Genomic DNA, 144,179 nt, shown 5'->3' with positions numbered 1-144,179 from the left:
TCATAGCACACCACAACAGAAGACCCAATTCAACAATTTGACTATTTAAACCATGGAGACACCCACTATAGCTTACTTGTAGAACCAAGGCATGGCACGAAATCACTGAAACTAAATGTAGTCCTAGTTGTAAGGTAGAATAATCCTTTGACTGAGATTTTCAGAATGTATTTAGTAATCACCTAAAAGTACAATAATCACGAGTGTACAACAAGGAAGATCTAATAAACTACAGCTTATTAATATGAGCGCTCTCTCTCCACAATCATCTCTTCTCGCTAATTGTTGGTCGATCACAAGCATAAGAAAACCACCATTTCCATGAACCCAATAGAACCCTTTTTACATGACGCTTCAAGCTAAAACGTCACCATACTTAGAATAACCAGAGACAATTCATTCCAGTTTTCTCAACTCATTTAACATATAATCTAGCATGTTTCCATATTCATATACACATATGCATATCATGAAGCAATTTTACAATTATATAAAATATGTTGTAATGACCTCCAAGGTCATTTTCATTTTGAGTTTGTGTGATTTGTCGTTTTAAATTTAAAGTTTTGGCCAATTTTGACTTCAGTCAACATTTTGAGTAAACGCGCTCGAAATAAAATTCTATCAGTGCGGTTAACTCCAAAATATCAAGTTTAGTCTAGAACAACCTTTGGTTTGGTTCCCAAGTTGATCGGAATGAGTTTTTGGCCGTTCATGTATTTAAAGTGTTTTCTTTGAAATTTTTTTGATTTGGGTCAACTTTTCATTGAAATGAGCTAAGTTGGGAAATTCGTCGATTTTATTGAGTTCAGAATGTTGTTTCCACTTGAGTAGCATAGTTCTTTGCATCAATGAGATTCCAAATGAGTTTCGATCCCCCATCGAGGGACTTGTTCCCCTTAGTGAAATGCAGCTGATATTTACTCTCTGCATTTGTAGGCTCTTGGCCATGTTCGTGGAGTTGTGGCCATTTGTTCTCCATGTTCACTGGCTTTGGCTGTATTCACATAGGTATAGATTGTTGTTCTCCACATTCACGAACAAGCCTCAGCGTTCGTGAAGGCCAATGGGGACCTTAGCAGTAAGGTCTTTTAAGACTCGTTGCCAACCCTTTTCTTCTCATTTTCAATATATCAAACCACATTGTTAGGAGCAAATCTTGATCATTTTTGATCATTCTCATTCCATTGTGTTGGGAAATTTTTTGGGAATATTTCGGGACCCTTTCTCATCCCAAAAACCTTGTAAGTTTCGCATAAATTTCGTTGTTTCTTACATTTTGAACTATTCTAGGGCTTAAATTTGGTGGGGTTGTTTAAGCTCTTTCGGTGCTCGGAATGTGCTTATTTTTCGGATGCAAGTTCCTTGAGTTATTTAAGACCTTGTGATGGAGTTGGTTTTTCAATTTCATGTGCGAGTCCCAATGTCGATTTTTGACCCAATTTTAATTCTATTTTTAACTATAGCAATTTGGGTATCGTTGGCTTTGATTTGATGTGTTCATCGATAATTTGATAGAATGACATCATTCAAAGATGGTCTAAAAAGGAAAAGTTTAAGTTTAGCAGTTCGTGTGCGGTTTTAGCTTGAGGTAGGTTATGACTTACTCTTGTTAGATTTGGCTTGGTTAGAATAGGTATATTTTGAGTAGTAGCGCATGATTAGTTTGGCAATTTAGGGGTTATTATTCCATTAAGAAAATTGGAGTTGATGATCATTATTAGTGACTAGTTTGGGATTCTAGCTGTTGGATCCTTAGTCTAGGTGATATCTTGGCTTATTTGCATTGATTAAAATCATTAGAGCTTGCTCTTAGGTGAATTGAACTTAGAATTTCGTTTTCTTGACTTGCTTGGTTTTGGTTGTCGTTTCATAAAATTCGGTTTATGCTTATGTCTTGCTTACTTATGATATTGAAATATTGGGCTCGAGGCCGTGCTTTAGGTACACCAGAGTCTCAGGTGAGTGTTATATAAATCTTTGACATGCTATTTGTCTTATTTACCTTGCCAGAGATAAAAACCCTTTTCAAAAAAAGAATAAAATGATGAAATTAAGACTTTTGAATGATGAATAAGGGTAAGGTTTTTATTAAGGAAATACTGGTGATATTTTATTTAACTATGTCATTTCATATTGAGAAGCTCGAGGTGTGAATTCCAGGCGGCCCATCGATACATATTTGGGTTACTATTATTATTTCTATTATTAAGAAGCTCGAGGTGTGAATTTCGGGTGGTCCGTCAATACATATTTTGGGTTATTATTGCTACCATTATTATTGAGAAGCTCGAGGTGTGAATTTTGGGCGGTTTGGGATACATATTTGGGTTACTATTAATATTACTACTATTAAAAAGCTCGAGACATGAATTTCGGGTGCTTCATGATATTTTTGGAGGATATTGAGCCTTATCTATGAGTTTATATTTGTGTATTCCTTCGATATTTTATCAATTGAGATTATTGATGCGATTATATGATTAAATGGGCTTACTTGACTACCGTATAATTATTCCCATACCCTATTTCCCCGTATTTGTAGTTTATGCTCCTCTCTTAATGTTATTAGTATCATCGTACTGCTTATTATATATTTATTATTTCTGAGTTCGTTCATCCTATGATGTCTATTGGTACTCCGTATTTCGATACTCATACTGCACTTTTACATCTTTTTGATTTAGCTCCCAGTTCGAGCTACCTCCAATGTGCGCCTGATCATTCATAGCTATGCCAGATCCGGATTATGGTAAACTCTCGACGTTTAGAGACTTGCTACATTTTCTCTTTTGCTCTGACTTGTATTTTGTATTTTTGAACAGTCAATATATTTATATATATTGACAACTTTTGTACTTAATAGCTCTTGTATAGGTTATACCAGGTCTGGGGTTTGGTCTAGTCTCAGTTCGTCATTTCTTTTGGCCACTATCAGGCTTTTTGTATATTTTGTATAGTATTTACATATATATACCTTTGCCCGACTTTTGTTTTGTTATATTCATTTGCTTCTTCCTTTTTATATTATTAATTATTTAATTAGATTGAGATTTGACTTTCACTTGATTTGGGTTTGGCTTGCCTACTCGGGGATTATAGTAGGGGCCATCATGGCCTAGATTTAGGTCGTGACAGAGTAGTATCAGAGCTTAGGTTCACCGGTCTCACATCTACAGGAGAAAGTGTCTGGTAGAGTCTTGTGGATCGATACGATGATGTCCGTATCCAATCTTCTAAAGGCCATAGGACATTGTTAGGAACTAAGTCACTATTCTTGTATCTGACAGTGCGCTAATGATGATGAACACCTCTAAATCCAATTTGTTTCACTCTTTCTCAAACGGCGAGGATGAGATCTACTTAGGGTGGACGAGGACCCCATGCGCCTACAAATAGAGCCCCAGCTTGGGGTAGAGGTCGAGGCCGCCACTGAGGTCGAATAGAGCTTAGGCTATAAAACCAATGCTAGAGCCAGACATTAAGGTTGAGTAGGTCGAGCATCAGCCAACAGAAGAGGATCCAACCTATCCCCCACCCAGATTCATGGCCACACCACTGTTACAGAATACTCTAGCCAAGATCCTCAGTTTCATGGAAGTTATGTCCTAAGCAGGGACCCTACATAGCACATAAGCGAAACCTCAGGTCTGAGAAGAGGCAAAAACTTCAGGCCAGGTCAGGGCACAATATGATTAGACCCTAGTTCTACAGCCTACCACTATACCTCATCCGGTGATTCAGCCTATTCTTACGATTATTCAGCACTTGACAGCTAGGTCGGTTATAACTACAAAGGAGCAAAAGATGTTGGGAAGATTTATCAGATTAGCCCATCCTAGGTTCTTAGGTCTCGTGGGTGAGTATGCCTACGAGTTTCTCATTAGTTTCTAGGATAGGTTGTATAACCTCGGGCTGGTGGAGTCCCAAAGGGTAGATTACAGTACTTTCCAACTGGATAGACCAGTAAAGTAGTGGTGGAGGTCATATCTCAGTTGCAGACCCATGGGATTGCCGTCGATGACATGGATGTAGTTCTCCAAGGCCTTCTTGGAGAAGTATGTACCTCATAGTTTGAGAGAGAGGCTGAGGGATGAGTTTACAATACTAGTACTGGGATCGATAATGGTCACACAGTATGAGTCTTGATTCCATAAGCTCTCCAGGCATGCTACCATGATTATGCCGACAGAGAAGGAGTGGGTATGCTAATTTTTCATAGGTTATCTATTGTTTTAAGGTTGGATACAAAGCATATTATTACATCGGGTTGTTTGTTGTTGCAGATAGTAGACCACGCCTGTACTAATAAGGCTATACATCATGAGGCCTATGGAGGCAGCAATAAGAGGCCTCGCCGCTAGGGCAGTTTCAGTGGGCACCAGTCATATAATAGAGGTTCTTTTGGTAGAGGACATCCTTAGTAGTACCCACCTAGTAGATCGGTATAGGCATCCTTATAGCTTACCGATGGTGGATCAGCAAGTGCCGACTATTAGAGCAGCTAGACTTTAGGTAAGTCTTTTTGGGGTTAGACGTCTAGGTATTTAGGCTATGGTGTCTATTCAGGTTCAGTTGGGACATCACATGGAGGTTCATTTAGAGGTTCGTGTTATGAGTGTGGTGTGATAGGTCACTTTGCCTGGGATTATCCTTCTATAAGCCATCGCAGATGCCTGATGCAGCAGGGCTAGCAGGTTTAGGACTCAGAGTCCTAGTTCAGCCACCTAAAAAGAGTATGTAGGGTGGTAGAGGTGAGTCTCAAGGTACTAGGGGTGTCTCCTAGGCAGGACGGATAGGTGGTAGAGGTGGACACAATCACACATATGCTTTTTTGGGTAGGCCAGAGGCAGAGACATTGGATGCCATTATCAAAGGTACGATCTCTATCTCTCATCACCCTGCCAATGCTTTATTTGATCTAGGGTCCATTTACTAGTATATATCTTCTCATTGTGCTACTTGATGGGATATTTTATGTGAGCATTGCCTATGCATATGTATGTAACTACTCCCGTAGGTAATTCTTTAGTAGTGGATTGAGTGTATCAATCCTGCGTGGTGACTATCTTGGGGTATGATACTAAAGCAGACTTGATTATGCTAGATATAGTAGACTTTGACATGAATCTAGGAATGAATTGGTTGTTTACTCATCATACGGTTTTAGATTGCTTCTCCAAGACCGTTACCTTGTGTATGCTTGGTATTTCTCCGGTCGTGTGGGTAGGTACAACTAGTCATGTACTGTGTGGTGTGATATCCTTCCTTAAGGCTTAGTGGTTAGTGGAAAAGGGGTATCTAGCCTATCTTTCTTATGTCTATAACACGAGTGCTGACACTCCTTTTATTGATTCTGTTTTGGTGGTCCGATAGTTCCCTAATGTATTTCCCACTGATCTACCTAGTCTTCCTTCTGAGTGTGATATTGATTTTAGTATTGATGTTGAGTTGGTTACATAGCTAGTCTTTATTCCACCATATCAGATTGCTCTAGTAGAGTTGAAGGAGCTTAAGGTGCAGCTCTAGAACCTTTTGAGTAAGGGGTTTATTAAGCCAAGTGTGTCCTCATGAGGTGCTCCTATTCTATTCGTGAAAAATGATGGTACCTTACATATGTGTATTAATTATAGGTAGCTGAATAAGGTGACCATCAAGAATAGGTACCCAATTCCATGGATTGATGACTTATTTGACTAGCTCCCGAGTTCAATAGTGTTCTCTAAGATAGACATAAGGTTAGGGTATCACCAGTTAAGGATTAGGGAGTCATATATCCCTAAAACTGCTTTCAGGACTCGATACGGGCACTATTAGTTCTTAGTCATGTCTTTTGGGTTGACTAATGCCCCCACATTATTCATGGATTTGATGAACCGTGTATTTAGGCCCTATTTAAACTCCTTTTTTATTGTATTCATTAATGACATTCTAGTCCACTCTAGAAGTAGAGAGCAACATGAGCATTACCTAAGGATAGTACTTCAGACCTTGTGGGATTAGAAGTTGTATGCCAAATTCACTAAGTGTGAATTTTGGCTTAAGTCTATGGCATTCCTAGGGCACATGGTATTCAAGGATGGGATTATGGTAGATCCAATAAAGATAGCAGCAGTTCGTGATTAGGCTAGTCCCACTTCTCTTATTGAGGTTTATAGTTTCATCGGGTTGGCAGGGTAATACAGACGGTTTGTAGAGGGGTTTTCTTTTATTGCAATACCTTTGAACATATTGACTCAGAAGAATGTCCATTTCCAGTGGTCCGATGAGTGCGAGGTGAGCTTTCTAAAGCTCAAAGCCTTGTGTAGAGTCTAGCTCTTCCTTGATGGAGTAGATTTTGGCACAATAGTTTTAGGACCCACAACTGAGGGTAATTCGTGATAAGGTACTCAGTTGGGAGGCTATAAAGCCGACCTTAGATTCGGAGGGCATCTTAAGGATTGAGGGTTGTATCTATTTTCCTAGAGTTGGATATCTAGTCAAGTTCATCCTTGTGCAGGCCCATTAGTCTAGATATTCCATTCATCTTGATGTGGCCAAGATGTATCATGAGCTGCGACAATATTACTGGTAGTATGGGATGAAGTAGGACATTGCAACTTTTGTGGCTACGTGCTTAAACTGTTAGCAGGTTAGGTTCGAGCATCAGAGGCAAGGTGGTTTGACCTAGCGACTATCCATTCCAGAGTGGAAGTGGGAGCGAATAACTATGCTTTGTAAAGGGTTTACCATGTATCTCCTGAGGTTTTGATTCTATTTGGGTCATCGTAGAATGATTAACCAAGTCTGGTCACTTCTTACTGGTCCATACTACCTACATTTCATAGAAGTTGGCTCAGATTTATATTCGAGAGGTGGTCTGATTGTATAGGGTGCATATATCTATCATTTCAGACCATGATACTAAGTTTACGTCGCATTTCTAGGGTCTATACAGAAGGAGTTGGGTACCCAAATCAAGCTCAACACAGCTTTCCACCCTAAGACTGATGGTCAATCAGAAAGGACTATTCAAATCTTGGAGGATTTTAGGGGTCAGTGGGATCATTCCTTGACTTTGGTAGAGTTCTCATATAATAATAGCTACCATTCGAGCATCAAGATGGCACCTTTTGAGGCATTGTATGGTAGGAGATGTTATTCCCTAGTAGGCTAATTTAATGCTTTTGAGGTTAGACCTTGGGGCACCGATTTGCTGCATGAATTGATGGACAGAGTTTGTATAATTCAGAAGAGGCTCCATACTGCCCAGAGTAGGCAGAAGAGTTATGCTGATCGGAGGGTATGACCTTTGGAGTTTATGGTTGGAGACCGGGTATTCCTGCGAGTGTCTCACATGAAGGGTGTGATGAGATTCGGGAGGAGGGGTAAGCTTAGTCCCAAGTTTATTGTCCCTTTTGAGATCTTGAGACTAATAGGGGAAGTAGCTTATGAGTTGGCCTTTCCCGCAGCACTTTCAGGTGTTCAACCTGTGTTCTATGTTTCTATGTTGCAGCGGTACATTCTAGATGAGTCTTAAGTGCTTCAATGGGATTCAGTTCACTTTGACGAGTCCTTAGCCTTTGAGGAGGAGCCTATGGCTATTTTGGACAAATAAGTCAGGAAGTTGAGGTCTAAGGAGATTCCATTGGTGAAAGTCTAGTAGAGGCATTATCCGATCGAGGAGGCTACTTGGAAGACCGAGTAGGACATGCGGACTCGATATCCTCACCTTTTTGAGCAACTAGGTACCTTTATTCCTTGACTTTCGAGCATGAAAGTCCTTTTAGTAGTGGATGTTGTAATGACCTCCAAGGTCATTTTCGTGCTTTTGCATATTTTTACCATTTTACCCCTTACTGTAGCTTTTTTATAGCTCATATGTGATTTTGGGATAGGTGGCATGCTCCCCAAGATGTTCGGTTGAGTTTTGAGGTGGTTTGGCTATTTAGAGGCTTAAGGTTTGAAATAGTTGACTTTAGTCAACATTCGAAGATTCGGGCATTGTATGAGAATTTTAACGGTTTCATCAGCTTCGAAAGGTCTATTTTAGTTTAGGAGGAAGGTTGGTTTAGGTTTTGGAGTCTTCATTTTGAGTTTGTGCAATTTGTCATTTTAACTTTAAAGTTTTAGCCAATTTTGACTTTAATCAACATTTTGAGTAAGAGCGCTCAGATGAAAATTCCTTCAGCACGGTTAGCTCCAAAATGCCAAGTTTGATCTAGCGACCTTTGTTTTGGTTCCCAAGGTGATCGAAATAATTTTTTGACTATTTGTGCATTTTAAGTATTTTCTTTGAAAAATCTTTGACTTGGGTTAACTTTTTATCGAAACGAGCTCCATTGGGAAATCTGTCGATTCCATTAAGTCCCAAATATCATTTCTAGTTGCGTAGCATAGTTTGTGCATTAACGGCATTTCGAACGAGTTTCAAGCCCCCGTCAAGGGACTTGTTCCTCTTGGTAAAGTGCACCAGCACATCTGTTGGTGTTCTTAATATTTACTCTCCGCGTTCATAGGCTCTTGGCCCCATTCGCGAAGTTATGGCCTTTTTTTCTCTGCGTTTGTGGACCTTTGGCCACTTTTGCAGAGGTATGGATAGTTATTCTCCGCATTCACGGAAAAGCTTCTGCGTTCGCGGAGAGTCAGCTTGCTGACCTCCACGTTCACGATGGAAAATGGGGAGCCTGGCAGTGAGGTCTTTTAAGACCCATTGCCATCCCATTTCTCCTCATTTCCAACATGTCAAAACATATTTTTCATAGCAAATCTTGATCATTTTCTATAACTCTTGTTCCTGTGTGTTGGGGATTTTTCTAGGAACATTCCGGGACCCTTTCTCATCTTAAAAACCTTGTAAGTTTCGCGTAAATCTCATTGTTTCTAGATTTTTTGAACTATTCTAGGGCTTGAATTTGGTGGGGTTGTTTGAGCTCTTCTAGGGCTCGGAATGTGCCCATTTTTTAGGCACAAGTTCCTTGAGTTATTTGGGACCTTGTGATATAGTTGGTTCTCAATTTCGTGTATGGGTCCTAATGTCAAATTTTGACCCAATTTTAGTTCTATTTTTAATTATAATATGGGTATCGTTGGATTTGTTTTGATATGTTCATCATAATTTGATAGAGAGCATCATTCAGAGGTGGTTCGAAAAGAAAAAACTCAAGTTTAGCAATTCGTGTGCGATTTTGGCTTGAGGTAGGTTATGACTTACTCTTGTTAGACTTGGCTTGGTTAGAGTTGGTATATTTTTAGTAGTAGCGCATGATTAGGTTGGTGATTTAAGGGTTGATATTCCATTGAGAAATTTGGAGTCGATGATCATCGTTAGTGACTAGTTTGGGGTTTTAGTCATTGGATCCTTAGTCTAGGTGATATCTTGGCTTGTTTACATCAATTAGAATCATCAGAGCTTTCTCTTAGGTGAATTGAACTTAGGATGTCATTCGCTTGATTTACTTGGTTTTGGTTGTCGTTTGATGAAATTTCGATTTATGCTTATGTCTTGCTTACTTTTGATATTGAAATATTGGATTCGAGGCCGTGCTTATGGTACACCGGAGTCTCAGATGAGTGTTATATGACTTTTTGATATGCTATGTCTTATTTTCCTTGCCAAATATAAAAACCCTTTTCAAAAAAAGAAAAAAATGATGAGATTAAGACTTTTGAATGATGAATAAGGGTAAGGTTTTTATTAAGGAAATACCGGTGATCTTTTATTTAACTATGGAATTTCATATTCAGAAGCTCGAGGTGTGAATTATGGGCGGCCCGTGGATATATATTCTGTTTACTATTATTATTTCTATTATTGAGAAGCTCGAGGTGTGAATTCTGAGCTGCCCGTCGATACTATTCCAAGTTATTATTCTTACCATTATTATTAAGAAGCTCAAGGTGTAAATTTTGGGCGGCCCGGGATACATATTTGGGTTACTATTAATACTACTACTATCGAGAAGTTCGAGGCGTGAAATTTGGGCCTTTCATGATACTTTTGGAGGATATTGAGCCATAGGTACGAATTTACATTTGTGTATTCCTCTGGTATTTTATCAATTGAGATTATTGATGCGATTACATGATTGGATGGGCTTACTTGACTATCCTATGATTATTTCCGTACCTCTTTCTCCATATTTGTAGTTTATGCTCCTCTCTTAATGTTATTAGTATCATCGTGCTGGTTATTATATATTTATTCTTTTTGAGCTCAGTCGGCCTATGATGCCTACTAGGTACCCCTTGTTTTGGTACTCATACTATATTTCTGCATCTTTTTGATGCAGCTCCCAGTTCGAGTCACCCCAGTGGGCGCCTGATCATCCGTAGCATGCAAGATCTAGATTATGGTGAGTTTCTGGCGTTTAGAGACTTGCTACATTCCCTCTTTTGCACTGACTTGTATTTTTTATTTTTGGACAATCAGTTCTACATTGTATATTTATACATATTATCAATTGTACTAAATAACTCCTGTATAGGTTACACCAGGTCTGGAGTTTGGTCTAGTATAAGTTCGTCATTTCTTTTGGTCACTATCGAGCCTTTTGTATATTTTATTTCGTATTTACATATCTATACCTTGGCCCGAGTTGTCTTTTGTTAGATTTGTTTGCTTTCGCCTTCTTATGTTATTAATTATTTAATTAGATTGAAATTTTTCTTCCGCTTGACTTGGTTTGGGTTGCCTATTTGGGGGTATAGTAAGCGCCATCATGACCCAGATTTGGGTCATGACACACGTACGAGAAATAAAACCATCACCTACCTCGAATTCAAGCTTCAACAACTCTAAGGTGCAAAAGATTTACCTTTCCAGGTTCATTCTGCTTGTTCCTGGTCTAAAAATAGTAAATACACATAAGGATCAACAAAATGGCCTAACTAATATGCATTATAACTCAATTCTTACCCCAGGCCAACCCCATGATCCTAATTCTCATTCTAGGGCTTCTTTCCATAGTTAGTTTTCAAGCCAAAACCCTCCCTCAAGATCATCCACCATAGATTATGGGTTTTACGAATCTATTCATAAGTTAATGGAATAATTTACTTACTTTTAGCACAATTTGAGTGGAAATTAGTAGAAAATTTCCCTAGTCCATTTCTGGTGCTCAAGAAATAAATCATTCTGGGTTTTTTCCAAACTTAAATCATGACTGCTCCTCTATGGCCGGACCATTCTGCTCTGGCAGGAGAAATCCCACTGTAGCATGTTGCACGGGAAATAGCAAGCTCAGAGTTTAAGCTCCAAGCCCCCATTTGATAACACACCCCCTTCTAGAGAAGTATTAAATTATACCCTCCACACAAAGTACAACTTTAGGAGTTTTAATCCCCCTAATTTGATTCGTCAAAGTCGTAAATGCTCCACACCGTGTTGTCTATTAGCTCACACAATCAAATTAGATATTCGATCTCCCATCATTCACAAGGTCACCCTAGACTTTATCTGACTCAGAATTAGTCCAAGTTTGGCCTAGGCTACATTATTAAAAAAGTTACTACCCGAAGTTTTTGGTCTGGAATCCTTCCTCATTGGCCTATTCATAAAGACAAGGACAACTTATTACAATAGATACCAATTAACCCATCACTCGTCCCCTAGTGACGAACTAGGGAAATCAGGGCTAAAATAGAGATAGAGTAGTACCTGTTTGGATGAACAACTGAGGATACTTGTCTCCATGTCTTTCTCAGTCTCTCAAGTAGCTTCCTCCACCGAACAATGTTTCCATTTCACTTTAACCATATTGATATCTTTAGTCCTTAACTTTCAGACATCACAATCAAGGATTGCAACTGGCTCTTCTTCTTACTGAAGTTCTTTGTCTAATAACACTGAGTCTCAGTTTAATGTTGTAGTCCCTATCCCCATGGTACTTCTTCAGCATTAATACATGGAACACCGGGTTTACCTTAGAAAATCTAGGTGGTAAGGCCAATTTGTAGGCCACTGGCCCTACACAATTAAGAATTTCAAAAAAGCCATTATAGCGATGACTGAGTTTGCCCTTCTTGCCAAATCTTATTACTCCTTTAATTGGTGACACTTTTAGAAGTACCTGTTCATCAGCCTTGAATGTAATATCCCTCACCTTACGATCAACATACTTTTTATGATGACTTTGAACCGCTAGAAGCTTAGCTTAAATGCTCCTTACCTTATCCTGAGCATCCCTCACAAAGTCTAACCCCAATGGATCTACTTCCCCAGCTTCAAACTACCCTATGGGTGACCTGCATCCCCTCCCACAGAGGTCTTCAAATGGTGTTATCTTAATGCTAGAGTGGTAGCTATTGTTTTAGGAGAACTCATATAAGGGCAAGAACTTGTCCCAATGTCCCCCAAAGTCGATCACACAAGCCCTCAACATGTCTTCCAACACCTAGATAGTCCTCTCTAATTGCTCGTCTATCTATGGATGGAGATCGGTGCTGAAAGTGAATTGAGTGCCCAACTCTTCATGATAACTCCCCTAAAACTTAGAGGTGAATTGCGTACCATGGTCTGAAATAATATAAAGGGACACCCCGTACAACCAGATATTATGTATTATAGTCCACTCTAACTGGAATGATATGTGCTGACTTTGTCAACCTGTCAATCACCAACCAAATGGATTCATACTTTTCCAAGGTCTTGGGAAGTCCCACCACGAAGTCCATGATTATTCTCTGCCACTTCTAATCAGGAATGGGCATTCTTTTAAGTAAACATGCAGGTCTTTGGTGCTCATATTTCACCTGTTGGTAATTCTGACACTTGGCTACATATTTAGCTATGTCTTTCTTCATACCCGGCCACCAATATGTATGTTTCAAGTCCTGATACATCTTAGTCACTCCTGGGTGAGTAGAGTATCATAAACCATGAGATTCAAACAGGATTTTCTAAATTAAGTCATCTACCCAGGGAACACAAATCCTTCCCCTAAAGTGGAATACCCCACTTGCATCAAGTGTTGTGTCCTGAGCCTTTCTCATCAACACTTTTCCTCTAATTTCATTTAAGTTAACATCCTCAAACTGCTTGGTTTTTATCTCCTCTATAAAAGTGGGCCTTAGATTAATACTGGCCATTTCCCCACCCTTCTCTGAGATGCCTAACCTCATGAAACTGGCCTCCAAGGCCTAAATTTCTCTAGCCAGGCATTGCTTGCAAGTCCCCAAATAGGTTAGACTGCCAATACTAACTGATTTCTGGCTTAATGCGTATGCTACCATATTAGCCTTTCCTGGATGATACTCGGTGCTGACATCATAGTCTTTTAGCAACTCCATCCACCTGCACTATCTCAAATTTAGGTCTTTCTGGGTGAACACATGTTGTAAGATGCGGTGATCAGTAAATACCTCACACTTGATGCCATACAGATAATGCCTCCTTTCAGTACAAACACTACCGACACCAACTCCAAGTCATGAGTCGGGTAGTTCCTCTCATGCACCTTCAACTCCTGTGAAGCATAAGCTACAATGTTCTTATCCTGCATCAAAACAACACCTAAACCTAAATATGAAGCATCATAATAAACATTAAAGTCTTTACCTTTGACCAGCAAGGTCAAAATTAGTGTTGTGGTCAGAAGGGTCTTAAGATTTTGAAAGCTCTCTTCGCACTTTTCAGTCCACTCAAACGGAACCTCCTTTTTAGTTAGCCTAGTCAAATGAGTAGCAACAGAAGCAAAGTTCCTTACGAACCGGTGATAATAACTGGCTGGTCCTACAAAACTTCTAACCTCGGTAACGAAACTAAGCCGAGCTCAGTTCTGAACTGCTTCAATCTTTTGCGGGCCTACCATCACCCCTTCTATTAAAATAACATGGCCTAAAAAGGCAACTGAAGGAAGCATGGGTGTCATTGGACTCCTTGTGATGTGTATATTTTATTGTTGATAATGGGTTGTCAGTCCGAGCATTGAATTCGAGATTTGCTTGTCTAGTAGAGGTGTTCGAGTGCCGTTTCGACAATTGAGGTAGGTTTGGCTATCCTTCTTTGAGCCTGGAATGGGGTAATTAGTCGTTCATATGTTATAGACTTTGGGATGAGATTGTAGTATGAGTTGAGAATGTTATATATATTGTAATGCCGGTGTGGGGGCTTATTTATTTATGTGTTGTTGTGTGGGGCTTAATTGTATTACATAGCCCATGTGGGGGCCTTATTTATTATCTTATTTATTTTGAGAGCATGTAATTCATAATTTGCCTATGAAAGAGGCTTAATTATATTATTTGACTTGTGATGCCCGCCTGAGGGGTCGAGTTGGGGTTTTTGAACATACTTGAGTATTGAAATATTATTGAGAAAGGGTGAATATTTAAATGGAAGTATTTCCTTCCAATTACTATTTATTGAGGGTGAATATCATGTGTAGGTTAAGTTTTAAAAACTTTGAACCTTGTACCACATGTGACTTGAATGTTACGTTCATGCCATATGTGTTTTGATGCATTCATCCTCATTCATCATATAATGAAACATCGGAAGTTGAGAAATATGGAAATTCTTTTTGAGAAAGAAAGTGAAATACCTTTAAACATTTGTATCTTGAGTCCCTGACCGAGGTAGTTTTACGGCAGGATAGCGGATGTATTGTGATCCCTTTATCATGAGGAAGTGGCAAGGATAATAAGATATTGTGATTGAGGTATATGGTCTGCGAGACCCCCATCAGTTCTGCTTGGTAGCACAGCTCAGTAGGTGTATACGACAGGCTGTGCGATAGTCTTGATTTTACCGTACCACTACATTATTTCATCATCATATTGCATTATATTGCATTGATATATGGATAATTATAATTATGATATGTTATTATGGGTTTACTTTACTCGCACCATTATTTATATAAACTAGCGGCACCGATGCCGAAGTGGAATATTCTATGCAGGTGGAAACGTTCCTTAGTTTATTTCATAGGTTTGATTGATTCCTTATGCTTAGTCGGCTAAAACCTACTGAGTACATGTGAATTGTATTCACCCCTACTTTTGTGTCCATTATTGATGCAGATACTAGTCAGGGTACCTCACGTGGTAGCTGATATTTTAGCAGATTATTTATTCTCAGATTAGTGGTGAGGTCTTAGAATTCAGATTGTCACTAGTCTATCTTTATTTGTCAGTTTTTTGTATCATTCAGAGACTTATGTTGTATCTTTAGACTCAAATTTTATATTAGATACTCTTTATACTTATGACACTAGGTTTTAAGATAATTTCTTCATTGTCTTTCTGTTCATTTAAATCGTGGCATGACTTTCCCTTTGGGAGTCTCGTTTGAGTTGTACTTTTAGGCTTACAAATCAGGTTGGGTTTTGGGATGTGTGCCATCATGACTTTGGTTTTTGGGTTGTGACACAAACCAATCCAGGAATAGCTTAAACACCCTATTCATCAAACTCATGAAGGTTACAGGCGCATTGGTCAGCCCAAAAGACATCAGCAAAAATTCATAGTTATATACCTTGTTCTAAAAGTTGTTTTGGGCATATCCTCCAACCTAATTTTCAACTGATGGTATCCAAATCTGAGATCAATCTTTGAGAAGACTGAAACACCTTTAAACTGATCAAAAAGGTCATCAATACAAGGCAAAGGGAATTTATTTCAGACGGTAACCTTATTCAATTGATGGTAGTCAATGCACATTCTCATACTATCATCCCTTTTTATGATAAAAAAACACTAAATCACCCCAAGGGGAAGCACTGAGACGAATAAATCCCTTATAAAGATGTTCTTGGATCTGAACCTTAAGCTCTCTTAATTCTGTCGGAGCCATACGATAGGGAGGAATGGAAATTGAACGAGTACCCGGCTATAAGTTAATGTAGAAATCTAATCTCAGTCAAGAGGCATACCAGGCAAGTCTGCACACATTATCGAAATAGACTTAATAGAAGGAGACTATATATCCACATTCCAAATATGGGCCAAATAGGCCAAACAACCCTACCCTACTATTTTTCTAACCTGGAGATAAGATATGACCTTAGCTGACTTAGGCTTGTACGTCCCTTCCCACTCTAATCTTTCCCATCCTGGATCTCTAGAGCCACAATTTTTGCATTACAATTAAGCACGATAAAATAGGAAGACACCAATTCATGCCTAAAATTACATCAAAAATGGTCATGTCTAAAATCACTAAGTCAACCCAAGTCTGGTATTCCATAAATACTACAGAACAAGCACGATAAACATGGGTGACTATGACTGACTCTCCAATAAAGGCATCTAGTATTTCACACAGTGTATCAAAACCCAAGGCTGATGTAATGACCAGTTGAGTAGCATACCTGGAAAATGCATGAAAGTTGGCCTCATAAGCAGCCACTGATAAATTTATCTTTATTTCAGTGTCTCAAAGTACGAGACACATACTTTTCTAGGAACATAGCATGAAACTGAACCCAAGTAAGCGGGGAAAACATTGGAGAGAGACACTCCACATATGCCCTCCACTATTTCTTGGCCTCACCATACAACTGAAAAATCACAAAATCCACCCCATATTGATATACTATGCCAATCTTATACAATCTCCCATAGCAGTCAAGTATGAACTCATAAGCATCCTCATTTTCGATGCCATAGAAAATTGCAGGCTTGAGCTTTAGGAACTCGGTGAGCATGTCATTCTCAGTACTGGTCATCACAGGACCTACTAGTAGTCTAAAGAAGGCATCTATAGCTACTACCTCATCTGCTAGCAGAGATGCAGCAATAAACAGACGAACAACAAGAGCTGGTGTTGCAGGCATAGTGGGAAGGGTGCCAGTAGCAGTCAGCCCACTAAAAAGGCCATATTCTATTGTGCCAAAATAGGGTCCAAAGAAGACTCCTGTTCAACATTCTCCTCTCCTTCTATAACCTCTACCTCCCCCTCTAACTCATTTTGAGTAACAGGAGGGGCCTCACCTACTAGTACCTCCTCAATTGAAACCTCTACTCTGAAAGGTGTTACTCTCCCTCGAACAACAGACTCTTTATATGGCTCCACTATAGTTATAGGTTGTATATCATTATAGTGTTTGTTAACCATCTACAAAAAAGAAAGTGAAAGAGGTTAGATATCAATTTGGATCACCAAATACTAATTGAAATCAAGTTATAGCACGAAGGAAAGAAGACATCGAAACTTTTCCTAAAATCTCATGGCCTCTTAAGAAAAGTATAGACGTCTTTGTACTTTTCCACAAGACTCTACTAAACTAGTTTTTGTATGAGAGATCAATGAATCAAGGCTCTGATACCAACTTTTTCACGACCCCGACCCGCTGTGGCTGTCACCCACACTAACCCTCTAATAGGAGAACTATTATTACAACCCACACCAACAAACTTGTGAGATAAAATAGTTAAAGATTTATAGAAACATCTTAGGAACTGAAAGCCAATTTCCAAAACCCAGAAACTTTCGCCTTGGCGCTATAAGGGCGTGATGCGCCACTATCGCGCCAAGAATACGCCTCAATAGTTTAGTCCTTGGCGCGGCGTATCACTATGAGGTGTGCAGGATTTAGGCATAATTGGCCTGGCGCTGTAATGGCGCGATGTGCCACTATCGCGCCAAGTACATTTTTGCCTATTTTTCAGAACTTTTAAGAAGGGGCAATTTGGGAATTGTCCCAAATTATATATGTATCAGCCTTAGCACATTTTGGAATCATTTTTAATCCCTCACTCTCTCCCTAAAAGCCCTAGAAACCTCTCTGTCTCTCTCTTCTTCTTCTTCTTCTTCTTCTCCATTTCCAACAAGAAATTGTTCCAAGAGCTTCAAGACCTCAAGCTTCCATTGAAGACCCAACAACAAAGTTTCTTCAAGCATCTATTCTAAGGTATGTAAGGCTATCTAAGACATGGGTTGAGTCCACCCATGTGCCCTACTCTTGCTTTGAGGTTAGATGTTCATGAAAATAGAGTTTCTTGGTATAGTTTATATTTGTATGAACTTTTTCCCCTATTTATTTGACCCTATATGTGTTGATGTTGTTGAGCCAAGGAGTTCCCAAAATGAGCCTATATGTGAATATGATTTGATGAAGATGAGTTGTTAAATATGTTTTATTGATCTTCTTAACTATGTGGATTATGATAAAAGAGGTTATTTTCCTAAGAAGTGTTGCCTATTTTAGAGTGTGATTTAAAGTCTTGAGTTGTGATGAGTCTCAAGGATTTCTCAAATGGATAGAGTAAATGATTGGTTATGTCTATATGTTGCTATAATTGTGCAATGAATTTTTTTGAAGAGATGATTGAGATTGATCGGATAGTACGATTGGAAGAGATTCGATTGTGATAGAGTTTATGAGTTGACAAGATTGCAATTAGACTTGTCGATATGAGTTGATTGAGTTGATTGGATGGAGTTTTACGAGCATTGAGTCTTGGGAGGAGTATCGAGCACCGAAGTGGGCAAAAGTATAGTCCATACTCGAACCCAATACTTGTGTTGCCAAATGTAGGGATTAAACTGTTAAAGTCGGATGCTTCCCCGAGAGTTTTGTCCTGACATTATAGGACTTGGTTGGATTATATCCATGATTGTTTGACTCGTTCATGCCCTGGCAAAGTATGAATGAACGCGACAACAACGCCGGCTTGTTGTACTATCACTGGCTCATAAGTGATGGTTGTCGGTTAAGAGAAACTCCCAGATAGATCTTGATAGTACTTTGAGTCAGACTGAGTTAAATGATATGTGATTGGTCCCGTCTAAATTATATTCTTGTTTATACTTAGGACATTTGAGTGAGTTGTCCTGTATATATATATATATATATATATATGTGAGTTGAGATTCTGAGTTGACTGATTCTTCCTTGATGTTCATTTCATTCGGCCATTTTACATACTCGTAATTTCATGTACTGATGCCATTTGGCCTGCATCGTTTCATGATGCAGAGATAGGTACTAGAGATCATCGACCGTTGCTCCATTGAAGATCCACATACACTCCCAGCTAGTTGGTGAGTCCTCCTAGTTTCTGGAGGATGTTGAACCTTATTGTACAGTTTTGTTGTAGATTCCTTTACTTTGATTTCTTGGTAGCCATGGGCTTGTCATTGGCACCTTTTAGACTTTGATAGAGGCTTCATAGACTAGAGTGTGGGGTGGTTGAATGGTTATTGTGAGGAGTTTTATTATATTTATTTTGTCGAGTTAAACATGTATGGCCTTCGGCCCCCATATTGTGAATAGTATTTCATTAATTGAGTTCCGCTAAGAGAATATGATAGAATGAATGTGTGGCTGGACCAAGTGGTTTGCTCAGAGGTCAAAAATGGCCTTCGGGTGCCGGTTACGTCTAGGGTACCCTTCCGGGGCGTGACAAACATGGTATCAGAGCCCAGAGTTCAAGTGTCCTAGGGAGTTTATAAAGCCGTGTCTAATAGAGTCTTACTTATGGGTGTGTTGTGCACCACACTTATAATCAGGAGGCTATAAGACATTAGGAATTGTTTCACTTCTTTCATACTCTGAATTCGTGCGATAGAGTTAAACTCTATAAACTTTTTTTCTAATTCGTGCATTCATACGTTACAGATAATGCCTCCTAAACCTATGGCTAGCTAGAGAAATATTGATAATGTAGAGATGCCCCAATTATAGGTACGCCCAACAAGGGCTAGAGGTCGACCTATAAGATATGCGGAGGCACCCCAAGTGCCTGCTACTCCACCTGTACCCACGTCAGAGGCAGAATTTAGAGGGACAATTACAATGCTCACTCAACCAATGGCTGCCCGAATTGGTAACCAGAATTCGCCGACTCTTAGATATAGTTCCCAAAAGTCGTCTATTGCCGCCAGAATTCGAGACTTTCTGAGAATGAATCCACCGGCATTCACGGGTTCTAAGTTTTATAAAGATCCCTAAAATTTTATTGATGAGATGTGGAAAATTCTGAAAACTATGCATGTTACGGAAATTGAGGGGGTTAAGTTGGTGTCTTATAAACTCAAGGATGTGGCAAACATCTGGTATAACTAATGGGAGCAAGGTAGGGGTGAGGATGCTAAACCTGCTAGGTGGGATGAATTTGAGGTAGCCTTTCTTGACCACTTCTTTCCCTGAGAATTGAGGGAAGCAAAGGTGGAGGAGTTTGTAAATTTGAAATAGGAAGTCATGACAGTTAAGGAGTATGGCCTGAAGTTCATCCAGCTGTCCAGGTATGCTCCATAAATGATCCCAGATATGAGGTCAAAGATGAGGAAGTTCGTCTCTAGATTAGGGAGGCATGTAAAGAAAGAGTGCAAAGCAGCATTACTGATCTCGGATATGGATATTTTCAGATTAATGGTGTATGCTCAACAGGTAGAGGAGGAGAAAAGAAAGGATAGAAAAGAGCACTTGAGAAAGAAGGCAAAATCAGCGGGCTATGAGAATGAATAGAGGCAAAACAAGGTCAATAGGTCCTTCTTCCAGAAGAGGCCTCCCAATTATGCCTCATCTACCGTAAGTGCACCTATGCCGCAGAACAGGTATGACCGACAAGGACAGAGTTGCCAGAGTTTCAGCCCCCAGGGTTCTCAATCCCAGGCTAATGTAAGTCAAGGTTCGAGGGAGAAGACACCATGCGGCAAGTGTGGTAGGATCCACTTGGGAGAATGCAGAGCGGGAATGGTTGATTGTTATAAATGCGGCCAAATAGACCATTTTCAGAAGGAGTGTCCGGCATGGGGGAACAGAGCCCAGTTCTCTACCACCACACCGTCAGCTAAGGGTAATCAGAGGGGCACTACTTCAGGTACGAGTGGAGGTACAAACCGCCTGTATGCCATGGGTAGTCGCCAAGATCAAGAGAACTCTCCAAACATCGTGACGGGTATAATTCGAGTCTCTTCTTTTGATTGTTATGTTTTGATGGATCCGGGTGCCACACTATCTTTTGTAACTCCTTACGTGGCTAGTAAGTTTAATAAAATCCCTGAATATCTTAGTGAGCCTTTCTACATAGCTACCCCTATTGGTGATTCTGCCGTAGCTGAGAAAGTCTATAGAGATTGCACTGTGTCAATTCATCACAGAGATACCTTGGCTGACTTGGTTGAGTTAGACATGGTTGATTTTGATGTGATCCTTGGCATGGACTGGCTTTATGTCTGTTTTGCCTCCATTGATTGTAGAATTCAGGTTGTCAAATTCAAATTCTCGAACGAAGCTGTCACAGAGTGGAGGGGTAGTCCTGTTATGCCTAAGGGTAAGTTTATTTCATACCTTATGACCAATAAGCTAATCTCAAAAGGGTGTGTTTATCATATTGTCCGAGTGAAAGATGACAGTATTGAGTCTCCATCCCTTGAGTCGGTTCCGATTGTCAACGAGTTTCCAGATGTCTTTCCTAAAGATCTGCCTGGAGTCCCTCCTGATAGGGAGATTGACTTTGGGATCGATATTCTTCCTGATACCCAGCCTATCTTAATTCCTCCATATAGAATGGCCCCAACTGAGTTGAGAGAGTTGAAGAAGCAGTTGAAGGACTTATTAGATAAGGGATTTATTAGGCCGAGTGTCTCACCATAGGAAGCTCCGATCCTATTTGTTCGAAAGAAAGATGGGTCCCTTAGAATGTGTATTGAATACAGGCAGCTGAATAAGGTCACCGTAAAGAACAAATACCCTCTCCCCAGAATAGATGATTTATTTGATCAACTTCAGGATGCCACGTGTTTCTCCAAGATAGACTTGAGATCCAATTACCACTAGTTGAAGGTGAGAGAATGTGATATTCCGAAGACTGCTTTCCGGACTCGTTATGGCCACTTTGAATTTTTGGTCATATCCTTTGGGTTGACAAATGCCCCCACAGCTTTCATGGATCTCATGAACCGGGTGTTTAAACCATATCTTGATATGTTTGTGATTGTAATAATAGATGATATTCTGGTCTACTCCAAGAATGAAGAGGAGCACGCCTATTATCTTAGAGTCGTTTTACAAACTTTGAGGGACCAGGTATTGTATGCAAAGTTCTCCAAATATGAATTTTAGCTTGCATCAGTGGCCTTCCTAGGCCACATTGTATCTAGAGATGGTATTCAGGTTGACGCTCAGAAGATTGAAGCTGTGAAGAATTCGCCCAGACCCACATCCCCGATGGAGATAAGAAGCTTCTTGGGTTTGGCTGGCTATTATCGAAGGTTTGTAGAGGGATTCTCATCTATATCATCACCATTGACTAAGCTGACTCAAAAGAAGGCTAAGTTCCAACGGTCCGATGCTTGTGAGGAGAGTTTCCAGAAATTGAAGGTCAAGCTAACCACTGCTCCTATTCTGACCTTGCCCGAAGGAACAGAGGGCTTTGTGGTCTATTATGATGCATCCAAAATTGGTTTGGGTTGTGTGTTGATGCAACGGGGGAAGGTGATAGCCTATGCTTCAAGACAGCTTAAGGTTCATGAGAGGAATTACCCAACTCATGACCTTGAGCTGGCAGCGGTGGTGTTTGCGCTTAAAATTTGGAGCTACTACTTGTATGGAGTGCATATTGATGTATTCACCGATCACAAGAGCTTGCAATACATTTTTAGCCAGAAGGAACTCAACCTGAGGCAAAGTTGATGCTCTTAGTAGGTTGTCTATGGGTAGCACTGCCCACGTGGAGAAAGGAAAGAGAGAATTGGCGAAGGAGGTACATAGATTAGCCCAATTGAGAGTTTATCTGAAAGAGAATAATGAAGGCGGAGTTACTGTTCAGGATGTGTCTACATCCTCACTTGTGGCAGAGGTAAAGGAGAAGCAAGACCAAGATCCCATCCTCCTCCAATTGAAGGGAGTTGTTCACAAACAAGAGGTAATGGTTTTTACCAAAGGGGGAGATGGTGTGTTGAGGTACCAAAATAGATTGTGTGTGCCGGATGCCGATGATGTTCGAGAGAGAATTATGGCCGAAGCACATAGTTCTAGATACTCTATTCACCCGGGCTCCACAAAAATATACCATGACTTGAGGGAAATCTATTAGTGGAGTGAAATGAAGAGAGATATTGTGGAATTCGTATCCAAGTGCCCGAATTGTCAACAGGTGAAGGTTGAGCATCAAAGGCTATGTGGTTTATCTTAAAATATAGAAATTCCGGAATGTAAGTGGGAAATAATTAATATGGACTTTATTACAGGTCTGTCGAGGTCTCGAAAGCAACAAGATTCGATTTGGGTAATTGTGGATAGGATGATGAAATCAGCTCACTTCCTGGCGGTTAAGACTACTGACACCGCAGAGGATTATGCAAAGTTGTACATTCAGGAGATCGTCAGACTGCATGGGGTCCCCTTGTCTATTATCTCAGACAGAGAAGCTCAATTTACTTCCCAATTTTAGAAATCCTTTCAGAGGGGATTAGGTTCGAAGGTGAATTTGAGTACAGCCTTCCATCCCCAGACAGATGGCCAACCAGAGCGCACCATTCAGACATTGGAAGATATGTTGAGGGCATGTGTGCTTGACTTCTAAGGAAATTGGGACGATCACATACCTCTCATAGAATTTGCATATAACAATAGCTATCATGCAAGCATTCAAATGGATCCTTATGAAGCCTTGTATGGAAGGAGGTGTAGATCGCTCATTGGGTGGTTCGAAGTTAGTGAAGCCGAGTTGATTGGACCCAATTTTGTTCATCAATCCATAGAGAAGGTGCGGGTCATTCGAGAAAGGCTAAAGACAGCCCAGAGCCGCCAAAAATCTAACACCGATGTGAGGAGGAGAGACTTAGAGTTTGAGGTGGGTGATTGGGCATAATTGAAAGTGTCACCCATGAAGGGCGTCATGAGGTTTGGAAAGAAAGGGAAACTTAGTCCTCGATATATTGGTCCTTACTAAATTTTGAGGCGGATTGGGAGTGTTGCTTATGAGTTAGAGTTATCCTCGGAGTTAGCTTCTATTCATCCGGTATTCCACGTTTTGATGTTGAAGAAGTGCTTAAGTGATCCTTCGTTGGTAGTTCCCATTGATAGTATTGGAGTTAAGGATAGCTTATCCTATGAAGAGGTTTCGGTCCAAATTCTTGATCGCTAAATTTGCAAATTGAGTAACAAAGAGGTCGCCTCAGTCAAGGTCCTGTGGAAGAATCAATTCGTTAAGGAAGCCACATGGGAAGCAGAGGAAGCCATGAAATCTAAATATCCATATCTATTCGTGCCTACCGAGGAGAATGTTGAAGGTAATGTCCATTTTCTTGACATTGAATTCATTTGTGCATTTTGAGTCTTGATTGATAATTGATTGAGAATTTGATTGATTGAATGACTGAGTTTTGATTATGATTTGCACCCTGAGTCTATTCTTGATTTCTCGTCATTCGAGGACGAATGATCCCAAGGGGGAGATAATGTAACACCCCTCAAAAATTTTCCCTAAGATTCAGACCTTTCTTGTACACATGTAGGGTCAACCATATTTATTTAGAAAGTATGTGTTTGAGTTAAGACGAGTCCTTGAGAAATTGAAGAGTGTTGGAGGTGATGTGGGGTCACATAGGACCCCTAGGACCAAGACAAGTCCAAAAGGTTCATCGTGGTTAAGTTTTAGGATGAGTTCGTGTATAGGGTCGACTTCTAATGACCCTATCTTTTGAAAGACGACAATCTGGGTGGCCCACGACCCATCAAATTAAAAGTCATCGAGTCTTCTTTCCAATGCCACCAAGAATGTAATTTTTAGAGTTCAAAGTCAAAAGATACGTCGATCCTAAGGTGAACTAGCACAGCAGGGATTTTCAGGCCTGGTTGCATTTGCTGGATAATTGGGCTTGGTGCCTTAGTGGCGTGACGTGCCACTATCGCGCCAGAAACATGCCTCAGTAGTTTGGGCTCTAGCGTGGCGCGCCACTAAAAGGTGTGCAGGGTTTTTCAAGCCAATTCCCAAAACCCAGAAACTTTGGCCTTAGTGCTATAAGGGCGCGACGCGCCACTATCGCGCCAAGAATGAGCCTCAGTAGTTTGGTCCTTAGCGCGGTGTGCCACTACAAGGTGTGCAGGATTTAGGTGTAATTGACCTGGCGCTGCAATGGCGCGACGCGCCACTATCGCACCAAGTGCATTTTCGCCTATTTTTCAGAACTTTTAAGAAGGACAATTTGGGAATTGTCCCAAATTATATATGTATCAGCCTTAGCACATTTTGGGATCATTTTCAATCCCTCACTCTCTCTCTAAAAGCCCTAGAAACCTCTCTCTCTCTGTCTTCTTCTTCTTCTTCTCCATTTCCAACAAGAAATTGTTCCAAGAGCTTCAAGACCTCAAGCTTCCATTGAAGACCCAACAACAAAGTTTCTTCAAGCATCTATTCTAAGGTATGTAAGGCTATCTAAGACATGGGTTGAGTCCACCCATGTGCCCTACTCTTGCTTTGAGGTTAGATGTTCATGAAAATAGAGTTTCTTGGTATAGTTTATATTTGTATGAACTTTTTCCCCTATTTATTTGACCCTATATATGTTGATGTTGTTGAGCCAAGGAGTTCCCAAAATGAGCCTATATGTGAATATGATTTGATGAAGATGAGTTGTTAAATATGTTTTATTGATCTTCTTAACTATGTGGATTATGATAAAAGAGGTTATTTTCCTAAGAAGTGTTGCCTATTTTAGAGTGTGATTTAAAGTCTTGAGTTGTGATGAGTCTCAAGGATTTCTCAAATGGATAGAGTAAATGATTGGTTATGTCTATATGTTGCTATAATTGTGCAATGAATTTTTTTGAAGAGATGATTGAGATTGATCGGATAGTACGATTGGAAGAGATTCGATTGTGATAGAGTTTATGAGTTGACAAGATTGCAATTAGACTTGTCGATATGAGTTGATTGAGTTGATTGGATGGAGTTTTACGAGCATTGAGTCTTGGGAGGAGTATCGAGCACCGAAGTGGGCAAAAGTATAGTCCATACTCGAACCCAATACTTGTGTTGCCAAATGTAGGGATTGAACCGTTAAAGTCGGATGCTTCCCCGAGAGTTTTGTCCTGACATTATAGGACTTGGTTGGATTATATCCATGATTGTTTGACTCGTTCATGCCCTGGCAAAGTATGAATGAATGCGACAACAACGCCGGCTTGTTGTACTATCACTGGCTCATAAGTGATGGTTGTCGGTTAAGAGAAACTCCCAGATAGATCTTGATAGTACTTTGAGTCAGACTGAGTTAAATGATATGTGATTGGTCCCGTCTAAATTATATTCTTGTTTATACTTAGGACATTTGAGTGAGTTGTCCTGTATATATATATATATATGTGAGTTGAGATTCTGAGTTGACTGATTCTTCCTTGATGTTCATTTCATTCGGCCATTTTACATACTCGTACATTTCATGTACTGATGCCATTTGGCCTGCATCGTTTCATGATGCAGAGATAGGTACTAGAGATCATCGACCGTTGCTTCATTGAAGATCCACATACACTCCCAGCTAGTTGGTGAGTCCTCCTAGTTTCTCGAGGATGTTGAACCTTATTGTATAGTTTTGTTGTAGCTTCCTTTACTTTGATTTCTTGGTAGCCATGGGCTTGTCATTGGCACCTTTTAGACTTTGATAGAGGCTTCATAGACTGGAGTGTGGGAAGGTTGAATGGTTATTGTGAGGAGTTTTATTATATTTATTTTGTCGAGTTAAACATGTATGGCCTTCGGCCTCCATATTGTGAATAGTATTTCATTAATTGAGTTCCGCTAAAACAATGTGATAGAATGAATGTGTGACTGGACTAGGTGGTTCGCTCGAAGGTCAAAAATGGCCTTCAGGTGCCGGTTATGTCTAGGGTACCCTCCCGGGGTGTGACAGTACTCAACAAAAGACACAACAAGTGTAAAATCAGTACAAAAGAGCAATGGTGAACTGGTAAGATCACGCGGCTAGCTAGTAAGCTAATCATAGACAAGTAAACTCAACATAACAAGCACGCATATACAGAATAAGTTAACAAATCTCACCTTCAATGATATTTAGCAAGATCACACTTCAATAACTTCAACATGATATACCTTCACATAAGGGTCCTTTCGTGGGACCTACAAACATTCTACTTTGTGTCAGAACGTGGCACCCGATCCAAGATTTATGTCAGAATGTGACACCTAATCTAAATATATGTCAGAGCATAATACTAGATCTAATTTATATGTCAGAATGTGACACCTAATCCCAGCATACAAACAACCACAATTACATTCAGTATTCAACATTTATGCCACCAAGAATAGGTTTAACACACAACAGGCCAGCAAGTGATCATTTCACATATAATCTAGCATGTTTCCTTATTCATATACACATATGCATATGATGAAAAAATTTAACAAGTATATGAAACACGTACGAAAAGCAAAACCATCACCTACCTCGAATTCAAGCTTCAACAAATCTAAGGTGCAAGAGATTTCCCTTTTCGGGTTCGTTCTACTTGTTCTTGGTCTAAAAATACTAAATACACACAAGAATCAACATAATAGCCTAACAAATATGAATTATAACTCAATTTTTACCCCACGCCAACCCCATGATCCTAACTCTCATTCTAGGGCTTCTTTCCACATTTAGTTTTCAAACCAAAATCCTCCCTCAAAATCAACCACCATAGATTATGGGTTCTAGGAATCAATTCATAAGTTTAGAGAGTAATTTACTTACCTTTGGCACAATTTGGAGTGGAAATCAGTAGAAAATCTCCCTAGTCCATTTTTGGTGCGTCAAGAACAAAGTGGAATAAAATAAATTGTTCTGGAGTTTTTTTTTCCAACTTAAGTCACCACTGCCCCTCTAGCAGGGCCACTTTGGCAAGAGAAATTCCGCTCTAATGGGTTGTACGAAAAAAATGAGCTCAGATTTTAAGCTTCAAACCCTCATTTCAGAGACGTGTTAAATTATACCCTCCACGTTAATTCTAGTTTTTAGAGTTTTACTCGCCCAAATGAGATTTTGCGAAGCCGTAAATGCTCCTTATCGTCTTGGCTATCAGCTCACCCTAATCAAATTAGAGATTCGATCCACCATCATTTACAAGGTCATCCTAGAGTTCACCTGACTTAGAATTCGTCCAAATCTGGCCTGACTAGATTTTTTTGAGTTACTAGCAGAAGTTTCTAGCTCGAAATCCTTCCTCATTGGCCTATTCATAACGATAGGAACAAGTTGTTACAGGAACTACAAGTAGAAGTTAAAAATTTATGTACTGAGCATACACATATAGATAAGGAAATACCTTACGGTCGTGAAGGGAGTAATGAAACAAGGAATATTAATTCATATAAGTTGTGACTTAAAAGAGGAAAATTCTATTATTTATAATATATATTTAGAATGTACCACCTAAACGTAAAGGTAAGTTATATAGAATGGCATTTAGACCGTCCATGTTGTATGGGATGGAGTGTTGGGTGTCAGTCAAGAACTCACATGTTCAGAAGATGTATGTTATAGAGATGAGTATGTTGAGATTGATGTATGGTCATACTAGGAGTGATAATATCAAGAATGAGGTTATCCAGGAGAAGATGAAAATGACCTCTGTGACGATAAGATGAAAGAAGCAAGATTGGGATGTTGTTTGGGTATGTGCAAAGAAGGGTACCAACAACCCAGTGAGGAGGTATGAATAGTTAGTTGTAGAGGGTAAATGGAAGGGTAGGGGTAAGCAAAAAGAGTATTGGGAAGAGGTGATTAGGCAGGACATGGCACAACTTCATATTACCAAAGATATGACTTTAGGTTTGGAAGGAGTGGATGTTGCATATTAGGGTAGAAGGTTAGTCCGGGTAGAGTGTTGTCTTGCCTTGCGAAGGTTTAGTGTTTGTCATAGGACTAGTCGTATCCTTGTAGTTCTTACCATATGTTGTTAATTATATTTTGATTATCATACTATTTTTCTATTATTATTGTTTCTCTCTTATAGACTTACACTTACACTGATTACATATAAACAGTTATGCTTTGTCCATTTTCTTGTAACACCCCGTTTTTTTTGTTTTAGCTAAGACTGAAACATCCTTCATAGAGGTATGGGATTGTACCGAATGATTCATAATTGTGTGCATGTGTGAAGGTTCATATTTTAGTGTGAGAATAGATTTGGAGAGGAATTAAAGTCATAAGGATCCTCTAGCACAAAGTTGAGTTGAAAGCTTCCTTATCGATTGAGTTTCGGTAAAAGATTTTACTTGGGTCAACTTCAAATGCTCACATCTTCTATAATTTAATGTATTAGGTGGTCCATGAACTATAAAATTAAAGGAATTTGAGTCCTTTTTCTAACTCCAGCAAGTTTACCTCATTCCGAATTTGGAGTAAAAAGTTATGTCCATTTTAGTGAAGCCCTATCGAGCAGAGTGTTTGTACGAAACCCCTTTACAGGTCTTAAAAACTTTCACGACCCATAGGGTCTTTCGTGAAGGTTTCCTACACCTCTTTTTCAAAAACTTTCTGGACACATTCTAGGGTTAGTTTGGTCCTTTTCAAAGCTTTTTAACCCTATTCTAAGTCATTTTTGGTGTTTTGAGGGAATATATCATTCCACTAACTTGTTTTCCTCTCATAATCATCAATCCAAATAATCTAGTTTCAAGAAACGCTCTCAAAACTAACCTAGGGTTCCTCTTCTTCATCAAGAACACTAAGGCTTTCAAGTCAACAATTCAAGAATCAAAGAGAAGCCCTTCACCCAAAGTTTTCCCAAGTTCTTCCACTCTAAGAACTTCATAAAAGAGTTTAAACATAGAGGTTCCAAGATCAAAGGTTTCCTCCAATAAAGCTATTGTTTTTCTAGTTCGATTGTAATATCAATCTTCCAAGTATATAAGGCTAATCATAGCGTTGGATTGAGGTCATCCATGCGCCCTACATCTAAATTCTATCGTTAAACAATTGAGTTGCATTTTAGCCCTAGTTTCTTGAGTTCTGAATGAGTAATTTCTTCGTTCATTGAGTTCTATATAATTATGCATCGAGATTATTACTGATTCTACACCTTGAGTTCTTGAGATTTCTGTTAATGGTTTCATTTACATGAATCCTAGTCGAGTTTCGAAGCTCCATGAATTGAGTTATTGAATTATTTATAATTCCTATCAAGTTTTGTATATGAATTCCATTGTGTTTTTGTATATATATATATATATATATATATATATATATATATATATATATATATATATAATATTCCTTGATGAGTTTCTTGTGTTGAGTCTTGTTGAGAGTATGGATTCGTATTTGTGTTCACATGAACCCTAAGTGAGTTTTCATTTGTATTTTATGCATTGATGCAGGTGGACCCAGTTCACCACCAGCCTATAGAGTCAAGGCTAGCACAGCCACCACCCATACTAGTTATGGCCCCCAAGCTCCAAGCGACCATCACCTAGCTATTGAACCTACTCGGCTGTATGCAGCAGTAGGCTTTAGCTGCACCCACAGCCGTGCCAGCATAGTAGGGTCAGCCTGCAGCAGCGGCTCTAGGGATTCGACAGCCACAGACACCTACCGTCGAGGTTCTTTAGGGCAATAGGGGAGGATGCCCACGACTAGTGATGGACGTTCGGTTCTTTAGTTTGGTTTTGTTAAAGTTCAGTTTGGTTCTTCGGTGTTCGGTTTTGAAAAAGTGTGCACCATATTCCAAACCATACTAGATCAGTTCTGTTTGGTTTTTTCAACTTTTGTTCAATTTATTTTGGTGTTTTTAAATGGTTTTTCTGTGCAAATAAAAAAAATGAAAATACCCACTACACTATAAGCATCCTGTGTCTTCCTACTATCCTGCACTTTAAACATCCAACCAAGCATCAATGTACAAAGTACAAATATTACATTTAATTTTTAAATGTTACTGCCCAACCATGCTTAGCCATGCTCAATGTTATGCTCCGTCATGATAATGTCCAAACTAACACAAATATACAAACAGTACATTTAAATGCCCAACCATGCTACTGCCTGATAATTGAACTGAACGAGTCACGACTGTAGTCTGCGTGACTGCGTCTATGCGAGTTTTATTTAGTTTAGACTTTAGGGCTTCAAAATTTGGGCCAAATTCAAAATGGGTTGGGTATAAATTAAAATATTTTGGGTCATAATATATAAGTAATATAATTTAAAATATTATTTAAATTTATTTAATAAAACTTCGGTTCTTCAGTGCACCATGGTTTTGTGATTCTTACACCAAACATCAAACTGAAGAACCAAAGTTTCTAAAACAAACCGACACCAAACTGAAAGATCGAAAAATCTACACCAAAAGTTGAATTAGTTCGACTTAGTTTGAATTTTTGGTATTTATGCCCACCCCTACCCACGAGTTCCTTACTATTTGATGGGGGTGACTACATGCTTTGGGTTTGGTAGATTCATGAGGAACTAAATTCACTGCATATTAGTTGGGTCTCCACCTATGTCGTGGTCAGAGTTTTTAAAGGACTTTTTGGCCAGGTTAATTCCTCAGAGCACCAGAGATCAGTTCCAGTAGTTGAAGCAGCGCTTCATGACCATGTCAGACTATGATAGCTAGATTCTACAAGCTCTCCTGGCATACCATTATGATACTACCTACTAAGGAGGAGAAAGTTTGGTGTTTTATTAGGGTATTGAGACTACAGATGTAGATTGAGACTCAGTCCATAGTTTCAATGGGACACTCTTTCTTAGATGTTGAGGACCATGCCAACACACTTGAGCAGCTCTGTAGCGAGGCAAGAGGGCTAGACAGGATCATAGCCATAACGGGTCCCGATTTAGGCTAAGGGATTTATATGATAGGCCTCGCCAGAGGTTCCAGCAGGGTCAATCTAGCCGATCGTTTTAGGATTCGTTGCATGCTTCAGAGGGTGACCAGCATTTTCAGCATGGCTCTAGTACCAGTCCAAGACAGGGTTGAAATGGTATTCAGATGGGTTTTCAGGTCATGGTAGCCGACCTCTAGTTTCGAGTAGACTGCCACAAGGTTATTATGATTATAAGGAGCTTGATCATTGGTCTAGAGAGTGTTCTCTCTTTATAGGTCAGCCACATTATATCCACAGGCAGCTAGAATCGCAACAACAGTACCACGTCCAGTTAGAGGCAGAGACTAGGGTCATAACCACCTGGATAGTCATCAAGGTAAAGTAGATGTCCACAAGGAGGAAGGTCAGGTGGCTGAGTTAATGCACGATACAAAGATGCCCAAGACCACTTCTAAGCAACTCCAGCTAGAGCAGAGGCTTAGGCACCAAATGATGTGATTACAAGTACATTTTTTTATCATATTATCCCACCTCTACTTTATTTGATCTAGGCTCCACTTATTCATATGTATTTACGTATTGCGCTCCTAATGCCATTACATGTTTTGACTCCGTAGATGATTCTTTAGTAGTGGAGTAGGTTTTTAGATCATATTTGGTGACTATTTAGGGATGGGAGTCTCGGGATGATCTTATTTTACTTACTATGTTGGATTTCAACGTTATCTTGGGCATGAATTGGTTATCCCCTCATTGAGTGGTCTTGGATTGCTATGCCAAGACTGTTTCCTTAGCCATTCCTGGTATTCCGCATGTGATATGGCAGGGCTCTTGTATAGCTTTTATTCAGGCCCAAAGGTTAGTGGCTAGTGAGTGCCTAGCTTATTTGGCTTATGTCAGAGCTGTTAGTAGCGAGGGGCATACAGTTGATTCAGTGCCTATAGTCAGAAAGTATGCAAATGTGTTTCCTTCAGACCTGTCTGGCCTACCCCAGATTGTGATATTGACTTCGTCATTGATTTATAGTCGGGTACTCATCCTATTTATATTCCACCATATAGTATGGCCTCGCATAACTTAAGAAGCTAAGTGTTAAGCTTCAAGATCTCTTAGGTAAGGGATTTATTCGACTTAGCGTATCTCCTTAGGGTGCCCTAGTGCTGATTGAAAAGAAGAAGGACGATACTATGTAAATGTGTGTTGATTACAGGCAGTGAATAAGGTGACAGTAAAGAACTATTACCCCATGCCTCATATTAATGATTTATTAACTAACTTTAGGGTGTCGCAGTATTTTCTAAGATAGACTTGAGATTTGGTTACCAATAACTGAGGGTTAGAGCAGCGGACATCCCTAAGACCATATTTAGGACTTGACACGGCCATTATAAGTTCCTAGTGATGTCTTTTGGATTGACTAATACCCCTACCACCTTCATAGTCTTAATGACCCGTATATTCAGGCCATACCTTGATTCTTTTGTCATAATCTTTATTGATGGCATTTTGGTATACTCGCAGAGCCGGAGTGAGCATGAGAAACATTTAAAGATAGTGATCAAGACTTTGAGAGATTAGTGGATTTATGCCAAGCTCTCAAAGTGGGAGTTTTGGCTTAAATCTGTTGCATTTTGGGGTGTGTGGTGTCCAAGGATGGCATTATGGTGGATCTAATGAAGATTGAGGCTATTCATTATTGAGCCAGACCCACCTTAGTGATAGAGACTCGTAGCTTTATCGGATTGGCATGGTACTATAGACACTTTATCGAGGGCATTTCTACTATAGTGTACTTCTGACTCGGTTGACTCGCCAAAATATCCCTTTTGAGTGGTCAGAGGAGTGTGAGAAAAGATTTTTACGGCTCAAGGAGTTTCTTACCACCACTCTTATATTGACTCTTCCAGTTGAGGGTGAGGGCTTCATGGTTTATTATGATTTATTTGGCATTGGTTTGGGTTGTATATTTATGCAGCGAGGCCGGGTTATTACTTATGTGTCGAGGAAGCTTAAGTTGCATGGGTGAAACTACTCCACTCATGACTTAGATTTAGTAGGGTAGTTTTTGTGCTTAATATTTAGAGGCACTACTTAAATGTATTTCATTGCGAGATCTACACTAATCACAAGAGCCTTTAGTAAATTATGAGCTAAAGAGATCTTAATTTGAGGCAGCGTTATTAGATTGAGCTTCTGAAGGACTACAACCTCTCTATTCTCTACCATCTAGGTAAGGTGAATGTAGTAGCGGACGTCTTGAGTTGGAAGGCAGTGAGTATGGTCAGTCTAGCCTTTTTTCTGTTATGGAGCAACCTTTGGCTTTGGACATCCATTCCTTAGCCAACAGGTTGATTCAGCTTAATTTTTAAGATTCTAGCATAAGCTAGCCTATGTAGGAGCTTAGTCATCTCTATTAGATCGGATTTATGGTCGAAAGTTCGAGGATGAGAAGTTGGTAGCCCTTCGAGATCGAGTTTTAGGAGGTGATACTGGATACACTACCTTAGATCTAGATTGGGTAGTAAGGTTTGATGGTGGCCTATGTGTTCCATGATTCCAGATACACTATTCATGTGGGAATTGTTAAGATGTATCATGAATTGAGGCAGTATTACTGGTGGAGTGGTATGAGGAGAGATATTATAGACTATATGTCTCTTTGTTTGAGTTGTCAGTAGGTGAAGGCTGAGCATTTGAGGCCTGGTGGCAAGTTTCAGAGATTATCCATTCTTGAGTAGAAATGGGAGTGTATCACCATGGAATTCATCATGGGGTTTCCTCGCACTCTAGAGGTGTTTATAGTATTTGGGAAATCGTTGATCGATTGATCAAGTCAGCACACTTTCTTTCAGTTCATACTTCCTACAATGCTGAGAGGTTGTCATGTATCTACATTCAAGAGGTTTTCGTCTCTATAGTGTGCCTATTTCTATCATTTCAGACTGGGCTCACAGTTCACATCTAGATTTTGGAGGACTTTTAAAGAGGAGTTGGGCACTCGCGACACGACAACCTTAGCACAACTATCACCTGCAGAATAATGGTCAGTCTGAGTGCATTATTCAGTCTCTTGAGGATATGTTTCGGGCTTGTGTTATGGATTTCAAAATTCAATAGGACTAATTTTTACCTTTAGCGGAGTTCGTGTACAACAACAGCTACCACTCTAGTATTTAGATGGCCCTATTCGAGGCCTTATATGGCAGGTGTTGTCACTATCCATTTGGTTGGTTTGAGTCTATGGAGCCTAGGTTGCATGGTACAGACTTGATATAGGAGGACTTAGATTATGTTTGGTGATTCGGGGTAGGCTCAGGATAACTCAGAGTAGACACTAGAGCTATGCGGATCGAAGGGGTCAAAGTATTCCTCCAACTGTCGCCCATGAAGAGCGTGATAAAATTTGGGAGGCGGGGCAAGCTTAGCCCCAGGTTTACTATCCCTTTTAGGATTTTGAGGACAGTCGGAGATGCTGCCTATGAGTTAGCTTTGCCTCTGACATTCTCATCCATTCATTCGGTTTTCCATATTTCAATATTGCACTGGTATGTTTCAGATAAGTCTCATGTGCTCCAATATGATGCGGTTGAGTTGGATGATCATCTGACCTATATTGAGAAGCCAATTGCCATCTTAGATAGAGATGTGAGGCAGTTGCGATCCAGAGCCATTTCTGTAGTTAAGGTTCATTGGAGGCATCTTCTATTCGAAGAGTCTACCTAGGAGACCGAGCAGGAGATGCAAGAAAAGTTCCCTAGCTTATTCATTCATTTCATCATTTAGAGAATTTCTATAGCGACTCCAAGTTATTTATGAATTATTGACACTAACTGTTCGGTTGCCTAGTCGTTTGTTTGGGTTTTATGCCTATTTTCCTATTTTGGAGCTTTTGAAACTTAAAAAAATTGATTTTGGTCATCATCAGAAAAATGAGCTTTGAACAGAATTCTAAAAATTTCATCAGTTCTAGAATAGCCAAATTAGGCTAGTAGCATGGTTGGCATGAGTGTCAAGGCTTTCGATGCGAGTTTAGACCATTTGGCATTTTAGCCTTTGAAATTTGACCTAAGTTTGATTTTGGTCAACATTCTTACAAAATATGCTCGGATGAAAATTCCATCAGCGCGATTAGTTTTGAAATATTAAATTTGGTCTAGAATGACCCTTCACGTGCTTTCCGAGGCCTCTGGTCTAATTTCGTGCCCTGTTGTGGAATTTGGCTAAAAATATCACTTGGATATGGGACTCACTTTTTGTTAAAATAACCTCGTATGAGAATTTTAACTATGTCATTGAGTCCGAAATGTCGAATTTAATAGGGTAGTATATTTTTTTTGCGCGCACAGGGTTTCGAAAGAATCCCGAGCACCCCATAAAAGACTTGGACAATGTCAAATCTCTAAGTTGTAGCAATTGCTAGTGTAAGGGTGAATTGCCCTTCGTGTCCACACGCTGAGGGCCGAGAATGCGTAGACTAATTCCCTTGGCCGACTGATATAGCAAACTTTAGTCTGATAGTCTGGGCCTTAGCTAGGCAGTAATACCACTTTTGGAACCCCATATCCATAATTCCCTTATGTTCGTCGATTTCGGTGTACCTAATCCTTGGTTTGAAAGATACTTGTCGATTCTGGTTAGATATGATTCAGGCTATAGTGCTTTATTGATGGCACTCGGTTTGGGGGCACTCCCCGTAACACGCGGTTGACAGTTGATTCTATTTCTAACTGATTCGCCTCCATTCGTGGTTCAAGTCACCAATTCACTCCATCAAGCGTGTTTCAAGTCCATATCTCAATAAACTGAAGTGGTGCAAATCTACCGCCATTTAAAGTTGTAGTTCAAGTACATCGCTCCTTACAGCTTGGGTCAAGTCCATAACCACTTTCACCTTGGTTCAAGTTCTTGGTCATATTTATACGTGGTTTAAGTCCACGACTATCCTTAGCCTTGGTTCAAGTCTTCGGTTACTCCAAATCTCGATTCAAGTCCTTGATTCCTTCATTTTTATTTTGGTTCAAGTCCTTTACTCCTATCCTCTTTGGATAAAGTTCCAGGCATCTATATTGGTTTGGTTCAAGTCCACAGAAAGTGGTGGAAATCTTGGAAACTTCGTCAGATTCTCTTATTTTATTTAGACTCTCCTTGTACCTGTCAGGCTTATAGGAGTCAGCTAGGATTTTACTTAAACTTGCGCACGAGTGTACCCAGCGGGTTCATGGGAGCTCAGTCGGATTTAGTTAGGTATACTTTTTTTCTTTGTGTGTTAGTATACTCATGTGCATACTAGTTAGATTTCTCAATTCTTGTTTCTAGTTGTGGTTTAAATTCTCGCATTTCATATTACTTTTGCTTTTCTTGCTTAGTCGGCTTATGATGCCTACTGGGTACCTATTGTTTTGGTACTTATATTATACTCTGCAATTATTTTCATGATGCAGGTCCGAGCACCATCTTCCAGCATGACATCGATCCAGCCACAGTCAGATTCGGAGGCGAGGGTGAGCACACGATATTCTGTATTTACTCGTCTCCTTCTCTATATATTATGACTAGACTTTTTCTTTTAAGACTGACTTTTTTCTGTGGTCCACTTTTGAGACTTGTGCTCATTTTGTTAGCAGTTTTGTACTCGTGACTTTCAAGTTTTGGGAGGGATTTTTGTATTGTAGATAGTCTTGGTTTGCTTCCGCTTCTTCATTTGTGATTCATGTTATTTGTATTGTTGTTTTACTTTGATGTTAGTTTTCTGCCCTTACATTCCATTACTTGCAGTTCCGGGATATGAGTTGACTTGTCAACTGGTGGGTTATAGTAGAGGCCATCATGACTCGAGTAGTCGGGTCGTGACACCTCTGTACCTCCATGGGGTAGTGATAAGATCGGAGTACACTTTACCATCCCCAAATCCCACTTTATTAGATTTCACTAGGTATTTGTTATTGTGATCTTCTCATATTCTATGAACAATCTATTAAATAAGAATGTGTTTAACGAGGGGTTGAGTAGATAGAATTTTAATTAGAATTATAATTAATGGGATTTTTCATAAAATATAAAAATTTGATTTTGACATCTTGAATCTTTCGTCAAAAACTTTTGTCAAAGCTTAACAAATTTTGTCGTAATAATATTTATATACTATAGAGTTAGTAGGATACTAATTATGAAGATGTAAATCTAGATTTACTGAAATATTATAGGTAGCTCAAAAAATAGTTGTCGATTCTTTCCAGATGATCCCAGAAGTGTACGTTAAGTATTCAAGCATTATTTGTAGCTGCGGAAAATCACTTTTAGCGATGTAAGATTTCAACTTTGAGATCACATACAATCATTATCGGAGGACAACTTATTGCTAAAATTTCAATAGAGTGAGAGAAGAAACTTGGACCACCCAAAAGAAAACGAACAAGTTGACGCAACTTATAATGAGATAGTATCAACAGGAAGCGGTGGGCGCTGATGCCATTGCAATGGAAAAGCCTCATGAAATTGTTGAAACGTTGAGGGATTATTTCAAAGAATGTGATTTTCATTTTTATGCAACTAGATGAGTGATGTCCGTGATAGGAATATTGAGTATGGTAATTTCGCGTGCATAGCACAATCTCTATATATATATCTATATGAGTAAAATTGTGTTGGAATGCAGGTTCAGAAATTGTTAAAACTCATCATTGTTTTAACTGTTGATATATAAAAACTAGTTTATTCTTTATTTCAATAAGAATGAGAAATTTCGCCAATCAACTCCCTCAATTGTTACCTTGTTCAAAATTAAAGGTTCAGCTAGAATGTCATAGGCCAGAGTAATTCCTTTCTGCAAATGAGAACTAAATGAAGGAAAAATCAATTTTTTACTTCTCATGAAATTGAAAGAAAATCTACACACACAAACTATAAGCAAATTGAAGGCAACGACCCAATTATATACAAACCAGAAACAACGACAATCATAAATAGAAGGAAAAGAAAATAGAACAAAGCAATATTTTGTAAAAATTGCTACATAAAGCGCCTTAGAAGCACTATATCGAAATTGGGACACAGTCTAAAAAATTGGATCTAAAGATAGATAGAGAGAGATCAAAAGCTTCTAGGAAGAGTTGTCTCAAAAGAGAACACCCTACAAGAGAAAACAACACTTTTCTTCTTTTACGTTAATCCAGCTTTTCAAAAAGGCAGGAAAGTGACAAGAAGATAGCACTTGGAGATTTACTTTGCTTTAAAAATCTCCTTGAAAAATCAAATGAAAAGGTAAGAATCGAAGATAGATATAAACCAATTATTAAGTTTCATGACATGTGAAAGGAAAGAATTTTTTTTACTTCATAATGAACTGCAATAGGATGACAAACATAGCAAGATACATATAAAAAAAGAAGAAAGCTTAAAGATAAACAAAATGAAGGGCAAAGTTGTAAATTATAATTCAAATGCATCTCATATTTTCATTTTGATGGCATGCATTAACATACTTATGGAGCTTTTCATATACTCCTTATCTACCTAAGTTAACAAAATTTAAGAATAGCAGCTCAGACTGTGAATTTTCTTATCAAAAACAAATTTCTATTCAAAAAATGTTAAAAATTGTTGTTCCACTCTTAGTCAGATAGTTTATAACAGAGGTATGCACAACATTATCTAGAACTACAAAGTTTCTTGGACTCTAGTTATAGGTGGAGTCTTGAGAAATATAAGACTTATCAGCCAACCAATTGAGGAGCAATAGTAAATTACCTAATCAAACAAAATTAGTAAATCCATCGGTAGTCTAGAATATGTCACCAAAAATGAATTTCAGTGACACATCAATTATTAAGTCCACATATGATGTCAATTTATTTGGTGGTGATTTGAAGATATGTTAAAGAAATGTGGACATCAGATATATGTTATGAAGGAATTAAATATAAAATTTACTGCAGGTAGAAAAGTTCGGAATGTACTTGAAGAAGAACATAGTGTAAGACCTTAAATATGAAAAATGTACCAGTTAATTAGATATGAAGTTACTCGTTTGATTGTTTCTTATTTAAGTAGAAAGTCACATTTTTGAGTAGTTAAAATGTAAGCAGTGTCAATAATCCATTGTAGGCTGTAATTCAAATTATCAACAAATTAAAACATATTAGGATGTCTGAAGAACGAACTTGAGACAGGAATGTGAGAGAAGTACATTTCAATTCTTAAGATTGGGATCCTGATTTCAGTTTTCTGTACTGTTGGAAGGCCTGTTTTTTATGAGTAGATTTTGTTGGTTTTCTCCATAACCTTGCGTTTGCTTGTTTCAACAAGCCCCATCACTGATATTGTTGGTTGGTTGGTTTTTTCTTTTTTTTCATAGTTCAAAAGAGATGGATTGCCAAGATTTTTGAATAATAATATTTTCATTTGAATTCTGAAAGTCTTTGCTCTTAATTGTTGTCGTACGTTCTATAGGAGTAGTGGTTGTTTCTGCACGGAGAAATTTTTTATCGTGTGTTCTGAAGGAGTAGTAATTGTGTTTGCTTCTTTATAAAGTCGGTAATATAAAATACAATATAGAAGAAGTAGAGTGCCCAATTTTTCAAATATATAAATAGAATATATGTAAATAGTACTCTCATGAATGTAAAGAATGCATCACTTTATGACCATACAACATTCAGAAGTAAATATTGTCGATTTTTGAATCACTTGGACAATTTCCCTCCTAAGCGCGTCTAAAAAGTATATAGCTATATATCATTTTGCAAAGAAAAATTACCTTTTAATCAAAATACTACAAAAATGGATGAATAGACTTCTACAACAATGGAACACAAAAACTACATTAAGAAAAGAAGACAAAATATAATAAAACAATGAAGAATCAGTAGCAAACTATATTACTTCAAAAAGTTTGAGTCAAGCATATCATCAAATACTTTGAATGCATATTTTAATTGTTAGTAATAATTACATTAAGAAGAAGAACTGGACCAAAATGATTTAGGTAAAGCTGCCTTCTATATGATTCTTCGGTAACCCATCATCAATTAAAATAAATACCTGATACTTCAATCTTTTTCTATGAAATATATTTAATATTTACAATTATAATTAGTAAACAGAAATGCAACAAAAATTCAAGAAATAATCATTCAAAATCACACATAAGCATGCACCACAATAACTTATCATAAGAAAACTGTGCTAAAAATCTAAAATATCCTTAATATGAATTGTATTGACATTTAACAAACATGTTGATACCAATTCATTACTCATGCTTATATATAAGTAGAAAAGAAAAGAAAATTGTATTTGTAATATGCAAGTTTTAGGTCCGCAAAGGCATAGTTGAGTGGTAGGTCTCCTATGTGGATATTTGAGAACAAATCCAGCCTCCATCTACTACCGACCTTGTCGCATGGGTTTGTGTAGTACAATTTATATGTTTTGTATAGTTTGCCAGTTATTACACTTTGGACAGGTTACCACAAAGTGCTCACTAGTCATCATAGAGTGCTCATCCAAAAAAACAGAGACAGTGAATTTCTCTGGATTTCCAAAAAAGAAAAATGCAAGTTTAGAAGTCAAAACACAAACTTCAAATTATAAATTGTATAAAAAAAATAAAGCTCAAAGTAGTGTTGAATAAAATTAAAATAATTTAGACTTGAAGTTATTTAAATAATTCTTTAGTTTTATTTTTCTATCTGTGTTCAAATATTCAAGAAAAAAAAAACTTGAAAATGAAAGGGCCCTCTAACCCAGATTCCTAAAGATTGATCCACTGGGAAACGATAGTGGGCCGGTTCGGTCCCTCAAAAATTCTTCTAAGCCGGTTCCCTAACTAAAATTTTCCAACCCCCAATCCTCTTTGGACCTTGGCCCAGTTAAGGATGACAATGGGGTGGAGCAGAATGGGCTCAACCCACAAAATTTTAAGTAAATTTTACCTAAATCCCATAGTGAAAAGGTCTAATTAAATGTATCCCTCATTTTTTTTAAATTGCCCGATTTTTCCTTGTTTTTCAAATTTCTGATACATTACTTACTATGCTGATACATCAGGTTTGGAGTGAAACAATTAATGTTGTTGGGTTATTTATGGGTAGTAACGTAATTCAAGCTATGATTGGTTGTTTCAATCAATTATTGTGCTAATTAAGGCAAAGAATCCTTTAAAAAAAGAAACAGTTCTGACTATGAAGGAAAATTCAAAAACAGCGCATAAGTTCTAACAAAAAATTCAATCCAAATTTTGAGTTTCATCAAGCGAATCAAGATGAATATCGCAATACTACTGAGACACTCTGGAGTTTGGCAATCCGAGGTGAGTTATGAACTATACAAAAGTGATGGAATCGTAGTGGGTGATAATGTATCGTACTCGACTCTAAAAGCAGCAATAGCTGCTGAATTGACCATAGATGAATCAGTGAAAAATATTGAAATCTGATACATAGTTCAAGGTAATGCATCGCTAATGATTATTCGTAATGATATGGGTATTAATCTTTACATAGAGTTTAAAAAGAACGAGCCGGGATTCGTAAAGTATCCCCTATGCGTAACAACATTCGATAGAAAGAGACACGAGTTACAAACATTCGACACTATATCTGGAGCAATTGTTTGTGCCGAACCAAACACGAATGAGTCAAAAAAAATTGGTTTAGTGGAATCTGGTAATACTGCAGCTTGTTATATACCGAAATTTGATATGACGAACTACATAACTGATACAAATGGTGCGGAAGTGAAGGAGAATCAATTGTATAAGGACAAAGCAATACTAGTTGATCTAATGACCAAATACAAAATTGATAATGGATTCAATTTCAAAGTTAAAAGATCTGACAGTAAAAGGTATGTGCATTTGCTGAATTTGGAAATCTGATTTTGTAGAGTTAATTTTCTTTGGTTAATATTCATGATACATACTGATACATACTAAGTATTATGTATCAAGTAAATCAATTCAAAAACTTAATTTCAGAATGTATCAGATACGTAACAATCTCTGTGTATCTGATAGAGGTTAATATATTTTTTTATTTTACCTGTCATGATACATCATAACATTATGTATACAACTAATTTCAATACTTTTTCCAGATATACTGTTGATTTTGTAGAGTTAATTTTGTTGGTTTATATTCATGATAAATACTGATACATACTAAATATTATGCATCAAGTACAATAGTTAAAAAACCTGATGTAAGAATGTATCAGATAAATAACAATCTTTGTGTATCTGATACATGTTAATATTTTTTTATTTTACCTGTCATGATACATCATAATATTATGTATATAACTCAGTTCAATACTTTTCCCACATATACTGTTGATTTTGTAAAGTTAATTTTGTTGTTTATATTCACGATACATACTGATATGTACTAAGTATATATGATACATGTTAACTTTTTTTTTCTAAAATTATGCAGTTATATGTTAATATGCTATTCAGATGACTGTTGTGGGAGAATGAAAGCATCTTGTTGGAAAAAATCCGATATATTTAAAGTAAGATATTTCAATAGTGAACATTCATGTGCATTAAGAGATAGGATTTTCAACAAAGTTTATGCTACAAAGGATTTTTTTAAGTGCATTCACGGCACCTAAATTGGTTAATCATAAAAGAGTTCACACCCCCAATAATATACAAGAGGATATTAAAGCAACGTATGGAATTGATATTACCTATCAACAAGCATGGCATGCAAAAGAACATGCTTTGGAGATGTTAAAGGGGAAACCTGCTGATGGATATAGATAGCTGCCTATATACATACATATGCTAAAAACTGTATATCCAAATTCGTACATAAGTATGCACAAGTCACTAATTGATGAGTTCATGTATCTATTCATAGCGTTAAGGCCATTGATGAGGGGGTTTCAGTTTTGTCGACCTGTAGTTGTTGTTGACGATGCCCATCTTGATGGACCTTATAAAGGGACATTTGTATCAGCTAGCACACTTGATGAGGTAGGTCTTACTTTTTGCTACTATTATATATTGAATATCATTGTATCATCTCATTTGACACATTTGCTGTGAATTTGATGAATTCTAATACATATGTTATTGATGTTAATAGTTTTTTAGGTTGTATATTGCCATTGGCGTATGGTGTTGTTGATATAGAAAATAATTCATCATGGACGTGGTTTTCTCAGAACTTCAAAAATATATTTGGTGAGAGGGACAATATGTGTGTTGTATCATATAGGAATGAAAGCATAATCAAGAGTGTAAACATGGTATTTCCCCATGTCCCTCACTTTGCATGCAAATGGCATATATGGAAAAATGTGTGATTCCACCCAAAAGTTTGCTTTTAGTTCAAAACGATCAATATGTAGAATCAGAACAAGTAATTACTGAGATTCGCACACGAATATCCATTTTGAATTTTAAAGAGAAGGTTCGAAAATATATTTATTCTGAATCAGACGGAGAAATGTATTGGAGTACCGATGTCTATCACGCACCCGAATTTACATATGGTAATGTTCATCTATTACCAAAAACAAGTCATTTATGGATATTATTAGGAGGGTCGTGCAGGTCCAGTCTAGTCTACCTTTCGATCCACAAGGATCAGGATCAAATGAATGCGCATTCTCTTTCTGACAAGCGAAGATATACTTCTAACCTCTCAGTAACCAATGATCAGGAGAGGTAGAAATTGTTTAGTTCGGATTTTGATGGTCAAAAAGACGATATGATTCCTGATTATTCAGACCTTCTTGTACTAACTACAGGAGGAGCAAGGTTGTACGAAGTGACCTCTTCTACTTGATGGACAAGGCATACCTAAAAGACGAATTCAAAAAATTAATAGAAAAAGTTGAAAAATTGATCACCGGGTGACACAATATTTGAAAAATATGGGGTACAAAAAGTGGTCGAGAGTTTATGCAACTGTCAAAAGGGGGAGAATGATGACTTCTAACATCACAGAATGTATCAATGGATGTCTTGTAGTAGCACGAGAGCTGCCTATAATTGACTTTTTAGAGCAAACGAGAATTTTATTTAGTGCTTGGAACTGCAAAAATAGGGAAATAGCAGCTTATACAAAATATACTTTGGGTAGGAAATTCGAAGATATCCTAGTATCAAACACAATGAAGTATTTGAGAATGAAGGTACACACCAGTTATATTTTTGAGTAGATATCTACTTGATACATAGTTGCTTGATACATAGCTATATGATACATCAGTTCTGTATTTTCTGTGATCATTATTTACTAATACATCAATTTTGATACATATCTGTGATAATTATTTACTGTAGATTATTGCTTTATTAGAATATCTTTATTCTGTTTATGAGTCAGGTATAAGATACATTGTGTCTTAAAAGAAAAACATGCAATTGTGGCAGGTTTCAACTAGACGAGATACCATGTTCACACGCAATTGCAGTGTTGAAGAGCAAGAACATTACAAACATGCACCCATACTATTCTGATTACTACAAGCCACAGGCGTTGGCAAATACTTATGAATTGCCAATGGTTCCAATGCCAGATAAGAAAGATTGGTCTATTCCAAAAGAAATTTTGGAAGAGTTATTCTTGCCACCAAGATACAAAAGGATGCTAGGAAGACCAAAGAAAGGAAGAAAAAAGTATTCTAGTGAGAAGATAAGAACGAGCACAAATTCGTGTAGTCGTTGTGGCCATGAAGGACACAACAGAAAGACTTATAATTTCATTTCTAAAGAGAAATGATGTTTTATTATGCCAAGATACATTCTATTTGGATCATGTCCTTACATCTACATAGTTTTTTTTACAGTGAGGGTTGTATTTGATACATATAGCAATTAACCAGAATAGTAATTGAATATCAATAATTGATACATGGATGGTTGGTAATTATTTTCATTGTAAGTTACTTGGTATTGATAGTAATTTCGAATCTGATACATGAGAATAGCGGATACATAAATATTCGACGTATTAAGGGTTGATACTTTAAAGGTTGTTGTATTAGTTTTCAACTAAATTGTGGTTGATACATAACATGTTGTATTGATATAGGTTGTAGATGTATCAAGAGCTATAAAGCTTGAAACATGATAATCTGATACATAAATGTGGATGTAGCAGAAGCATTATAGCTTGATACATGAGAATCTGATACATAAAGTAGATGTATCAAGAACTGTAAAGCTTGATAGATGATAAAATGGTATATAAATGTAGATATATATGAGAATCATTATATCTTGATACATAAAAATCTAAAACATAATCTAGATGTATAGAAGCTCTAAAGCTTGATATATGAGATGCTGATACATAAATGTAGATGTATCAGAATCATTAAATCTTGATACATTACAATCTGATGCATAAATAATATATATCAGAAGCTGTAAAGATTGATGCATGAGATTCTGATACATAAATATAGATGTATCAGAATCATTAAATCTTGATACATTACCATCTAATACATAAAGTAGATGTATCAGAAGAAATCAAGTTTGATACATGAGAATATGATACAAAAACAAGATGTATCATAAGTATTAAAGATTGATAAATGAAAACCTGATAAATAAATAAAAAGTCTCAGAAGCATTCAAGTTTGATAAATTAGAATATGATACATAAATATGAGAAAAACTTAAAAGTCTGCTAAATTATTGAATAGCCAAAAAAAATATTTACTATTAGTGCAAAAATATAATTGTACATTTTACTACTATAACATTAAAAAAAACTACTTGACGTCCATCGGTTCTCCTTGATCAGGAGATATAAAATCTCTCTTAGGTTTTTTTAGATCGTCGTTGTCGCTAACATAACCATCTTTGTCCTTCTGACAACCATACTTCCACAATAGTGCGGCATATCTTGAAATGGAAGAATTCGGCATGTAGTCCAGTAGTTAGAATAGAAATTTCATCACTAAGATATTCAGCAAAAATAGTGATGAAAACACTACAATTCCTGCAAAAAAAATGAATACACAACTTTAAAAAAATTTAAATTTGACACAGTAATAATTTAAATATGCATATATGTTAATACTCACAAGCTATCGCTTCCTTGTTGTGCAATACCTTCAATATATTCAATACCAAAAGGGTGATGTGCTTCAAGAATGTTACCGGTTGATTTGTCCTTGTATGAATCAAGCGATGACCAATTAGTACGTTCAGACTTCTCAAAAAAACCACTATCGTGAAGGTATGTAGGTAGCGTTACTACTATCTTTTGAATCTCAGGGGAAGGGTTTATACTTCTTCTTCTAGATGATGAATCATAGACGTGTATCAACCTCTGTTTCAACACAACTACTGCCAGAATCCAATGAAAATCCATATCATAATTTACCGGAATGTATACCTCATCTACCAAATGCCAAGGCAACCCTGCAGGTATTGAGAAACTTTTTATTATGTTCTTCACAGATCTCTCGTGATGAGCTACAATAGAGGCCCTTACCATATCTTCTTGGGTAGAAATGTCATGTGGAATGTGATAGTATCTTGTGTGTGCAGATTCGATAAAAAATTTGAAAATACAGTTTGTTGTTGTGTATTAATACCGATTGCTCAACTGCATCTTGAATTTTTTTCGAATGTAGTAAAATATTACATCAATGTGCTGCACGTTTTCAGAAAGTATTAGTCATACAACTGATACATAGTTACTAAACATAGTAGAAACTGTTGTACTGGATGTATCTGATACATAGTATGTATGTATCAGATATATTGTGTCTGACATGTAACAAATGCTCTATCAATAAATGATTACCTCATCATTTCAGCATCTGTTCGGTTGTGACATAAGGTAGAACCAGTTCTTATCTTGAGGAAATGTCACTACAAAGTCCATTTTTTCAAATCCAAATGAATAGAACTTGGATTTGTAATGTTCCTCCTTTGGTTTCCTGAATGGAAACTTATATTAAAATGATACAACATATATAATAAACATCTTGTGTTGATATAAGTTGTAAATATCATACTTACTTGTTGGCATGCGATTTTAATAGTCCTTTATCTATCCATTAGGTGTATTTCCAGGTGAGCTCGTTTGGAGGTTGATAACATATGCTAAAACCTTCAAAAGGGTGTGTTTGATGCCTAACAAATGTCATTTTTTCCTTACCATTTTCACTCGATCCAAATTTTGTTAGATACGGTGATAGTAGGATATTAGAAGGGAGCCTACTTCTTGGAAGAGGTGTCTTCGCATCATCTGGCAATACATTGGGTTTTGATGGAAGAGTAGTAGGTAGCTGCCTATCACGTAGTAGACATTCATCCTTAACTACTTGATCATGACTAATGGCAGTCAATGGTATGACCAATAATGGAAGTCCGGATATTAGAGAATCTATCACCTCTTGAGTTTCGGACGATATCTAGGTTGAAGTTGTGGAATTCTATTTTTTAAGAATTATAAAAATGTTATGACTTAAGTATAAAAACTGTAGTAAATTTAATGAACTAGATATAATTGAGGAATATTATCAATACACTTGGGTTGATTTTTTCTTTATCAATCTGCTCAACATGCTCTTCATATTGATCAATCTTATCAACAGCCTCGCTTGCATCTTTCATGGCATTATTCTAAATTTAATGTATAACGACAGTACTAAACTTATTAATATTTAATGTATCACGATAATTGATCTGATACATTACCTTTAATGTATCAGAATAAACAATCACTTGAAAATGATTTTCTCTAGTTGGTTCCATCTGTTGTGCTGATACATCCTCTGATTTTTCTAAAATAAATGATGGTTCTGGTTCCTACAAATGTAATAATAATAATTATTTAAGAAAATGACTACTGAAATGATACATTATCTTTAATAACTTTGGTTCTAATAAATTATCATCAATGTATCAGTTGAAGCATGCTGTTGAAAAGATTCTGCAGGATCTGATACAATGTTGTGTTCTGATGCATCATCCACCTATTGTATCGTGTTGGATGGTTCAACTACCAGCAAAACATAATAACATTTACTTATGAGATATGAGCATAAAATGTATCAAGATCCATGTAGCATCACAGGTTTAGCAGATACAAGAGCTATGTAGCATTAAATTGGTCATAACTTTGGTTCTGGTACATTACTTTTAATGTATCAGTTGAAACATGTTGTTGAATATATTCTCCAATATCTGATACAGTGTTATGCCCAGATACATCATCCATCTCTTGTATCCTGTTGGATGGTTCTGCTTCATGCAAATATAATAACATATACTTATGAGAATGATAAATACAATGACAATTGAATATCTGATAGATGAAAATAAAATATATCCAGTAGTTTAAAAGTATATCAAAATATAAATATCAATAATTACTTGATGTATCTACCTTAATATCTTCCTAGACATGAGATTGGACATTTGCTGGAGAGAGATCAAATTTATTTAGATCATTCTGCTCCTCCAATACAGTAGGTGCTTATTGTTCTTCCACCACATGGAATGGTTGAACAAAATATACTTTTTTAATTGGAAATGATGTGCCAGTCATGTGGTACACTATATTGTCCATGGCTTTCAAAATATCAGTGTGATTTGAATTAATTTTATTCTCTAATCGCTTGAACTTTCGGTCAACGTTGATACAATAATATGAAAAAACATAATGTATCAACTTATTAAAAGTATATTGTGTGTCTTAGTTCTTATAGTAATAACTTACGTATTTCTTTAGTGACTTCTTTATAGACTTCTTTAATGCTTTGAATTCCACATGAATAATTTAATCCGAATGACCGAAAGATTCACCACCTACCCCTGACTTTGCCGCAGGTTCTATAGAAGTAGAAATAGGCTTTTATGATGGATTTGGTGGTATGACATCCTTGTGCATTTTAGCTTTTTCTACTTGAATGGGTTTTTTACCAGGGGTAGTCTTCATTCTTTTGGGAGAAGGTGGAGAAGATGTATCAGCAACATGACTGGATCTTCTTAATAATTCTGCGGGTGGTTTTGTTGAAAAGTCCTCAAATCCGGGGACTTCTTGAGGTTCTGTAAATTTAACCTTGGCAACTGATGTATCAGCTTCATAATGATGTTCACTGCCAGGAATGACAAGTCATTCAATTTCATCTTGAGATGGCACAATATTGGAGCATTGATACTCAGAAAAAATTCATGAGAGGAATCCTATGTATCAGAACAAATTCTATTGTATCAAAAGCAAGACTATAGAATGTATCTTAAATATCATGTATAATGAGTCAGTGCATACATAAATAATTTTTAAGCACATTTAATAAGTAGGAGATGGTATGTTCATTTTCTATAATTGTGAAAATAATTTCATAAAATATACCTCACTAAAGATGGTAGACATGAAGGTCTCAAATTTTGGCTTGACGGCAACAACACGCCAATTAAGAATTCTGGAAATTTGATGACCCACTCTTACAGCAAATTCATAAGGCACTTGAGATGCAGATTCGTAGATCCATACATTCGGAGCGTATGGCATGCCGCCCAAATGATACATTTGTTTGACATTTGAAAACTCTTGCCTTATTCCTTTTATCAATTTGGAAAATATTATTTCCCCCCATGGGTATTGCTCATACCTACCATCTTCTACCATCTTAAAATAATCAACAGAAATAGGTGAATCACCTAGTTGAGAAAAAATAAAAGTATGGATAAAGTAGAGAATGACCATCTGAACAGCGTCTTCATTTGTTTTCCATCCTCCAACCAGAAAACGTTGAATGAAATATTTTTTGTTTACCACATTTTTTGCACCAGGGAAATATCTAGACAATAATCTACTTGTTGGTGCATCTGAGTACCGAAAATCATTGATATTATTGGTATATCACAAATCAGTAATAATAGCAAATTCCTTGATTGTGAATATGAGTTTATTACCCTGCATGTGACGAATGTGCAATTCTTCTTTGTTTTTTTGCTCTACCTCAAGAAGTAAGAGGTATTTGTTGATTTGCCCTTGAAAATTGCACTGTGGCATATCTAGATAGTGACCAAATATAATTTATTGAAATAATTATATAGCTTCATCACCTATTGATGATTTGAAATCATTAATAAAATTAGTCGTATATGCAGTGCCGAATCTCAGGGAGTGTGAGGGGATCTTCTTGATGATGTACTTCATTACCTACATTGACATGAAAACTAATTAAATACAACTTAATCTTGATATATAAACAGGAAGTATCAGAAGCATTATAGTTTGATACATGAGAATCTGATACATAAACAAGATGTATCAGGAGCATTAAATCTTGATACATGAGAATTCGATACAAAAATACGATGTATCAGAAATATTAAAGCTTGATACAGAAGATTCTGATACATAAACTAGATGTATCAAAAATCAGTAAATCTTTAGAAAAATGATATTTTAAAAAATATATATATATAAACAGGATGTATCAGATTCTCATATAAACTTGATACATGAGAATCTGATACATAAATAAGATGTATCAGAAGCAGTAAATCTTGATACATGAGCATTTGATATAAAAACGCGATGTATCAGAAGCATTAAAGCTTGATACATAAGAATCTGATACATAAAATTATATGTATCAGAAGCAGTAAATCTTCATAAAAATGATATTAAAAAAACATCTTATATGAACTCATACCTTTAGGAGATTAGGGCATGTTGAAACCCCTTCAATCTTCTTGTCGGCTTCTTTGGGTGAATGATGAACTTGAGATTTTGGACTTCAATTTCTCACGTAGCTTATCCATCACTGATGGATCATTACGATGTTTGGATCTAACCTTGTCCAGTGAAACAAGAATTTTTTCGATTTTTATTCAACAAAGTGAGACCAACACTAAAAGATGGAGCAGATTCAATGTGTATCAGTGAATAATACGAGTAAAAAAAATTATAGAAGAAAATAGAGGAAATCGAATGAGGTAAGAATGAAGTGAGATAGCAATAGAGGAAAAACTTGAATATACCTTACTTAGAAGCTTGAAATTGAGTAATAGATGGACTAAAAATGAAAAAAACTGCAGACGATGAGGCTGAAGAATAGGCGTGAATTTAGGATAACTGATATAAGGTAAAAGTGATGTATCAATGAAAGAGTGAGAGAGTTAAAAAAAGAGGGATTTGTGATAGTTTTTCAACTAGTAGGGAGTATTAGTAAATATGATAATATAGCATGTGTAAATGGGTAATTTTTCCATTTTTTAAACTGTTTTGCCTCGCTCTGCATAATAATATTTTTTATTTTCAACCCGCCCTGTCCCATATAATAATTGTTTTTCTTTTAGACCCGCTGCGCGGCGCATAAATTTTTATGTTTTTTTCTTATTAATTGAGTTTGATATGAAAAATAAAATTCATAATTTTTTTAAAAATTTCGCTAATTAACAACTAATTAATTGTTTCTAGTTAATATTTCAATAATTGTTTCTTAATTTCTAATTAACCCTAATTAACATTTGTCTAGTTTAAATTAAAAAAAGAAGAAGAAGAAGTTAAAATTAAAGTCAAAGTTTAATATAAAAAGTTTATATCTTTGATTTTTACCAATTACAAAGATTTAATTTTCTTTGATTCCTATTTGATACCTTAAACCCGCATAAACCCATAACCCGCCCCGTCCTGTATTAATTTTGATAATAATTAATTCAACCTGCCCCACATAACTCTAAATCCGCCTCGCCTAGCTCTCACTCCCTCCCCCCCTCCCCGGCCCCATTGCCAACCTTAGGCCTGGTACCAGTTTGGCCTGACCCACTTAACACCACCAATGTAAAATATATAATAGGGATAATTTCAAATATATACAATTAAGTAATTAGTTTACCACAAATATAACTATATTTGTACCCACAAATATAACCATATTTTTACTTACATTAAAAATAGACAAAAGTCATAAAAACATATGTACTAAATATACAATATAGCTTGCCAAAAGTCATAAAAAGTATACACTGATTATACAATATAGTTTATCTATACATGAGCTATATATATACATTATGATACACAATCAAAAAATTGAATATAACTTAACTATACATGAAATATACAATGATTATTCATTCTCGATCGACTTAAAATCACCTCTAAACAGTTCCAAATTTTATATATGAAATTCTCTCAATGTTTGGAGTCTTTTGATATATAATTTGCTCAAAATAATTCATGTTTGTGGTATATTGAATTTTGAAGAAAAAAGAGAAGGAGGAGGAATCTTTTGATCTATAATTCACTCAAAAAATTTTACGTTTGTGGTACGTCGAATTTTGAAGAATGAGGAGGAGGAAACCATTTTTTGCGGGAAAACCAATGAAATGGTCATTTTAAGTAAATTTTATAAATTAGGCTAAAAAGGCAATAAATAAGTATAATTTTTAGAAATCACATAGTGTAAGGAGCAAATTATATTTTATTCCTATCCTTTATCAATTTACAAAAAGGGCAAATTACATCCAGTGGCCATTAGGCGAAATTAATTACCAAAAAAATAGTCATCCATTGTATAGACATTTATAGTCAGTGCATACTTCATGTATATTCAAGCTATATTTAATTTTTGAGTGTTTCATAATGTATATTCAGTATATAGATCATGTATAAGTAATCTACATTGTATAGTCAGTATATAATCACTGTATATTTTCTATGAATTTGGCTATACTTTATGTAAATAAAATATAGCTATATTTGTTGTAAACTAATTAGTTTATTGTATATTTTTGAAATTGTCCCACTAAAACCCCCTTCAAATTTGTCCGATCCGGATACATAGCAGTCATCCAGATATATAAATGTTGATACATTACAAAACTTATATGTTGAGCTTAAAAGGGAACTAAAATATAAAATTTAATGTCATTTCCACAGATCACACAAAATAAATTGATATCAATCTCTCTCAAAATTTTAGGAACTTCAAACAATTCAAATTTCAAATTTTCTTTTCCCCAATCTATCCCAAATCGTAACAAATTTCTTCTTCTTCTTCTTCTTCTTCTTCTTCTTCTTTTCCTTCATCCATTTTTTTCTTTCTAGTCATTAGTTATCAATTTTTAATATTTTTTTAGCTTTTTCATATAAAAATTTCTGATACATATGAATGATGCTATATCTTTTAGTATTGTGATTACCCAATTAGTTAAAGAAGGATGCATCTTCGACTTCAAAAATCGACAGCGGAAAAAATACCCAAAAAAGGAGGTGAAAAGGTCGAGTTGCTGGTAGCTTCGATAAGATCTTTGAGTCGAGATTCATAGATGACGTCATTGTTGAAAGTGAAAAAAAGCTACGGGAGTTGATATAGAGCAAATAAGAAAGTGTAGAAGGATTTCGTCATCACATATTTTTTTTGCTTTCAACAAATCAGATTGTTGATTATTATTTTTTTTAATTTTTTATTGTTCCTCTTTTTGTGATACATATAGGCTTAGATTCTTAATATATCTAATTATTTTTCTTTCTTAAACTCATGTATAATACCTTTGTTTCAATATTATGATACATTATATTTTCATCATGAACAATGTATTGTGTTCAAATATTAATTTTGATACATAATCTTAATTTACTAAAATACAAATTAGTATGTATCGTGTTCATAGTTATGTATTTGATACATAACTATTACAAATTTGTTTATTTGTTACTACTAGATACATATACTCAAATTTATTCAACTAGAAGGTTATGTATTTATAAACATTATCAAATATAATTGTTGATATATAAACACTAATGTTTTTATAACAATAACAATTTGTATTATGTTCATATTTATGTATATGACACAACATTGACAGAGCAATTTATTGATTTCTTTTTTTGATTTTTTAAAATCTTTTTCTGATACATATGAGTTTTGGATATGATACATGAATTTGAATTTTTAATAAATATATATTATACATAGCAACTACAACACAGTAATGTATCTATCTCAAATGTAACATCTTATGGGCAACAATTGCCTATTTAATGTATTTAGTAGAAATACACTACTTAACAATTCAACAAGATACATAAATAGTAATGTATCATGATAAATCTATCCATCTCGAAAACACAATTCAAATGTAATTTATCATAATGTTGAAACGAATACATTATACATTAATTTAAGAAATAAAAAGAATTAAATACATTAAAATGTGAAATTAAATGTATCACAAAAAGAGGAACAACAAAAATTGATTTTCATCCATATGTATCATCAATTTTTTAAGATGAAAAAACTAAAAAAAAACTGAAGTGATGGAAAGAGATTTACCTCTTGAATAACTTGAAATCATTAATTGGAAAGAGAAAAAAAATGAAATTCAAAAATAGATTAATGGACGTAACTGTGGAGAGATTTGTGGCGTGAAAAAAGGAAGAAAAATCATGAGTATGGTATTTTGAATTGATGTATCCGGAAAAAGGAATGAAGGGAGTAAAAGAAGGAATTTTTTGATATTCTTTTCAAATGGTAAAAAAACAAAAAATTATGATAAAAAGGATATGTAGTTAAGTAATTTTTTCAATAAAGTAAACTTATGCGCTGACATTTTACATAATTTGTCATATATAGTAAAAATGGATATATCATTTATACACAATCCCCAATCAGTATTAATATGTTTTTGTTCAAAGAATATATTTAGGAATCGAAGCCCAAAATATTGATACTGTACAACCAATGAGCAAAAACCAACTAAATACTATGAGATTTTGAAGATTTTCTTTTATATATATATCCAAAAAATTAACCTAACAACTTTCTTATGAATATGTACAAAATTTTGAGGAAGATTAGAAATGACTTGAACTTGTTCCAAATTAAAGATCAGATAGAGAAAACACATTTATGAAACACACACACACACACACACATATATATATATATATATATATATATATATATGAAAATTTATGTGTGTGATATACATGATACACATGTCATAATAACATCCATTAAAATCCAAGTGATATACACTTATATGCACAATATATGTGTGTGTGTTATATTAGGGATAAACAAATTACATTGTGATATACATGGAATATAGCGCGAGAAATATTGAGTCGTCTTCAACCTCTAGCAGATTATCTTTTTTCTGTCTTTGTTTTGTTTCATTATCTTAGACCACCTGTTTTGAGAGGCTAGAGAGATTGGGATTGACATTCAAATTGGGATGGGGTTGTTGATTCTGGACTCTATAATAAACATTACATTCATGGGAAGCATTTTCCTGAAAGTTAGCATTTATACCTGTTTGTTGAAGTTGTTGCCCTGACTGGTGTCTTGTTGCAGGTGGCTGGCTGGATCTTGGACCCTCTCCTTATTGCATTTCCTGTGGTTTTTTATTTTGTGCATTGGCTTGTTGATTAGTCTTTTTTCCTTTCCTTTTGTGAACTTTCCATTCCTCATGGTCTTGATCCATATGCTTACTATCAGTGTGGAGCACATTTGGTTGATCTTTGTTACCTGCAACTTCCTGACTCTGCAAATCCTTAGTCCTGCCATTGTTTGCTTTATTTTTGGTCTTCTCAGCCTCCTCCTATTTTTCTTCTTCTTTTGTTTTCCTCGCCTTTTCTCTTCACAATACAAACACTAGTGATATGGCCCTGATGTTTACAGTATTCACAGTACTCTGGCACTCCTTCATACTGAATGGGTTGCCACCTGCCTTCACTATTCTTATCTTCATCAAATTCCATCCAAACATACTGAGGTCTTTTCTTGGTGAGATCAATTTGAATCTTGACTTTAGATACACTACCCCTTGTTTTCTTATAAGTATCCAAATCCAAGAATAAAACCTTACCAACTTACCATATGATGGTCTGCGTGAAGAACTCTGGACCATACTATTTTAGGATTGAGAGAGTTGAGCTTTGAAATTTTGATTATTTTGCGACCATTGATCATTCCTAGTGTTGGGCACAGGTGCACTCACTAAAGATGGTGCATAACCAAAAGACCTTATTTGGAAGAAGGAATAATTACCATTACCACTCTTTTGATGGTTGCCTTCATTACCTGTGGATTTGGCTTTCTTTCGGTGGTGCTCCTCTCTATCCTTCTTTTTATCCTCTTCACCTTGTTGAGCATATACCATGAGTCTAAAAGTGTCCATATCTGAAATCAGCAAGGTAGTCTGACATTACTTCTTCACATGTCTATCCAAACCTGTAACTGTCACGACCCGACCTAGGGCCTAATCGTAACACGACGATCGAAACTCCGAAGGGCTCCAATCAAGCCTCTTGTACATATCATAAGCATATATAGGATAAAATATAAAAGCGAAAATATCCTAAGAGAGTCTAAACCATTAATAGAAATCTGAAAAAAATATTTTATGACAACATAGACTTAAACATATGTCCAACTAGATATCTCTAAACATGAGTATGGGCGGGGGCTAAGATATGTCCCTATCTCACCCTCAATATACAACGTAAACAAAAGTCTTTTGAAAGAAAATAGTAATAAGATTAAAAACCAGTCCCCGATCAATGAGGACTCACCACAACACAGTCGGATAGAGAACGCCTACTAGTTTCATGGATAATTAGGATCTTCAACCTCAACTCTTACATTATGAGACAATGTAGGCAAAAAGTATGCATTAATACATTGGACTATACTAAGTATGAGGGTGTGACATGAAACGTAAATCATGGAAATGCAAGGGTCAAGTAAATCACATGATAAGATGGAATACATAAAGTCATAAGAAAATTATATTGACCAAAGCATTTAAAAGCATAAGTTCAAAATCATAACATACTTAAGAAATCATACATATATGGGATAGGAACCATAACCGACAATAAGACCATGCGAGCTATAATATGGAATTCGATGATTCCTACATCAAGAAGGGGGAGGCTACTTTGCCAAGGTAGACTCCTAATCATGAACATGTGCTACTTGTGGATCCACTAGCTAGGCCATAAAGGCAATCCTATGGTGGCACGTAGTTATGAGACAAGAGACTTTATATAAGGACCCTTGCTTCGAGCCCCCACCTCAAGTCCACATTCGGTGCTAAGTCAAATCCCATAGAATACATACATAACATAAGATCATAATTTCATATATCATATTCATGATCATAGGCTTGAAATCATAGAATAGCTCATTTCCATAACATACTTGTAATGTAAGAATTGTCCTTTCATCATTACAATCATATTTGCATAATTCATATGGTTAGGCCTTAGGTCGCCTTACTTCATAACTTGAATGAAAAACCATAATTTGAAACATACTTACAATTCATGATCATAATGTAAATACATAGTCATAATTCATACTTTAAAAATTCATGACCATAGCTTGAACTTGAAATTTGGGTATGACATGAATGCATGATCAATTGACTTAAAAAATCATGAAATTAACTTGAAAACATGCATGATCATAAAATTTATATCAGCCTATACATAATTCATATAGATAATATCATTTAGAAGTACAATTGAAAATATTCATAATTTACATCATGAACCCTAGAAATCAAAATAAGAGAATTCATGGAAAAACTCTTCAATTTAATTCAATAACCATCAAATTATATCTAAATAGACTCATGATCATACTTTAAATCAAAATTCATGCAATTAGAATACATATCACAAAATCCATAAAATATCATACTTTAATTTGATAGAAAACTTGAGAAATTGATTGAGCTTCATGGAAGAAAGGATCCATGTATTAATACCCACATACCTTGAGTGAGAACACCAAATAATTTGGAAGAACTTGAGAGTTTTGATGGAGAAATTGAGTGAATTTACTTGAAGTCTTCAATGGAAATCATTGAGAGCCTTTTTGTAGAGAGAGAAATATTTGATAGATGAATTGTAGAAGAATGAATTGAATTAGAGGTTTAGGTAAATTTATAGAGTTGAATTAGGTCCTAAACACGTCTAGGTCCATTAACTAATAATTTGGAAAAAGTCTAAAATGCCCTAAAAAATCTAAATTCGGCCAGGACACCTTTCCAGGTCCGTGTCGCGGACCTGTGGCGACCAACTCGGCCTGAAGACTGTCCCCAGGTCTGCGATGTTGTCGTATTGCAGACTACTCTGTCTTGTGTGGCTTCCCAGGTCCGCGATGCGGTCCTATCGCGGACCACACTATTTTGTGGTTTCTTCAAAAATCTTTCTTCTATTCTACGAGTCCTAAAAATCTACTGAGACCATTTTCCCGCAAGTTTTGACCCTTTGATCAATATTCCGAACTCGAATTTTCCAAAAAGATTAAGGATAATGCATTACATGAGTAACCTATTTCCAAGGCATTCTTAGGGTATATATATAAAAAAAATATTTTTATTTTTTTCAAATTTTGAGGGATGTTACAGTAACAAACTTTCTCATTTTGGATCTCACATTGGGAACCATCTTCAGAGCATATCTAAATAAGTGAATGAACTTGAGGCTATACTCATTCACAAATTCCTCTACCTCCTTCAGCTCTCGCGGAAAGAAGTGGTCTAGGAATGCATTCTTGAACTCGTCCTAGACTGCAGGCTCAGCATCCTCACCTATACTTTTCTTTCACTAGTTGTACCAGATATTCGCAGCATCTTTCAATTGATAAGAGACAAGTTCAACTCCCTTTATCTCTTTGGCATCCATTGTCTTCAAAATTTTCCACATATTATTAATAAAATTCTGAGGATCTTCCTCAACTTTAGACCCAGTGAAGACTGGCGGGTTCATCCTCAAAAAGTTTGGAATTCTATTAGCAGCAAACGACCCTTGAGAACTAGAACTCAGAACGATGGTATTCTGATAAGTAGACTTTACAACCATCAATGGGGTGAGCATAGAGATAGCTTCCTAAAATTCCACCTCTGAAGTAATGGTAGGCTGAGTAGTATGTGGAAATTCATGAGTCCCATCCTTAACCTCATTCTCAGCTGCTTGGGCTTGGTTCTGAGTCTACGTTTTGGATGGTTGTAGAATCTCATCCTCAGTGACGTTTCTCTAACTCAAGGTTCTTTTAAAATGCATGATCTTAAACTGTGAAATGCATGGATTAGAAGGAGATTTCATATAGTTAAACTCTATAGCAAGAAATGGAGTATGAAAGAAGTTAAACAATTACTAAAAGTCCTGTAGCCTCTTTATTATGGATGTGATGTGCTTCACAATGATAAGAAAGGCTCTACTAGACTATGCTTCATAGACACCCTAGTACTTTTGAACTCTGTGCTCTGACATTAAGTTTTTCATGCCCCAATTTTACACTTTATCGTGGCTGGCACTTAGAAACCATTGTTGGTCCCAAAATAAACCCTTGGCCTAGATAACTCACTAAACGGAAGACTTTAACTCATAAAAATACTCAGATGGTCATAATAAGTGTATCAACTCACTCTTTTAAAAATAAGTCTTAATACTCAATCATATAGATAATAAAATATAATTCAATATTTAAAATAATCTCAAAATGAATAAACTAAACACTATCTAACTAGCTTATGAAGCCTCTAAGACTGACTCTGAAATGGGTACCGGGACAGGCCCACAGATACCTCAACTGATAAATAAATGACTAAAATGAAAGATTGAAATAAGATTCAAGAGTTCCTATGAATACAAAGAGGTCTCACCAAATGCTAGATGGAAACTCGATCTTAAACGATGCACCTGTAAAGGATCTTGATCATCTGTGTCTGCATCATTAAAAGATGCAGCGCCAAATGGTGTCAGTATATGGAATGTACGTTCAGAGTTGTCAAAATAGGCTGGCCCAACCCAACCCAACTCTAAAGGGCTAGCGAGTTAAATGGATTAAGACGGACTGACCTTTTTAACTAAATGACCTATAAAATAATACCTCACCCAGCCCTAAGAGGGCTACGTGTTGGGACGAATTGACCCTTCAATCAAAAGATGGACAACATTGGCCCCTTAGAAAGACTATAAAAATTGTTGAACACAACACCAACAACAACAACAATAACAAAAACAAAAACCCAATAAAATCCCACAATGTGGAGTCTGGGAGAGTAAAGTGTACACAGACCTTACTCCTACCAAGGTAGGACGACTGTTTTCGAAAGACTCTCGGCTCAATAAAAGCATAAACAAAGGTTAGTTATACGTCAAAAATTCACATGTCCATGAGTTGCACACACTTTAAAGAAATACTTACAAAATAACATATTAAGCAAGATACAACAGTCAACATTAAGAGGATTCATCAAAACAACATACCTTACATGATCATTTTTCATGAACTAGATAAAAAAAGGAGAAACAAATTTAGGCATAAACATAAAAGTAAAAGAGGTCAAAGATTCATAGTTACAGTAACTTCAATTACCTAGTTGTTGAAAATTTGACAAAATAAAATATTACTTAATATATATATATAATAAATACTTTTTAAATTCATGACCCATAGACTGACCTCTGAGACTCGCGGGTTAAGCCCGTCGGCCAAATGAGGCTGAGCTAAAAAGTCTCGCTCCTAAATGGGCTAAAAAAAATTAGCCTAACCCCACTTAATTCAAGGGATATGTTGGGTCGGCCTCACGAGCCAAGCCCATTCTAACATTTCTATGTATAGTATGTAAAATAACTGAAAGCCCATTCTAACAGCTCTATGTACAGTATGTAAAATAGCTGAAAGGAAACTTACTCAAAATACTCAACTCTGAAAATAGCTCAACTCAACAAAGCATGCAAGATAATAAGACAATGCTTTAAAAGATATGGAATAGTCAATGCAATTCAGTGAATGAAAATATAATACTTTACTTCTTGGGAAGTTTCTCTAACCAACAACCATCGCTTATAAGCTATGTGATGATACAAAGAACTACTATCGTTACCACAACCGTCCAATACCTTGCTAAGGTAAGGGACTCAAACTCATCTCTGGATCCAATAAAAGTTCACTTTTGGGACTATGAGGAGTCTCCCGAATGAACGGTATGATCCTATTATACGTTGGCTACATAGTTTATGGGGGTTTGAGTTTTTTTATACTCTTACCCAAATTAATGTTGAATACTACTCCCAAAATATAGTTTATTATGTTCATAACTCAAGTGAGTGTATTTACTCAATTTACTCATTTAGTCACTTTTGGACTTAGCTCAAAACTTACTCTTCTCAACTCATCTCTTCTTTTAAAATAGACATGATCTCAACTCAATGAATGCATTAAAAGTATGAATTAGCTTCTTAACTTAATCTCAAAAATAAATGTTTAAAAGCATGTATACTCAAACTCAAAATATGATTAAGAGACTTCTCAACTCAACTCATGCTCAAAATGTTAATTAAGAGGCTTCTCGAACTCAACTCATGCTCAAACTCTTTCTCAATTAAATGATGAAAATAATCATTCTTTAACTCAAATAGTGCATAAAATAATTAATGCAAAACTCAACAAGGGTTCATGTTAATGCAAACATGAATCCATAATCTCAAAAACTCAATTCATGAAAATCATCAATGTATAATTGAATATATACAAGAACTCAATAAAATTTATATAGATAACCGAAGAATTCGCATTATCGAAATTAAAAACTCCTTGAAACTCAACTTAACTATATAGAGATATAGGGGACGAGGACGAACTTAGTCTAACTTTATGATAGTCTTACATACTTGGAACGAAGATTATCTAAGCGAAATTCGAAGACTTGGCTTAAAACTCTTGAACCCTAGCTCTTCTCCTTCTCTCCAATTCTTGCTCTCAAAAGAATCTTAGTAATAATGAGAGGAAAGACACATTGGGTACTGATAATGGACTAAATTTAGTCCCAAAATGACCTGGGTTAAGTTTGGAAAAGGTGGGGAGAAGACAAGTTTGCCCCTCCTTAGAACCGTAGATTCGCGATGCGGATTTGTTCCCTACCTTCAGGTTCGAGGATTTTATTCTTCTCCACAACGTAGACGCATCACGTACTTCACTATCTCAAAATTTCACTCGTAGCTAAAAGTAACTGTCCAGGTCCGCGATGCGGACACAAGGCGGACTCTCCTGTCTTCGCTTCATTTTTTCAAGTCTTCTCTTGATTCTCGAAATTCATCTAAGTTAGAATAATACGGGGTCTTACACAAACACACCCATAATCACATACATGGTAATTGTTTGGTGAAAGTAAAAGAGATTGGGACTATGGATGTTTCCGAGGGTGCAACAAAACAAGGTAAAATGCCGGATAATTTTATAAAAGAAAAAAGAAATTAATGAGAGCAAAAAATAAGGAGAATTGCTGAATATAAATAAACTCCAAAATTCATCTAAACAAGAAAAAAAAAACTGCATATTTAATTCTAGACCAGCTAGAACTTGTGCCTTCCAACCATTAAAAACATAGGGGAAGGACAAAACAACCACAGGAAATTTAAAAACAAACACAAATTACTTAATTACAATAAACCTAGAAATTAAAATTGAAAAATTAAAAATTCACAAGCAAACATGTTCATGAGATCTTGAAATGCCTCTAACAAATCCACTTCCTCTTCTAACACAATAATCCATACTTGAAGGAAGAAGTGGTGCTTGTGATTTTCCGTAAGAATTCCAACACAATCCCAGTTGATTAATTCCTCGATAATTCGTCGATGGTTTTAATTGAATGTCAATTAAATCAACGTCTGTACATGGAATTGAATTACTGCAAGCTAGATGAATTGGTTTGGCTGAATAAGTTCCAATAATTTGATTGAATTTAACGTTGGATATTGCTACTGCTCCTGTTTGATTCTTACACATACGTTTGTCACAGTAATATTGATCTATCATGATTGGTACCTTAACGTCTGATACTTGAATGTTTGAAAATGATATGTTCTTGACTGATCCAAGACCACCCTACAAAACCAATATGAAAAATAATGAATTAATTAAACAATCAAATTTTTTATACAGTTAGCGTAAAGGAATTTTTATATTATTAGCTAGATTACTTGAAGTATAAGGTTAATATACAATTTTTACACTAACGGGTTAAGTCGACTTGTCGACCTACATACAATAAGAAGTCATTTTTCTTTCTTGATAATATTGTGGTTGTGGCCTAGATAAGTAGGTAGAGTAATACGTGCTATAATCAGTTAGATTGCACTATTAATGTATAAAGGGGGTTAATTACACTAAACATCTCTGTATTTTAATTAATATATTGTAAGTGTAGGATTTTATATCATAGACGATATAATTAGTGTATATAACTTAAAGAATTACTGCATAATTAGCCGTATATAAAAAGTGTCATTAGCAACCTCAAAAAAGGGGCAGATTATCTGCGACAACATGTTAAAAAATACTAATTCTGTAAGAAAATTTCGTTATAGGGCTCGTATGGTTGAGAACAAATTATATTAGGATTATTATCTCACGATCAATGTAGGATACAAGTAACACTACATTCTTGAGATAAGTTATTTCGAAATATCATTCCAACCAAACATACAAAAAAGCTCATCTTAAATTAATCTTAGAATTAGTTATAGTTATCCCTCCCACCAAATGAACAAGTTTTTGATACCCACCTGCCATGTCTTAATCCTTGCACCATACATAGTGCTTTGCAAGTTCACGTTCTCAACAATGATGTCTGAAACGCACGCAACACTTTTATCTTTTCCTAGTCCTCCCAAGCTGTGATTATCAAAATATGAAAATAAATTAGAAATAACTATAAGCATATCAAATTAACTCATACAAATTAATATAATCATCATAAGTTTTTTATTCCAATATATATGCAAGAATCATTTTTTCCCCAAAAGATTACTAAGTTAATATATAAATGAGTGATTAATTACGTACCTTATGCCATGTCCAGGACCACAATTCATGTGATGGACATGAATATTGGAGCAACCAGTTTGAATTGATATGCAATCATCTCCTGGTAATTAATTAATTAATTAGAAGAATATTGAGATTAGAGTATCATGCAATCTAATTAGCTCATTTTTTTTACTAAAGTATCCTAATGGACAATAACATTGGATTGAGTAATTTAATCACTTTAATTAGTGGTGTACCAACCAGTTCAAAGATAAAGTTAGGTGTCAATTTTCCCACTGTCATTATGGTAGGTATTTAAGCACTTGGAGTTCATAAATTATCTTTATAATATTAAATACTACATATTTTAGTCAAGACAAAAAGTTAGTTCTTGTGACAGTTAATTTATCGGTTGAAAGCTTGAGGATGACATGGGACCATTTAGAAATATTCTTGACATGGAAAGCGCACGTGGTACCAACCATATATCAAGTCTACTGGTTTTTATTATTATTTTTTAAAAAAAATAGGAAAAAAACCTACTTTTGTATCCCTTTATTTCAACTTGTATGGATTGAGGAGTTATCGCTCAGAAGTAAGAAGCTGATCCTTATTTGATCATTGTATCCCTTTTTTTCAACTTGTATGGATTGAGGAGCTATCGCTTAGAAGTAAGAAGTTATCCTTATTTGATCATAAGAATAATAGTTTTTTTAGGCCAAGTGCAACTTCAAGTACAATTAAATTAATTGACGTTTTTGTTGTATTGTACTTTTGACTAAGGCATAGAATTTAGGAGATAATTTTTTTGTTGTTGAAATTTTTGGCCTTAAATATGAAATAACATTATGTGTCCACGTCATATAAAATGGAAGGATCGTATTTAATTAAATCGAAAGAATAATAGAAAGAAAATTTACCTGTCCCTATATTGGAGTGATTGATCTCAACATCTTGTGTGTTTTGGAGGTGAATTCCATCAGTGTTTGGGCTACTTTCTGGAGCAGAAATCGTAATGTTGTTGACTTTTATTCTTTTAGAATTGTCAAATTTAAGGTGACATTGAGGACTGTTTTTAATTTTGATATCACGTACTGTCACATTATAGCTACCATAAAACCGTAAAACCTGTCATTAAAATATTTTTTTAAAAAAAGTTATTCACCCATCATATTTGAATATAAATTATTAGTACTTCTTTTGTTATAATTTATGTGAAAATACAAATTCCATATGAATTCAGACATAGAATATTTTTCATATTTTTAGAAAATAAATCTGCCTATGTCAAAATTACAAGTATTATAAGTCAACATAGTTTGACTTTCCAAATAATTATATAGGGAAAAATAGTAATTAATAGAGGGAATAGAGCTTAATTATTGATTCAACTAATAAGGTCATGTATTACTTACAGTCGGTTTCATATCAGGAATGCTTTTAGATTTCTTCATCACCTGTCAAACAAAAATGAAATGAAAGAAGAATATAATCATTAACATGTAAATATGGTCGTCTAATTTAGTGATAATATGGATAGAGTGTATGTTCAAGAAATTAATAAAGAAGATAGTGGGTATATGTCCATTTTCCAACGTTTTTCCACCTAATTTTTCTTTCGATGTCTAGTGTTCATATTAGACGTGATTAAATTTGAATCCGTACAGGAAAATCCCAAATTATGGTTTAAAACAACACCTAGCAAAAGCAATTGTGTAATACTTTTAGGGTTTAACTTTTATATATCAATAGTGCAAAATAATTTTATGTTATTAGGCCATTTAAATAATAATTACATGAATGTGGCACCTTAGCTGTTATATTAGATTAAAATACATTGATAATATAAAAAAAATTACACTGTCAATGTATATAATTAAGAGACACATTTAAAAAAAAAGACAGCTAGAGTTATGTTTTAAGTGGTAGAAATGTACAAACCTGGAAATAATCAATTTGAGAAAGTTTCCACCAGTTATAGCCTTGGCCATCAAGGGTGCCAGTACCTTGGATGGTAAAGTTGTGCATCCACTTAAAATTCAACCACTGAAACAAACTGGATTTTGGCCAGGACCCTACTTTTGGAGGAGCCAAAACTATTCCATCTACCTGTTTACATTCCACCCATCATCAGAAAATTCTAACTATTAAATCATTAAAAAACAACTTCTAAGAGACAAAGAATATTCTTTTTGTCAAGTGACCAGGAAATCTTTTGGGGCATGGTATTAGAGAGAATATATTACACCCTCTGTCTCAATTTATATAGCACGCACTACTATAAAATCAACTTTTAGTGGTAATCAATATGCACAATAACAAAGAGTACTGCTAAAGTTTTTATCAGTATTAGTTAATTGTCGTTGAATTCAATGTTGCTATAGATTTTAGCGACATTTACAAAGAGTGTTAAAATGTAATTATCACTAATAATTGTCTTTAAGAAAATATATTTAGCAGCAATTAAGCTAATGCCTCGCCGATAAAGATCATTTTTACATATAAGTTTTAAACTAGGTAGAAAGTACAATAAGTTACCATAATTAACAACTTAAGATATTTAAAAGATATATATAAAAGTTTTAATCAGACAAAAAATTGATTTTCTCTCGAAATTTTAACTGTGTTACATAAAATGAGATGGGGGAACAAATAGATATATAAAATGATAAACCTGAAAAACAAAGTTAGGCATGCATGGTCCTTGAAGTGTTATGGGATTGATTAAGAATTGAAATTCAGAAGGAATCTCTAGAGTAGCCCCTTGGACTTTGCAAGCTGCTTCCCAGGCTGCTTCAAGTGCCTATACATCAATATATGAACATTCACTTCATGTTAGAGCTGGCTTAATTAGTACTTTTGACTAAAAAACAAGAAAATTATTAGATGGAATTGGATTTATATTTTGACACTATGAATATTTTTTACACCATAGTATGTTTACTCAATCGATTATGGAAAATCACTTGTTATCTTTTCCAAGTCATATGTATTAATCAGCCGAGTCAGATCAAGAATTTAAACTTGAGTCTGGTTTATCCTTTACGGTACAATGATTGAATCTATTGCACTTTTAAAACAATATCTTCGTTAATTAAAATTTGTAGAAATTTTAATAATTTTATAAATATATCTATGTTTCATATCAAAAACTCATAAATTATGTGTGCCTTTGTGTGCTAGTCAATGTGTACCCTAAAGAATTATCTGTAGTTATATTTTAAATAATTTGACTGTACTGTCAATGTATGAAAGTTAAATTTTATGTAATTAGCTTTTCTTTACCTTGGTATCATCAGTAACTCCATCACCTTTGGCTCCAAAGGACAAGATATCAAAAATGGGTGATTGTGTTGGGTAAAATCCATGAGACGGAGTTGGAGTTGGAGTTGGGGCAGGAGAAGGAGAGTTTGAACAATTTGGTGCTTTATTTCCACCTCCATTTCTCTGTTGTTTCCTATGTTTGTGATGTATTTTGCTCTTCTTGGTATGGTGTTTCCTTGCATCAACTGATATTATGGAAAATGCAGTGGCAAAAATAAGTAGAAGAACAAAGAGAAATACTAAAGAAAAGTGCCTATAATTTTTCTTCATTTGAAAGATATAATGTTTCTAGTTTAGGTGGTACTAATGTTGGAATTTGGAATTTGGAATTTGGAAGTAGTGAAATAGTATTCAAAATGAGTTGGGTTATGGACACTATATATAGACGATTCAGCCAAAAATACCCCTTATTATCCTCTCAAATTGCTGAAGAACCATTCCAAGTACATATATGGGTCCCCTTACAAATTATAAAATAGATGTCACTTTTGTGCAAAGTTTCTGGTTCTTAAGAAAAGATAACAAATAGAGTCTAAAGGTTCACTTTACTCTTGCTTCTTTTTAATTCCCTTCACAACTTCTTTATTCATCATTTCTTTTGTGGGTAGTGGTGGTGGCTGATGAACTGTTCGCCACTCCACATTCACTTGCTTATCGCAGAGGGGTTTCATGGGTGTGTTGTGACTAAATCAATTATCCTTATGTATTTATGCTAACTTTAGTGTTTGTCGGAAAAAAACAATAGTTAAATTTGTAAAAATGAAGGTTAATGACAAGTGAATTAAGATCGATTACTCTCCTTTTTTTGGTCAAATAATTTGAGCAAGAAAGAATAAATTGTGTTAAGAATAAGAATCTGGGTAAAAATAATTACAAAGTGAATTAATTTTGATCAAGCTCTTTTCTTTTTAGGTTAAATCGTTTGAGCAAGAAAGAAATTATGTTAAAGAATAAGAATTTGAGTAAAACATAATGACAAGTAATAAAATAGAAAGATCCTAAATAGCTTGTATTTTCATAGTTTGATAGTCAAATTTTTTTTATTTGCGTGTTACAAGTGAAAGATGGGATGCCTTGTTCTCCCAGCTACCATGTCATATGAAAAGGACTATTGTCAACACTACGTTAATACTTTCACATGCTTGAATTTTAGGCTCTAGACTCGAGGCCAATTGGTGTTATACCCAGAGAGACCGTTGCAAGGTTGCCCCGGCCAGCCAAGTGATGTAATGAGAAATTTAACTTAAATTATTTCCAAGTTTAAAAAGGGGTCATTATATTTTAACACTAAAAACAATAGGTCCACATAAATTAAAATGTAACAAAGAAAGCACCTAGTTTCACATAAGTACCTAAATTGCTTGATTTTGAAATTATAATGTACCGATACTATAGAAAATACCAATTACCAAAAATGTCTACACTTCCTGCCAATGAGTACTGGTTTCTATAGAAATATTTTTTAAAACTCCATACTTTTGCTATAACCTATTCTTATAAGTCCAACACTTTTATTTTTTTAAGCAATTTGAGAGAGAACTAACTAAAGTAATTCTTGGATCAGTACTATATAAATGAAACCTTCAACTTTTTTTCCCTTTTTGATCGTTTCTTTCTCCAAATTAGAGAAGCTTCCACCTAAAAGTCTATATATTATATTTAGGAAAAACACAAATTAGATCTATTAGATAAAGTATTTATTCAAATTAGACTCAACCTAAACTATTTATTCGAGTTTGACTCACAACCCAAATTATTTATCCGCATGCCCCCTTATTCTATTCACTAATAGTATTTATATAGTCTAATGGTATTTATATGCTTTGATAGTATCAAGCAGTAATTGAATACTGTTTTCGCTGAAACATTACATGTTATATATATATATATATATATACACACACACTCTAACGATATCAAACAATAATTGAGTAGTGCTCACTGCTCTCTACTTATCTTTGATACCGTCAGAGTATATATATATATACTCCGATTGTATCAAACAATAAACGCGAATTAGCAGTTAAAAACAGGGGGTTTATGAAAGTAAGAGGATAACTTGCTTATAAATACTTTCCATTTTTGGATACAAGTGTTGTTTCCTCTTATATTTAGGCTATTAATTTAAAAAATGATAATAAAGTTATATACATATAATTATATATTCATATTTTTTTTGTGGACACAATAATTTATGTCTCTATGAGTGCCCAATTATGAGTTAGTCCTGATAATTAGAAATTATTTACTCAATTTTAATTGCAGCTTAGCTTCTTCTCCTCGTGTCTCCTTGTCATTGAGAAATTCTTTTAGCTGTCTATGTCTTAAATATTAATGCAAAGTGTGAGCATATAAGGTTTTCCATTATTAGGGTCAGTGTAACATAGTGGAAATTAATTAATTAGACTAATTAAAAGAATGGTTATATATTAGTATTAATTAATAATTTTAATTACTATTAGTACAAGCTTGGGTTTTGAATAGCTTTTGAAACATTATCGTTAGCAAATAGTACCAAACTGTTGTACCAAGATTCTCACTAACTCTAATTGAGACTAATCTATTCATTATCCACTAATTAATGACCAATTGTTTAAGTTGTAAAGTGCCTTTCCTCCCAATAAGAAAAAACCTAATTTATTTATTTATTTTTGTAAAGCAAGCGGTCTTTTTTTTTCAAAGTGTTTATTTTTATCCTAATTGAACTCTTGGTTGTAATTGGTGCTTTCTTCACTGGATGGTCCTACATATACAAACTAAGTATATTTGTGGATTCCATATTGATCATGACAGTTACAAATGTATACATAAGGATGTTTATATATGTACATAATTGACCTTATATTCAGAAAACGTCATTGTCTCAACTCTCTAAGAACTTGCTTATGAAAAATAATGAAACATTAAAATAAATACAAATTGAAAAAGTATTAAGACAAAAGAGTAAGAATAATGATTTAATTGAGATATGTACAGTGAAACTCTCAGGTAACATGATTGGGAAAGTAGATGCTTGCTTGTTACAAATTGAGAGCTTATATTCAGAAAACGTCATTGTCTCAACTCTCTAAGAACTTGCTTATGAAAAATAATGAAACATTAAAATAAATACAAATTGAAAAAGTATTAAGACAAAAGAGTAAGAATAATGATCTAATTGAGATATGTACAGTGAAACTCTCAGGTAACATGATTGGGAAAGTAGATGCTTGCTTGTTACAAATTGAGAGCTTGTAGTAGATATATGATAAAAATCATATGTGGTACAAGTGAGGGAGAGGGGTGTGTTTATAGTCTAACTCTAAGTAATGTTTTCTGTGTATTCAACTTCTCATAATTATCATTATTTGCATGTTGTGTCCGTTACGCAAGTGGATTTCAAATTTCTTTAAATCGCTTATACAATGAATCTTATGATACCAGATCATTCATCATTACCTATCGGACGTTTTACTCCAATGTAAGGTCATCTATTACTAATATTATTGAACTCAGGGTGAACCTGTCATAGGTTCGGAGCATGTGTTGCCCGGGCTAGCGTAAGAATGTCAAGTAGGCCGGGTGACCCGGTTTTTGGCCATTAAGATCAGCCCATTAAGGGCCCGTCACAAGGTAGGGACCGAATCCGGTACTGGCCCACCCCCCAAAAAAAAATTAGGTCGGTCCGGTGTAATTTTTGGCCTAGACCGGTAAGGGCGGCCCGGTAAGGGACCGATAGCTAGGCCACCGGTCTATCGGCCCGGTATAATTAAAAAAAAGAAATTAATTTCTGAAATTTAGCCGTTGGGCCACTTTTCAGAAAGTGGTCGTTAGGCCAAACAGCTATATAGTTGTTTGGCCCAACGACCATTTTCTGAAAATTGGCCAAAATGACATTTTTTTAAAAAAAAAATTATTAAACAAATTTTTTTCTGTAAATACCTATAACATTTAATTATTTTTTCCCACTAACAATCATCTAATTCTCTCAATTCTCTCTCAATTTCTCAATTCTCTCTTAAAGTGATAACAATCTTTTATTATTTTTTGCAATTAACAATATCAAGTGGAAGTTTTCAATTTTCAAATGTTCAACATTTCATCAATTTTACGATTCTTTGGTATAATCGTTCCTTCTCTTTCTTTTATTTAGTAAATTAATTCTAGTATATTTAAATATTTAATTTTGTGTTTATAATTTTTATTAGTTTAATTTGCATAATGGATAGATTAAAAAATATAGATAAAAGTATTAAAAAATTGTGTCCCGATGGAGGTAGTGGCAGTAAGAAAAAAAGTGCTTCCGGTAGAGGTAAAGTCACATTATAGGTGCATGCATTTGTTCTTTCGGCATATCAAAGTTCACTTCCTTAAGATCTGCTGCCTTCTGGATCAACGCGTAAACTGGTTGGTTTGCCAATTGTTGGATCAAGTTGGTGTAGGCAATAGTACGAACTGTTAGGAGCAGCAGGGTCTTAAAACTCTGAACTCAGAAGTGAAGCTCAGGAGATCAACTCAACTGTGCATCCATATCTGAGTTTTTCTCTATTCAGACAAATATTCAAATGCTTGCTGTATTTATCTTTTCTGTTTAGTTCCTATCTCTTTTCTCTTGTTTTCTTATCTTCTTTGCAGGGTTACCTTATTGGTGCCTTGAAGGTGTTCGACGAAATTCCTCAACGAAATACTGCTTCATTAAATGCAAGTATTTTTGGGTGCTTGGCCCAAGAATTTGTTCAACCCAAGATCTGTTACCCGCACAACTCAAAAGTCGTAGTGAAAATCACCTTGGAAATCAGGTTTATTTCAACTGGGGTTGGTACCTCCGATTCCCATATCTTCCCCTATTTATTCCTTAATCATACAATTGTAGTTACATTTTGCTAACTTTAAACCTTCGAATAATTTATTAGTTCATACACGTTTTCGTGGCTTTGGATAGTGATGGTAGACTAGGGTCATATTCTCACTCAGGGACGGGGACGAGGACGGGGATGAGGGTTAGGAGGGGTAAGTGGGTTAAAGGAGCGTCTAGAATGAGAATAGGCTCTTGGAACATTGGGATGTTGACGGGAAAATCCATAGAGCTAGTTAAGATCCTAAAGAAGAGGAAGATTAATATAACGTGTGTACAAGAGACCAAATGGGTAGGTTCTAAAGCTAAGGAGGTAGACGGATATAAGCTTTGGTTCTCTGGTAGATCGAAGAATAGGAATGGGGTAGGCATTTTAGTAGACAGTAACTTAAGGGATCAGGTGGTGGAGGTTACGAGATCCAATGATAGGATGATGTCGATTAAGGTGGTCGTTGAAGGGACCACATTGAACATTATTAGCGCTTATGCGCCGCAAGCAGGCTTAAACGAGGAGGATAAGAGGCGTTTTTGGGAGGATTTAGACGAGTTAGTAGGAGGCATACCATCTACTGAGAAGCTTTTCGTGGGAGGGGATTTCAATGGGCACATCGGGTCTACTTCGGGAGGATATGATGATGTGCATGGAGGCTTCAGCTTTGGGGTCAGAAATGGAGGAGGAGTCTCATTGTTGGATTTTGCAAGATCTTTTTGGTTGGTGATAGCCAATTCGAGTTTTCCTAAAAAGGAGGATCACTTGATAACCTTCCGGAGTGCGGTGGCTAAGACCTAGATAGACTTTTTACTCTTTAGGAAGGAGGATAAAGGTCTGTGCAAAGACTATAAGGTCATTCCGATCGATAACCTTACGACCCGACATAAGCTCTTGGTGATGGATTTAGGGATCAAGATGACGAGGAAGAAGAGGATCGAGGATGACCGACCTAGGATCAGATGGAGGAGTTTGACCATGACTAGCACCCTGGAGATGGGGGAGAAATTGAAGAATATGGGGTCCTGGGATAGTAGTGGGGATGCGAACACTATGTGGGATAGGACGGCTAGTTGTATTAGGGTTGTAGCGAGGGAAGGGTTGGGAGTCTCGACAGGTAGCCGTTGCAGGCACCGAGGGGACTGGTGGTGGAATGGAGAAGTGCAAGGGAAGGTGGAAGCGAAGAAGATAGCGTATGCGAAGCTGATAGAAAGAAAGGACGAGGTGGAGAAGTGGACGAATAGGGAACTTTATAAGATAGCGAGGAAGGAGGCGAAGTTGGCGGTTTCGACGGTAAAAATGACAGCTTTTGAACGCCTTTATGCTGAACTAGAAGAAAAAGGCGGGAATAGGAAATTGTTCAAGCTAGCCAGGATGCGGGAGCGAAGGGAACGCGATGTGGATCAAGTGAAGTGCATTAAGGACGAACATGGAAAAGTATTGGTAGAAGAGACCCTCATTAAACAGAGATGGCAGTCGTACTTCCATAAACTCTTGAATGAAGAAGGAGATAGAGAGATTATGTTGGGAGATTTGGAACATACAGGGAGGCTTCGCATTGGTGAGTGTTGCAGGAGTATTTCGGTCGAAGAGCTTAAGGGTGTTGTGCGTAAGATGCGCTGGGGAAGAGCGATCGGACTTGACGAGATCCCTGGTGAAATTTGGAAGAGCACGAGCCCGGTAGGTTTGGAGTGGCTGACTAGGTTATTTAATGTCATCTTTAGGACAACAACGATGCCCGAAGAATGGAGGTCGAGCGTACTAATCCCTCTATACAAAAAAAAGGGGGATATCCAGAGTTGCAACAACTATAGGGGTATCAAGCTTCTAAGCCATACTATGAAAGTGTGGGAAAGAGTGGTGGAGATGAGGGTTAGGAGAGGCGTGTCTATTTCAGAGAACCAGTTTGGATTTATGCCGGGACGCTCAACTACTGAAGCTATCCATCTTATAAAGAGACTGGTGGAGCAGTATAGGGAGAGAAAGAGAGACTTGCATATGGTATTCATTGATCTAGAAAAGGCTTATGATAAAGTTCCACGAGAAATACTATGGAGATGTTTGGAGGCTAAAGATGTACCGGTGGCGTATATTAGAGTGATCAAGGATATGTATGAGGGTGCCAAAACCAGGGTAAGGATAGTAGGAGGAGACTCAGAGCACTTCCCTGATGTGAAGGGGTTACATCAAGGATCAGCCCTTAGTCTGTTTTTATTTGCCTTGGTGATGGATGTATTGATGCGACAAATTCAAGGTGAGGTACCATGGTGTATGCTTTTTGAGGATGATACAGTCCTGATCGATGAGACTCGTAGCGGAGTTAACGCTAAGCTGGAGGATTGGAGACACACACTGGAGTCTAAAGGGTTTAAGTTTAGTAGGACCAAGACAGAGTACTTAGAGTGCAAGTTCAGTGAGACACCCCATGAGGTTGGCGCGGAAGTTATGCTTGGTGACCAGGACATCCAAAAGAAATGTAGTTTCAAGTATCTGGGGTCTATCATGCAAGGCAGCGGGGAGATTGACAACGATGTCACACATCGTATTGGAGTAGGGTGGATGAAATGGAGGCTCGCTTCCGGGGTGCTCTGTGACAAGAAGGTGCCACCACAACTTAAGGGCAAGTTCTACAAAGTGGTTGTTAGACCAGCTATGTTATATGGGGCAGAGTGTTGACCAATTAAGGTCTTTCACATCCAAAAGATAAAAGTAGCCGAGATGAAAATGTTGAGATGGATGTGTGGGCATACCAGGAGCGACATGATTAGAAATGAGGTTATTCGGGACAAGGTAGGAGTGGCCTCAGTGGAAGACAAGATGCGGGAAATGCGACTTAGGTGGTTTGGGCATGTGAAGAGGAGAGACAAAGATGCCCCAGTGAGGAGGTGTGAGAGGTTGGTCATGGATGGTTTCAAAAGAGGTAGGGGTAGGTCGAATAAATATTAGGGAGAAGTGATTAGACAAGACATGGCACAGTTACAGCTTACCGAGGACATGACCTTAGATAGGAGTGTGTGGAGGACCCGCATTCGGGTAGAAGGCTAGTACATAGTCGCGTTATCCTACCCTATTAGTAGGCGCATTAGCGCACTATAATTTCCTTTGTGGAGGACTCAGATTAGGATAAAAGGCTAAGTGATTCATCCTTTGCACCATAGTAGTTGCAGTTCTGCTCATTGTTTATTGCCTTTTGACTAATGCATTGTATTGTTGTTTATAGTTGTGGCGCCGATGTACTTTGACTGTCTTACCTATCTTATCTTATCTTATTTATTTATTGTAGTTATGCCTCTTTCTTCCCGTACCACTCTACCACGACTTTCCCTTTTGCTATTCCTGTTTCATCTTGTTTTCTATATGTTTGCCCCTATCTGACCTTTTATCTTGTCCTCTCTTAAAGCCGAGGGTCTTTCGGAAACAAACACCCTATCTTTCATGGTGGGGGTTAGGTCTGCGTACACTCTACCCTCCCCAGACCCCACATTATGAGATTATACTGGGTTTGTTGTTGTTGTTGTTGTTGTTTTTGGTAGAGGTAGTACAAGTAGAAATTATTCTCGTATGCCTGAAGCACCACCTAGTGAATTTGGAGAAATAGGTATAGGTGCATATGATATGAATGAAAATGAATATTAAGAAACTTGCGTTATAGAAGAATCAAATGAATTTGAAGTAGAAATAGAACAAGATAATAATGATAATGTGGATGTTACACCAACTAGTCCTGATGTAGATATAGGTAATGATTCTCAATCTAGAACTGTTAATTTTTCTACACGACCTATAAAAGAAAAAAAACTAATTTAGTATGACATTATTTTAAATACATAGCCGGAACAACTAAAGTTCAATGTAAAGAATGTGAAAAAAATTCGACCATAAGATCGGGGGTAATAAAAGTGGGATGGGTCAATTGACTAGACATCTAAACAATGAGCATACTAGTTGGAAAGAACGAATAAGGGGTGATACTGGGTCAGTTCAAGGTAGAATAAATCCATAGAAGAGAAAATTAATGGAGACGTATAATAAAATGAGGGACCGTGAAAAGATAGCAAACATGATAGTTGTGGTTGTCTACCTTTTTCATTTGCTTCTTCTGATGTTTTTATTCATTATATACAATCAATTTATAATCTCATGTTTAATGGTATTTCTAGAAGTACTTGTAAATTAGATTTTTTTAGACTTCATGGACAATATGCATATTATTTACGTTGGTTATTAATAAATATTCCATATAGAGTTTTACTTATTTCTGATCTTGGTCGTGCTATAAATAAAAATAATTATTTAATTGTTACTTATCATTGGATAGATAGTGATTTTATTATGAAAAAACGTATTTTAGCATTTCAATATGTTGAAGACTGAAAACATAATGCACAATTTATTTCTGATTCTATATCAATGATTGCAAAATATTATGATCTTCAACAAAATTTTTTATATATTTCTTTTGATAATGCATCTACTGTTATTAAATCCTTGAAAACTGAGCTCCCTCCCCCTCCCCCTTAGAAGATATTTTTTATATTAGATGTGCTTGTCATATATAATCTAATTGTTAAAGATAAACTTTATTTTTTTGAGCCAACAATTGTAAAAATTAGGCATGCAGTTGGTTTTATTCAAGGAAATAACAAAAAAGCTAGATTTAAAGAATTTAAAAGAAAATGCGAGGAAAATAATCTTAGACCAAGATTAATGCCCGAAGAAATTGACACTAGGTGGAATTCGACTTATGATTTTTTAAAGATTTGTAATATTTATAAAGCTCATATAACTACAACTTTTAATCAATATGCATATAAATTTCTCGAAGTCATGTTGGAAGAATCTGATTGGACTAAAATTAATGATGTTATGTTTTTTTAAAAATTATTTGGTTACTCTTGAATTTTTCAGTGCTTATTATCGTATTATTTCTAATATTTTAGCTTATTTAGTCAAAATTTTTGTATTTCTTATGGAATATAATAAGAAAGATGATTATAAAGAAGTTGTTGCTGAAATGATAGAAAAATTTGAAAAATATTTTTTTTCTATTTCTCCTATTTATTTAATTGGTGCTATGTTAAATCCGTATATGAAATTTAATATTATGTCTGAATGTGTTCGCCTTATGTATAATTCTATAGAAATTGAAAAAGATGAAGATCCTAGTATGTTCAAGGCGATGAGTGCTACAAATGATCATATTCAAACTTTATATAATCATTATATCAATTTACTTGATAATGCTATCCTTAGTCATACTGTTCCTCTATCTCGTCCTTTTGACGAGCCACCATCTTCTAAAAGACAAGTACATGGTATACCTTCCCATGGTTTTTTTAATTTATTTATTTGGAATAGAATAAGCCTACATAACAACGGAATATAAATCGAGACGAGCTTAATTATTATTTCAGATAAGCTCCAGAAACCTATGATGAAAATAGTGTCACTACACTGGAATGGTGGAAGAACAATCAAAAATAATATCTAGTATTATCAACCATTGTTAGAGATGTGCTAAATGTCCCAATGTCAACTGTTGCATTGGAGAGCACATTTAGTCAAGAAAGACAGCAGATCGGAGACAATCGACACTCTTTGGGTAGCAATGTCATGAATGTTTTAGTTTGTCAATTGGAGATCCTTCGGCACAAGTTAGTCCAAATTACGGATTAGTTGATTTTGAAAATTATAAGTCAATTCCTGTTAATGTTAATACAGATGAATTGGAGAAAATGATTTGAAATATGTAGAAATTATAATTTATTATATACAATGAATTTTCAGTTTGTAACTTTGTATAATTTGAATTTTATCAATATATTAATAAAGTCAAAGACTCATTGGGTCTTTGCAGTTTTTTAATTTTTTTCCCTATAAATTTTGTATGATTCAATTAAATAATTTGTAGTCACTATAAAATTTGTAGAAATTATAATTTATTATATACAAATAATTTAATAATCATATATTGAAAATTAAATTTATAGTCACTATAAGATTTTAATACTTGAAAAAATATAATTATAATAGATAGTATATTGTGAGTATATTTGATATACTTTGTAAGTATATATATAATATTTTGAAAGTATATCACTGTAATAGATAGTATATTGTGATTATATCACTATACTTAGGTGTGGGACTTAGTTCGGTAAGATTTACGCCCTAAGCGTCCGACTGTACGCCTTAAGTACGCCCAACGCTAAGTGCTCGCCTAGATTCTGCTAGTTTAGAAAGAAATGAGAAGGACACCACCAGATTTTACACAAATTATGTGTTAAAATATTTAGTTAACATTGTTGACCCTCATAATTACTAAATAAATGAATGATGCATAATAATTTTTAATCTATAGAGATAAAAAAAAAATTGAGAGTAACTCAAATAACAAGTTGTAGTATCACATCTTTATTATTTGGTAACACTATGAAAGTAATTATATATTACGTAATATTTCTTTTAAAAGTACGTAGCAAAATTTTACTTTTTCACTTATCATTGGTCTTCATTATTTTGTCACGTCTCAAAATTATCATATTTTATTTAGCTATTTGAAAGTAATTTTATTTTTATTCATGATGGAGTAATGTTTTTATTATAATACTAGTAAGTTCTATTGATTATTTTTTTTTAAGGGGGTAAAATGTATAGTATGATAAAAAAATATTTTGAGAAAAAGTAATTCTTTTATTATTAGAAAGTTAAGATATTATATTATTTATACTTGTATAGTCATGTTAGAAGTTTTATTTTCTATGAGTTTCCTTAATCATATTTGTAATTATTTCAAACTATTGATGTATTTTTATAATTTTGTGTTATTATATTATTATATTATTATACCATTGTTGACACTCAATTTTGACCCTCCACAACGCAAATTAGCTATCGAGTTTCTTTGAATTTCAAATATTTTTTGAAATAATTATCTTTTATAAAAACAAAGATATTTTCATTTATTCTTAACTATTTTTTTATATAAATTTTAGTATAATATAAATATTTCTATAAACTATATCTTTGATTACTATTTATGTAGTTATTCAAATATTATTTTAAAAAGATTTCATTTTTAACTAAATACAATGTTAGTTAGGTTAGTTTAATTATAGTTTGCATTTGTGAAAATTTTAGTTTTTTCTAAAAAAAAAAATAATCTCCCACATCGAAAAGTGCAAGAAATTTTAAAGTTTTTGAAGCCTATATAAAGACTCATATTTTTATTAAGAAGAGGAAAGAAGTGGGAGGTTCTTTAGCCACCCCAAAGTTAGAGATTTTCTTAACTTGGCTAAAATTTTTGGACTCTTGTTCCCAGCTTAAAAGTTGTGAAAATTTCTAGTTTTCAATCTATATTTTTCTTCAAGGAAAATCGGAGATTGAAGTCAAAATTTAGTCTAAGAACAGTGTTTTTATAACGTCGAACCCACGAAGGTTTGAGTACAACAACAACAACAAACCCAGTATATTCCCATAATGTGGGGTCTGGGGAGGGTAGAGTGTACGCAGATCTAACCCCCACCTTGAAAGGTAGGGCGGTTGTTTCCGAAAGACCGTCGGCTTTAAGAGATGACAAGATAAAAGGTCAGATAGGAGCAAACATATAGAAAACAAGATGAAAATAGAAATAGCAAAATGAAAAGTCGTGGTAAAGTGGTACGGTAAGAAAGAGGCATAACTAAAATAAATAAATAAATAAGATAAGATAAGATAGATAAGACAGTCTAAATTTTAAATCTTTTTTCTTTTTTTTTTATAGATTGGAGTTCCATCAAGCTCTTGAGTGGTGGTAAAGTTGTCTTCCGCTCATCGTTTTCAGTCTTGTTGCCCGAAAAGAGGTAAAATCTTTCTCAGCTTTATTTTATTTAATTATTTTGATGTTTTATATTTAGTTGATTCGTAGTCTTATTTTTTTTTAGTTAGCATGTATTAAGAATAATTAGATTAATGATAGAAATTTTTTATAGTTAGCATGTATTAGAATTAATTAGCTATCATGTGTTCGGATTATTTCATTAAAGATCTTAGTTTTGTTCATTATTTTTTCAAATAGTTTCCTTTGACAATATAGATTTTTATGTTTTTAATTTATTCTTTTAACATGATTTAGATAACAAAAAATATGTTTAAAGTTATTATTCAATTAGATTTTTCATGGCCTAATTGATTTAATTCTTTCTTTAAAATTTAAGCTAGTATAACGTATATATTAAATCCGTGTTCTTTAGTTACTTGAATATATTTCTTCTTTCCTTTCCTTTGTCTACATATATGCATGTTGTTAGTCACTTCTAGGATGCTCATCAATTTGATAACTTAAAATATCGTGATATGTTCCTTGGTTTAGCTTAAAATAAGTAAATGCTCTGTAATTTTATTTTGGTGCGTGTGATATAAAATTGAGTCCATCTTTGGACCCCATCGTTGCATATCGTTGAGTTTTGAGTCTCCCATCATCTATTTTGAATTGCTGGAAAGTTGATATATAGAAAGGAAGATAATATTCATGATTTATATATTGATATTGGACTGTATACACGGAATACAAGTGAAAAACAGTGTTCTATACACTGATATACAGTATATATACAGTCTGATATATAGTAATATACAACAAATATAGGGAAAAAACAAGTGGTATAGTGTGTGTATATAGTTTGATATACAGAAATAAAATTATATATACTGTATACAGTATATATATTATGATATACAATGTGTATACAACTGCGATATATATAGTGGAATTGTGCTTAAGACCCAAAACGCAGATGACCCAACAACTTAGTCCAGAAGTACAGAAACTAAGTGTCGGGCAATATTTTCATGTGTTATTTATTATTTATTTATATTAATTCGGGTTGTAATAATTTATTTACTTATGTTATTTATGCTTGTTTAGCCAGACCCCACGTTGTGAAATTTCACTAGGTTGTTATTGTTGTATTATTTATGCTTGTTTAGATATTAATTTTAATTTATTTTAACTTAATTAGATTCTCCTAAAGAAAACCAATTCATGTTAATTTACTCTTTAGATGATTTTCTACCTTTACTTAGGCATTTGGTAAACTTTACTTTTTTTTAAATACATGCATATTATATTCAATTTTTAAGTTGGATCATTTTTTTGAAAAATAAATAATTTTAAAATCTTAGTTTCCTTTTAAATTAATATTTTCAAACGTTAGTCAAATAATTTTTCAAATCGTCGGATAACCGCGCGTTAACGGCCACTTTGAATGCTTAACATCTTCTCAAAGTGGAAATAAGAACCCCGTATCTCTTTCTCTGAATTTTTAAGACTTAAATCTGTTAGGGTCTTTTAAATTAAGTGGCGACTCCTCTTTTTAAAATTGATTTTTTCCTTACAAAGTTAAAATTAATTTTAAATCGTCTTTTACCGACATAACAACCATATTGTAAATTAAAAATTCAAAGATCCATAGGGTTTACGCTCCACGTTTCGAGGCTTACGCTTCGCCCTATACTAACTAAAACGCATCGCCGCATACTCCTGCCTTTTAATACACTGCTCTAAATAGAGCTAATTAATTGTCATGACGTAAAAATCTACTAGATGTGAAGACACCAATGCCTAAATCGGTAGGTGAACCTTATTCCATTTTTATTATCAAGTAAGTAGAAAAGTAGAAGTGAAAGGACATATTTATTAAATCATAACAAAAATCTTAAAATCATAAAATGTGAAAGTAACAAAATACATCTTTAAAATTTGATGTCGATGTAAGAGCTAGCTTCTAAAGAATTTTCAAGTCTGAAAATAGCAAAGTATAATTATCTATAAATAATAAACACAAAAATGAAATGATAAAGAGGAAGTCTAGTGTTGTGAATCAGCAAGATAGCTCACATTGAAATTGTTGAGCAGAGAAGTTAGTTAACAAGCTATATAGTGTGATTAGTTTATTAGAGCTAAGAAGTTAGTTACGCTGAGCTAGCACAAGTTAGTTGGAATAAGTTTGTTAGTAGAAATGTGTATATATAAATATGATGTAGCATTGTGTGATAAGCAAGTAATCAGAATCAATGTAACAGTGATTAGCTCAAAAGCTCTTAGTTTCATTTCTCTTTTTCTACTCTTTCTTTCTTTTCTCTTCTTCCTTTTTCTGTAAATCAGTCAAGCTTAAACCTCCATTAATGGAATTATCATGGTATCAGAGCTTCCGATCGTAGGTAGCCTCGCATTTATAAATGACTACTTGATGTTCATATTCGCTCAATGAGGAGGAAAAAGGTAAATCGAAAGGAAGCATCACAAGTCCTATGTAGCACACAACTACATTTTCTGTGATTGATCACAATCACCCTCTCTTCCTCTCTTCCTCCAGCCAACAGACACTCTAGGTAGCTCCCTAATTTCTCTGCAATTGACAGGATCAGAGAACTATGCTCTATGGAGTAGATCATTTAGTATTCGTTTGGTAGGTCGAAATAAGCTAGGATTTGTAGATGGTAGGTTTCCTAAGTTTGAGCTAGAACTACATGATTAGAGGAAAAAATGTAATGCAGTAGTGTTATCATGGATTATCAATGTGAACCTTGTGGATGCAAGGGTCATTCTAAAGATCAATGTTACAAAATTATTGGTTACCCCCAGATTTCACGTCTAGGAAGAAATCTCTACACTATTCAAATCATGTTGAACTCTCACAAAATATTGGTCAAGAGCCGAGGAAAAAACCAATCAAGGCACTACACTATTCAAATCATCCTCATCCACTACTGTATGTCTTATCAATATACTACCTTCTAAGGTTCTTGGGTTCAAAATTCCATTTGAAATGTTGTATTTGCATCCTCCTTCTCTATCATATCTCAAGGTGTTTGGATGTTTGTGTTATGTTGCTTGTCCTAGAATACTGGATAAGTTCTAATCCAGAGCTATTCCTATAGTTTTTATGGGCTATTCATCTACACAAAGGTTCAGACAACTAGGATGAGGATTTGGCATTTATTTGCCTTGATTGGTTTTTTCCTCGACCTACCACTACTGCATTACATTTTTTCGAACAACATTGATAATCCATGATAACACTACTGCATTACATTTTTTCCTCTGATCATGTAGTTCTAGCTCAAACTTAGGAAACCTACCATCTACAAATCCTAGCTTATTTCGACCTACCAAACGAATACTAAATGATCTACTCCATAGAGCATAGTTCTCTGATCCTGTCAATTGCAGAGAAATTAGGGAGCTACCTAGAGTGTCTGTTGGCTGGAGGAAGAGAGGAAGAGAGGGTGATTGTGATCAATCACAGAAAATGTAGTTGTGTGAGTTCCTAACACCATTACCAGATTCTTCAGCGGCAACATTATCTGCCATTGTTGTGAATTTAAAGAGACATGACTCCCTTAGCTCACTAAGCAGTAACGATCATTCCCATTGCACTGTGTGTACTCTAGCCACACATACAAAACTTTATTTTCCTACGAGCACACACGTATCCCACAGTGTCTTTTAATTACTACATTGTGATATTTGGGGACCCTATAAGGTTCCTACCTATAATGGAAAAAGTTTCTTTGTGACTATTATGGATGATTACATCAGGTACACATGGGTTTTCTTAATTGCTTCCAAGGCTGATACGATAGTAGTAATCAAATATTTTCTTACACAAGTAAGAAATATATTCTCTACTAGTATTAAAACTATGAGAACTGATAATGGATGTGAATTTTTCAGTCATACCTTCAAGGATCTATTGTGTGAACTTGGTATTTTTCATCAAAGCACTTATGTGTACACCCCACAGAAAAATGGGATTGCTAAAAGAAAACAGAAGACTATTCTGAACATGGCCAGGTCTATAAGGTTTCAAGTATCCATATCACTAAGGTACTGGAGAGAGTGTGTCTCCACTATTGTATATCTTATCAATATACTACCTTCTAAGGTTCTTGGGTTCAAAATTCCATTTGAAATGTTGTATTTGCATCCTCCTTCTCTATCATATCTCAAGGTGTTTGGATGTTTGTGTTATGTTGCTTGTCCTAGAGTACTGGATAAGTTCTAATCCAGAGCTATTCCTATAGTTTTTATGGGCTATTCATCTACACAAAAGGGATATTATACTTTATAATATTCATGCTCCGTCATTCTTTGTGAATAGGCATGTGGTATTCCAAGAGAATATATTTCTTTTTAAAACTATGCAGGCTTCTTCTAATCCTATCTTCCTATACTTGACTTGGTGCCACCAAGTTCTGACATATTATCCAACTTGTCTGCTCCTATCATACCTCCTACCTCTAAGCCTATTGAAGAAACTCCCATCATTCCTAGTTCATCTTTACTTACTGTGCCTTCTCTACCGGTATCCTTAGTAGCTGAACCATCTAGAAGATCCAGCAGGCACACTAGACCACCTCTATGGTTGTAGGACTTTGTCACTAAGGCTATGAGTAATATATGTGCATATCCCTTGGCTGCACAACTCTCTTATTCTCACTTATCTCTTGCATATAGACATGTACTACAAGCTTACTCGATTTTTTCTGAGCCTGTATCTTACACAGAGGTAGCTGCTGACCCTGCTTAGGTAAAAGCTATGTAATTAGAAATTGATGCACTAGAGAGCAATCATACTTGGAGCACTTTAGACTTACCACCTAGAAAGAAACCCACAGGGTGTAGGTGAATATATAAGATCAGATACTTAGCCTTAGGGGAGTTTGAAAGATTCAAGGCCAGGTTGGTAGCCAAGGTCTTCAATCAAAAAGAGGGTACTGATTATAGTGAGACATTCAGTCCTGTAGCAGAGATGGTCACAATCATGTCTATTGTAGGTCTTACTGCATCTAAAAACTGGTGCATCTATCAAATAGATGTTCACAATGCCTTTCTTAATGGTGATCTACTAGAGGAAGTTTATATGAAGATTGCTAGTAGGTTTTCCAAACATAGGGAGCCTAAAAAAGTATACAAACTATACAAGTCCTTATATGGACTTAAACAGGCACCAAGGCAATGAAATATCAAACTGACAAAGGCTCTAGTGCAGATGAGGTTCAAACAAAGTCACTATGACTACTCATTGTTCACAAAACTATTGAGAGTAATACTGTAGTGGTGCTGGTCTATGTGGATGATTTATTGGTTATTGGAAGCAATCATCAACTCCTATGTAGCACCATATAAGAGATTCAAAAGAAGATTAGATGAAAGACCTAGGGGAATTGAAATTCTTTCTAGGAATTGAATTTTTAATATCCAGCAAAGGCATACTTATGTCACAAAAAAGTATGCATTAGAGCTGATATCTGAATCTGTACTAGGGGGAGCCAAACCTGCTTGCACACCACTTGAGTTGAATCAAAAGGTAACTTCAGTTCAATATAATGAGCATACTATGAAAAAAGTGTTGACATTGATAACATTTTAACAGATTCTACAAAATATCAAAGACTGGTAGGTTGATTGCTCTACCTCACCATGAAAAGGCATGACCCTGCCTTCTCTGTACAAGTACTGAGTTAGTTTATGCATTATTCTAAGCAATCTCATATGGAGGAAGAACTAAGAGTAGTTAGGTACATTAAAGAAGCACCTGGTCTGGGTCTGTTAATACCAGCTAAACACAATACACAACTCACAGCCTACTGTAATTCAGATTGGGGAGCATGTTCGAAAACTAGGAGGTCAGTTATAGGGTACTTAGTGAAGTTTGGAGGAGGACTTATTTCTTGGAAATCAAAGAAGCAAGAGACTGTGTCAAGGAGTTCAGCAAGGCAGAATTCAGAAGCATGGCTGCATGTGCAGTTGAGATAACTTGGCTAATAGGATTATTCAAAGTGTTGGGAGTTAGTGTGAATCTGCCAATCAAGATGATATGTTAAAGCAAGGCAGCTATTCAAATCGTAACCAATCCAATCTTCCATGAAAGAACAAAGCATATAAACATTGATTGTCACTTTATTAGAGAGAGGATTTATCAAGAAATACTGAAGAGTGAGCAGATAAACACCAAAGAACAACTAGTTGATTTACTCACTAAGAGTCTAGAAAAGGCACAACATAATTTGTTACTTAGCACATAAATTATTACTTAGCAAGCTCGAAATGAAAAACATCTTTTAACCATAAGATTGAGGGGGGGTGTTGAGCAGAGAAGTCAGTTAACAAGCTATATGGTGTGATTAGTTTGTTAGAGCTAAGAAGTTAGGTACGCTGAGCTGGTACAAATTAGTTACAAGCTAGTTGGCATAAGTTTGTTAATAGAAATATACATATGATGTAGCATTGTGTGATAAGCAAGTAATCAGAATGAATGTAACAGTGATTAGCTGAAAAGCTCTCAGTTTCATTTCTCTTTTTTTGCTCTTTCTTTCTTTTCTCTTCTTCCTTTCTCTGTAAATCAGTCAAGCTTAACCTCCATTAATGGAGTTATCAGATACCTTCGCATGAACAATACATAAATGACTCACACTACTCCTCGAACTCCACTAGTACATGGATCCAGTCTTGCGCCCAAAAAGTAGTGCAACAAGTATAATATAAATACGAAAATAACACGTACCCAATAAGTATTATTGAACGACACCATCAAAATAATTACATACAAGATTTGGTCGTTGAAAACCTTGGCGTTACTAATAATTAGGAATTACTTCCATAGATAATTATCCAAAGTTCAACATGAGCATTTGGAGTCAAAGCTAGGTGTTTTAGACATATTTTACCTCGCGTAGCTTGAGGAAGAGTATTAAATAATATTGTATGATAACAAAGGAAGTCTAGTCATTATTATTGTAGTTAGAAATTAAAGTTAATTAAGGTGGTTAATGACCAATCAACTACAAATTAATATATTAGTTGATTAGTACTCTGAGGCGGCTCAACAGTGTTAAAAATAGGCATGTTCCTTAAGGCCCAAAATTTGAGGGCCCCATTTTATTTTAATAATAATAAGTTATAAATTATCATTATTTTTAACAAATATTGAATATTATTTATAGAAAAAGTAAATTTTTCATAAAAATGAAAGAATTATTAAAAGAAACTTGACATATGAGCCCGTTTGGATGGACTTTAAGTTGGTCAAAACCAACTTAAAGCTTCTTTTTAGATTTTGAACGTATTTGCCTAATGTTAACTTTAAGCCATAAAGTTCTTAAAGTCAGTCAAAAATAAAAAGTTAGGATTTCTAACTTTTTTTTTCTAAATGCTTAAAGCCATTTTGTTTGACCATGAAAATTACTTTTATATCCCTTATATTTTAACTAAATTTCCAAACTACCATTTTTATTTTTTTAACCCTAAAATTCAAACAATTATTTTCAACATAAGCACTTTTATCCAAACACTCAACTACTTATTTATAAAAATAACTTTCAGCACTTCATACATAAAAATTACTTTTTTAAGCTAATCCAAAAGGGCTCATATTTGGAGTACTATGTCCCATGAAAGATAATTAGAATAAGAACGATTATATTATCAATTGAAAAAAATATTAAAAGAAATCAATTATATAGAATTAGTTACAATTTAAGTTTAACGCCTCCATTTGATTTTGGCTTTAGGCCACTAATCTGCTTCAGCCATCGTGCTAGTACTGATTCTTTGGACTAAGTTTTGAGAGATGAATCTGAATCTGTTGATCTCTCTCTCTTCTTCTTCTAAATTCTCTCTGGACTCAACTCTCTCTTTCTCTTATCAAGAACCTTCCATTGATGTGCATGGACGACTTTACACTGTAATCACATCTGATAAATGACAAATAACTTTCACTTTAGCAAGCTGTAGGACAAACTACATCCAAGAGGAAAAAGAAAACTTTGAATAGAAGAATCAGTGACCCTAGCATTCGTGGAGTTAGATTAATTATGATTAGAGGTGGCAAACAGACGGGTCGAATCGGTCGAAAATAATCTAAGTAAAAATGGATAAAATATTCGATTCGATCTATATTTAATATGGAACAAAATGGGTAAACCAATGAATGATATGGACATCCATATTACCCATATTATTCATTGCTTCTTATTATGTAAAGAAATACGTACTTTCATTACAAGATCTTTTTCTTACTCTTTTTCTCCTTTTAGGGTGTGTTTGGTATGAAAAAAATATTTTCATGTTTTTCTAGAAAATATGTTTTTGGAAGTTGAGTGGTCATGAGTCAAGTCGAGTCAAGAGGTCGAAATTCAAATCCGGATCGGGGTCGAAAGTCCGGATTGAAAGTTGGATCCCATGTCTAGATTCATTTTGGGTGGTGAGGTTTAAGGAAAGTTGACTCCCCCACCCCACTTTATGTATGTAAATCACTTTTCTTAAATTAGAGAAAGTAAGTCTATTTGAAAAAATATTTTCCAAACTATTTAAATCAATCAAACATGAAAAAATTGAAAAATATTTTTCTTTATACCAAACACACTCTTAATAAGTGTACTTTTTAGAGGTTCCTACCCCTTACATATAGTAAAAAGAGTGCCAATTAAGGATATCATGGTCAGTGGCGAGCCACCTTATAATCAGGGAGTTCATCCGAACCCTATTCGGTAGAAAATTATACTATTTATATATGGTTAAAATAGTTTCTTATGTATATATAGTAGATGTCGAACCCCGTTCGATTAGTTCGTGTGTCTACTTCTTCAGATTTTGAACCCTCTTAGTCAAAATCACGACTCCGTCACTGATCATGATTACCCATATTTTATGATGAATAATATGAGTTGATTAATATTTGATCCACTTTTAAATAATTGGATAACCACCCCATTTAAAATGCATCAATCAAGAAAAAACATAAAATTTGACCCATTTCGTCACCCGAAATATGATGATCCTATATGCGAATAAAAAATTGTATGGTTAGGTTTGGTAACCGAAAGGGTACTGCACCGATAGTTTATTTGGTTACTGAGGAAGACCCTATTACTAGCCTTTTCATGAGTATAAAAATAATACAAAGTGGCATTTGAACATCAATTTATTTATGAAAAGTTCAAAAAATGGTGAAGCTTTACTGGCCACGTATGGGCCGTAACAACAAATTTGATTTGTGGTGAGCTGAATTTCTTGTCTTATTGTTGCACGCCCGTGGGCGGTTATGGGACCTATATAAGGTCGGTGCCATTTTATTCTCCCTCATAATATTCAGTATCTGTATTGATATCCGCCTACATTCAAATTCAAATCGAAAAGTATCACAAAACGCCTTTCTAATTAGAGGTGGTATGATATGGTATAAACCAAATTATTATATTATTTTAAAAATTTTGATGCAGTGGTTTTAGTATTATGGTATTATGGTGTGGTATATGGTAAATATTTTTAATATTTTTGATATTCGATACGGTATTTGATATTTAGAAGTAACATACCGAAATACCGAATATCATATCCAAGTATATAGTTACATAAATAACATATATATATATATATATATATATATATATATATATATTGTTATTATTATTATTAAAATACTAACAAATATCAACCTACTATTAGTATAAACTAAATGCTTAGAAGTAGAAATTTTGACTACTCTATTTTAATTGAAATATATTTTAAATGTAATTGATTAACAAAAAGAGTTGTTTGTAATTTTTTTTGAATATATATTTTTACATGTGTAATGTGTTAGTATGATATAATTGATGATCTTTTTTTGAATTGTCGAAGTCATAATACTCTACTATACAAGTATATATTAGTCAACATTGAACAAACTATGGATACAATTTATCATACAACAAAATACCGAGATCGAATTTCAAAATATCGAACTATACCGAATTAAATTGATATGATAATGGTATAATAATTTTAAAACCTGAATATTGAATTTTCAAATACCATACCATGTTCACCCCTATTCCTAACAAAGATAACTCTGTATCCAATAGGGCTCGAACCCTACACTTTTGTTTAAGAAGAAAGAAGTGCTTACCACATTACTTTTTACTAATTTATTCAAGATTACTTATATACATTTAACTTGTACGGAAAACTTCTGTGCCAACAATATTAATTAATCGATTATAGAAAATTATTTTTTAAAAAAAATTAATTACCAATCAATTGCAATGTCATTAATCCTAAAGAATTACCTGTAATTAACTTTAAAGTGATATATAAACGAAATATCTATTACACAATTAGTGCATAAAACTTATGATGATTCATATTTCCGTAGTTAATTTATGATATATCCCTTGTTGGCCCCCTTTTCTTATTGTAATGATTAATGATGAGCATGCGAATACATTATGTTACCTCCATTTTATTGATTGTCCTTATTAAAAACAAATAATTTAAAATAATTTTTCCCTTATAAAATTAAAATATACAGTATATTCTTTCTATTTTTCTTTAGTAATAATTATTGTTAGAAATAATAAATATTGATTGATTAATTAGCATAAAAAATCTAAGTGAAGAGCACATACACATACTTTAATATTGTGATTTCTTAATATTGAATAATGCATAGTGCAAGTGCAAGAAGTAGGCTACTATCGATCTGGATGGACTGAAAGTGTATAAGTAGTTGCTAGAGCTGTTGAGTTTGACTTCTATTACAGAAAGAAAGCATCTTATTAAAAAATATTTTTCAACCACGTGATTTACTAAGATGAGTGTGAACTCACATTTTTTTAACTTTAATGTTGATGAAAGCATTTATATTTGTTATTTAATCAAAATATAGAACTATTGTTTATATACGAGAATTTTCTCTATTATATTTCGACTAAAATTACTAAAATATCATCTTGGGATTAATGTCTTCACGGTCATTAATAATAACTAAAAATTGAAGTTCAATCTATTTGATTTGAAAACTAAAAAGAATCCTTAAAATATTTTGATATTCAAATTTAGAGAAGGTTTATTTTAAATATTTAATACAGTCTTTTATTATCCCATGAAGCGCGGAGAAGTTTATTTATATTTATTGAAGAGAAGTTAATATTTTAAATGATTTAAGATTAAAAAAATTATACATCAAAAAGACGCGTAAATTAAAATTGTGACAAATAAAGTGGTGAGGAGAAAGTAATGTCAAAACTAAAAGTAAGGTTAATTCATTCTCACTTAATTATTGTAACGATCTATTCTGTCGTTATTTAAAATATCTGCGATAAAGGTATATGAATTTCATTCGTCATAAGGTCAAGATCAATTCCTTGACATGCGAGCGAATTACTTATGAATTAAGGTTGTACTATGCTCTTATCTCAAAGTTAAGTTGAAAGTATCTTTCTGATTTAGTTTTGGACTTGAGTTTAAACTAAGGTCAAATTCAAACGACCATATCTCTCAGCCTATAATGAATTAGGTGGCCCATGATCTATCAAATTAAAGGTTTTTGAGTCTTCTTTCCAACTCCACCAAGTTGCATCATTCAGAGTTTGAAGTAAAAAGGTATGACCCTGTTACTGAACACTGTCCGGACTGAGCCGCCAGAGCGGGATTCGAAGGGCCATAATTCATTAAGGGCGTATTTTTATTATCTCCTTCTTTTCTTAAGTGTCAAAATAGATGAGGGTTACCCTAGAAACCCCCAAAGAGTTGCTCTAGGCTTGGAAAGAAGGGAATTCTAGCGCAAGGAAGGCTATAACCCATGGATTTCAGGTTCGTCTCCATAGTTTCTCCTTTCGAAAGTCAAAGATAATGCTATAATCCTTCTACAATTGCTTGGCGTCAAGGTAGGCTAGGTTTTTTTCAATTGAGTAGTTGTAAATTTGTTCCCATTGCTTAATATAATATATATTGATGGGAGATTTCATGCTTGGGCCTTGGGGCATGGAGTTTGGATGGTTAAATGCTTGCTAATTGTTGTTTAGCATGGGAATTTATGATGTGGGTCATGATTATTATGTAACTAGCGATAAAGATCCAATCTTTAAATGTTAACCTTGGTGGAAACTATTTAAAAGGTCAATGACCCTTACAGAATTAAATGTAGACAATTGTTGGGTTATTAAGAAATCTTGAGACTTGTGGGTTATGACTATTAATGTATATAGAGGGATGTGTGTATGCAAATAATTGTGTGTGTTTATGATTTCTATTCCCTGTGAAATACTTGAGCGATGCGTATCATGAAATTAAGGACGAATGTGAACTAGTGTTAATAAATCTCATGCTATGAACCTAGTTGATTACATGTGGTTGTAGGTTATGATTTAGTCTATATCATAAAGAGAATCTTACTAATGTTGTGAAGTTTTCTATGTATTTAATTATTGTGGTTGTGTTATTGAGCCGAGGGTCTCTCGGAAACAGTCTTCCTAACTTGGTAGGAGTAAGGTCTGCGTACAATTTACCCTCCTCAGACCCCACGTTATGAGATTACACTGGGTTGTTATTGTTGTTATTGTTGTTAATTATAGTGGTTGTGTGATTAATATATGGTGTGATTTCTCTACAATCCCAAGACCATGAAATCCATAATCTTGAACTTGACTTACCTAAAGTGATGCCTTGAATAAGGAAAACTTGATGAAATATTGTTAATGCAGGAAAAGATAGAATGAAACTAATGAAATGACTAATTATGAGCAATTACATACAATGAACCTGTTACTTGATTGTGCAAGTATATAAACTCGTTGTGAACTGTGATTGTGTTTGTGTTTGTGATATTGGATTGATTGTACGTTTCGACATTTAGATCGGGCGTCTCGTTCCGATACATATATTGAAATGGGTGTCATATTCCAATACATATATTAGATTAGGTGTCATGTTCCGACACATACCAACTATTGGATCAGGTGTCACATCGACACACTAGCAGTTTAGGTATGGATTCCATGAGAGAACCATTGTGTTACTATCATCTGTGAATTGATCTTGACTATATATGTGATGATAGAGAAATTGATCGGATTATAATTGAGCATGTCCATCTTGTGTAATAATTAAATGAAAGGACCAAAGGTTCAAGTGTTATCATGTTGACTATTGTATTTGAGATTTACATTGTGAAACTATATGTTTCTCTTAAAATGGTAAATTGGTAATGTGCTTCTATATATATACATGTTCAGATTATGTTATGGGTACTAGATGCATCTGTATCGTAGGTATGAGGTTGTGGTAAACAAGTAGAGAGCAACTGATGTGTGGTTTAGTAAGATTAGTGACTTAGAGTCAGATATTGATGGTGTTCTATTGGTACATGTGAAAAAGAGGGATTGGGGGAGAAGTCAGAGTTACCATCTCCAGCCAAGCCGCTCTGGCGGACGGAATCCTACTGTGGTAAGGCCCACACAACAGGTTAGGTCCCACCACAGCGGGCCAGTACGGACCAGAGAGTAGCTTAGGTCCCTTAAATATTTACCTATTCCAAGTGAGATGTTAATTATTCTAGTGTCAGATATTGGTGTGAAAGCTAAAGGTAGTAGACTTGTTAGACAGAGTTAGTAGTGACCCATAATTTGGAAAATCCTCTATGTGATAGAAGGGCTAGGTATTGAATTGCATTAAAGTTAGTAGCGGACCTACTAGAAGGGATGAGAGTTAGGCTTGAAGGAATTTACTGAGGTTATCGGGAATGGTAAGAGTTATGCCTAAAGGTTTAGCGGTGTATTTCCTTAAGAGCATGTTTTCTTCTTGTTGATTTTTTTATATTGTACAGTGGGTATCGGATTGACCGATGATACCTACCAGTACGTGTTGTACTGATACTACTCTTGCTATATCACTTGGCATAGTCTGGTTGCAGGATAAGTGATGTTTCTTATGTGAAGACGAAGATGATTCTCCAACAGCTTCTACTCTTCCTTCCTTATGGTGGAAGTTGTGTCATTACTTTATTTATACTCTGTATCTTTAGAAGCTCTTGTACTTGTTTATACTAGTATCCTTGGGGGTGTTAGTATGTTTCTGGTAACAAATCTTAGAGTTTTAAAAATTCAACTATGGTATATTCCTGACTTGTTAGGCTAGTATTTGGTAATTATTAAACTTTCATATGTTATTTTTATAAGGGTTCTCCTCTTTGGGTATTACAGTAAGTGCCTGTACGGACCGATGGATTGGATCATGATAATTTTATGCAAGTCATAAAATTATACTTATCTTTTATTAAATTGAAACAATCAACCACCTAACTGTAAAATTATGTGTCACATCAAAATAACTAATTTTTACTCAATATAAGGTAGTCTTGAATATTCCCCCAATTTCAGATTGATTCTTAGAGTTACAAATTTAAGTTATTTTGTGTCTCTTTTTTAAAAACTAAGAAATGTTCGAGGCAAGTGTTGTAAGGTTTGAAACTTAAAGGATAATAAGCTCTATTTGTTTCTATTTAAATATCTTCCACGATTCTGACCAGTCGTAAGTGGCACCCACACTAACCCTTTGGTAGAAGAACTACATACTAACATGTCATGCTCCGGGAGGGTACCCTAGACGTGATCGGTACTCGAAAGCCATTTTTGGCCTCTAAGAGAACCACCTAGTCTAGTCACACATTCATTCAATCACATTCTCTCAGCAGAAGACTCATTCAATAAAGTACTATTCATAATTTAGGGCCAAAGGCCAAATAACTATTAAATCAACAAAACAGTTATAGAAGAACTACTCAAAGAACAATCCAATATTTCTACACTCCGGTCTATGAAACCTCTATCAACAATCTGGGAGGTGCCAATGACAATCCCATGGCTACCAACAATCAAAATAAAGGAAACAACACAAAACTATACAAGAAACTCAACATCCTCCTAAAACTAGGAGGACTCACCAACTAACTGAGAGTGTGTGGATCTTCAACGATGCGCCAGTTGATGATCTCTAGTACCTGTCTCTGCATCATGAAACGATGCAGGCTAAATGGCATTAGTACATGGAATGTATGAGTATGTAAAATGGCCGAATGAAACAACATCAAAAGGAACCAAATCAACTCGGGAATCTCAACTCAAAAAGAAATACAACTCAACAAGCGCCCTAGGTCTAAGCAAGAATATAGTTTAGACGGGACCAAATAATATACAAATCAACTCAATTTGACTCAGAGTACTACCAAGACCTATATGACAGTTTCTCTTATCCGACAACCATCACTTATGAGCCAGTGAAAGTACAATAAACCGACGTTGTTGCGCGTCCGTTCATACTTTGCCGGGGTATGAACGAATCAACCAATCATGGATCCAATCCAACCAAGTCCTATAATATCAGGATAATAATTTTGGGGAAGCATCCGACTTTAATGGTTCAATCACCTTCTATGCTTGGCGACGTAGTTATTGGGTTCGAGTATGGACTATACTCTTGCTCAATTCGGTGCTCGATACTCCTCCCAAGACTTAATGCTCATAAAACTCCATCCAATCAAATCATATAGACAAGTCTCATTACAACCTTGTCAACTCATCAACTCTATCACAATCAAACCTCTCCCAATCATACAATCTGATCAATCCCAATCATATCTTTCAAAAGTAGATTAAGCATGCATTTATAACATGTAAACTATCCAATCGTTCCTCTATTCATTTCACAAATCTTTTGGGACTCATCACAACTCCAAGGTTTTAATTCAACAATTCAAGATAAACAACATATTTAAGAAAATTAGCATTTTTGTCATAATCCACATAGTCAAGAAAATCAATAAAGCATGTTTAACAACTCATCTCCATCAACTCATAGTCACATGAAGGCTCTTTTTAGAAATTTCTTGACTCAACAACATCAACATAACAAGAATCAAATTAATAGATAACAAGACTCATTTGGACATAGGCTTATCAAGAAAGTCCATTCTTATGAACATTTAACCTCAAGGAAAGTGTAGGTCACATGGGTGGATTCAACCCATATTTTGAGTAGCCTTACATACCTTAGAATAGATTCTTGAAGAAACCTTGTTGTTGGGTCTTTAATGGAAACTTGGAGGCTTGAAGCTCTTCGAACAATTCCCTGTTGAAGAAGGATTTAGAGAAGAAGAGAGGAGAGGGAATTTTTTTAGGGCTTTTAGAGAGAGAGTGAGGGATTGAGAATGGTCCCAAAATGTGCTAAGGCTGATAGATATATAATTTGGGACAATTTCCAAATTGCCCGTTTCTCCAAAATTCTAAAAACGCTCCTAGCGCGATAGTGGCGCATCGCGCCATTGCAACGCCATGTTGATTAGGCCTAAAACCTGCACATCTGTTAGTGATGCGCCGCGCTAAAAGCTAAACTACTGAGGCATGTTCTTGGCGCGATAGTGGTGCATTGCGCCCTTACAGAGCCAAGGCCACATTTTCTAGGTTCTAGAAAATAGGCTTGAAAACCCTGTATACCTTGTAGCGGCGCACCGCGCCAGGGGCCAAATTACTGAGGCTTATTCCTGGCCTGATAGTGGCGTATCGTGCCACTGTAGCGCCAAACCCGGATTTCCAGCAGTTGCAACCCAGGCCTGAAATTCCTATCGTGCTAGTTTGTCTTAGGATTGTCATATCTTTTGACTCCAAACTCCAAAAATTACATTCTTGGTGGCATTGGAAAGAAGACTCGATAACCTTTAATTTAATAGACAGATTCTTGTCTTTTAAAAGATAGGGTTGTTAGAAGTTGACCCCTTATACGAACTCATCCTAAAACTTAGCCATGATGAATCTTTTGGACTTGGCTTGGTCCTAGGGGTCCTTTGTGACCCCACATCACCTCCAACACTCTTCAATTACTCAGGGACTCATATTAACTCATGCCTATACTTCACAACACTCGAGTTTGACCCTACCCGTGTACAAGAAGGGTCTGAATCTTAGGAAAATTTTTTGAGGGGTGTTACATAACCCAATAACAACAAGCTATTAACCCAAAACAAGCATTTAACAAGTGAAACTGATTAAATATAGTTTATAAAATTGAATTCCTATAAACTTAGGAAATTTATCAAATATGTGAAATTACTCCCTAGAATCTAAAAGTCATTTGTAATGACTGAAAACATGGGCGAAAATTTCAAAAAATAAGTTGACCTGACCTGGGCCTATACCATCCCTCCATAGCAAGAATAATCCCTCCAAAATAAGGCCTCCATGGCGGGATGGGACTCGCCATAGGGGATCGACAAAACAGAATTAAAAGACGCAAATTCATATTTTCTCCTTCTTCCCTTAAGTGCCAAAATAGATGAGGGTCACTCTAGAAACCTTCAAAGCTCTAGACTTGGAGAAAATGGAGGAATGGAATTTCAGCGCAAGGAAGGCTACAACCCATAGATTTTATGGTTGTCTCCATTGTTTCTCCTTCTCAAAGTTCGAGATCATGTTATAATCCTTCTATAGTTGTTTGGCACCCAGGTAGGCTAGGTTTTCTAAATTATGTAGTTATAAACTCATTCTCATCGCTTAATCTAATGTAAATTAATGGGAGATTTCATGCCTAGGACCTCGGACATGAAGTCTGGATGGTTAAATGATTGTTATGGTTGTTAGAGCAAGAATGTATGATGTGGGTCAGAATTATTCTATAACCAGTGGTAGTGGTCTAATCCATGAATGTAAAACTTGGTAAAACTAGAGAAAAGGCTAATGACTCTTGTATGACTAAGTGTAGGGCGATTGCTAGGTTATAATGGGATCTTGAGACTGGTGATAATAAAAAAAGGGTCTTATATTTGCTTTGATGTATAGAGAAATATGCTTGTATGTATAATTGAGTATGCTCATGCTGATTATTTCCTGTCAATTACTTGAGTAATGTGTATCATGCAATAAAGGGTGAATGTGAATGACTCTGTATTAATAAATCTCATGCGAGGCCTATTTGACTACTTGTGGCTATATGTGATGCTTTATTTTTTTGTCTGTGTTATATGTGCCTGTTAACTAAAATAATAATATTGTATGCATGTATGGGAATAGAGAAAATTGGAATAAACTTAATGAAATGACTATTTTAAGTAATTACATGCAATGAACATGTTACTTGATTGTGCAAGTGTGTGAACAATTCATAGTTGATTGTGAATGTGATTGTGATTGTGATTTTTGGATAGGGTACTATCCGGTTACACATTGGATTGGATGTCATGCTAATACATATTAGATCGAGTACCACGCCGGTACATATTGGATCGGGTACCATGCCAGTACATATTAGATTGAGTGTCACACTGATACATATTAGATCGGGTACCACGCTGGTATATACTGGATAAGGTGTCACCCAACATATTACCACATCGATAAATATAGGATCTGGTGACACGCTGACACACACTAACTATTAGATTGAATATCACTCCTAAATACTAACAGTTTGGGTGTGCATTCCATGAAAGAACCAAATATGTGTTATGGTTCTTTGAGAGAATTAATTAATTATTGTAACTGTGATTAGTCATTCCCATTATATAAACTGATTTAAGTTAAGGACTGGAATTCTGAGTGGTGCTATAGTATGATGTGATGGTGTATCCTAATTATATGTGTGATAATATAAGAGCTGACACAATTATAATTGAGCATGCTCATTCCGTGTAATAATTGATATGAAAGGACCGAAGATCCAAGTGTTACCAAGTTTTATGCTTTAGTGGTATCATCTGTGTTATTATATTATGGTTGCTCGATGTGTCCGTATCGTAAGTATGAGTTCATGTGTAAGAAAGTGGAGAGAAGTTGGTATGTTGTTAAGTGAGATTAGTGACTTAGAGTTAAATATTGTTGGTGTTCTGTTGGTGCATATGTTAATGGGGGATTGGGAAAGGATTTGGAGATTCTATCTCTAGGTAGGCCGCCTTGGCGGGAGAAATCTTGCTATGGCGAGGCCGCCATAGTTGCTAGGTCCCGCCATAGTGGGCTAGCACAATCAGGAGAGGAGCCTTAGACCAGCTTAATGTCGCCCTCTTATAAGTGAAATACTAATTATTCTAGGCCTAGGTATTGGTGTGAAAGCTTAAGAAAAGTAGACTGGTTAGACAAAATTAATGTTGGCTCGTAGTTCAAAAATTCTTCTATGTGATATAAGGGCTAGGCTATGATCGGATAAGTGCTAGGCTCAGAGAACATTGGAAGGTTAATGGAGATGGTAAGAGTTATGTGTAAAGGTTTGGAGGTTGCATTTTCTTAATTGTATATTTTATTCTTGTTGATTGCTTTATATTATGAGGTGTGACTTGGGTTGACCTATGATGCCTACCTGTACGTATTGATTATGCTGATACTACTTTTGCTATGTTGCTTGGCAGTTTGGTTACAGGGTCAGTGATGTTCCACAGGTGCAGACGAAAATGATTCTACAATAACTTCTACTCTTTGTACCTATTGATGGGAGTTGTGTCATTACTTTATTTATGTACTGTAGTTTTAGAAGCTCTTGTACATGTTTAGACTAGTATCCTTGGGAGTGTTAGAATACTTTTGTATAATTAACCTTAGAGTTTTAAATTTTGATATGGTGTCTTCATGACTCTTTTAGGCTGTTATTTTGTTTTTCGTTAAAACTTCTGCTTGTTATGACTATTTGGGAATTAAGGGTTCTCTTGCTTAGGTGTTAAAATGGGTGTCTGTACGGCCTAGTGGGTTGGGGCGTGACATCATTGTACCAAAACTTCTAACTAAAGGTCTAAAATAAAGGGATGCAACCCCGAAACAACGTAACCACTTGTCATTCCGATTACTTCATCCAAACATAAATAAGAGTTTGATAAAGCTTAAGTACGAAAAGAAATGAATAAGAGTTAGAATAAATTCATGATGGCCTGAAAGAACTAGCTGACCCTTAAATCTGATGATTAACGACCTCCTATCTAAGGTATCTAAATAACCACCTAAATATACTTTTGCTTGTACTCAATAAAAAAAGAGAAAGTACAGTATCAGTACATAACCACAATGTACATGTAGAATCATGCAGTCATTTCCACTAAATGAGATATGAACAAGAAAATAAAATATAACAAGACAACAAAATATATAATCACATCACAATTAAGTCAACTATTAAATTACTATACAAGTAAACATACTCAATCACAAGTCAATAGTCAACAATGGTCCTCTCATGGAAACCTGCCTAAATTGTTAGTATACTAGCGTGGTACCCATTTCAATAGTAAGTGTACTGGCATGGTACCCATTTCAAATATATCGGTGTGGTACCCGATCCAATTGTGCTAACATGGTACCTGACTCAAATATACCAACATGGTTCTCAATCTAACATAAATATACACATCACAATCACAACCACAATGGATAGGCACACACACTCGTACAACCAAGTAATATATTTATTGTATGCAATTCGATCACAAGATGTCATTTCAATTCATGTTATTTCTTTTTCCTAATCTTATATTATGCATGCAATATTAGTGAAGTAGTTAACGGGCATATATAACACAAACGTGAAAACACAACCATCACCTACCTCGAAACAAGCCTTGAAACTCAAAAGAACTGGAGCTTTTTATTTTTACAATACTTTGGCTCATTCTAGGTCTAAAACAAATAAAGAATACATGAAATCAATGAATAATGGCCTACATTACCTAGATTATATCATGAACAACTCCCACCATAAGGAAGGAAGAGTAGAAGCTATTGGAGAATCATCTTCATCTTCAACTATGGAATATCACTAACCCTGCAACCTGATTTTGCCAAATGGCATAGAAAGAGTAGTATCAATAAAAACAACATGTACTGGTAGGAATCATCGATTGATTAAGAATTGAAACTCAGAAGGAATCTCTAGAGTAGCCCCTTGGACTTTGCAAGCTGCTTCCCAGGCTGCTTCAAGTGCCTATACATCAATATATGAACATTCACTTCATGTTAGAGCTGGCTTAATTAGTACTTTTGACTAAAAAACAAGAAAATTATTAGATGGAATTGGATTTATATTTTGACACTATGAATATTTTTTACACCATAGTATGTTTACTCAATCGATTATGGAAAATCACTTGTTATCTTTTCCAAGTCATATGTATTAATCAGCCGAGTCAGATCAAGAATTTAAACTTGAGTCTGGTTTATCCTTTACGGTACAATGATTGAATCTATTGCACTTTTAAAACAATATCTTCGTTAATTAAAATTTGTAGAAATTTTAATAATTTTATAAATATATCTATGTTTCATATCAAAAACTCATAAATTATGTGTGCCTTTGTGTGCTAGTCAATGTGTACCCTAAAGAATTATCTGTAGTTATATTTTAAATAATTTGACTGTACTGTCAATGTATGAAAGTTAAATTTTATGTAATTAGCTTTTCTTTACCTTGGTATCATCAGTAACTCCATCACCTTTGGCTCCAAAGGACAAGATATCAAAAATGGGTGATTGTGTTGGGTAAAATCCATGAGACGGAGTTGGAGTTGGAGTTGGGGCAGGAGAAGGAGAGTTTGAACAATTTGGTGCTTTATTTCCACCTCCATTTCTCTGTTGTTTCCTATGTTTGTGATGTATTTTGCTCTTCTTGGTATGGTGTTTCCTTGCATCAACTGATATTATGGAAAATGCAGTGGCAAAAATAAGTAGAAGAACAAAGAGAAATACTAAAGAAAAGTGCCTATAATTTTTCTTCATTTGAAAGATATAATGTTTCTAGTTTAGGTGGTACTAATGTTGGAATTTGGAATTTGGAATTTGGAAGTAGTGAAATAGTATTCAAAATGAGTTGGGTTATGGACACTATATATAGACGATTCAGCCAAAAATACCCCTTATTATCCTCTCAAATTGCTGAAGAACCATTCCAAGTACATATATGGGTCCCCTTACAAATTATAAAATAGATGTCACTTTTGTGCAAAGTTTCTGGTTCTTAAGAAAAGATAACAAATAGAGTCTAAAGGTTCACTTTACTCTTGCTTCTTTTTAATTCCCTTCACAACTTCTTTATTCATCATTTCTTTTGTGGGTAGGGGTGGTGGCTGATGAACTGTTCGCCACTCCACATTCACTTGCTTATCGCAGAGGGGTTTCATGGGTGTGTTGTGACTAAATCAATTATCCTTATGTATTTATGCTAACTTTAGTGTTTGTCGGAAAAAAACAATAGTTAAATTTGTAAAAATGAAGGTTAATGACAAGTGAATTAAGATCGATTACTCTCCTTTTTTTGGTCAAATAATTTGAGCAAGAAAGAATAAATTGTGTTAAGAATAAGAATCTGGGTAAAAATAATTACAAAGTGAATTAATTTTGATCAAGCTCTTTTCTTTTTAGGTTAAATCGTTTGAGCAAGAAAGAAATTATGTTAAAGAATAAGAATTTGAGTAAAACATAATGACAAGTAATAAAATAGAAAGATCCTAAATAGCTTGTATTTTCATAGTTTGATAGTCAAATTTTTTTTATTTGCGTGTTACAAGTGAAAGATGGGATGCCTTGTTCTCCCAGCTACCATGTCATATGAAAAGGACTATTGTCAACACTACGTTAATACTTTCACATGCTTGAATTTTAGGCTCTAGACTCGAGGCCAATTGGTGTTATACCCAGAGAGACCGTTGCAAGGTTGCCCCGGCCAGCCAAGTGATGTAATGAGAAATTTAACTTAAATTATTTCCAAGTTTAAAAAGGGGTCATTATATTTTAACACTAAAAACAATAGGTCCACATAAATTAAAATGTAACAAAGAAAGCACCTAGTTTCACATAAGTACCTAAATTGCTTGATTTTGAAATTATAATGTACCGATACTATAGAAAATACCAATTACCAAAAATGTCTACACTTCCTGCCAATGAGTACTGGTTTCTATAGAAATATTTTTTAAAACTCCATACTTTTGCTATAACCTATTCTTATAAGTCCAACACTTTTATTTTTTTAAGCAATTTGAGAGAGAACTAACTAAAGTAATTCTTGGATCAGTACTATATAAATGAAACCTTCAACTTTTTTTCCCTTTTTGATCGTTTCTTTCTCCAAATTAGAGAAGCTTCCACCTAAAAGTCTATATATTATATTTAGAAAAAACACAAATTAGATCTATTAGATAAAGTATTTATTCAAATTAGACTCAACCTAAACTATTTATTCGAGTTTGACTCACAACCCAAATTATTTACCCGCATGCCCCCTTATTCTATTCACTAATAGTATTTATATAGTCTAATGGTATTTATATGCTTTGATAGTATCAAGCAGTAATTGAATACTGTTTTCGCTGAAACATTACATGTTATATATATATATATATATATATATATATATATATATATACACACACACTCTAACGATATCAAACAATAATTGAGTAGTGCTCACTGCTCTCTACTTATCTTTGATACCGTCAGAGTATATATATATATACTCCGATTGTATCAAACAATAAACGCGAATTAGCAGTTAAAAACAGGGGGTTTATGAAAGTAAGAGGATAACTTGCTTATAAATACTTTCCATTTTTGGATACAAGTGTTGTTTCCTCTTATATTTAGGCTATTAATTTAAAAAATGATAATAAAGTTATATACATATAATTATATATTCATATTTTTTTTGTGGACACAATAATTTATGTCTCTATGAGTGCCCAATTATGAGTTAGTCCTGATAATTAGAAATTATTTACTCAATTTTAATTGCAGCTTAGCTTCTTCTCCTCGTGTCTCCTTGTCATTGAGAAATTCTTTTAGCTGTCTATGTCTTAAATATTAATGCAAAGTGTGAGCATATAAGGTTTTCCATTATTAGGGTCAGTGTAACATAGTGGAAATTAATTAATTAGACTAATTAAAAGAATGGTTATATATTAGTATTAATTAATAATTTTAATTACTATTAGTACAAGCTTGGGTTTTGAATAGCTTTTGAAACATTATCGTTAGCAAATAGTACCAAACTGTTGTACCAAGATTCTCACTAACTCTAATTGAGACTAATCTATTCATTATCCACTAATTAATGACCAATTGTTTAAGTTGTAAAGTGCCTTCCCTCCCAATAAGAAAAAACCTAATTTATTTATTTATTTTTGTAAAGCAAGCGGTCTTTTTTTTCAAAGTGTTTATTTTTATCCTAATTGAACTCTTGGTTGTAATTGGTGCTTTCTTCACTGGATGGTCCTACATATACAAACTAAGTATATTTGTGGATTCCATATTGATCATGACAGTTACAAATGTATACATAAGGATGTTTATATATGTACATAATTGACCTTATATTCAGAAAACGTCATTGTCTCAACTCTCTAAGAACTTGCTTATGAAATATAATGAAACATTAAAATAAATACAAATTGAAAAAGTATTAAGACAAAAGAGTAAGAATAATGATCTAATTGAGATATGTACAGTGAAACTCTCAGGTAACATGATTGGGAAAGTAGATGCTTGCTTGTTACAAATTGAGAGCTTGTAGTAGATATATGATAAAAATCATATGTGATACAAGTGAGGGAGAGGGGTGTGTTTATAGTCTAACTCTAAGTAATGTTTTCTGTGTATTCAACTTCTCATAATTATCATTATTTGCATGTTGTGTCCGTTACGCAAGTGGATTTCAAATTTCTTTAAATCGCTTATACAATGAATCTTATGATACCAGATCATTCATCATTACCTATCGGACGTTTTACTCCAATGTAAGGTCATCTATTACTAATATTATTGAACTCAGGGTGAACCTGTCATAGGTTCGGAGCATGTGTTGCCCGTGCTAGCGTAAGAATGTCAAGTAGGTCGGGTGGCCCGGTTTTTGGCCATTAAGATCGGCCCATTAAGGGCCCGTCACGGTAGGGACCGGATCCGGTACTGGCCCACCCCCCAAAAAAATTAGGTCGATCCGGTGTAATTTTTGGCCTAGACCGGTAAGGGACCGATAGCTAGGCCACCGGTCTATCGGCCCAGTATAATTACAAAAAAGAAATTAATTTCTGAAATTTAGCCGTTGGGCCACTTTTCAGAAAGTGGCCATTGGGCCAAACTATATAGTTGTTTGGCCCAACGACCATTTTCTGAAAATTGGCCAAAATGGCATTTTTTTTAAAAAAATATTATTAATCAAATTTTTTCTGTAAATACCTATAATATTTAATTATTTTTTTCCACCAACAATCATCTAATTCTCTCAATTCTCTCTTAAAGTGATAACAATCTTTTATTATTTTTTGTAATTAACAACATCAAGTGGAAGTTTTCAATTTTCAAATGTTCAACATTTCATCAATTTTACGATTCTTTGGTATAATCGTTCCTTCTCTTGCTTTTATTTAGTAAATTAATTCTAGTATATTTAAATATTTAATTTTTGTGTTTATAATTTTTATTAGTTTAATTTGCATAATGGATAGATTAAAAAATATAGGTAAAAGTATTAAAAAAATTGTGTCCCGATGGAAGTAGTGGCAGTAAGAAAAAAAGTGCTTCCGGTAGAGGTAGTTCAAGTAGAAATTATTTTCGTATGCCTGAAGCACCACCTAGTGAATTTGGAGAAATAGGTATAGGTGCATATGATATGAATGAAAATGAATATTAAGAAACTTGCGGTATAGAAGAACCAAATGAATTTGAAGTAGAAATAGAATAAGATAATAATGATAATGTGGATGTTACACCAACTAGTCCTGATGTAGGTAATGATTCTCTATCTAGAACTGTTAATTTTTCTACACGACCTATAAAAGAAAAAAAATAATTTAGTATGACATTATTTTGAATGCATAACCGAAACAACTAAAGTTCAATGTAAAGAATGTGAAAAAAAATTCGATCATAAGACCGGGGGTAATAAAAGTGGGATGGGTCAATTGACTAGACATCTAAACAATGAGCATACTGGTTGGAAAGAAACGAATAAGGAGTGCTACTGGGCCAGTTCAAGGTAGAATAAATCCACGGAAGAGAAAATTAATGGAGACGTATAATAAAATGAGAGACCGTGAAAAGATAGCGAACATGATAGTTGTGGTTGTCTACCTTTTTCATTTGCTTCTTCTGATATTTTTATTCATTATATACAATCAATTTATAATCTCATGTTTAATGGTATTTCTAGAAGTACTTGTAAATTAGATTTTTTTAGACTTCATGAACAATATGCATATTATTTATGTTGTTTATTAACAAATATTCCATATAGAGTTTCACTTATTTCTGATCTTGATCGTGCTATTAATAAAAATAATTATTTAATTGTTACTTATCATTGGATAGATAGTGATTTTATTATGAAAAAACGTATTTTAGCATTTCAATATGATGAAGACTGAAAACATAATGCACAATTTATTTCTGATTCTATATCAATGATTGCAAAATATTATGATCTTCAACAAAAAAAATTATATATTTCTTTTGATAATGCATCTACTGTTATTAAATCCTTGAAAACTGAGCTCCCTCCCCCCCCCCCTTAGAAGATATTTTTATGTTAGATGTGCTTGTCATATATAATCTAATTGTTAAAGATAAACTTTATTTTTTTGAGCCAACAATCGTAAAAATTAGGCATGCAGTTGGTTTTATTCAAGGAAATAACAAAAAAGCTAGACTTAAAGAATTTAAAAGAAAATGCGAGGAAAATAATCTTAGACTAAGATTAATGCCCGAAGAAATTGACACTAGGTGGAATTCGACTTATGATTTTTTAAAGATTTGTAATATTTATAAAGCTCATATAACTACAACTTTTAATCAATATGCATATAAATTTCTCGAAGTCAAGTTGGAAGAATCTGATTAGACTAAAATTAATGATGTTATGTTTTTTTAAAAAAATTATTTGGCTACTCTTGAATTTTTCAGTGCTTATTATCCTATTGTTTCTAATATTTTAGCTTATTTAGTCAAAATTTCTGTATTTCTTATGGAATATAAAAATAAAGATGATTATAAAGAAGTTGTCGCTGAAATAATAGAAAAATTTGAAAAATATTTTTTTTCTATTTCTCCTATTTATTTAATTGGTTCTATGTTAAATCCGTATATGAAATTTAATACTATATTTGAATGTGTTCGCATTATATATAATTCTATAGAAATTAAAAAAGATGAAGATCCTAGTATATTCAAGGCGATGAGTGCTACAAATGATCATATTCAAACATTATATAATCATTATATCAATTTACTTGATAATGCTATCCCTAATCGTATTGTTCCTCTATCTCGTCCTTTTGACGAGCCACCATCTTCTAAAAGACAAGTACATGGTATACCTGACCATGGTTTTTTTAATATATTTATTTGGAATAGAATAAGCCTACATCACAACGGAATATAAATCGAGACGAGCTTAATTATTATTTCAGATAGGCTATAGAAACCTATGATAAAAATAGTGTCACGACACTGGAATGGTGGAAGAACAATCAAAAACAATATCTAGTACTATCAACCATTGTTAGGGATGTGCTAAATGTCTCAATGTCAACTGTTGCATTAGAGAGCACATTTAGTCAAGAAAGACAGCAGATCGGAGACAATCGACACTCTCTAGGGAGCAATGTCATGAATGTTTTAGTTTGTCAATTGGAGATCCTTCGGCACAAGTTAGTCCAAATTACGGATTAGTTGATTTTGAAAATTATAAGTCAATTCATGTTAATGTTAATACAGATGAATTGGAGAAAATGATTCAAAATATGTAGAAATTATAATTTATTATATACAACGAATTTTCAGTTTTGTAACTTTGTATAATTTGAATTTTATCAATATATTAATAAAGTCAAAGACTCATTGGGTCTTTGCATTTTTTTAATTTTTTTCCCTATAAATTTTGTATGATTCAATTAAATAATTTGTAGTCACTATAAAATTTGTAGAAATTATAATTTATTATATACAAATAATTTCATAATCATATATTGAAAATTAAATTTGTAGTCACTATAAAATTTTAATACTTGAAAAAATATAATTATAATAGATAGTATATTGTGAGTATATTTGATATACTTTGTAAGTATATATATAATATTTTGAAAGTATATCACTGTAATAAATAGTATATTGTGATTATATCACTATACTTAGGTGTGAGACTTAGTTCGGTAAGATTTACGCCCTAAGCGTCCGACTGTACGCCTTAAGTACGCCCAACGCTAAGTGCTCGCCTAGATTCTGCTAGTTTAGAAACAAAGGAGAAGGACACCACCAGATTTTACACAAATTATGTGTTAAAATCTTTAGTTAACATTGTTGACCCTCATAATTACTAAATAAATGAATGATACTTAATAATTTTTAATCTATAGAGATAAAAAAATTGAGAGTAACTCAAATAACAAGTTGTAGTATCACATCTTTATTATTTGGTAACACTATGAAAGTAATTATATATTACGTAATATTTCTTTTAAAAGTACGTAGCGAAATTTCACTTTTTCACTTATCATTGGTCTTCATTATTTTGTCACGTCTCAAAATTATCATATTTTATTTAGCTATTTGAAAGTAATTTTATTTTTATTCATGATGGAGTGATGTTTTTATTATAATACTAGTAAGTTCTATTGATTATTTTCTTTTAAGGGGGTAAAATGTATAGTATGATAAAAAAATATTTTGAGAAAAAATAATTCTTTTATTATTATAAAGTTAAGATATTATATTATTTATACTTGTATAGTCATGTTAAAAGTTTTATTTTCTATGAGTTTCCTTAATCATATTTGTAATTATTTCAAACTATTGATGTATTTTTATAATTTTATGTTATTATATTATTATACCATTGTTGACACCCAATTTTGACCCTCCACAAAGCAAATTAGCTATCGAGTTTTTTTGAATTTCAAATATTTTTTGAAATAATTATCTTTTATAAAAACAAAGATATTTTCATTTATTCTTAACTATTTTTTAAATATAAATTTTAGTATAATATAAATATTTCTATAAACTATATCTTTGATTACTATTTATGTAGTTATTCAAATATTATTTTAAAAAGATTTCATTTTTAACTAAATACAATGTTAGTTAGGTTAGTTTAATTATAGTTTACATTTTGTGAAAATTTTAGTTTTTTCTAAAAAAAAACAATCTCCCACATCGAAAAGTGCAAGAAATTTTGAAGTTTTTGGAGCCTATATAAAGGCTCATATTCTTATTAAGAAGAGGAAAGAAGTGGGAGGTTCTTTAGCCACCCCAACGTTAGAAATTTTCTTAACTTGGCTAAGATTTTTGGATTCTTGTTCCCAGCCTAAAAGTTGTGAAAATTTCTAGCTTTCAATTTATATTTTCTTCAAGGAAAATCGGAGATTGAAGTCAAAATTTAGTCTAAGAACAGTGTTTTTATAACGTCGAACCCACGAAGGTTTGAGTACAACAACAACAACAAACCCAGTATATTCCCATAATGTGGGGTCTGGGGAGGGTAGAGTGTACGCAGATCTAACCCCCACCTTGAAAGGTAGGGCGGTTGTTTCCGAAAGACCGTCGGCTTTAAGAGATGACAAGATAAAAGGTCAGATAGGAGCAAACATATAGAAAACAAGATGAAAATAGAAATAGCAAAATGAAAAGTCGTGGTAAAGTGGTACGGTAAGAAAGAGGCATAACTAAAATAAATAAATAAATAAGATAAGATAAGATAGATAAGACAGTCTAAATTTTAAATCTTTTTTCTTTTTTTTTTATAGATTGGAGTTCCATCAAGCTCTTGAGTGGTGGTAAAGTTGTCTTCCGCTCATCGTTTTCAGTCTTGTTGCCCGAAAAGAGGTAAAATCTTTCTCAGCTTTATTTTATTTAATTATTTTGATGTTTTATATTTAGTTGATTCGTAGTCTTATTTTTTTTTAGTTAGCATGTATTAAGAATAATTAGATTAATGATAGAAATTTTTTATAGTTAGCATGTATTAGAATTAATTAGCTATCATGTGTTCGGATTATTTCATTAAAGATCTTAGTTTTGTTCATTATTTTTTCAAATAGTTTCCTTTGACAATATAGATTTTTATGTTTTTAATTTATTCTTTTAACATGATTTAGATAACAAAAAATATGTTTAAAGTTATTATTCAATTAGATTTTTCATGGCCTAATTGATTTAATTCTTTCTTTAAAATTTAAGCTAGTATAACGTATATATTAAATCCGTGTTCTTTAGTTACTTGAATATATTTCTTCTTTCCTTTCCTTTGTCTACATATATGCATGTTGTTAGTCACTTCTAGGATGCTCATCAATTTGATAACTTAAAATATCGTGATATGTTCCTTGGTTTAGCTTAAAATAAGTAAATGCTCTGTAATTTTATTTTGGTGCGTGTGATATAAAATTGAGTCCATCTTTGGACCCCATCGTTGCATATCGTTGAGTTTTGAGTCTCCCATCATCTATTTTGAATTGCTGGAAAGTTGATAAATAGAAAGGAAGATAATATTCATGATTTATATATTGATATTGGACTGTATACACGGAATACAAGTGAAAAACAATGTTCTATACACTGATATACAATATATATATAGTCTGATATATAGAAATATACAACAGATACAGGGAAAAAACAAGTGGTATAGTGTGTGTATATAGTTTGATATACAGAAATAAAACTATATACACAGTATATAGTATATATATTATGATATACAATGTGTATACAACTGCGATATATATAGTAGAATTATGCTTAAGACCCAAAACGCAGATGACCTAACAACTTAGTCCAGAAGTACAGAAACTAAGTGTCGGGCAATATTTTCATGTGTTATTTATTATTTATTTATATTAATTCTGGTTCTAATAATTTATTTACTTATGTTATTTATGTTTGTTTTGCCAGACCCCACGTTGTGGAATTTCACTAGCTTGTTATTGTTGTATTATTTATGCTTGTTTAGATATTAATTTTAATTTATTTTAACTTAATTAGATTCTCCTAAAGAAAACCAATTCATGTTAATTTACTCTTTAGATGATTTTCTACCTTTACTTAGGCATTTGGTAAACTTTACTTTTTTTTAAATACATGCATATTATATTCAATTTTTAAGTTGGATCATTTTTTTGAAAAATAAATAATTTTAAAATCTTAGTTTCCTTTTAAATTAATATTTTCAAACGTTAGTCAAATAATTTTTCAAATCGTCGGATAACCGTGCGTTAACAGCCACTTTGAATGCTTAACATCTTCTCAAAGTGGAAATAAGAACCTCGTATTTCTTTCTCTGAATTTTTAAGACTTAAATCTGTTAGGGTCTTTTAAATTAAGTGGCGACTCCTCTTTTTAAAATTGATTTTTTCTTTACAAAGTTGAAATTAATTTTAAATTGTCTTTTACCGACATAACAACCATATTGTAAATTAAAAATTTAAAGATCCATAGGGCTTACGCTCCACGTTTCGAGGCTTACGCCTCGCTCTATACTAAGTAAAACGCATCGCCGCACACTCCTGCCTTTTAATACACTGCTCTAAATAGAGCTAATTAATTGTCATGACATAAAAATCTACTAGATGTGAAGACACCAATGCCTAAATCGGTAGGTGAACCTTATTCTATTTTTATTATCAAGTAAGCAGAAAAGTAGAAGTGAAAGGACATATTTATTAGATCATAACAAAAATCTCAAAATCATAAAATGTGAAAGTAACAAAATACACCTTTAAAATCTGATGTCGATGTAAGAGCTAGCTTCTAAAGAATTTTCAAGTCTGAAAATAGCAAAGTATAATTATCTATAAATAATAAACACAAAAATGAAATGATAAAGAGGAAGTCTAGTGTTGTGAATCAGCAAGATAGCTCACATTGAAATTGTTGAGCAGAGAAGTTAGTTAGCAAGCTATATAGTGTGATTAGTTTATTAGAGCTAAGAAGTTAGTTACGCTGAGCTAGCACAAGTTAGTTGGAATAAGTTTGTTAGTAGAAATGTGTATATATATATGATGTAGCATTGTGTGATAAACAAGTAATCAGAATCAATGTAACAGTGATTAGCTCAAAAGCTCTTAGTTTCATTTCTCTTTTTCTACTCTTTCTTTCTTTTCTCTTCTTCTTTTTTCTGTAAATCAGTCGAGCTTAAACCTCCATTAATGGAGTTATCATGGTATCATAGCTTCCGATCGTAGGTAGACTTGCATTTATAAATGACTACTTTATGTTCATATTCGCTCAGTGAGGAGAAAAAAGGTGAATCGAAAGGAAGCATCACAAGTCAATCTGTAAACAAAAGAAGAAAGAAGTTTAAATTCACAACAATGGCAGATAATGTTGCCGCTGAAGAATCTGGTAATGGTGTTAGGAACTCACACAACTACATTTTCTGTGATTGATCACAATCACCCTCTCTTCCTCCAGCCAACAGACACTCCAGGTAGCTCCCTAATTTCTCTACAATTGACAGGATCAGAGAACTATGCTCTATGGAGTAGATCATTTAGTATTCGTTTGGTAGGTCAAAATAATCTAGGATTTGCAGATGGTAGGTTTCCTAAGTTTAAATTTGAGCTAGAACTACATGATCAGAGGGAAAAATATAACGCAGTAGTGTTATCATGGATTATGAATGTTGTTCAAAAAACTAAATAGGAGTAAGCTTGTGACACGTTCACTAAAAAAATCCCTTTATAGCCAATCATTTATTCAAAAAAGGGACTTCGTCTTCTTAGTTCAGTTGTCTATGCATCTGATGCACGAAAGATGTGGCTTGATCTGGGAGAGATATTTGATCAGATAAATGGATCTAGAATATTTCATTTACATAGGGAAATTCACACTTTTACACAAGGTACCATGTCAATTGCTAACTACTTCTCAAGGTTAAAGAATCTATGGGATGAGTATGATGCACTTATGCCTTGCCCTAGGTGTCCATGTCCTGAATCAAAGAAGTTTAGTGAACACAGTGAGTATCAGAGGTTACTGCAGTTTCTAATAGGGTTAAATAAGTTATATTCCTCTCCTAGGAGTCAAATTCTCATGATGAGTCCTATTCCCACATTGAACAAAGCTTATGCTCTCTTAATTGATCAAGAGAGTCAAAGAAACCTAGTAAACTCATCTAGCTCAGAGGTGATAAAAGGCACATCACTGTATAGTCATAAAATTCCACACTACAACAGTAGAGCAAGTACATCCAAAGGGATCTTTCCTGGTTCCTACTCAAGTGGTGGTTCTAGTGGAAGTTATGGTGGTAATGCAAGTTCTTCTGGTTCCTACTTAAGTAGTGGTTCTAATGGAAGTTGTCTATAAAGCCACGAAGACATTTCTATAATGTGAACCTTGTGGATGCAAGGGTCATTCTAAAGATCAATGTTACAAATTATTGGTTACCCCCAGATTTCAAGTCTAGGAAGAAATCTCTACACTATTTAAATCATGTTGAACTCTCACAAAATATTGGTCAAGAGCCGAGGAAAAAACCAATCAAGGCAAATAAATGTCAAATCCTCATCCTATAGCCTTCTTCACCCAAGATCAATATTAACAAATTCTCCGGTTGCTGTCCAAAATTGGTGGAGTGAGTGAAGCAGAACCACCAACCAAGGTAGCTTCTGTTGATGCAAGGAGTTCTCTTTGAGCCTTCTTGTGTAAATATGAAGATGGTGAGTGGATAGTCGACACTAGAGCTACTCATTATGTCACATCTAAATTTGAACTATTAGATAGAGCTAAAGAAGTACCTGATAATGCAAGAATTAAGGTTCATTTACCAAATGGAAAAGTTGTTTCAGTCTCACATATTAGAAGTACCTACTACTTGCAAATCAGAATATTTCTAATGTCCTATACTTACCTGATTTCAAAGTTAAAGTTAACTTACTTTTAGTATCCATAATAACTAAAGAATTACAGTGCATGGTAGGTTTCTTCCCTAACTTTTTTATTTTCCAGGACCTCTATAATGGTCAGGTGAAGGGGATTGGTAAGGAGGAACTTGGACTCTACATACTACAAGGAGGAACCAATCAATCTCCAAAGAAGCTGGTCAATAGTAGTAGAAGTCATGTTCAATCTGAGCCTATTAATAGTCAGTCTGTTAATTCTGTCTGTACTTCTGAATTAGTAGATACATAGCATAGAAGATTAGATCATGCTCTTATAGATATAATAAAGAGACATGACTCCCTTAGCTCACTAAGCAGTAACGACCATTTCCATTGCATTGTGTGTACTCTAACCACGCATACAAAACTTTCTTTTTCTACGAGCACACATGTATCCCACAGTGTCTTTTAATTACTACATTGTGATATTTGGGGACCCTATAAGGTTCCTACCTATAATGGAAAAAGTTTCTTTGTGACTATTATGGATGATTACATCAGGTACACATGGGTTTTCTTAATTGCTTCCAAGGCTGATACGATAGTAGTAATCAAATATTTTCTTACACAAGTAAGAAATATATTCTCTACTTGTATTAAAACTATGAGAACTGATAATGGATGTGAATTTTTCAGCCATGCCTTCAAGGATCTATTGTGTGAACTTGGTATTTTTCATCAAAGCACTTATGTGTACACCCCACAGAAAAATGGGATTGCTGAAAGAAAACACAAGACTATTCTAAACATGGCCAGGTCTATAAGGTTTCAAGTATCCATATCACTAAGGTACTGGAGAGAGTGTGTCTCCACTACTGTATGTCTTATCAATATACTACCTTTTAAGGTTCTTGGGTTCAAAACTCCATTTGAAATGTTGTATTTGCATCCTCCTTCTCTATCACATCTCAAGGTATTTGGATGTTTGTGTTATGTTGCTTGTCCTAGAGTACTGGATAAGTTCTAATCCAGAGCTATTCCTGTAGTTTTTATGGGCTATTCATCTATACAAAAGGGATATTATACTTTATAATATTCATGCTCCGTCATTCTTTGTGAATAAGCATGTGGTGTTCCAAGAGAATATATTTCTTTTTAAAACTATGCAGGCTTCTTCTAATCCTATCTTTCCTATACTTGACTTGGTGCCACCAAGTACTGACATATTATCCAACTTGTCTGCTCCTGTCATACCTCCTACCTCTAAGCCTATTGAAGAAACTCCCATCATTCCTAGTTCATCTTTACTTACTGTGCCTTCTCTACCGGTATCCTCAGTAGCTGAACCATCTAGAAGATCCAAAAGGCACCCTAGACCACCTCTATGGTTGTAGGACTTTGTCACTAAGGATATGAGTAATATATGTGCATATCCCTTGGCTGCACAACTCTCTTATTCTCACTTATCTCTTGCATATAGACATGTACTACAAGCTTACTCGATTTTTTCTGAGCCTGTATCTTACACAGAGGTAGCTGCTGACCCTGCTTAGGTAAAAGCTATATAATTAGAAATTGATGCACTAGAGAGCAATCATACTTGGAGCACTTTAGACTTACCACCTAGAAAGAAACCCACAGGGTGTAGGTGAATTTATAAGATCAGATACTTAGCCTTAGGGGAGTTTGAAAGATTCAAGGCCAGGTTGGTAGCCAAGGGCTTCAATCAAAAAGAGGGTACTGATTATAGTGAGACATTCAGTCCTGTAGCAGAGATGGTCACAATCATGTCTATTGTAGGTCTTACTGCATCTAAAAACTGGTGCATCTATCAAATAGATGTTCACAATACCTTTCTTAATGGTGATCTACTAGAGGAAGTTTATATGAAGATTGCTAGTAGGTTTTCCAAACATAGGGAGACTCAAAAAGTATGCAAACTACACAAGTCCTTATATGGACTTAAACAAGCACCAAGACAATGAAATATCAAACTGACAAAGGCTCTAGTGCAGATGAGGTTCAAACAAAGTCACTATGACTACTCATTGTTCACAAAAACTATTGAGAGTGATACTATAGTGGTGTTGGTCTATGTGGATGATTTATAGGTTACTAGAAGCAATCATCAACTCCTATGTAGCACCATATAAGAGATTCAAAAGAAGATTAAATGAAAGACATAGGGGAATTGAATTTTCAATATCCAGCAAAGGCATACTTATGTCACAAAGGAATTATGCATTAGAACTGATATCTGAATTTGTACTATGAATCAAAAGGTAACTTCAGTTCAATATAATGAGCATACTATGAAAAAGGTGCTGATATTGATAACATTTGAACAGATCCTACAAAATATCAAAGACTGGTAGGTTGATTGCTCTACCTCACCATGAAAAGGCATGACCTTGCCTTCTCTGTACAAGTATTGAGTCAGTTTATGCATTATTCTAAGAAATCTCATATGGAGGAAGCACTAAGAGTAGTTAGGTACATTAAAGAAGCACCTGGTCTGGGTCTGTTAATACCAGCTAAACACAATACACAACTCACAGCCTACTGTAATTCAGATTGGGGAGCATGTTCGAAAACTAGGAGGTCAGTTATAGGATGCTTAGTGAAGTTTGGAGGAGGACTTATTTATTGGAAATCAAAGAAATAAGAGACTGTGTCAAGGAGTTCAGCAAGACAGAATTCAGAAGCATGGCTGCATGTGCAGCTGAGATAACTTGGCTAATAGGATTATTCAAAGTGTTGGGAGTTAGTGTGAATCTGCCAGTCCAGATGATATGTTAAAGCAAGGTAGCTATTCAAATTGCAACCAATCCAATCTTCCATGAAAGAACAAAGCATATAAACATTGATTGTCACTTTATTAGAGAGAGGATTTATCAAGAAATACTGAAGACTGAGCATATAAACACCAAAGAACAACTAGTTGATTTACTCACTAAGAGTCTAGAAAAGGCACAACATAATTTGTTACTTAGCACATAATTTATTACTTAGCAAGCTCGAAATGAAAAACATCTTTCAACTATAAGATTGAGGGGGGGTGTTGAGCAGAGAAGTCAGTTAACAAGCTATATGGTGTGATTAGTTTGTTAGAGATAAGAAGTTAGGTACGCTGAGCTGGTACAAATTAGTTACAAGCTAGTTGGCATAAGTTTGTTAATAGAAATGTACATATGATGTAGCATTGTGTGATAAGCAAGTAATCAGAATGAATGTAACAGTGATTAGCTGAAAAGCTCTCAGTTTCATTTCTCTTTTTCTGCTCTTTCTTTCCTTTCTCTTCTTCCTTTCTCTATAAATCAGTAAAGCTTAACCTCCATTAATGGAGTTATCAGAAACCTTCGCATGAACAATACATAAATGACTCACACTACTCCTCGAACTCCACTAGTATATGGATCCAGTCTTGCGCCCAAAAAATAGTGCAACAAGTATAATATAAATACGAAAATAACACGTACCCAATAAGTATTATTGAACGACACCATCAAAATAATTACATACAAGATTTGGTCGTTGAAAACCTTGGCGTTACTAATAATTAGGAATTACTTCCATAGATAATTATCCAAAGTTCAACATGAGCATTTGGAGTCAAAGCTAGGTGTTTTAGACATATTTTACCTCGCGTAGCTTGAGGAAGAGTATTAAATAATATTGTATGATAACAAAGGAAGTCTAGTCATTATTATTGTAGTTAGAAATTAAAGTTAATTAAGGTGGTTAATGACCAATCAACTACAAATTAATATATTAGTTGATTAGTACTCTGAGGCGGCTCAACAGTGTTAAAAATAGGCATGTTCCTTAAGGCCCAAAATTTGAGGGGCCCATTTTATTTTAATAATAATAAGTTATAAATTATCATTATTTTTAACAAATATTGAATATTATTTATAGAAAAAGTAAATTTTTCATAAAAATGAAAGAATTATTAAAAGAAACTTGACATATGAGCCCGTTTGGATGGACTTTAAGTTGGTCAAAACCAACTTAAAGCTTCTTTTTAGATTATGAACGTATTTGCCTAATGCTAACTTTAAGCCATAAAGTTCTTAAAGTCAGTCAAAAATAAAAAGTTGGGATTTCTAACTTTTTTTTTCTAAGTGCTTAAAGCCATTTTGTTTGACCATGGAAATTACTTTTATATCCCTTATATTTTAACTAAATTCCCAAACTACCATTTTTATTCTTTTAACCCTAAAATTCAAACAATTATTTTCAACATAAGCACTTTTATCCAAACACTCAACTGCTTATTTATAAAAATAACTTTCAGCACTTCATACATAAAAGTTAATTTTTTAAGCTAATCCAAACGGGCTCATATTTGGAGTACTATCCCATGAAAGATAATTAGAATAAGAACGATTATATTATCAATTGAAAAAAATATTAAAAGAAATCAATTATATAGAATTAGTTACAATTTAAGTTTAACGCCTCCATTTGATGTTGGCTTTAGGCCACTAATCTGCTTCAGCCGTCGTGCTAGTACTGATTCTTTGGACTAAGTTTTGAGAGATGAATCTGAATCTGTTGATCTCTCTCTTCTTCTTCTAAATTCTCTCTGGACTCAACTCTCTCTTTCTCTTATCAAGAACCTTCCATTGATGTGCATGGACGACTTTACACTGTAATCACATCTGATAAATGAAATAACTTTCACTTTAGCAAGTTGTAGGACAAACTACATCCAAGAGGAAAAAGAAAACTTTGAATAGAAGAATCAGTGACCCTAGCATTCGTGGAGTTAGATTAATTATGATTAGAGGTGGCAAACATGCGGGTCGAATCTGTCGAAAATAATTTAAGTAAAAATGGATAAAATATTCGACTCGATCTATATTTAATATGGAAAAAAATGGGTAAACCAATGAATGATATGGACATCCATATTACCCATATTATTCATTGCTTCTTATTATGTAAAGAAATACGTACTTTCATTACAAGATCTTTTTCTTACTCTTTTTCTCCTTTTAGGGTGTGTTTGGTATGAAAAAAATATTTTCATGTTTTTCTAGAAAGTATGTTTTTGGAAGTTGAGTGGTCATGAGTCAAGTCGAGTAAAGAGGTCGAAATTCAAATCCGGATCGGGGTCGGAAGTCAGGATTGGAAGTTGGATCCCATGTCTAGATTCATTTTGGGTGGTGAGGTTTAAGGAAAGTTGACTCCCCCACCTCACTTTATGTATGTAAATCACTTTTCTTAAATTAGAGAAAGTAAGTGTATTTGAAAAAATATTTTCCAAACTATTTAAATCAATCATGAAAAAATTGAAAAATATTTTTCTTTATACCAAATACACTCTTAATAAGTGTACTTTTTAGAGGTTTCTACCCCTTACATATAGTAAAGAGAGTGCCATTTAAGGATATCATGGTCAGTGGCGAGCCACCTTATGATCAGGGAGTTCATCCGAACCCTATTCGGTAGAAAATTATACTATTTATATATGGTTAAAATAGTTTCTTATATATATATATATAGTAGATGTCGAACCCCTTTCGATTAGTTCGTGTGTCTACTTCTTCAGATTTTGAACCCTCTTTGTCAAAATCACGACTCCGTCCACTGATCATGATTACTCATATTTTATGATAAATAATATGAGTTGATTAATATTTGACCCACTTTTAAATAATTGGATAACCACCCCATTTAAAATGCATCAATCAAGAAAAAAACATAAAATTTGACCCATTTCGTCACCCGAAATATGATGATCCTATATGCGAATAAACAATTGTATGGTTAGGTTTGGTAACCGAAAGGGTACTGCACCGATAGTTTATTTGGTTACTGAGGAAGACCTCATTACTAGCCTTTTCATGAGTATAAAAATAATACAAAGTGGCATTTGAACATCAATTTATTTATGAAAAGTTCAAAAAAGGTGAAGCTTTACTGGCCATGTATGGGCCGTAACAACAAATTTGATTTGTGGTCAGCTGAATTTCGTCTTATTGTTGCACGCCCGTGGGCGGATATGGGACCTATATAAGGTCGGTGCCATTTTGTTCTCCCTCATAATATTCAATATCTTTATTGATATCCGTTTCATCGATTTTGTCCGGATCCCACCCTTCTTCCGAAAAAAGGGAAGGGGCTACATTCAAATTCAAATCGAAAAGTCTCACAAAACGCCTTTCTAATTAGGAGTGGTATGATATGGTATATACCGAATTATTATATCATTTTAAAATTTTTGATGCAGTGGTTTTAGTATTATGGTATATGGTAAACATTTTCAATATTTTTGATATTCGATACGGTATTTGATATTTAGAAGTAACATACCGAAATACCGAATATCATACCCAAGTATATAGTTACATAAATAACACACACACACACACACACATATATATATATATATAGTTATTATTATTATTAAAATACTAACAAATATCAACCTACTATTAGTATAAACTAAATGCTTAGAAGTAGAAATTTTGACTACTCTATTTTGATTGAAATGTATTTTAAATGTAATTGATTAACAAAAGGAGTTGTTTGTAAAACAATTTTGAATATATATTTTTACATGTGTAATGCGTTAGTATGATATAATTGAGGACCTTTTTTTGAATTGTCGAAGTCATAATACTCTACTATACAAGTATATATTAGTCAACATTGAACAAACTATGGATACAATTTATCATACAGCAAAATACCGAGATCGAATTTCAAAATACCGAACTATACCGAATTAAATTGATATGATAATGGTATAATAATTTTAAAACCTGAATATCGAATTTTCAAATACCATACCATGTCCACCCCTATTCCTAACAAAGATAATTCTGTATCCAATAGGGCTCGAACCGTACACTTTTGTTTAAGAAGAAAGAAGTGCTTACCACATTACTTTTTACTAATTTATTCAAGATTACTTATATACATTTAACTTGTACGGAAAAACTTTTGTGCCAACAATATTAATTAATCGATTATAGCAAATTATTTTTTTTAAAAAAAATAATTACCAATCAATTGCAATGTCATTAATCCTAAAGAATTACCTGTAATTAACTTTAAAGTGATATATAAACGAAATATCTATTACACAATTAGTGCATAAAACTTATGATGATTCATATTTCCGTAGTTAATTTATGATATCTCCCTTGTTGGCCACCTTTTCTTATTGTAATGATTAATGATGAGCATGCGAATACATTATGTTAACTCCATTTTATTGATTGTCCTTATTAAAAATAAATAATTTAAAATATTTTTTCCCTTATAAAATTAAAATATAGAGTATATTCTTTCTATTTTTCTTTAGTAATAATTATTGTTAGAAATAATAAATATTAATTGATTAATTAGCATAAAAAATCTAAGTGAAGAACACATACACATACTTTAATATTGTGATTTCTTAATATTGGATAATGCATACGTGCAAGTGAAATAAGAAATAGGCTTGCTGCTATTATCGATCTAGATGGTCTGGAAGTGCATAAATAGTTGCTAGAGCTATTGAGTTTGACTTCTATTACAGAAAGAAAGCATCTTATTAAAAATTATTTCTCAACCACGTGATTTACTAAGATGAGTGTGAACTCACATTTTTTAACTTTAATGTTGATGAAAGCATTTATATTTGTTATTTAATCAAAATATAGAACTATTGTTTATATACGAGAATTTTCTCTCTTATATTTGGACTAAAATTACAAAAATGTCATCTTGGGATTAATGTCTTCACGGTCATTAATAATAACTAAAAATTGAAGTTCAATCTATTTGATTTGAAAACTAAAAAGAATCCTTAAAATATTTTGATATTCAAATTTAGAGAAGGTTTATTTTAAATATTTAATACAGTCTTTTATTATCCCATGAAGCGCGGAGAAGTTTATTAATATTTATTGAAGAGAAGTTAATATTTTAAATGATTTAAGATTAAAAAAATTATATATCAAAAAGACGCGTAAATTAAAATTGTGACAAATAAAGTGGTGAGGAGAAAGTAATGTCAAAACTAAAAGTAAGGTTAATTCATTCTCACTTAATTATTGTAATGACCTATTCTGTCGTTATTTAAAATATATGCGATAAAGGTATATGACTTTCATTCGTCATAAGGTCAAGACCAATTCCTTGACATGCGAGCGAATTACTTATGAATTAAGGTTGTACTATGCTCTTATCTCAAAGTTAAGTTGAAAGTATCTTTCTGATTTAGTTTTGGACTTGAGTTTAAACTAAGGTCAAATTCAAACGACCATATCTCTCAGCCTATAATGAATTAGGTGGCCCATGATCTATCAAATTAAAGGTTTTTGAGTCTTCTTTCCAACTCCACCAAGTTGCATCATTCAGAGTTTGAAGTAAAAAGGTATGACCCTGTTAGTGAACACTGTCCGGACTGAGCCGCCAGAGCGGGATTCGAAGGGCCATAATTCATTAAGGGCGTATTTTTATTATCTCCTTCTTTTCTTAAGTGTCAAAATAGATGAGGGTTACCCTAAAAACCCCCCAAAGAGTTGCTCTAGGCTTGGAAAGAAGGGAATTCTAGCGCAAGGAAGGCTATAACCCATGGATTTCAGGTTCGTCTCCATAGTTTCTCCTTTCGAAAGTCAAAGATAATGCTATAATCCTTCTACAATTGCTTGGCGTCAAGGTAGGCTAGGTTTTTTTCAATTGAGTAGTTGTAAATTTGTTCCCATTGCTTAATATAATATATATTGATGGGAGATTTCATGCTTGGGCCTTGGGGCATGGAGTTTGGATGGTTAAATGCTTGCTAATTGTTGTTTAGAATGGGAATATATGATGTGGGTCATGATTATTATGTAACTAGCGATAAAGATCCAATCTTTAAATGTTAACCTTGGTGGAAACTATTTAAAAGGTCAATGACCCTTACAGAATTAAATGTAGACAATTGTTGGGTTATTAAGAAATCTTGAGACTTGTGGGTTATGACTATTAATGTATATAGAGGGATGTGTGTATGCAAATAATTGTGTGTGTTTATGATTTCTATTCCCTGTGAAATATTTGAGCGATGCGTATCATGAAATAACGGACGAATGTGAACTAGTGTTAATAAATCTCATGCTATGAACCTAGTTGATTACATGTGGTTGTAGGTTATGATTTAGTCTATATCATAAAGAGAATCTTACTAATGTTGTAAAGTTTTCTATGGATTTAATTATTGTGGTTGTGTTATTGAGCCGATGGTCTCTCGGAAACAGCCTTTCTACCTTGGTAGGAGTAAGGTCTGTGTACAATTTACCCTCCCCAAACCCCACGTTGTGGGATTACACTGGGTTGTTATTGTTGTTTTTGTTGTTGTTAATTATTGTGGTTGTGTGATTAATATGTGGTATGAATGGTCTATAATTCAAAACCGTAAAATCCATAATCTTGAACTTGGCTTACCTAAAGTGATGCCTTGAATAAGGAAGACTTGATGAAATATTGTTAATGCAGAAAAAGATAGAATAAAACTAATGAAATGACTAATTATGAACAATTACATGCAATGAACCTGTTACTTGATTGTGCAAGTATGTAAACTCATTGTGAACTGTGATTGTGTTTGTGTTTGTGATATTGGATCGAGTGTACATTCCAACATTTAGATCGGGCGTCCCGTTCCGACATATATATTGAAATAAGTGTCATGTTCCAATACATATATTGAATTGGGTGTCATGTTCCGACACATACTAACTATTGGATCAGGTGTCACATCGACACACTAGCACTTTGGGTATGGATTACATGAGAGAACCATTGTGTTACTATCATCTGTGAATTGATCTTGACTATATATGTGATGATAGAGAAATTGATCGGATTATAATTGAGCATGCCCATCCTGTGTAATAATTGAATGAAAGACAAGTGTTATCATTGTTGACACCCAATTTTGACCGATCTATAATTATTTTTTGAATCACTATCTTAATAGATAGGCATTTTTAAAAATTATGTTCTTGTATTATATATATATGTATAAAGTTAAATGTTTTAGTTTTTACCAAAAATAATAATAATAATAAAAAAAAAATCATATATTTTAGCGTTCATAGCTCATAATATATTTTTTTCTATTTGTTAATATTATTAACATCTTTTTTTTTACCATTTATAAAAATAACAAGCTTTGTACATTCAAATATATTTTTTTTCGCATTATTTAGTATATATTATACGTGTGTGTGTTTTCTTTGTATAAATATTACTTAATTAGGTATATTTTACCAATTTACTTATTCATATTAATTTGTGCATATTGCATACCTATTTTAATACGACTTATATGCATATGCATATAAGGTTATTACTTAATTAAGTTTATTGTGAATTTTAGTTAATATGTATGTCATATCTATTTTTAGTATATACATAAGTATTTCTTTATAAAATATGTTATTTACTAAGTTTATTTTTTGTAATTTACTTCTTCATATTAATATATACGTATTTTAATAGGTCTTATGTACATATGTATATATAAAAGGGTTATTATTTAAGTTTATTATATATTTTAATTTGTTTATGTTAACATACCTATTAAACATCTATTTTTAGTATGTAATATATATAAGTGGCATTTATGTGTATATATACACAAATATTTATATTGTATGTACATGCATATTTACTTTACATATATAATATTATAATTTTATAGATTTATGATTTTACTTATTCAACATGTATTTGACAACTAATCATATGACATTTTATTTGTATGGCTACTTATAATTATATCCTAATTAAATTTAATGTACTCTATTTTTATATCAAATTATAATCTCAACCATAGATTGCATTTTGATCGGACGGCTCTCATTCGTTCTTATCCTTTTTCACACCCGAAAACCCTAAACTATCTTATTCTCTCTCTACCTCTTTCACCGAACTCTCTCTCTCTATTCATCATCTTCTCCAAAGGAGAAGAAACAACAAAGGCCATAGCCGCTGCCTCTCTCACTCTCTTCTTCTCTCCCTCCACCGCGCCACCTCCATCTCCCTCACTGGCCAGCAGCCATTGATGACGCTTAGCAACGGCGACAGCGAGCTCCAAGAAGCTGGCGATGCTGTCCAGTAGCTACAGCACACGAACAGCAGCAACTCCAACCAGTGACAGCAAGCTCCAGCGACCAGCAGCTGCAACGGCAAGCCACCGACGGCAGCAGCTCCAATCGGCAGCAACACCTCCAGCGAGCAACACAAACGCAACATTAGCAACTGTTGCTCCTTCCTCGCATCTCTGACGACGACGACGCACAGCGGCAGTGACGACGGCGGCCACCAACCAGTGACTGTTGACACCCAATATTGACCATCCACAATGCAAATTAGCTATCGAGTTTCTTTGAATTCGAACATTTTGAAACAATTAGCTTTTATAAAAAAAATATATATATTTTCATATTATTCTTAACTATTTTTATCTTTTTATAAATTTTAGTATAATATACATATTTCTATATAACTATATATTTGATTAATATTTATGTGGTTATTCAAAAATTACCTTAAAAGATTTTATTTTTACTAAATACAATGTTAGTTAGGTTAGTTTAATTATAGTTTGCATTTTTGAAAATTTTAGTTTTTTTCTAAAAAAAAAAAATATAAAAAATCCCAAACTCCCACATCGAAAATACATGGAAAATTTGGGGTTTTTGGAGCCTATATAAAGGCTAATATTTTCATTAAGAAGGAGAAGAAGGAGGAGGTTTTTTAACCACCCCAAAGTTAGAAATTTTCTTAACTTTGCTAGGATTTTGGACTTTTGTCCCCAGCCTAAAAGTTGTGAAAATTTCTAGTTTTCAATCTATATTTTCTTCATGGAAAATAGGAGATTGAAGTTGAAATTTAGGCTAAGAACCCACGAAGGTTCGAGTCTAAACTTTTTTTTAAAAAAATCCTTTTCTTTGTTTTGTAGATTGGAGTTCCATCAAGCTATTGGGTGATGGTGAAGTTGTCTTCCGCTCATCGTTTTCAATCTTGGCCCGGAAAGAGGTAAAATATTTTTTCAGTTTTATTTTACTTAATTATTTCACGTTTTATATTTAGTTGATTCATAGTCTTATTTTTTTAGTTAGTATGTATATAAGAATAATTAGAATTAATGATATAAATTTGTTATAGTTAGCATGTGTTAGGATTAATTAGCTAGCATGTGTTAGAGTTAATTAGCTAGAATATGTTAGGATTATTTCATTAAAGCACTTAGTTTTGTTCATTATTTTTCCAAGTAGTTTGATATTATTATTATTACTATTGTTATTATTATTGTTTGTTCTTATTATTATTGTTGTTGTTATTATTATTGTTGTTGTTTTTATTATTATTGTTGTTGATTACTATTATTATTACTATTATTATTATTATTGTTTGTTCTTATTATTATTGTTGTTGTTATTATTATTGTTGTTGTTTTTATTATTGTTGTTGTTGATTACTATTATTATTACTATTATTATTATTGTTTGTTCTTATTATTATTGTTGTTGTTTTTATTATTGTTGTTGTTTTTATTATTGTTGTTGTTTTTATTATTGTTGTTGTTGATTACTATTATTATTATTATTGTTCTTATTATTGTTGTTGTTGTTGTTGTTATTATTATTGTGTTCTTCTTATTGTTGTTGTTATTATTATTATTATTATTATTATTATTATTATTATTATTATTGTTGTTGTTGTTGTTGTTGTTATTTTTATTGTTGTTGTTCCTGTTATTATTATTGTGTTTGTTATTATTATTATTGTTGTTCTTATTATTATTATTATTATTATTATTATTATTATTATTATTATTATTATTGTTGTTGTTGTTGTTATTATTATTGTTGTTATTATTATTGTTGTTCATGTATTATTTATTGTATTTATATTGATTCGAGTTGTAATAATTTAGTTACTTATGTTAGTTATACTTTCTTAGATATTAATTTTAATTTATTTTAACCTAATTAGAATCCCCTAAAGATAAACCAATTCATGTTAAGTTTACTCTTTAAATGATTTTCTACCTTTACTTATTTATTTGATAAACTTTTATTTTTTATATATACATCTATATTATTTTCAATGTTAAGTTTAATCTTTTTCTTTTCTTTCTAAAAAATAATTCTAAAGACTTCATTTCATTTTAAATTAATATTTTCAAAAGTTAGTCAAATAATTTTCAAATCGTCGGATAACCGCGCGTTAGCGGCCACTTTGAATGCTTAACACCTTCTCAAAGTGGAAATAAAAACCTCGTACCTTTTTCTCTGAATTTTTAAGACTTAAATCTGTTAGGGTCTTTTAAATTAAGTTTTCTTAATTTCTTTAAAAAATTAAGTGGCGACTCCTTTTTTCTAAAATTGATTTTTTCTCTAAAAAGTTGAAATTAATTTTAAACCTTCTTTTTTCGATATAACAGAAATGGCGACTCCGCTGGGAAATAATTAGGTTCTAACCATTAGATTTGATTGCTTATTTGACTAACTATTTGGGTTTGTAATAATTAGTAATTCTTATCTTCCTTAATTGTGCAATTATGTGTTTAATTTATATATTAAATTGATATTTGCATTTCATAGCATTTTTCCTATTTAATGTATAGTATATTAAAGAACGATTTTGCGGTACCGCAGTCGGGCTTTTTATACTTAACCCTTTTTGGAACGATCGACAATTTATTGATACGTCATGCGTCCAATGGTTGTCGTAAGTTCTAGCCTGAGTTGTCCACTTGGGTTACCAGTCTTGCAAAAGCCACTCTTAGTCAACTTAGCGTAGAGCAAAGCCAAATCCCTAATTTAGTGCATTGGCCTAAGATGACCCAATACCCAAGGCGTATTGGGCCCATTAAAAAGACCACCTTGAGTTCAAAACGGCCCTCGGCCTAAATGGACAATCATACCTATATATTTAAATTTGAAGGTTTTATACGCGGTTTAGCAAACCATTGTCCCTCGGGGTTGGGAGTTTTATTTTTGTTTTCTTTTGTAGCTTAGTCTAGTCAAAGAAGGACCTTCAGTGAATGACACTTCATCCAAAAGGTGTTGGCGTTCGGAGATGTCAAGAAATCAAGAAAGAAGAATTTTCCACGAAGGCTTAGTTAGGATTGTACCCCTGCGTGGAACTGATTATTTATATCCCTTTTTTCCATTTATGTATCTCCATTCAAATTATTCATAATATTTGTATAAATATAAGTTTTGGGGCAATGGAATATTTCAAATGACGTAATACATCCTTCAAATCGTTAGGCCTACCTTTGGCACAAAAAAGTCACATATCTGTTTAGGATGCGCAATAATTGTTTGTGTGCTATATGCTATAACTGTTTTGTGAATATGTTGCTTTATTTGGAGACATGCTAGTCCACTCTTTTAGATTTTTTTTAGAGCCTCATAGGCATAAATATTGAGTCACTATCGATAGTGCGTCCAAATATTCAATGAGTCTTTAATTTCCCAACAAAATTCGAACTTTACACTCAAATTGTAAACTTTGCTTTCTCATCTCCACAAAAAAAAATCAAATGGTCGAACTAGTAGGACCTGAATTCTCCTTTGTGAGATACGTAGACAGTCTTTCAAGGCTCGGTCCCTGTTTTTTAAGTTTTCAGTTTTCCTCATTCTTTCAAAGAAATTGAGAACTTTTTCTGCATCTAAGAAAAACAAGGGTACAAAAGTTGAAACGCAAAAAAATCTGTGATTCACAAGTCAAGTTTTCTCACACATTTATCATAAAATTAATTTTTGTCCGTTTACTCTTTCTTCACCCATAGATTAATTTGTCTTAAAACAAAGCAATATTTATGTGTTTAGTTCTTTATGTGATATTTTGCATTAATTATTACAAACACAGACTAATACTTTGGCTTTTGAGTTATTTTTCTTTTTCAGGGAAAGACTAATTTATGTCAGAAAACAAACTTGCTTACTTCTCAAAGATCGAGGGTTCAACAAAGTTGTTTCTTTCTTTGTAGGGGCTGTTATCAAAGAACATCATGCGATAAATGAAAGGATCTCAATTTGGAGGTCAATTCCCTCTCCCTAACTAAGAAGTTTTCTTTGTACACAGAAGAGACGACATTATTTCAAGAGAGGGGATCACGGGATAAAGAGTTCATGGGAAATAACAATGACATTAAATTTCACAAGACACCAATACACAGCCTGAAAGATAAATCGGGGGAGTCTTTGACTATGAAATCTTACTCCTATATCTTGTTACTTATTTTTTTTTTATAGAATGGCCCCGCTTCACACTTTTCTCATATCTTTACAGGAAAACTGTCCCCGACAATAGTCGGAGATGGTTATAACAACGTATGATTCTTTGAATAGTTGGAAGAATTCAAATCATAAGAGACAATCCTCAAGAAAAACACAACAACAATAACCAGAGCTCAAGAAATTGGATTAATTGGAGAAGTATCAATTTGAGGAAGAAAGATATAGGGTGATAAACATCCAACGTCTATATTATATGAAGAATTAAAGAGATACATATTCCAAGAGTCTCCTAAAAAATGATGTAAAAATTCAAGATAAACAAGAAATAGATACTGAGTATGACAGCATAAAATACTGAAAGCAGAGAGCTAAATATTTGGACAAATTATTGGAAACAAGTGTTCAACAGGATGCAAATACTAATTGAGAAATTATAGAAAAGCATAGAAAACATTGAAAGACAATCCTCTCCAGTAGAAGAATTATCCCAGATTCTGAAAAGAGCAGATAATTTCGTACAATTTGTCCTCCAAAATGCACCCGTTATTATCCGTCACCAGGACAATGAGTTATGTTATCTACAATTGTTTGTCAAGTCTGCATGAAGAGGACATCATCAATAAATAAATGTAAAGATTCTACTAGTACTGATGTAAATGAATCTCGAGACTTCAAATGAGAGGTTTTGGAAAGGGGAATATCGACAAAGAAGGGATTATTTGGGTCAAAGAATTCTCTAATATATGTTGAACCTGTGTTCAGTAAGGCAGGAGAGACAATTGGTGTAAATTACATAGGAATGGAGATAACTGATCAGATAAGGAAAAGAAAAAAAAATGGCAAAATTGCAAGAAGAGATAGTTGTACAGAAAGCCAAGGAGATTGAACTTAACAGAGAATACTATGCGAGAAAAACAAATGCTTGCAACCATGTCTCATTAGATTAGATCCTTTTGTCAGGAGTGGTCAATATGATCGAGATTTTTTCTACCATAAAATTGGATAAGGAACATCGTCATCTTGTGAATGTAATATTGTCTTCAGAAGATTTGGTTCTTCAACTAATAAATGACATCATTGACCTTTCCAAAGTCGAATCAGGAGTAATGAAGTTGGAAGCCACAACATTCCGACCAAGAGAGGTTATAAAGCACGCTGCAACATCTCCACAGAAAATATTAACATTGGAAGACCACACCAAGTTTGTCTAAAGCTCTAAATTATTTTATATATCATATCTGCAAGAACTACGCACACCTGATTCTCATCTCGATGAGATACGTAGGCAGCCCTTCTTGAGTTCGGTATTTCTTTTTTCATAAAAAAAAATGATTAAAAAAATAGAAAATAAATAAAATAATAAATTGTGTACATATGTTAAGTGTCATATCTTCTTGATTGGAACGAATACAGTTAGGAGCATGCGAAATATTTGGTATGATGAAAATGATTGGCTTTGTGGTAAACCATAGCTTCTGTTGGTATCTTTCATTCGTACTTTTGTGATGCTTGAAAATTTTCTTGCGGGTATTCAAGGTAAGAATTTAACCAACCTCATGGCTTCATGTGCATTGTGTGGTGAGCTTTAGATTAAAATTCAATTGCATCGCACTGTTGATCTAGAACTTGGCCTGATATGTTTGTTGAGGCGAAATCCTAAGTTATGTTTGGTTTGAGAAAGGATTGTAGGCTTTTTTTGACCCGATTGTGCCTTTCAGAGCCTACCAAATAACATTAATCCCTAGTTTTCCCACTTTGAGCCTAAAACCTTTTCTTTGGACAACCACATCTTAGCCCTTTCCCTTCTGAGTGCTTACATGCACTATCCCTCTCTTGGCCCAACCTCCTTGAGCGCACCAAAGACGCGCAAATTATAGAAAAAGATCCAACTTTTAAATTGCCAAAGGCAAAAGACGTAAAGTCTCCAAAGTCAAGAAAGCAAAGACGACTTTCTCATAAAAAATAATAATAATAAAAAAAACCTCCTAAAAGGTCGATGTAAGACAAAAAGGAAACTACTCCAACAAAAAAGGAGAAACCTAAAAAAGGAACGAAAAGAGAAAAGCTCTAACAACTAAGGACTCAAGAAGTCAAGACAAAAGAAAGAGGTGAAAAGAGGAAAAACTCTATCAAATAAAGACTCGAAGAAGTTGAGACAAAAGAAAGAGGATTAGACGTCAAAGGCGTATCAATCATCAAAAGCACAAATTCAGTGTGATGCTCAAGGAGAGATTAAGTCACTTTTATCCCAAATTAATATCTCACCCATTCCCTAAGCCTACATTACAAACCAATAAACAAGCCCTATATGATCTCATTCCAAATATTCTCACATTAGTGGAGACTTACATGCAGGCCAAGCATATGGTATCACAGTTGCATGTGTTGAACTTTCTTGAGAGTGTGAGTGCAATTTGTAAAATGTTCTCAAATCAAACACTTCATATATGTGCGAAATAGAACTTTCTTTATTGTGAAGGCACTTGAAACATGATGATTGGTATAATTCTAAACCTTTGTTGGAAGCAGGATGAAAATAATCTTGTCGACACTTAAGTATGTTTGAGGTACTACTTGAAGCTATAGGAATTACCTTGAAGTCAATCTCAGTTATAAGAAAGGAAATGAGAAATATTTCTATGCATTCCTAACTGTTGATACCAATTGTAGTCAAAATTTGACTATCTCTTTATATTCACTTAAAAAAAAAAAACTCTTGCATTTGTCCTTTGAAAGTGGATAGTTTGCTCTAAATAATGTAACATTAGAGTAATCTCATTGATGTGAGATGCCTATTTTACTTCATTGGATCGTCCATATCAAACAGGTGGAATATCTCGTGTTTTTAAGCTGGAAATATTGTAAGTAATACAGTTTTCCATGTCATTATGCTCATATTACACATGTGTCTACTGATTATCTTGTCTCAGATTTTGCAGCATTTATCATCTAGAGAATTGGAACTACATTTGACCTGATTCCTGCACCAACAGGATATGTAGGCGCCGCAATGGCTCGATCATGTTCCCCGTAAGATTTTCATTTCTCCCTTTTAATGAAAACTAGGACAAATTTTTTGAGATCTTCTCAAAAATTCAGAAGAAGATACTATCTCCAGCAAGTCAATATTGGAGATCATGTTAATATATGCAACTGGGACAGAATTTTTGAGAAGATCTCAAAAATTCCACAAGAATGTCAAAATTCTTTTTTCAGTAGCTCGACATTTATCAAGAGATCTAACTGGAAAGAATTTTTGAGGAAGATTTCAAAAATTCCATCAAGAATTGTCAGAAGTTCGAAGTCAACTTCAAATAATCTCCAACATTGCTAGAATGGAGCGAACTCAAATTCAAGATGCGAGCCACCGAGGCCTCGTATAACTTCTATCAAAGACATGAGTTCCAACGAACACGAGTTGTTCAAAAAAAAAGAAAAAAAGAGAAAAGAAAAAAAAATATATATATATAAAAAAAAATTGTCAAATCATCCAAGAAGATGACAATGCATTTCATTTCCATTGCATAATCATTTGCCAAGAGGGTCATTTTCATTTCCATTGCATAATCATTTGGCAAGAGGGCCATTGCATTTTCATTTGCCAAGAGGGTCATTCATATTTTATTTTATTCATATTATATTATCGGAGGTGGTAATATCATTTGCCAAGAAGGCCATTCATATTTTATTTTATTCATATTATATTACTGGAGGTGGTAATATCATTGCCAAGAGGTCCATTGCATTCATCATTGCCAAGAGGGCCATTGCATTCATCATGGCCAAGAGGGCCATTGCATTTTCATCTGCCAAGAGGGCCATTCATATTTTATTTTATTCATATTATATTACCGGAGGTGGTAATATCATTGCCAAGAGGGCCATTGCATTCATCATTGCCAAGAGGGCCATTGCATTTTCATCTGCCAAGAGGGCCATTCATATTTTATTTTATTCATATTATATTACCGGAGGTGGTAATATCATTGCCAAGAGGGCCATTGCATTCATCATTGCCAAGAGGGTCATTGCATTTTCATTGCCAAGAGGGTCATTGTATTTTCATCTGCCAAGAGGGCAATTCATATTTTATTTTATTCATATTATATTACCGGAGGTGGTAATATCATTGCCAAGAGGGCCATTGCATTCATCATTGCTAAGAGGGTCATTGCATTCATCATTCCCAAAAGGGCCATTGCATATTCATTGCCAAAAGGGTCATTGCATTTTAATTTGCCAAGAGGGCCATTGCATTTTCATTTGCCAAGAGGGCCATTGCATATTCATTGCCAAGAAGGTCATTGCATATATTCTACCAATGGATTTTCATTCGTCCTACCAATGGACATTCAACATATCCTACTAATGGATCTTCATTTGTCCTACCAATGGACAGATAGTTATTTTTTCAAGTATCCTATCAATGGATCACCATCCTACCGATAGTGCAGCATTATCCTACCAACGAATCAATGAAGATTTTTCCAACATGCAAAGAGGATGAAAGAAAGTGCGAACGACATCAAAGAGGATGCAGCACAACGTGGAATCCTTTTAGCAGCGAACTGGGACACAGTCCAAAGAATAATGTCAAACTCATAGGACACGAGCTAAGGAAACGACTTCTACCACAATAAACTACATTTCTATCGGAAGGCGTGTGGTTATTTCGGGGTTCATTTATAATTCAAAACTCGTACCAACCCCTTTTCAGAAAGATGAAAATTGAGTCGGCCAAAATTGGATTTGTCAATTTTCTTTGTCCACGATATCTTTTATCAATCATATCCAAAGAAAGGGACAGCTGTTGACACCCAATTTTGACCATCCACAACGCAAATTAGCTATCGAGTTTCTTTGAATTCGAACATTTTGAAACAATTAGCTTTTATAAAAAAATAATAATAATATTTTCATATTATTCTTAACTATTTTTATCTTTTTATAAATTTTAGTATAATATACATATTTCTATATAACTATATATTTGATTAATATTTATGTGGTTATTCAAAAATTACCTTAAAAGATTTTATTTTTACTAAATACAATGTTAGTTAGGTTAGTTTAATTATAGTTTGCATTTTTGAAAATTTTAGTTTTTTTCTAAAAAAAAATAACAAAAAAAAAATCCCAAACTCCCACATCGAAAATACATGAAAAATTTGGGGTTTTTGGAGCCTATATAAAGGCTAATATTTTCATTAAGAAGGAGAAGAAGGAGGAGGTTTTTTAACCACCCCAAAGTTAAAAATTTTCTTAACTTGGCTAGGATTTTGGACTTTTGTCCCCAGCCTAAAAGTTGTGAAAATTTCTAGTTTTCAATCTATATTTTCTTCATGGAAAATAGGAGATTGAAGTTGAAATTTAGGCTAAGAACCCACGAAGGTTCGAGTCTAAACTTTTTTTTAAAAAAATCCTTTTCTTTGTTTTGTAGATTGGAGTTCCATCAAGCTATTGGGTGATGGTGAAGTTGTCTTCCGCTCATCGTTTTCAATCTTGGCCCGGAAAGAGGTAAAATATTTTTTCAGTTTTATTTTACTTAATTATTTCACGTTTTATATTTAGTTGATTCATAGTCTTATTTTTTTAGTTAGTATGTATATAAGAATAATTAGAATTAATGATATAAATTTGTTATAGTTAGCATGTGTTAGGATTAATTAGCTAGCATGTGTTAGAGTTAATTAGCTAGAATATGTTAGGATTATTTCATTAAAGTACTTAGTTTTGTTCATTATTTTTCCAAGTAGTTTGATATTATTACTATTATTACTATTGTTATTATTATTGTTTGTTCTTATTATTATTGTTGTTGTTTTTATTATTATTGTTGTTGATTACTATTATTATTACTATTATTATTATTATTGTTTGTTCTTCTTATTATTGTTGTTATTATTATTGTTGTTGTTTTTATTATTGTTGTTGTTGATTACTATTATTATTACTATTATTATTATTATTATTATTGTTTGTTCTTATTATTATTATTGTTGTTGTTGTTATTATTATTGTGTTCTTCCTATTGTTGTTGTTGTTATTATTATTATTATTATTATTGTTCTTATTATTGTTATTATTGTTGTTGTTCTTGTTGTTGTTGTTGTTGTTATTTTTATTGTTGTTGTTCCTGTTATTATTATTGTTGTTGTTCTTGTTATTATTATTGTTGTTGTTGTTATTATTATTGTTGTTCTTATTATTATTATTATTGTCCTTATTATTATTATTATTATTATTATTATTATTGTTGTTGTTGTTGTTATTATTATTGTTGTTATTATTATTGTTGTTCATGTATTATTTATTGTATTTATATTGATTCGAGTTGTAATAATTTAGTTACTTATGTTAGTTATACTTTCTTAGATATTAATTTTAATTTATTTTAACCTAATTAGATTCCCCTAAAGATAAACCAATTCATGTTAAGTTTACTCTTTAAATAATTTTTCTAACTTTACTTATTTATTTGATAAACTTTTACTTTTTATATATACATCTATATTATTTTCAATGTTAAGTTTAATCTTTTTCTTTTCTTTCTAAAAAATAATTCTAAAGACTTCATTTCATTTTAAATTAATATTTTCAAAAGTTAGTCAAATAATTTTCAAATCGTCGGATAACTGCGCGTTAGCGGCCACTTTGAATGCTTAACACCTTCTCAAAGTGGAAATAAGAACCTCGTACCTTTTTCTCTAAATTTTTAAGACTTAAATCTGTTAGGGTCTTTTAAATTAAGTTTTTTTAATTTCTTTAAAAAATTAAGTGGCGACTCCTTTTTTCTAAAATTGATTTTTTCTCTAAAAAGTTGAAATTAATTTTAAACCGTCTTTTTCGATATAACAGTGACGACGATCTCTTCAAGCGTCGTTGCTAAACGAACAAAACGATAAATCGAAAACGAATCTTCATAGATCCATCTTGGTATGATTTCATTTTACTTTTACTTCATTATATACGTATATAGATTTATATATATATTGTGTTTCTTGCAAACTTAGATTTCATATGGTTGTTGTTGGTATGATTGCATTTAAACTTTACTTCATTATATGTGTATATAGATATATATGTTATGTTTCTTGCAAAATCTAAATTTTGTAGGATTGTTGTGTTGATGTTGGGCTGATTGTATTTACGTATTCAATACTCTTGATACGTTCCTTGTTTGGAAAGATTTAATTAATCATGATTCATGTATTGTTGATTCAAGATTTTTGTTTTCAAAATAAATATTGGGTTGATTGTCTACCTCAAATGATTTGTTAAACTTGAGATTCGAAGTTGTTTGCTAGTTCCTAATCGATTAGTATTACAAAGCATATATCTATTTTTTTTTGTTCATGTTCATGTTCATGTTGATATTAGTGTTCATATTCATGTTCTTACATTTTAATTATGCACAAAATATAGTTCATTTTTAGATGTTTACTTGCTTATTAATCGATTAAGATTATTATACATGTTTGTGTTGTTTGTTTTCTGTCCATGTTTACATTCTTGTATTTAATTATGTACAAGTATAGTTGAATTTGTTTTTTTTCTATAATAAGATTGTTATTATTCACCATTGTATAAAATACATATCTTTTAATCTGGGTGTCTATATGATTAGTTTATTTGATAAATGACATTTTGTTTTTCTCATTTGAATTTAGGAAGAAGGTTAAATTTGTTTTACTTGATATGACATTTTTTGTTGATTGAAGTTTCTAGTGTTAAAAATAATTATAGTAATTGCTAATATGATATAATCATTTTGTATTGTGTCATAATTAATTTTGTCCCTTTATGAAAGTTTAAAGTAAAGTTACTATCAACTTTAAATATTTTAATGTCTCACCACTTTAAGGTTAATGCTCCACTATTTTGAAATGAAACATCTTTTGAGTGATTTTAGGAGTAAATCTTGGAAAGTTGTTATTAATTTGATTGATTGTCCACTTATTTGAAATTTTTGAATTAAAGTTTTTGGCTATTTTGTCTTTGTTGACTTGATGATATTCTTACCCATAGATTGATCAATATAAGTAGACACAAAGACACACACAAAAAAAGGAGAAGGAAAAACAGAAGATGGAAAAACAGAAGAAGGAAAAACAGAAAAAGGAAAGACAGGAGAGAAGAACAAAACAGAGAACAAAAAAAGAGAGATACAAGGACACAAAAACAAAACAAAACAAAACAAAAAGAACACTAGAACTTAGAGAAGCTTTTAACAAAACACCTAATTGCTTTTAAGTTCTTTCTTTTGCCTCTTTGCTACTTCGATTTGTTTGGATCTCGGATATTGCTACCGCTTTCGTTGACATAAAACTCATAATAACCGGTTAGTACTTTCTTTTCCTATTTTATTGTACTGTCTTTATCTAGGTTCTTACATATTATATCTTGTCAAAATAAATACATGAAGTATCCAGGTTAGTTTCCACTTTCTTTGATATATTGGTTTATTATTTTTTAAATGTGTTCTTGTTCTATTTGCTTGCTTTGTTGTAGCAAATTATATAATCATGATATACCTCTATATATATTTGTATATTGGTTGTGTTTTCTTTATGATTTAGCAGGGTTTGAACTTCAAAGTTCAAGACACGAGGAGTGCGAAAGTTTAAAATGTCATTATTTCGTTTACATTTTGTATTATTTGCCCGTTTACCTTTTGTTTTAATTTTGTAATAATCTTGTAAACTCTACTCTTCATAATAATAATAATGAAATTGGGGATAGTCTAAGGGGAGGGGAAATCTACGTGCTACTTGCAATTTTTTTTTTACTTTGACACAAATTTTATGTAGTTGCGTGCGCTAAACAAATATACCAAAAGAAATTAGTTATTTTAATTATTTCTGTTGACTTTCAGATTTTAATTTTAAATGAAATACGTTTACCACACAAATAAATATTGATAAACCATATACTTTAATTAGTTTATCAATTTTAATATTTTCATATATTTATATATACTAAACAACATGCCCAACTCTTGTATATTTTATTCAAACTATCAATCATTCTATTATTACATATCATGTACACACGCTTTCGATAGATAATTTCCAGCATGTTAATTAAATCATATGTTACGGTTTAAGCGTAATATTTTCAGCATATTAATTAAAACTATACCTACATGACTTTAGCATATTAATTTTATAGAAATCATCTTTAAGATTTAATAAGTTTAATAGGCTACTTTAATAGATACAATACTTATTTATTTGCTATAAATACTTTTATAATATTATGTCATATAGAACTATGTTTATAGAATTGAATAATATTGCAAGCATATAAAACTAATATTTTCACCGTAAGAAATATACATAAATCACGTCTTTAGTACTTAATAAATATTTTTAGTATTTTTATAAGATTTAATTTACGCTTACAAGATTACAAATATTTTTATCATATTGACTCATATAGAAACTACATCTATAGAATTTAATTAATGTTTCAATACATACTCTATTTGGAAACCATGGCTATAAGATTTTTAACCATATAGAAATCATGTTTAATGTAGAATGTGGTCAATATATATAAATCATGCATTTAAGTTAATAAATAGTTTATCTGTTATGTAGAATTCATGTCTATAGGCCGTTATAAAATATTTTTAGTATAATATTATTAACAAAAAAAATCATACCTCTAGATTCTTAATAAAGATTTTAGCACCTTTTATTAAAACCAAGCCTCTAGAATTGTAACAAATGTTTATCACAGTTTATATATAGAGACCATGTCTATAGGATTTGATAAATATTTGTCATGTTATTTTATTTTAAAACCATGCTTACAAATTTTTATCAATTTTCAACATATCATTTCATTTAGACACCATGTCTATAAATAATATTTAAAATAAATTTCAACATACTAATCATCTAGGTATCGTTTATAGGGTTTAATATTATTTCAAGCATATAAAAAACCATGTCAGTGAGAATATTTTGAGTTTATTGGGTCCATGAAATCTAACAATATTTTCTGCATATTTTATCATATAACAATTATGTTTATAGGTATTATAATTCTAGCATGCCAATTAAATAGATATTAGGCCTTCATAAATATATTTTTTCATAACATTATATGTAGAGGTCATGCCCATAGGGTTCTAACAAGTATTTCGCATGTTATTTTATTTTATTGAAATCATGTCTATATTTTAATAAATTTCAGCGTATCAACATTTAGAAGATCATATCTATAGTGTTCAATAAATTTTCAGCATGCTCTTAACTAAAGTCATGTTAATAGGTTTTTTATAAAATATTATTAGTTAATAATTAAATTATCAAGCATGCTTTTTTTATCACAATCATCTCAGTAATTAAGTTTGCCCGTCATATTATTCAAGTTTGTACGCACACATATGATTATGATGACCTTCACAACTTATCTGTGTTTTCAAGCATGTTAATTAAGTAATTTAGAGGCTTACTTGAGATTTTATGTGCTAACTGCTTGTCCTATCTGTTTTATTTGACGATGTGTCTAATTAGGATGCTTATATTTCCTTTGGTCTAAAACCTACCCTAAATAGTACATCCAATGCTTCTTGGATATTAAGTTGGAACGTTAGACACCTTTTAAGACGTTAGTTTTTATTATTTCTTTTAGATCGCTTTAGGATTATAATAATAAATAAACTTAAGAGGGGTAGGGGTAATTAGGCCCTTCGGAAATAATGGAAGTTGACCCGAGCAGAAAAATGATAAAAACTTTATATATTTTGTCTTCCGATTAATGAGCCGGCGCTGATCCGAAGAAAAAATAAGAACGTAGATAATTTTATTTCCTGTCGACTTTTAAATATTTTGTTTGTACATATATTTGGGGTAGTTTAATATTTTAAAATTCAATGATTTTTAGGCATCCTCAATCTTATTAGAGGTTTCACCCGAATTAGATTTACAACATATTACATATTCATATATCTACACTTGTCTATTATCTTATTCATTTTTTTTATTGTGGCTACAAATAAAGTAACCATTGCTAATACTAGACATTTATTTTACCATAAATTTAGTAAGTTATTTATTCAAATGATTTTAAAATATACATTTGTATTTTTATATATTTAAATATATTATTTATTATTTATTTTACTATACAATAAATATATTATTATTAAATTTGGTGCATTCATATATAAGACGTATATATATGACATATCTTATATTTTCACCTTTTTCTCAAATTTAATAAAAACCTTTTTTCTTAATATTTTTAAAACAAACAAATGAATAAATATCCTAATCATTTTTTCTAAAACTAAGTTTAAGGACTATCTTTGGATAGGCTCTGAGGGATGCCTAATACCTTCCCCCCGAGTAACTAAAACCCTTACTTAGAATCTCACAGGTTTCGCAAATCAAAACAGAGTTTACATTTACAATGGTTTTCCTAATATTTTCCTTAAAATTAGGTGGCGACTCTAAACAAACAATTGCAAAATCAGAGGCATAGCCATTTTTATGTTGTGAACTATTTCGACCCGTTCGAAAATGGGGTGCGACAGCTTGGCGACTTCGCTGGGAAAACCCCATGTACTTAGCATTTTAGGTTTTAACCTTAGTAAAATTTAGTTTTAGAATTATGGGATATTCATTTATTACTTTCCTTTATTTGCTTTAATTATTTATTATGATTTGTTATATTACTTGTTATTTGAAAGGACGCAAGCTAAATCCAAACTTGCGCTCCTTATTTGCTTGAAAAACACTACATGTTATTGCTATTCTTACACTGTCACTTGCATTTTCTATCGAGTCTTTGGCCGTACACAAAACACACACTGGTTCACGCGGGGAGTGTCTCACACTCCCCCAAACCTTCTTTTGGATTCTTTAGTTTCAGAGTTTGTACAATAAGATTAGTGTGCCTTCTCGCAAACATTCATTCCACTCTTGAATATCTAGGAAAAAAATCTTACTCTAGAAAATAGGTCATGATGCATACACCTTAGGCGAGGCGATCCAAGGCACCGTCTTCGCAATTAGGAAATCCACCCTTTGTCAAAGGTTATACACCTAACGACATATTTTATGTGAAAGTTGTTATGAATGATCCAAACAAAAACACATGACGGATTTGGAATAAACATACTTATCATACCCTTACCTTTCTTTCAGATGAATATCAACCAAAACCTCCCAAACATTCAAATGGTTGTTTCGCCCCCCCATACGATACAAAATTGGTGGAAAAACATTCGTAGGGCGCATAGTGTTGAGATCAGAAGGCATTTAGGTGCTTTGTTGTCGCTCATGGGAATTCGAGCCAACAAGATCTTCATTATATTGCTGATGGAGTTTTGGGACCCAAGTACTGTGACCTTTAAGTTCTTGGATTTTGAAATCACTCCAAGACTAGAGGAATTTAGTATTTTTCTTGAATTACCAATAAGAGGAAGAAAACCGATATGTCCATCAACCATAAGTACAGAAGGTTTCCTTGGGTTGTTAGGGTTGCGTATCTTGCCATCACTAAGGCGTGCAGAAAATGGGAAGGTAAAGTTGGACTATCTTTTCCAAAGATTTAGTCGTCTCGAGAGCTTCGATAAGCACCGAGATGAATTTGCATGCACTCATAGACAATGAATGCATATGAGACCAAGGGTATTTGTGATGGCCTTTTTGGGGGCTATGGTCTTCCCAATGAGGTTTCATTCGATAAATATCAACATTCTACCAATTGTAATAGAACTGTTTGCGGTACCACATAACTATTCCTTGGTGCATATGATTCTCGCTGAAGTATTTCGATCATTATCAGCATGCACAAGGGGGCATAACTTCTTTGGGGCTGTAATTTATTATTACAGATCTGGGCAATAGAGCACTTCTATCGCCGAGAACCACAAAGGGACTACATGATAGACGCCCGCAATTTGATCCAAAACCATAATGATCGTCTTAGGTATTGGGACGCACCTATGGGAGAGGAAGAGTGGCGTCCGTTTTTGACCAACCTCACAGGAGATTCCATCCACTGGAAGTATTTTTGGATGGGAGGATCGGTTTTTGTCAAGACGCAACACCTATATTTCATTAATCTGGTCGGGCTAAAAGGTATTCAGCCATATGCTCCTCTCCAAGTGTTACGACAATTCGGAGTTGTCCAAGACATACCATTATGGGCAAATATGGCACTACACGAGGATGATATCACTTCGGTCCCAACAGGGCGTATAAGGAATTTGCAATTAGAATGGGATCACATGATTACGATAAAGGCAGGAAATGAAAAATGGTGCACGCTAGAATATTATGTGTGGCGTACCACTGTGAGACATTTGGCTCGGCCAAGTACGAAGGGGATTGTGGGTGTTGCGGACAACCAATGGATTAATTGGGTTAAGCAAGGGGTACTCTCCCACATCGAATTCACAATACCAATGTACAATCAATTAATCCAGGATCAGTAGATCATTTGATACCAATGATCGAAGAAGATCCAGAGGAAGACCCTGAAGAGGATCCAAGTGAAGATCCTGAGGAGCCGGAAGAGGAAGATCCGGAAGAAGATCCAGAAGAAGACCCAGAGGAAGAAGCTCACTCTGAGTATGGTTCAATAGGGTTCGACAAAGAGGTAGGATCGAACCAGATTGACGAATTCTCGGAGTACTATCCATGGACCTATTATGATTATGATGATGATGACGACGCTCCAACATGGCCTTAGATTTTCATTCTTATCATGTGCCTTGTCATCCTTTTGTTCACCTTATGGCCTCCATGTACTTTCTTTTTTTTAGGTTTCTGCCTGTGTACTTCATTACAAAGATGCAAGGCATCTTTGATTAATAAAATTATGTTATTCCAAATCTGAAATGTGTTTAATGGATCATTTATCATCAAATTGATTGCAACATAGGTCATCCTCTAGCAAAAAAGGCTATGTATAGGACACATTTGAATGTCGTTTAACTTGGCGTGTATGCGTATTATATACTTGTTGTACTTTTAAATCTTTCCCAAACTAACATACTTTCCTTTTTCTTTCTTTTATTTTTTTTTGTTAATCCCTAACCGAACGTTGATTTGTGTCGACTTACGAACTGGCTGACTCACGATACAACCTTCGATCAAGGGGAAAGATGACAGGTGAAGAAGAATTTAACATTGCTGTAAACATAATGATACCAGTAGAAAATCCTGAGAGTTCTCAAAATATGGCCAACATCCAAAATGATGAGAAGATGGCTGACATGGCGCAAGAGCTTGAGATTTTGAGAGAGGAACTACGTCAAATGCGAGACATGGCCAAGCTTTCGGCTACTACCTTCCCGACTTTCAACATGCCCAGCTACTTTCCTAGAGCTGACTTGCCTCCTGCAGATTCTCCAAACATGCCTAAACATGCTCCTGTTCATAGTCAAGCACCATTAGCTCATCCGTCTGCAATCAGGACTACTCCTGACCTTCCCACTCAAGACCCCGTCACACCTACCTACCTAGTGACAAACCAGATATTTGGAGCACACATCGTCGCTCCTTATGATTCACAGATCCCACCTGTATATGCTGTTGAGGCCCCTACTTTCACGACGTCGACTAGGGTCAAGGTCCCGTATGAGGTTGACCAATATGCAGAGATGGAGAAGGATGCCCGATTGAAAGAAGATG

The 144,179-nt window shown here is 34.1% G+C and overlaps 1 protein-coding gene and 1 pseudogene across 1 annotated transcript; one reads left to right on the top strand and one right to left on the bottom strand.

Moving 5' to 3' along the window:
- The first annotated feature begins 41,977 nt into the window (after nucleotides 1–41,977).
- On the top strand, nucleotides 41,978–45,803 carry LOC129870334 (uncharacterized; annotated as a pseudogene).
- A 17,187-nt stretch (nucleotides 45,804–62,990) lies between these two features.
- Nucleotides 62,991–83,997, bottom strand: LOC129870324 (polygalacturonase At1g48100). The gene is made up of 11 exons (XM_055945062.1): nucleotides 83,967–83,997; nucleotides 83,766–83,843; nucleotides 82,977–83,032; nucleotides 67,783–68,109; nucleotides 67,172–67,300; nucleotides 66,439–66,606; nucleotides 65,913–65,954; nucleotides 65,418–65,625; nucleotides 64,534–64,615; nucleotides 64,254–64,362; nucleotides 62,991–63,573 (listed from the first exon to the last, which is right to left on the bottom strand). The coding sequence occupies exons 1-11, from the start codon at nucleotides 83,995–83,997 to the stop codon at nucleotides 63,166–63,168; spliced, it is 1,638 nt and encodes a 545-aa protein (XP_055801037.1). The 3' UTR covers nucleotides 62,991–63,165.
- Nucleotides 83,998–144,179: the final 60,182 nt, after the last annotated feature.

The sequence above is a fragment of the Solanum dulcamara genome, chromosome 2 (genome assembly GCF_947179165.1).
Source record: "Solanum dulcamara chromosome 2, daSolDulc1.2, whole genome shotgun sequence".
In the NCBI taxonomy this organism is placed as follows: domain Eukaryota; kingdom Viridiplantae; phylum Streptophyta; class Magnoliopsida; order Solanales; family Solanaceae; genus Solanum; species Solanum dulcamara.
The sequence above is the reverse complement of the archived record's forward strand: the minus strand, read 5'-3'. Positions and strand labels throughout refer to the sequence as shown.

Coding starts and splice junctions, on each gene's coding strand:
- LOC129870324 (XM_055945062.1), bottom strand. CDS start 83,997: ATGGCAGATAATGTTGCCGCTGAAGAATCTG. Junction 66,607..67,171: donor TGCCTAACTTTGTTTTTCAG/GTTTATCATTTT, acceptor GAATGTAAACAG/GTAGATGGAATAGTTTTGGC. Junction 65,955..66,438: donor CTCAAATTGATTATTTCCAG/GTTTGTACATTT, acceptor TTTGTTTGACAG/GTGATGAAGAAATCTAAAAG.